General features: G+C 44.8%; 2 protein-coding genes across 6 annotated transcripts; one reads left to right on the top strand and one right to left on the bottom strand.

Moving 5' to 3' along the window:
- The first annotated feature begins 1619 nt into the window (after positions 1–1619).
- On the top strand, positions 1620–77835 carry NRAP (nebulin related anchoring protein). Of its 5 annotated transcripts, none has more exons than XM_009459265.5 (42): positions 1621–1890; positions 2255–2349; positions 2930–3017; positions 8127–8231; positions 11585–11689; positions 12658–12762; positions 13791–13895; positions 15148–15255; positions 15552–15656; positions 19644–19748; positions 20731–20847; positions 23636–23740; positions 25200–25307; positions 26340–26444; positions 32442–32540; positions 33464–33568; positions 34688–34795; positions 35042–35143; positions 36862–37059; positions 37629–37733; positions 40400–40498; positions 41616–41720; positions 42909–43016; positions 44365–44676; positions 45832–45936; positions 48990–49088; positions 50727–50831; positions 51597–51704; positions 52247–52360; positions 54110–54307; positions 55978–56082; positions 58035–58133; positions 60278–60382; positions 60691–60798; positions 61641–61952; positions 68470–68574; positions 69359–69457; positions 70817–70921; positions 74246–74353; positions 75655–75966; positions 76750–76881; positions 77470–77835. In XM_009459265.5, the coding sequence occupies exons 1-42, from the start codon at positions 1819–1821 to the stop codon at positions 77572–77574; spliced, it is 5193 nt and encodes a 1730-aa protein (XP_009457540.4). In that variant the 5' UTR covers positions 1621–1818; the 3' UTR covers positions 77575–77835. The 5 variants fall into 5 exon arrangements, with proteins under 5 accessions (XP_054515884.1, XP_009457540.4, XP_521607.7 ...); XM_521607.9 differs by having other exon boundaries at positions 77467–77835; XM_054659909.2 differs by lacking the exon at positions 61641–61952 and having other exon boundaries at positions 1620–1890; positions 77467–77835.
- On the bottom strand, positions 76654–113569 carry HABP2 (hyaluronan binding protein 2). Its single transcript, XM_508042.8, has 13 exons — positions 113398–113569; positions 99036–99072; positions 92159–92275; positions 90557–90664; positions 89295–89411; positions 88416–88535; positions 87763–87934; positions 85879–85976; positions 84438–84693; positions 83210–83352; positions 82286–82420; positions 80629–80774; positions 76654–78347 (listed from the first exon to the last, which is right to left on the bottom strand). The coding sequence occupies exons 1-13, from the start codon at positions 113464–113466 to the stop codon at positions 78183–78185; spliced, it is 1683 nt and encodes a 560-aa protein (XP_508042.2). The 5' UTR covers positions 113467–113569; the 3' UTR covers positions 76654–78182.
- Positions 113570–121048: the final 7479 nt, after the last annotated feature.

Genomic DNA, 121048 nt, shown 5'->3' with positions numbered 1-121048 from the left:
CACCCACTAAGTAAGGCTTGAGAAGCCTGGTGCAGAGCAAAACAACCGGGGAACGCTGCAGGTCTTTGTGCTGTTCCCGTTGCTGTTCTCATTTGCAGGCTGGTGGCAGCCCTCCTGCCCAATCACGTTTCAGTGTGGGAGTCTTTGCTGAGCCTGGAGTCCCTGCTTTGAGTCCCCTCCCCATGCTGAGAGAGCCCTAGCCCCATGTGGGAAAACCTGAGACTCCGCCTTCCCCTTATACTCATGTGGACTTGAACGCTACTCTTCTTCATTGGCTTTAGAGCTTCTTCCTACCCGCTGGCTATCTCAGCACAACCCCAAAATACTACTGATCTTACTCCACCCTACCTGGGGACACCAACCTAACCTCAGAACATTTAGGGCCAAGGTCACAAATTGGTAACCTGCTGGCCAAATACTGCCCACGACTCTGTTATATTGTTTTATATACAAAAAGGGGAATTTCATTTGTAAATGCAGACTTCTGGTATGCTCAGAATATTTGGAAAATATTCCAGAAAAATCAGAATATTTGGCAACCTGGAATGTTGATTCTTTCATGATGACAGTTGGCTGGGACTGAGGAGCAGTTGCCTGCTTCAGATGGGATGAGTGCTCATCTATTTGGAAAAGTTCCTACCATTTTCTAGACTTCATACCTGGCCTCTATAGGCATTTTGGTGTGAGTATTAAATTTATTTCATTAATCCAATAAATCTTTATTAAGCACCTTTTATTGGCAGACCTTGTTCTAGGCATGGGGGATATAGAAGTGGCAAAAAGGACCAAAGATCCTGTTTAGACAGAACTCATATTTTGATGGGAGAGACACAATTTTTAAAAATAGAAACATTAACATGTAATATGTCCAGCTGTGATTACCACTATGAAGACCATCAAGCAGGCTAAGAGTAATGGAAGATAATGAGATAGGAGTGGGGACAGGTGAGGTGCCATTTTGTATCAGGTATTTCTATAAGGTGATAAGGTGACATTTCAGCAGAGACTGAAGGCAATGAGAGGCTTCCCAAAGCCAGGAAGAGAGATTCTGTCTTCATATCACCTCTTTTAAGGCCTGTGAGGCAAGGGAACAAGCACAAAGGCCTTCTTGGAACATTCTAGAATAAAATACAGAGGCCAAAACACCAAGAGTTCTCATTCGTTTTTAGTTTTGCGTTCCAGTAGAAGCTAAACACAAACTAACACCTTATTAAGTTTTTAGTTTAACTGTTGTAAACGCTTTGGGTAGGTAAAGTTAAAATTCAAGTGTGATATTTATCCATTTAAAGGAGTGAATCAATCCTATTTTATTTTCTATATTTTTGGGAGCTGGCCTTTCTGCTTTAGTCATAGGACGCATAGAGCAAGCTTTTCTAATTTGATTGTTGGATGACGGTGTGGCATCTTCCTTTAGGTTCTTTTCTTGGGTCATGATCACAGCTAGTGCTAAACCACTCCATGCTGCCTGATCATACACCAGGGTTTGGTTATCCACATAAACATGATGCTGTTGTGAGTTCATTTTTCTATTTAGAGAAGCATGTCAGCTAGAAATACTTCCACCTTATTTCCCAGACACATGCGTGCTGAGTGAGTGGCCAAAATAGCCCCTTGAGTAAGTGGCAGCTTTAAAAACCATCCAACTGCTGACTTCAAACTAGAAGGTCAGCAAAGGAAAGTGGAAGTTGGATTCTGAAAGATCGAGGTGCCCACAGGAATTTTACGGTCGTCGGATTTTGAAGACTTGAACTAGACTGGGGGTTCTCCTTGCATTTCTTGCGTGTTGCCTATCTTTGTCCTCTCTCTTCCGGCTTCGAGATGAATGTGCAGCCCTGTTCTAGGTGTGGGTATGGGGTTTATCCTGCCGAGAAGATCAGCTGTATAGATCAGGTCAGTAGACATTTCTTGGCTTTTGTGAATAATAACAAACACAGGAAATTGACCTTCTCACATATGGACATAGGTAAATATGGAAATTTAATTTTCAGTTAAATTGTTTTGAACCACAAGAAAAAGTTATATTTTCTCACCTTTATTTAGTTCTACACATTTCTATTTCTTCTGTGTTGTCTCAAAAAAAAAAAGTTATCCATTTATTTAACCGTGAGTGTTGTTATAGCTGTGCGTGTGGATTTTAATTTTTTTAAAATCAGCATTTTATCCTCGAAGTTCATTTTTTTACCCTAAAATATATAAGAACCTTGAGTCTGGGGGGAAAAGGGTAATTGCTAAATCTTCTCTATATGATTTCTAGATATGGCATAAAGCCTGTTTTCACTGTGAAGTTTGCAAGATGATGCTGTCTGTTAATAACTTTGTGAGTCACCAGAAAAAGCCGTACTGTCACGCGTAAGTGTTTGATGCCCCCACCACTACCTCTTGAGTTTTATTTGTTTTTCAACAAGGAGCCAACTAAACGTTCAAATCATATAACCCAGGGTTAAATCCAAGAAATATCTTCTCCCAAAGTGTTCCCTTGTATCCTGTCATTAAAGAGACCTAAGGTGGGATTTTATGCAATGGACACAAAACTTCAAATTTCTTCCAAGTAAAAGATCAAGTATATCCACTATAACCTCATGTCAAATTATTAAATACTGTGCAGAACAATGTAATGACCATAAATATGCATATAGAGCTTTGAAGTGTTTTCTTTTAAATAATTTCAGAATCCTTTTTTACTTTCTTCAGAAAGTTTTCAAGTGATCATTTCCAGTTAAATTTAGGCTTTCAGTTATATATGTCGATTTTATTTGATTTGCTTTTTTTTCTGTAAGATGCCTGGAAAATCATGAACTTAATTTTTAAGTTTTACATTTATTGATTTTTTAAAAATAACTGTTATTATTTAAAAATAATTTTAAGAATAGTCCCTCAATCATTTGGATAAAGTACATTTCTAATTTTGATTTATACCTATTTGTTGTAGCCATAACCCTAAGAACAACACTTTCACCAGTGTCTATCACACTCCATTAAACCTAAATGTGAGGACATTTCCAGAGGCCATCAGTGGGGTAAGTTATTTAATTTTCAGTGGGATGGAGGGTATGGAGAATGGTTGGTTACTGGGTAGAAACATGCAAATAGATAGAAGGAATATATTCTAGCCAGGCACAGTGGCTCACACCTACAATTCCAACACTTTGGGAGGCCAAAGCGGGCAGATGGTTTGAGCTTGGGAGTTAGAGACTAGCCTGGGCAACATAGTGAGACCCTGTTTTTATTTCTTAAAAAGTTAAATAGATAAAAGAAGGAACATGTTGTAATGTCCTATAGCAGAGTAGGATGACCACAATTAACAACAATGTATCATATATTTCAAAATAGCTAGAATAGAAATGATAAATACTCGAGCTGATAAACACCCTAAATGCCCTGACTTGATCATTACACATTCTAATATGTAACAAAATATTATATGTACTCCATAAATATGTGCAAATATTATATATTGATTAACGATACTAGGCACATGTTAAGTTTTTAAGTGTCTCTGTCTGCATGTGAACCTGCCCATTTCCTCCACATACACATGTAAAGTGCATTTGAGTAACAAATGTGACTGTTTGTTCTCCCACAATATTAGGAGCCAAAATACAGGATAATCTAGATTGAATAATCGAGGTCCTTGATTTCAGTATAATCTTTGTGTCTTGACCAGCTCAAGACTGTTTCATAAAATGATGACAGTTATAGAGTAGGCTCTGCATATACTAGGTGCTTAATACATAAAACAATGCTTACATAGTTGGAACATATTACAAGGATCTTGACTTTTCCCTGTGACATTCTGGTACAGAAAATTAAAACCTTTAGTTTCACACTGTTAAGTCTCTCTGAATTCAGTCATTACTTACGATTATTGGCAGCCTGTTTTCCCCTTGGGGTGGGGATAAGTCAAAGATGTTTTCCTTTGGAAAGGAAGTTTAGTTTAGGAGGTGTGGGGTTGAGATGGGGAGCTAAACATGGAGGCCACATTGCCAAATCCAACCTCTTGAAAATCTAATAGTGGAGTTTTGTCAAATAACCAGTTATCGATGGAACTCTTGCACCTATTAAAATGATGAATCATTGAGCTTCTATAACCCATGCCCACAAGAAGTTGCTCTGTGGGATGAAGTTTTAGTGGCTTTCTAAAATTAGAAAATTACCCACGAGGTGAAAGACTCTCTAGTGATCCCTCTTTACCCAAGATTCCCTTCCTAATGTTGCTCCACCTCATACTGACTCCCTTCCCTGCCCAGCTGTCCTCCTCCCAAAAAACTGTGTGTGAGATAGAGGTAGTGACCTTGCTGTGTGGCTCTCTACACATGCTGCCAAGATACCTTATTTTCACTAAGTGCTTAGAACTAATTGTGAGTTTATTATTTCTTTTATTTAACAAGCATATATAGCATTTACTGTAGAAACACTTAATTCATTTAACATACACCACAACCCAATGAAGTTGATACTACTATTATCCCATTTTACGGTGAGGAAACGGAGGCTCAAATTGTTGCTCAGACATCATTGCTTCCTAGGGATTCACAAGTCTTACGAATTCACAAGTAATCCTAGGTTACTGAGAAGCCTAATTCTTTTAGGACTTTGTTTTCGTCTCTTGGTGTCTGAGGGCAGCTACATGAAATTACAATAAATATTAAATCTAGCTCTTACTTAAACAGAGTGCTGAACACTCTGCTAAGTTCTTTATATTATCTCATGTGTTCTTGACAAGAACCTTCTGTAATATTATCATGTTATAGTTGAGGAAACTGAAGCTCAGAGAGGTTAAGTAACCTGCCTAGTTTACCCAGCTGGTTGGGCACAAATCCAGATGTTTAACTTTAGGATATTTATTAGTGGCTCTCTTTCATATATACCCAGAGGGTGGCAAACTCTCCAGAAGACAAAAAGCACTTGTTCATGTTTTCAAATATCCATATGTTTCTGCAGTTGTGTAGTGAGGATTTGACACATAAAACATGAGGAGATGTACTTTACCTCAGAATGCTGTTTGCATTTATTACAGTGTCACAGAAAGATCCATAATGTCTGTATTTTTCCTCTAACTGAGCCACAGCAGGCATGTCTCCACCTGATAATCACACAACAGGTCACACACTATTTTCCTCTTTTTGAGGTGGGAGTGGACTCACTTTATTTTAACTGTGTATGACAGGCCCAACCTGGAGCAAGGCTAGGATTGTTGCTGGTTCTATTTCCAGCCACAGACAGTGATGTGAGCTTCCCAGGAAGCCTGCGTGTGTGTATTTGTTTGCGTCTATGTGACAGTGTATATGTGTGTATATATATGTGTATATATATGTGTGTGTGCATCCAGAGAGTGTGTATATGTGTGTATGTAGGTGTGAATGTGTGTGCACACACATCTATATGTGTGTATGTGATGTGTGTGCATGAGTATGTGTGTGCACATGTTCATGTGTATTGTGTGCATGTATTTGGTGTGTATGTGTTTATGCATATGTATGTATATGTACATGCATGTGGGATATGTATATGCATATGTGGTATGTATATATGTGTATACAGTGAGTGTATATATGTATGTATGGTGTTTATGTATGTATGTATGTATATATGTGTATATGGTGTGTGTGTGTGTGTGTGTGTGTATGTGTGTGTGTTGTCTACTGAGATCACTTTCTCCTTCTTGCCCACCAGGGACAAAGTAAAATGGACAACCATATCCCTTACAGGGCCCAGCTCTTACAACTGCCCTAGGGTGTGTTATGAATTACCTTTTCACCTCCTTGTGATCTCTGGGAGACTTTGACAATTGAATAAAAAACAAATTCATTGTGAAAGTGCTAAAATCAAAAAAGGAAAGAGACTTTTCAGTGATGGTGATGAAGGAGAAAAGTAGAGATTTTAAGCTGGCATTCAAAGCAGATTTGCAGGTTTTTGTCTCCTAAATGTCACCCTTTGAAAAATAAATAAATACTTGCAAAGACAGAATTTCCTGTTTGGTAGGTGTGAATGGAATTTTTAGAAAAATAAAACATCTAGGGTTTTCTTCTATTCAGAGAACGAAATTTAGCCCTTCATGCTTTCTTACCCCACTGGTTAGATTTATGGCATTTTTTCCTCTTTCTGTTTCCTTGGTGTAATCCTGAATCTCACGAAAGGTCCCTGGAGGAGGCTAACCCTCCCCAGTGGTAGATTTGCACTGGGGAAGGAGGACAGCAAATATAACTTTCTAGAAGTGGACAGAATATCTATTTTGGTCTTTTGGTCCTGTGTTTCTGATTCCTAAAGTACATTGTTCTCAAGGAGAGCAGTTCCCCCCAACCCCTACCTGGGGGACATTTGTTAATGTCTGGGACATATTGATTGTCGTGACTGGTGTTGATGGGGTATTATTGCATCTGGTGGGTGGAGACCTGGGATGCTCTTAAACATCTTGCTATGCCCGAGCCAGTACTCCACAACAAATAATTAACTGGCCCAAAATATTGGTAGTATTATTTGTAGGTAAAAACAAAAAACGAACAAACAAACAAAGCCCACTTTAAGTTTATGTAATGTTCATTTAATTGTTTCTTAAAAATACAAGGAAAAAGCAGGTAAAGATCTCTCAGTGTATATATTTAAAAATATACGCATCAAGTAGCGTTAAGCAGTAGCAACCCTGGAAAGTCAATATCAGAATGTGCCCTTGATAGGGAACAAGAATCCTTTGGGTTTAAACTTTTCTCTGAGCTTGTTTTCTTATTATGTTTAAAATTAAGAATTTAAACTTCAGCTTGTAAAAATTTCAGATTTCTTTCTTTCTTTCTTTCTTTCTTTCTTTCTTTTTTTTTTTTTTTTGAGACAGGGTCTCACTCTGTTGCCCAGGCTGGAGTGCAGTGGTGTGATGTCGGCTCACTGCAACCTCCGCCTCCTGGGTTCAAGTGATTCTCATATCTCAGCCTCCTGAGTAGTTGGGACTACAGGCGTGCACCACCATGCTCAGCTAATTTTTTCTATTTTTAGTAGAGATGGGGTTTCACTGTGTTGGCCAGGCTGGTCTCAAACTCCTGACCTCAAGTGATCCGCCTGCCTTGGCCTCCCAAATTGCTGGGAGTGCAGGCGTGAGGTACTGCGCCCGGCCAAAATTGCCGATTTCTGGGCCTCACTTCCTACCTAATAAATTTTGATATCTTAGTTTGGACCTAAGACCTTCTGATGTTTTTTCTTTTATAATTAGTCCTTTTTACATTTAAGAAATCTTTGTCTATCTCAAGGTTATGAAGATGTTACTGAGAGGTCAGTTTTCCCCCGATTAATCTATACATTCAAGGCAGTCCCATTCAAAATCCTGGTGTTTTTTTGTGGAAATGGACAGACTGATTCTGAACGAATATAAAAACACAAAGCTTCTAAAATAGCCAAGAAATCTTGAAGAACAAATTTGAAGGACTCACCAGATTTCATGACTTACTCTATAAAAGCAGACTTACTCTATTAACTCGGCATAGAATTGGCACAAGAAGAGAGAAATAGACCAGTGGACTCCAACACAAGGTCCAGAAATAGAGCTGCACGTATATGGTCACTTGACTTACGAGAAAGGCATCACTACAATTTAACATAGCAAGAATGATCTTTTCATAAACAGTACTGTAGTAATTAGGTATTTATATAGAAAAAAATGAACCTTGACCCTTATCTATACATAAAAATTAACTCAAGGTGTATTATAAATCAGGATGTTAAAGGTAAAATTGTGAGGCATAAGAAGAATATCTTCATAAAATTGAGGAGCCAGCATTTTAATAAGCTCCCTGGGTGATGGTTACATGACTAAAATTAAGAACCAGTACTCTAATGCCCAATGTTTTCTGAGGTTACTCTAATTTGTATTGTGTGGTAGGTTTATAAAGACTTTATCTCAGTCACTTTAATTGCACTGCTTCAAAGAGCTTCACACACAGCAGGTGCTCTATATGTGCCACCTGGTTGGAGGTGCAGATTAAACCACAGGGAGACTGACAGCACAGTGTGCCTTGCAGCACAGTGAAGATGCTTTGCAGTTGAGACTTAGCAAAATCCCCCAATTTTAGCTAGGAATTGTTTGTCTATGTTTTTTTCTCTTTTCTGATGGAAACATTACTGACAACATCTTCCTTGTGCAGATCCGTGACCAAGAAGATGGTGAACAGTGTAAATCAGTTTTTCATTGGGACATGAAATCCAAGGATAAGGAAGGTGCACCTAACAGGCAGCCACTGGCAAATGAGGTGAGAGAAAAGTGACAAGTGGGTTTGGAAAAAGAAAGAATGACATACTATGTCAATTGAGTGTATTATTATTATTACTTCTAGAGAAAACCAAGTAGGTTTCCTTTCACCCAGTTTGTAATTCCAGCTGTCTATGGAAGACCTCAATCAGCGTGTCCTAATATCACCTGAACTCTATCTGCCCCAGACCAGGTTCATTGTCTTCCCCTTCCAACCACTGTATTTCTATCACCCAGGTTTGAAACCAAGGCTACCCTGTCTTTCTCTGACACTTCACTCAGCTCCACCCTTTTCTCTCCACTCTCCCTGTTCTGATCTACATCATTTTCTGCCTGGACCTTTACGAGGCCTCCCAAGGTGGCTGCTTTCCCTCCTCTAGGCTGGCCTCTCTCCAACCTGTTGTACTCACATGGGTCAGGAGGCTCCCAGCTTCCTAGGTGTCCCTGACTTACTCTTCCCACCTCCCCTGTCTGTTGACAGACTCATCATTTCAGAATTCCTTAGCCATTTATTTTATTTACACACATAATATACACATAAGAATTTGCATTATTCTTATTATAAAAAAAAAATCCAAACAGTACAAAGCTAACCCTTTATCCACCACCTCCAATTCCAGTTTTCTTTGTACAAGTACCCACTCTCGTCAATCTTGTGGATAGCATCCTTCCAGACTTTTCTCTATTGATTTGCAAATAAAACCATATCTTTCTAGAATTTACATTTGGACATGCTACCATTTATCGAAGGATCTTAAATGAGTTATTTAACCATTCTTTACTTCAACTTTCTCATCTGTAAGGTGAACTTCAAAAACACTTCCTAACATAATGATATTGCGATGAACAAAAGATCTTAGAACAGTGGTAGGCACAATAAATATCAGCTAGTATTATTTGTTATTGAAAATTATATATGTATATATGTTATATAAACCCAAAAGTATCTGAGACAGGTCTCAATCCATTTAGAAAGTTTATTTTGCCAAGGTTAAGGACACACCCACGACAGCCTCGGGAGGTCCTGACAACCTGTGCCAGAGGTGGTCAGAGTACAGCTTGCTTTTATACATTTTAGGGAGACATGAGACATCAATCAGTACATGTGAGGTGTACATTGGTTCCATCTGGAAAGGCAGGACACCTCAAAGTGGGGGCTTTCAGGTTATAGGTAGATTTAAAGTTTTCTGATTGGCAATTGATTTAAAGAGTTATTAACTAAAGACCTGAAATCAATAGAAAGAAATGTCTGGATTACAATAAGGGGTTGTGGAGACCAAAGTTTTATCATGCAGATGAAGCCTCCAAGCAGCAGGTTTCAGAGAGAATAGATTGTAAATATTTCTTATCAGACTTAAAGTGTGTGTTGGTGTTAATGCTGGTCGGTAGGCTTTTCTTGAATTCCGAAAGGGAGGCGGGTATAATGAGACTTGTTCGACCTCCCCCTTTCCATCATGGCCTGAACCAGTTTTGCAGGTTAACTTTCGAATGTCCTTGGCTGAGAGGAGGGATCTGTTCAGATAGTTAGGGGGCTTAGAATTTTATTTTTGGTTTACAGTATATTTCTATTAAAATGTATACTTTTTTCATGAAACAATATGCATTGTTGTGAAGTGTGTATTTTTCACTCAACAAATATCTTGGAAATATTTCTACATCAGCATCCTTTTAAGCTATCGTGAATGGGTGTATCATAGGTGCACCATTAAGTATGGATGTACAAGGCCAGGTGCCATGGCTCACACCTGTAATCCTAGCACTTTGGGAGGCCAAGGTGGGTGGATCACCTGAGGTCAGGAGTTCGAGACTAGCCTGGCCAACATGGCCCATCTCTACTAAAAATATAAAAATTAGCCAGGCATGGTGGTACATGCCTGTAATCCCAGCTTCTCGGGAGGCTGAGGCAGGAGAATTGCTTGAACCCAGGAGGCGGAGGTTGCAGTGAGCTGAGATAGTGCCACTGCACTCCATCCTAGGTGACAGAGCAAGACTCTGTCTCAAGGGAAAAAAAAAAAAAGAATGGATGTACAATACCATACTATCCTATTGATAGACAGGATTATTCCAAAATTTTTTTTCTATTGCAAATTTGCAAGGAACATTCTTGTTCAAGACCTCTTTTGTATACAAGTGAGTGTTTTTCTAGACTAGATAATGAAAAAACAAAGTTGCTAGATCAAAGGGTATGTCCCTTTTAAATTTTAATGGAGGCTCAAATTGAATTCTAAAATAGCTGTACATTTTATACTCCAAAAGGCAGTGTGTGAGAATGCCTGTTTCCCAACATTCTAACCATCACTTGGTATTGTCAGATAAGTGTTTGGACAATCTGCATCTTGTTTCAATTTAGATGTCCCTGATTGCTAGTCAGGTTGAGTATAATTTCACATATGAATAATCTGTCTTTCCGGATCTCCAAAGGCTGGCTCTATCCAACCTATCCAACTTGCCCCCCTCCAGCCCACCTGGCTCCCCATCTCTTTCCCTGGTGTCCAATCAAACCCAGCTCCTCATGGTCCTAATTACTGAGCCCATCACTGCCTTCATGCTTTTATTCATGGCAGCCTACATTCCTGGAATTTATTCAACAAATAATTATTGAGTCTATGAGTTGCTACACACTGTTCCAAGCTTTTGGGATGCATTAGTAAACCAGACATGAAAATCCCTGCCTTCATGGAATGGACCTTCTAGAGTGGATGCCGTTCATTCTCCCTTGGCTTCTACTAATTGCCCTCAGCCCTGGAGGTACAGCTCAAATTCTATCTTCCTGCCCCATATGGGACCCATCTCTTACAGACTGCTTTTTAAAGACTCTTATTGTACTTATCACTCAGACAATGCACTTAAACACATAACTGTTTTCTAATTGCTATTTATTTCATGTTAGTTTTATCTCCCAAGGTGGTAGGTCATGAGTATCTTAAAAGAGAAACTTTGCCTTTCCTTTTTTTTTTTTTTTTTTTTTTTTTGCTTTTATTGCCATTGTCAGTTGTCAAGCACATAACAGGTAGTAGGTTTTTGACATTTGTCTGAATAATGTTGATTAATCTCAGATTACCTGTCCACAGTGATTTCCCCTCCTCCTCGCCCAATCTTGATGCAATGGTGTGCAAGAAAATGTTGTTACATTCAAAATTTTCCTGTGACATAAGTGGTTCTCAGAAAGTTCAATTATTTAGAATCTTAGGTCATTTTCTAGCCTGAAATAAATGAACATTTCAGTTAGCTGAGACCCAGGATTTACCAATAGGAGTTTATAATGTTTAAGAATATCTTCTTTTGACAATGTATGTAAGTGTTGCTGGGAGTCTGGGGCATGTGTTTGTATCCCTTCGTGTGCTTCCTTTGTAGAGAGCCTATTGGACTGGATATGGGGAAGGGAATGCTTGGTGCCCAGGAGCTCTGCCAGACCCCGAAATTGTAAGGATGGTTGAGGCTCAAAAGTCTCTTGGTGAGGTAAGCACCCTAGAAATTGCTTTAGGAATTGGTTTAGCAATTACTTAGCAATTAGTTTGACTGTTCCTTGACTTTTACAATTGTGGTAGACAGAATGATGCTATCATCCCCAAAGATACCCATGTCCTAATCCCTGAAACCAGGAGGGTCAGAGTCAGAGGAAAGGTGATATGGTGACAGAAGCAGAGGCCAAATCCATGTAGGGCAGGAACTAGAAATGTGGGGGCCTCTAGAAGCTGGAAAAGGCAGAGAAACAGATTATGCTCTAGAACCTCCAGAAGGAACCATCTCTGATGGCCCATTTTAAAGTACTGACCTCCAAAATCGTAAGAGACCTTAGCAGGCTTTCACATAGGGAAGACAGTTTTAGCCCAGACTGTGGAAATCCTCAATCATTTGCACAGGTTACGCTCTAGGTAACTAGGTCCCTCCTGGTTACCTCTAGGTACACTTACCCTTTGAAGAATCTACTTTGGAAAACACTGTTAGTCCTCATGACTTTTCCTTTAGAAAATGGAAAGAAAATGCTAGAAACACAAATGCTAAGGCGATAAGTCTCATTAGGAAAACTAATCATCAGAGATAGTCAAAAAGTCAGAAGGAAAGAATAAGAGACATTTTACTTCCAATACTGTAGTACTCTTGCCAGCAGACGAGTTACAGGAAAGTCGCCCACGTATTAATTAATAGCTGTGGTACCTACAGGCCTTAGAGCCAAAGGGCAGCCCTTGAGTTGTGCCAGGTCCCCATATTTTGATATGAACATTGAAGAGGAGCCCCTTTGACATGGGAAATATGAGTTCTTCAGTGCAAATGGTCAATTATAAGCCATTTTTAAATTTATTACAGGTGATTGAAATATTTCCCAAGAACTTTATGAATCTAGTTTCATTGGTTTTATTGCAGTTTTCTTAGTTGTCATTCAATATCATCTCAGTTCTCATGCTGACATTGGTTCTGACCAACAGGAATATACAGAAGACTATGAGCAACCCAGGGGCAAGGGGAGCTTTCCAGCCATGATCACACCTGCTTATCAAAGGGCCAAGAAAGCCAACCAGCTGGCCAGCCAAGTGGGTGTCTGGGTGCTTTTTCACCATTGATTATGCTAATTTTTGTCATTAATGAGCCCCCGTGATTTAGGGAAAAAACAGTAAGAGAGTGCTTTGGGGAAGTAGGTACCATTAGTGTCATATTACAGAGAAAACTGTGTTCTTACTTTTCCCCGTCAAGTATTCTCTGTGCTGTGATTGGACCATGTCTATAAAATACAGAGAAGAATGTGTAGTTCACCCAAAGTCTGGACCACATGATTTCTTGAGTTTGCTTTAGCACTGAATACATTCTTATTTTTCATTTTTATTTTTATTTTATTTATTTATTTTTATTTTATTTTTATTTTTATTTTTATTCTTGGCTCACTGCAACCTCCGCCTCCTGGGTTCAAGTGATTCTCCTGCCTCAGCCTCCCGAGTAGCTGAACTACAGGCACGTGCCACCACACCCAGCTAATTTTTTTTGTATTTTTAGTAGTAGAGATGGGGTTTCACCATGTTGGCCAGGATGGTCTCAATCTCTTGACCTTGTGATCCACCCAACTTGGCCTCCCAAAGTGCTGGGATTACTCGGGTGAGCCACCACAGCCAGCCGAAGACACTAATTTTTAACTGGATGTCAGGTTCACCGGAAGAGTAGCAAAGTTTATTTGTTAAAAGCTCAGATTTTGGAGCCAGAATGTTGAAATTTGAATCCTGGCTCTATCCCTTAGTGCTATGTGACTGTGGACAAATTACTTAATTTCTCTCTTCCTTGGCTTCTCGTTTGTAAAGTGAAGAAAACATTAGTCCTGCCAAATGTGATTGTTATGGAGATTAAGCAAGTTAATATTTGTTGGAGTGTGGCAGTCCCTGGCACACTCCTGGACTTAGCACATTGGCATAGATGCTTTTTGAGGAGGAGCCCATGAAACAAGCCACAGAAGACTTGCCACAGGTTTGCATTGAGTGTAGCCTGATGGTGCAGCTTTAGGAGAGCCACAGGGAGAGGTCATTGCGGAGGCTGTGAGGTGGGTGCACCCTTGACTCTACTGTCTTCTCATCAGGTGGAGTATAAGAGAGGGCATGATGAACGCATCTCCAGGTTCTCCACGGTGGCGGATACTCCTGAGCTGCTACGGAGCAAGGCTGGGGCACAGCTTCAAAGTGATGTAAGAAAGGAGGGAGGCCAGTCCATCACTGATGGGCATTTGGGTTGATTCCTCACCTTTGCTCTTGTGAATAGTGCTGCAATGAACATACATGTGCATGTATCTTTATAATAGAATGATAAAAAGGAATAACATCATGTCCTTTGCAGGGACACGGATGGAGCTGGAGGCCATTATCCTCAGCAGACTAATACAGGAACAGAAAACCAAACACCCCATGTTCTCACTTTTAAGTGGGAGCTGAGCAATGAGAACACATGGACACAGGGAGGGGAACAACACACACTGGGGCCCACAGTGGGGAACTGAGGGGAGGGACAGCATCAGGATAAATAGCTAATGCATGCCGGGCTTAATACCTAGGTGATGGGCTGATACGTACAGCAAACCACCATGGCACACATTTACCTATGTAACAAACCTGCACGTCCTGCACATGTATTCTGGAACTTAAATTAAATTAATAAAAAAGAGAGAAAAATGAGGAAGAACAAGATGTAGTGGTTTGCACTTAAGATCCCTCATTCTTTCCTTGCTTGGAGGTGGAGGGAGGGAGAATGTATGAGACATTTTAGCCCTGCATGGATAACAAGAAGAAATTCCTGAGGTCAAGGATGGTTGGGCTTGATAAGTCAGTTAGCAGAGACCTTGCAAAAACACTTCTTTAAAGAGAAAACTTTAGATTGGATTAGTACCAAATTGGTTGTATCTGAGTTATCTGAGAGAAATCTCTCTTGCCACTACAAATTAGAGAACATAATTTCTAAACAACTTTTACCACTTGCCTTTACATAATCCAAATGTTCCACAGCATAATAAGATCAAGAACTTAGTGTTGTTCTGAATGGGACATTGAAGCACAAATCCAGCTTCTCTTTCATACATGGTTTCCTTTTGCCTTAGCCTCAATCTGGGGTTGAGAAGACTCTTGTGTCTCCCAAACATGGCTGACAACTCCTTGAGGGCTGAAGACTTATTACTCTGCCCAGGCCCAGTGCCTGGCCCGCACCAGGTGCTTAGCAAGCATGTGTTGAACTCCACATTGGGTGTCTCCATGTGCCAGGCACTTTGCTGGGTATTGGGAATAAGAAGATGGATAAGATGCACATGGCCCATCAAACTGTAAGCCAATTATATGCCTTATGAGCTATGACAGGAGATGGGCAGGATGTCATGGAACCCTTAGCAGAGCATCTCACTAAGATCATCTGATAAACATGGGGCATGTGATTCACATGTTTTTTCATTTCAGGTGAGATACACAGAGGACTATGAACAACAAAGAGGGAAAGGCAGTTTCCCTGCGATGATCACACCCGCCTATCAGATAGCCAAAAGAGCCAATGAGCTGGCAAGTGATGTAAGTGTCCTTGACAATGTGGTCATGTTAGGGAGAAAGAGGAATGTGAACCTGGGTCTGAGGAGTCCAACTTCCTGTTGACTTTTGCATTTACCCTGAAGCCAGGGAGTAGTTTTCCTTTATAGTTTTAAGTCAATTTTACCAATGACGATGACCTGGCACTTTTATGTCTGAGACATACCTACTCCCTAGATCCAAGCAGAAAAAGAACATTCCATTAAGACATTCACTTTTACTCTTTTGGCTCCTGTGCATGGGAGTCAAATTCACCGAGTTTGTCCTTTGCCTTAAAACAGGTGAGGTACCATCAACAATATCAAAAAGAAATGAGGGGAATGGCTGGTCCAGCCATTGGAGCTGAGGGCATCTTGACAAGGGAATGTGCAGACCAATATGGCCAGGTATGTGATAAAATGATCTCCTGACCTGCTCTTTTCCATGTTTGGCCCATTCTAGGCTGTGACACAGCTATGACCATTTAATCAGGGGTGGGGCTGTGGTTTATCTTTACCTTATTTATGAAAGGTAGATTTTCCAAGATAGAAAGTAGTGGACAAACAATTGCACAGGGCTCAAGTTGACCCACTTAGGAAAACAGATTGAGGCACTTTCTTTTTTTAAATTAATAAATGACTTATACCAATATGGTGGCTTGGCCAAGAAGAAAGCATTCCTATCTGTCCATTGAAGAACAGTCGCTAGGACTAAGATTGGCTAAGCTTAGCTGGTCTCTATCATAAGCAACATAGAGATCAAAATGCATCTTGAAAAATATTGAGTATTTCACTGAGTAGTGGGGCTCATTTTCTTAGAAAGTGAATTTTTTAAATCTAGGTTGGTAGATAAATCAGTATGCCAGAGAATGCAAACCCTTTTTCCAATTTCACTTCTCAGATGAACTACACCTTGACAAGGAGTAAAAAAAGATTAAGATGACAATCACAAGCTAATTATTATTTGCACATCCCTCTGTCTTTTCTGGTACTAGCCAGGTGTTGTAGGGTAGAAAGGAAACGTTATTGTTCACAGTTGCAAGTGAAGAGCATTGGAAGAGCAAGTCTGTGTATTGGAAGAATACATTCCATGGGTTTAAGTGATTTTTATTCATAATTGGACAGTTGTTTGAATTATTTGTCAGTAAGTAGACTCTCTACAACATATATGATTTAGAAAACCACAATGAATTTGTTTCTCTTCTTTAGAAAGACACATTGCCATAGTTAGGCATATGCTCATATGAGTCTTAGGATGTGTGTGAAGGTCGGTTGGGACTCCTTTGAAAATGTCTGCCAGAGCAAAAATGCTTGGTTTTGAATTTAAAAGGCCATTTAATCAAATTCTCTAAGTTAATTAAGTGGTCTTTTAGTGCTTTAAACCAGTGAAAAATGTTTTTACTGGTTTTGTATTTTAAATATATTGTTTGGAAAGCTCAGGACAACTTTAAAAAATCAGCTTAAAAAAATCTGGCTTCTATATTTGGCAAAAAGTATTTTGTCCTGTATTTGGCCAATCCTATCTACCAGTAGTTATAAGACACATGTATCATTTCATATGTGTACCTAGACATGTCTGTAGGTACAGATGAAATGTAACTTCATAGTATCATAGCTGGTTCTTGATTAGTAGGACGATTTGATTGAAGTTTTCAGTCCTGAAAATAACAAATGCAAGAATCAAAGTGAGTGTTGTTTGATAGCACCTTCAGCAGCTGTTGAGAGGACTCAGTCTAGCATGGCATTTCACTGTTGTGATTTAGCATGACTCGCCAGGGCATGAGGAGGAGGGAGCGAGAGAGAAGCCAGCAGGCAGATAACTATAAATATCTGTAGTGCCTTAAATGCCAACCAATTCATTCTTCTTTTTAACAAGTAACTAGACTTGTTAAAAGGATTATACCATGTAATCAACAGGATTAGGTGTCTTGAAAAAAGATTAACACTTACAACATACATATATATATATAGAGAGAGAGAAACTAAAATAAAGTTACAAACAAACTATAGAGCAGAATGGACAAAGCCATAGAGCAGATTACCAAAGAATTTGAGAACCTTTTAAAAAAACTTAACCTTTTTTTACTTATTATATTTGGCCAGAACCTTCTGGCAGCCAGGCAAAAAGGAGAACTCGGGCTAAATGGTTTTCATTGTTGGATAACAGGCAGCCTGGACTTTCTAATCTGACCCAACTATTTTATTTTAGAAAATGTGTGTGCCACAGTCAAAGCCCTGGTGCTGGAGCTGGGCAGGCCCCTGGCTTGGAGGAGGCCACAGAGAGATGGAGTCGTGAGCCTAATGGGGGCACCATATGGGCTGTTTCAGATTTATGCAAAAAGTACAGTGAAAACACAGAGGACTCTGCCTGGGGCAGGTCCAGGGGTGAAGGAGGACTCAGGGACTTCTACGAGGAGACTGTCCCTAAGCTGGGTCTTAAAGTACATCTGGCTGCCAGGGAGGGGTTATCCGTCATGTGGTGACAGTGTCATGAAAGAGAAGGTTTTCCTTTCTGGGAGTGGATGGATGGTGTGGGGAAGATAAAAGAAAGGATTAAGACAAAGATTATAATCCTTAGTCTGAAATATACATTTAGTCCCATTCCAGATAATCTTATGGTAATTTGAAGTTTTTCCTCCCATATTACAAACATTGTATAATACTCCTTTTCTGGTTACATGACACATACCATTGGGGAAGGCAGTACCACCGGGGGAGACAGTACCACTGGGGGAGACAGTACCACTAGGGGAGACAGTACCACCGGGGGAGACAGTACCACTAGGGGAGGCAGTACCACCGGGGGAGGCAGTACCACTAGGGGAGGCAGTACCACCGGGGGAGACAGTACCACCGGGGGAGGCAGTACCACTAGGGGAGGCAGTACCACCGGGGGAGACAGTACCACTGGGGGAGGCAGTACCACCGGGGGAGGCAGTACCACCGGGGGAGACAGTACCACCGGGGGAGGCAGTACCACCGGGGGAGGCAGTACCACCGGGGGAGGCAGTACCACTAGGGGAGGCAGTACCACCGAGGGAGACAGTACCACTGGGGGAGGCAGTACCACCGGGGGAGGCAGTACCACCGGGGGAGGCAGTACCACTAGGGGAGGCAGTACCACCGAGGGAGACAGTACCACCGGGGGAGGCAGTACCACTGGGGGAGGCAGTACCACCGGGGGAGGCAGTACCACTGGGGGAGACAGTACCACCGGGGGAGGCAGTACCACCGGGGGAGACAGTACCACTGGGGGAGACAGTACCACCGGGGGAGGCAGTACCACTGGGGGAGACAGTACCACTGGGGGAGACAGTACCACCGGGGGAGGCAGTACCACCGGGGGAGGCAGTACCACCGAGGGAGACAGTACCACTAGGGGAGGCAGTACCACCGGGGGAGGCAGTACCACTAGGGGAGACAGTACCACTGGGGGAGGCAGTACCACCGGGGGAGGCAGTACCACTGGGGGAGGCAGTACCACTAGGGGAGGCAGTACCACCGGGGGAGGCAGTACCACTAGGGGAGGCAGTACCACCGGGGGAGACAGTACCACCGGGGGAGGCAGTACCACCGGGGGAGACAGTACCACCGGGGGAGGCAGTACCACTGGGGGAGACAGTACCACTAGGGGAGGCAGTACCACCGGGGGAGGCAGTACCACTAGGGGAGGCAGTACCACCGGGGGAGACAGTACCACTAGGGGAGGCAGTACCACCGGGGGAGGCAGTACCACTAGGGGAGGCAGTACCACCGGGGGAGGCAGTACCACCGGGGGAGACAGTACCACCGGGGGAGGCAGTACCACCGGGGGAGGCAGTACCACTGGGGGAGGCAGTACCACCGAGGGAGACAGTACCACTAGGGGAGGCAGTACCACCGGGGGAGGCAGTATCACCAGGGGAGACGGTACCACCGGGGGAGGCAGTACCACCGGGGGAGGCAGTACCACCGGGGGAGGCAGTACCACCGGGGGAGGCAGTACCACCGGGGGAGGTCTCTACATAGATCTGCCACTGGATGTGAGTAAGGTAGTGTTTGAGACCTACTGGAAGACAAAGGACTTCCCTGGTTGTCAGTTAAAAAGTGAATATTTCATAACATATGGGCCTGGGAGAGTGGTAGAGTGTCTGATTTATCCAGTGGAAATAAGGATGATGATCATGATATCAGTTGCCATTATTTGGTGCTGACTATGTGCTGGGCACCAGTAAGTGGGCCTGACTCCAGGGTCTGCCATCTTAAAAGGAATGTTTAAACTACCACATGGACATCAGTGAAATACCCAAGGTGGATGAACCTCTGTGAGAATAGGCTCTATGAGTGACCATTGCTGAACCCCACCCATCTGGGGAGGGAAGCATTACTCACTGAAGTTTTTGACGCACCCGGCAGGGTTACCCGGAGGAGTATGAGGAGCACAGGGGAAAGGGCAGCTTCCCAGCTATGATCACTCCAGCATATCAGAACGCCAAGAAAGCTCACGAACTCGCTAGTGACGTAAGTACCATGTAGGTGTGACCACAGAGCCAGAGGCAGAGAAGTGAGACTTTGAAGGCTGTGCTTACTGAAACCTACACACAGATACATTTATTATAGCTGAGCCAAAGTAGAATGTTAGCCCTCAACTCCCATCCAAATTTATGATGCCTGCTTTGGCCCCATTTGTCTGCTTCCAAGGAGATGGACACGGACAACCAGCATAGCTCGCTTGAGGCCATTGAAGCAAGTACAGAGGCTGGCCAGCCAGAGTGGGGTGTTAGGAGAGTTTTGCCAAATGGCCCAATTAGAAATTGAGTAATTTAGGGGAAGAGCTGATTAAAATAAGTCATATGATTATCAAATTGGGTGTAACCCGGTGATGAAATGATTTTTATTGGCAGAATGTTAGCCTGCTGGCAGTCCTTGAAAGGCAGGCTATAATTAAACTTGGAAAAGTGACATGCTCACTGCAGATCTTAGCATGCCAACTGGAACTTGGTCTCATCAGAACCTAGCATTCATTTCACGCCCCTTGCCATTTTCTTTTTCTTTCCTTTTCCTTCCCTCTCTTTTCTTTCCTTTACCAAAGAACTATTCACCTATTACCCATTGACCCATAACAGCACCATCTTTGCCTGAGGAAGGAAGTTAAAAGACATTACTCTGCCCCTCATTAGCAGGGAAATGATGTTTAAACCAAGGGCAGAATGGGTTTGGACTGACAACTTTTGTTATGATTATTTTAAGACTTTTTTTTCCCATGCAGAATTAGAGTATAAAGTGTAAAAAGTGTGAAAAGGGCCAGGAAAATTTTAATAACAAAAAAGGACAAAGTAGTTTATAGATTTAATGAAGAGAAAAGGCCATGTGAATTTTTTTTTCTTTCAGAAAATTGTATTAAGTAAATGTTGACATTAAGTCCAGGATAACTTTGGAGTAATTCCCCTCCCAGAGCATGGAAACATCAACTCCAGCCCCGTTTTGTGTTTTTTTTTTTCAGATAAAATACAGGCAGGACTTCAATAAGATGAAAGGCGCTGCACATTATCACTCGCTTCCAGCTCAAGACAACTTGGTTCTCAAACGGGCTCAGAGCGTAAACAAACTCGTGAGTGAGGTGCGTATGGGGGAAGAGTCACACCCATGAGCATCACCTCTTTTATCTCCTATAGTCAGTTAATGAGGTGACCCTATAATAAAAAGCTCTGGTTAAAAGTGTGACACCGGCCAGGTGCGGTGGCTCACGCCTGTGATCCCAGCACTTTGGGAGGCCGAGGCAGGCAGATCACCTGAGGTTGGGAGTTCGAGATCAGCCTGACTAACATGGAGAAACCCCGTCTCTACTAAAAATACAAAATTAGCTGGGTGTGGTGGCGCATGACTGTAATCCCAGCTACTAAGGAGGCTGAGACAGGAGAATTGCTTGAACTTGGGAGGCAGAGGTCGCGGTGAGCCGAGATAGTGCTATTGCACTCCATCCTGGACAACAAAAGCGAAACTCCATCTCAAAACAAACAAACAAACAAACAAACAAACAAAAAGGTGACACCACCTATTCTACCCATTGGTTACTGGTTTCAAAGAACAGATATGCGGTAAAATGCAATTTACAAGACAGCCTAGAATCAAACCAATTACATCTTTCTCTGGTGGTTCAGAAGTTACTTCCTAAATCCTCCCAGGGCTGTCAATATTCAAAAGTGCCAGGCAACAGGCTTCTAGTTGCCAGAAAGAATACTGGAGGATCCATCTTTTTAAACAAATCAACCATCTGAAAGATGTTTCAAATGTCGAACCCCTCTCGTTCTCTTATTACTGAAGTCTGAGTTCTGAGAAGCTGTGTATTCCATGTGAATTTCCCTTACCTTACATGCTGCACTGGCTGCCTGAGGGGTGTGTTTTGTTTGGCTTGCCCACCGTTTAAGACGTTTTTATTGTGAGGACTGTTTGGCAAGAAAATATCCCCTGTAGAACCTCATATCCTTCTCACGCCCTAGTGTGTTCTTCACGGCATTTTCCCTCATTTGCATTTCTTATCTGGACTCTGAAGGCATTTGACTTGGCAGCCTCTGGCAACGGGAACAATTATGGCAATTCAAAGCATTCACATAACAAGTTATCTGCAACTCACAAACAGATATGCAAATATCCAAAAATATTTTCCGTCTCTAACCTCTAAAAGCCGGTCCTTTACCCTAAACTGTTAGTTAACCCGTGATCCTCTAACTTGGGGCTGCTCTGAGTCACCAGCAGTGATATTTTCCCAAGCCTCCTCAGGAGCCTCAGATACTTTGAAGTGGTAGATGACTGTTGAGGCTTTGGAATCTGCATTTTAAACAACTGTTCCAGATGATTCTGGTTCTCTAGACCAGAGGTCAACACACTACAACCTCAGTGACAAATCCAGCCCACTGCCTGCTTTTTAAATAAGTTTTATTTGAACACATTCATATCACATTTGTTTCTGGATTATCTGTGGCTGCTTTGGAGCTACAAGGGCAGAGTTGAGTATAATAATTGACAAAGAATTTGTAGCCTGCCAAACCTAAAATATTTACTGTCTGGTCATTTATAGAAAAAGTTTGCTGGCCTTTGCTCTCACTCACAGAACACTAGACCTAGATGGGACCTTTTCCACCATTGGGCTATCACTTTGTCATACGCCTGGAAAAGTAAAGTATCTAATTCTGGGTGGTAGAGACTTTTAGGGACAGAACTGGATGCATACCACTGGGAGTGCAGTTCTACCACCCAGGAATAACACTGTTAACATTTTGGCTTTTTTTTTTTTTTTTTTTTTGAGAGGGAGTTTCACTCTTGTTGGCCAGGCTGGAGTGCAATGGCGCAGTCTCAGCTCACCGCAACCTCCGCCTCCTACGTCAAGCGATTCCCCTTCCTCAGCCTCCTGAGTAGCTGGGATTACAGGCGCCCACCACCATGCCCAGCTAATTTTTTGTATTTTTGGTAGAGACGGGGTTTCACCATGCTGGCCAGGCTGGTCTTGAACTCCCATTTTAGCCTCTTTCTATGTGAATATACTATAACTGAAGGGATGAATATAAAAATGTATTTATAGAATTAGAATTAGACATACCCCCACCATATAGTTTTATAAGATATGATAACAAACTGTGGGGTATTTCCTTTGGTAAAGAAGTTGCAAGGGAACCTTCCATTTCTTTACGTCCTTATGTTTAGTCAGTAAGACAAACCAGCCATCTATTGGTGGTAGTTGGCCTTAACTGCCTCATGCTAATTACCTGAGGTGACTTGGAGTCTATTTAATAAATGTAGCCTCACATCCTACATCCAGGCACCCAGGAGAGCTCAAATAGCCAACTGATTTTAAATTAGAAGACACTCTGCATCTGAGTGGTCTCATTTATTACGCTGCTTGGAAAGTAACTTTCCTTGTTGAATTGCATTGAAGTATACCTATAAAAATGTGCATACATCATAAATGTATAGTGGGAAGGATTTCCTTAAGTGGGACACACCTGTGTGACTAGCAATCAGATCAAGAAACAGAATATGACCAGACATCCTCCTAAGACATTTCCATTACAGGAAATATGATTTATCCCCCTAATGCATTTCCCCTCAAGAGTAACTACCTGAGTTGTAAAACCAGTTTTGCCATTTTTTGAGTTATGAAATCTTATAGTATTTGTTCTTGAAAGCGACTATATGCTTTTCATTTTCCGAATGAAGCCAATTATTTGCTATTTATTATGATTCGTTTTTATAAAGGAAAATATGTCCTGCTAACTTAGCATATTCTATGCTTGATATGTTAAAATCTTGGGTTGAAAGTTTTCTAGAAATATCCTAGTCAAGTCCTGGGACATTTTCAAGAGTGACTTCGGATTTGGTTCTATTGTGTGTCTGGTGTTTTGATTTCCAAGGTGGAGTATAAGAAGGATCTGGAAAGTAGTAGAGGTCACAGTATCAACTACTGTGAAACACCTCAATTCAGGAACGTGAGCAAGATCTCAAAATTTACCAGTGATGTGAGTTGTTAACGCTAAGCTTTTGTTTGGGCACTGTTGGTGAGCTTAGTCTTTAGGTCTCCCAAGAGGGACAGTCTATGGGAATGGATCTATGTGTCTTGGAGAAGCATGGCCTTTTAGGCATAAATGCCTGGGTTTTGGTTAAGGTTGCCTGCTGGGATTGGTCCTCATAGTGTTCAATTCTGTCACATCCCCAATCTTGACCCTGAGTCCTCTGGGCAGGACCTGTCCTCTCCGTCCCCTTGCTTCCCTTGTGTGCAGCACAGTGCCCAGCTCGTAGTGATGAATGCTGGTGGGGGGCCTGGCTGAGCATGTGACGTCCCCTCTCAATGTGACTTTGTGCTTCTGAGTTAATATGACCTCATTTCACCCTCAGAGTCACCTGGAGAGCCAGATGTTATTTCCCTATCTTACAGATGAACAGATATGTACTAGAGGGGCATTCGCAAATTTGGAGATTCTCAGAGCAGGTCTGAAGATGTATCCTCCTGGACATCAAAGACCTATACTAGATAGTATGCTTTACTTTTGCTTAGTTGCACATAATAGTAGAATTTACAATTGCAAGGGACTGTGTAAGGCACAGTGAGGAATTTATTTTGCATAAATGTAGTGGTTTAAGAGCCAACATACCTTATGTCACAGTTATTAATAGCAAAGTGGCCAATTTTGGGCAGTTGTTTAAGCTCCCTGAGCCACTCTGCCCAACTCTAAAATGGGGATGATAATAGTTCCTTTCCCCTCATAGAGTACTTGTGAAGATTAACTCAGATAAGTAGAATCATGTCTGATATATAGTCATAAGTAGTATTCTGTTTAAACACTAGCAGTACCGAGAAATGCAATGGCCTCCCAGGTTAGGTGATTTTAATACCCCAAATTTCCTATTTATGACCTCTTGTCATCCTGTTTTGATCTTCTCTTTATTTGATAAGTGGCATTTGGCACATAACATAATTATTTCACATAGTCGCACTAGTGACCAACTTTTACATCACAGAATTTGGCAAAGCTCAGGTTTTGTCCTTCATATATTTAGAAATGGAGGTAATGGCATGCAGTGATTTGTACCAGCCTCAGCATGGGGCTTTGCATGTGACGTCCGCATAGTCAGTGCCTGCCACCGTCTCATGGTAAATTTTCACATTGGAAAAATCTGGTAAATTTAAAACTAAAAATGTAAAAACAAACACAGAAAGTCAAGTCTGTTTTGTGCTGTCTATGCTTATCTGATCCCATGTTTCCTTGTCTCCTATCTTACTCCAACTTCTTGTGATGGGTTGAAATTTACGTTATTAAAAAAAAGTTCGCCTTATTTTTTATTCCTTGATACGTTGACTATTTAAATGGGTTATATTTAATCATTTATGCCTTGGATTTAATGCATTAAGATGAGTAGTTTATCTTCAACTACTTGCGAAGGGAATGCTTTGGTTGAAAACTTTGCGTTTCCATGTAGAATAAATATAAAGAAAACTACCAGAACCACATGAGAGGCCGCTATGAAGGAGTTGGTATGGACAGACGCACTCTGCATGCTATGAAAGTTGGCAGCCTGGCAAGCAACGTGAGTCCTTTTATGCCAGGGCCTGTCGGGATGGAGTGGGGCGGGGCATGAAGAATTCAGCCAATTCTTTTTAAATTCCCCTTAAAAAAAATCTGTCTTCTATTTTAAAGACTGTGTAAAGACTGACCCAAAAGAGTTTCTAAATGTTAGCGGATACAACCAAGGCTAGGTAAGATCCCTGAAAATTTTCAAAGGCTTCAATTTGTTTATATTAGCTTTCTCTAATTTGAAGAGTACTTCAGTCTATTATAATGAATCCAGTGTGGTTAACACTTTCAATTTCTGAGAGAAAAAGAGAAATGAATAATTATGATTCTTATTCCAAATTCCCCAGGGTTCCAAAGCTTTTGTGATTTATTCAGAGTTGGTTGGTTGGTAAGCTGGTTTGTTCCTTCATTCATTTTTTCGATCATTGTATTCATTGAAAACCTACTGTGGCCTGGCACTGGTCAGGGTAGTGGGATAACAGAGTAGATCAAGTCCTTGTTTTCCCCTGTAGCATATACTCTATTAATCTCTCTTTAGCTTCGTCAATCCAGTTTATAGATTTACAAATGCGAGATTGTAAATCTTGGAGGTAAAGGACACTTAAAGGAAACTGATTTCATTATTAAAACATGCAAATGTCGGATTTTCTCTGCTTAAGAATGTCAATTTGATCTTTAGAAAAAAAATTAAATACTCTGAAGACTCTTCACCTTTCCATCTATTTTCTTGGGGTTAGCCAAGGAGCTCTTCCATTGCCTATCCATGTGAAAATGCTTCTTTTCAACAAAAATGACAAGCAGCTTCATAATTAATATGAAATATAAAGTAAATGTGCTACAGATGGAAGTTAACTAATTTTGGACTAATTAAGAGGAATTCAGATTCATTAAAGACAAAAGTGTGAACATAATTTAATTTTCCTTGAAGGTGATGAAACTGAATTCGTTTCTGGGTATTTAAAAAATATTTCTTATGGCATTCAAACAAAGCCAAAAGAAAGTAGAAATTGATTTCTCCATTCTTCTTCTTTTCTTCCTGTTTTAGGTTGCCTACAAAGCTGATTATAAACATGATATTGTCGACTACAACTACCCAGCCACTCTCACGCCTTCCTATCAAACAACTATGAAACTGGTGCCCTTGAAAGATGTAAGTTCTTTTCCAACAGCTCTTTCTGCTTCGTCACTTGTCACTTCTTTCCTGAGGAGTGATTTGTAGGTAGCAAGATGGAAAGAAACATGATACAAAAGTTCATAGGAGGTTGAAGGGATTGAGGAAAGGGAAATCCTTTTCTATTTTCCACTAGGAAGTTCATTTATGCATGTTTGCATACCCTTAGATTTTCAATGTGAACTAGGGACAACTCTAGTTTTGTCTTGAAAATAACCTGAGGTTCAGTTTTTCCTCTTAGAATTCAGTGAGCTTTGCCTGCTGGGCACATTTCAAATGCTTGTTCCTTAGCAAGGATGATTTGTTTTCTTTCTTTAAAAAAAGGTTTGTTATGTAGTATGTTAAGAGTTGAAGGAAGTAAAATAAAATGTCTACATACAAGTTGAGAGGAAGTGGTACTATTGACTCCATTTTTTCTCAGGAGCACATGGAAAAGTATATGTATCCCTTAATTATTACAGCAGCGATTTTATTTATGGTTTGGCTTGTTCCAAGCAAAATGTGTACAATCAATTAAATTTCTTGTTTCCTGATTACAAGAATTTTACTACATGTTTATTATAGAAAATTTAGAAAATACGAAAAAGTGCAAAGAAAAAGATAAAAGTCACCTACTAGCTTAAAAAGTACTTAAGGTGGCTTAGAAGAAAGGTTGTATTGTGGTTGCCAGCGAAGGTTATCTCCAATCAATCAATAATTTAATAAATAATTCAGCGTATATTTATGAATGTCAAGTGCTACTTTCCTTTGCTTTCCTTTGGGATCAGTACAACTTTAGAAATTGATTGAGGTTTTGCTACTGGTAGATAAGTCTCTGAATCTGTCTCTCTCTCTCTTGCTCAGAGTTGGGGCAGTAGGATTCAGTTGGTTATCTCCAGTGTCCAACCCAGTGCCCAGACATCAGAGGACAATCATTGGCAAATGATATTTATTTAATGAAAGGGGCTTTCCAAATGTGTAATAAAACAGGAGGAAGGAAGCAGAGGAATTGATCAGGGGCCTAAACTTTGCTTCTCTTTTTCTCAGGAAGTTTGGTTGGATTGACTTGACTTACTCATTTCACAAAGTTAAACTTGACCACTACCAAAGCTACATTTTTTTTTTTTTTTTTGCTATATACATTACCTGGGAAACTTGCAGATCAAAGGCACCTTATTAAAATTTGAATATGTGCTTTTGCAGTAGGATTCTATAAATCATGCCTAATAAGTAGCACAAAGAGTGCAAGATGTACTTCCATTATGACATGACTTGCTACTACATTTATCTAGATAAGACTCTGAGTCAAACCAGGCACCTGGAAGCCCACCCGGGGAAGTCTGATACAGACTTAAACCAGACTGAATTAGAAATATTAATTGAGTTTAGAGGTGGGTTCACTGGCAGCCCATGAGCCACATTTGCACTACGGAAGTGCTTTGTTTGGCTACACAGTGGGTTTGGTTGTTGTTGTTGTTGTTTTAATTGAACCAACATGTGGAAGTTCTGATTTTAGACAAAAACTAATACGCTCACCTTTTCTTGAAAACCCTGAGACATTCTGCCCTAGTTCCTGCAAGGCAGCAATTGGCTGGGACTGGGTGGTGACTGCTCTCTGTTGCTGTACCTCCTTTAGCTTACCTTCCTGGTTCTGATGTGAATTTGAGTTTATCACCCATAATGTAGGGATTTTAGTAATCAGGAAGTTTGGGGAATCCATTTACAAGAACAATTGTGGTCTCTCTGTCTGGTAATCTTAAAGGTGGTGAAATAGCCATGAAATTAAATAAGCAAGCATGGGTTCTTAATTTGAGAGCATTCCCTTTAGATAGATTTTATAAACACTAATAGAATTAAAATGAGACTCTATCTTTAGCAAAAAGAAAAAAAAACCTTCAAAATGTAGACTGAAGCAATGGCCAAGCATTTGTGGTGTTGCAAAGATGTGGTTAATCATGGAGACTTTTAATTATGTCCCACAGAGTAAAGTAATTGTGCTCAGTAACATACTTAATGCAGAATTATCAGGAAGAAATATGCCATTTAAAAATATAGTTTTTGTGACATTTTATTATGCATAATTCTGAATTCTAATAGACTCTATTATGAGATAATAATTTTGCCTCCTGAATTAATGCATTAGGAAGTCACTGTACTTTAATCTAATTAATAGTTGACATTGAAATGACTTTATATTTCCTAATTTTCTCTACACACCCCATGTCCAAAACTCAGAACATGCAAAAACTTTTCTCCTTGAATCATTAACTAAAAAGCACAAAATGATTTTTTTTTTTGAGACGGAATTTCACTCTTGTTGCTCAAGCTGGAGTGTAATGGTGCGATCTCGGCTCACGGCAACCTCTGCCTCCCGGGTTCAAGCAATTCTCCTGCCTCAGCCTCCCGAGTAGCTGGGATTACAGGCATGCGCCACCACGCTGCCTAATTTTGTATTTTTAGTAGAGACGGTGTTTCTCCATGTTGGTCAGGCTGGTCTCAAACTCCTGACCTCAGGTGATCCGCCTGCCTCGGCCTCCCAAAGTGCTGGGATTACAGGCGTGAGCCACCACACCCAGCCTAATGATGTTTTTTAATCTCCAAATCCAACAAAACACTCCACAGCCCATTGTCAGGAGCACTTCGTTATTTCTAGGTCCTGTTCTAGAAGTTCACTTGTAAGTCATTTGTTTGTTTCTGGAATGCATTTCCCTGTCTAAACAATGCTAACTCTGGCTAAGGGGAATGCCTTGCCCATCTGTAATATAACAAATAATCGCTCTAAGCACACTAGCTTTGGCAAACCAGGTTTATAGAGTATAGGTATAGAGCCACCTTGCGAGGCAGACTCCTGGGATTTGAATCATAGCTCTGATACTTACTGCCTGGATGACCTGGAGCAAGCCACTTTTGGTCTCTGTGCCTCAGTTTCCACATTGTAAGGTAGGGATAATAATAGTGCCTAACCATAGGGTGGTGGGAAGGATTAAATGAGTTAACATGCATGATGTACTTGGAATGGTGCTGGGTGCATAGTAAGTACCATGCGTTAGTCATAATTATGATGAGCTGGTGTTAGGACAGGCAAAAATGAAATGAGTACAAGACCCAGACTCAGAAAGACGTGGAGTATACAAGTTAGTAGCCAGTGGGTCAAAGTGGCTATTAGACCTATTTCTCTTGGGTCACTGGATTTTTTTTTTTTTTTTTTTTGAGATGAAGTCTTGCTCTGTCACCCAGGCTGGAGTGCAGTGGCATGATCTTGGCTCGCTGCATCCTCCACCTCCCACATTTAAGCAATTCTCCTGCCTCAGCCTCCCGAGTATCTCAGGTTACAGGCGCGAGCCACCACGCCCGGCTAATTTTTGTATTTTTAGTAGAGACAAGGTTTCACTATGTTGGTGAGGCTGGTCTTGAACTCCCTACCTCGTGATCCTCCTGCCTTGGCCTCCCAAAGTGCTGGGATTACAGGCATGAGCCACTGCCCCTGGCCCAGGTCACTGGATTTTTAAAATATTGAGCTATTTGTTAGCATTTAAAAATTGCAAGATTTTGCATCATAATATGGATTTCTGGTTTCTTTGGAATAACTGGAAAATCTGGCTTCTGTACGCCCTATTTGTTGCATCACAACAATCTCCTAGAGCTGGGCAGCAGCTGCCTCTTTTTGCCATAGTCCTCTCGACTCCTTACTTCCCCAACAGTAAGGCCAAGCATTGGACTCGTACCCAGCTAGTGGTCTATCTGGCTCCCAGAGACATTTGTGACTTTTGGGTTGCAAAGACTCCTTGAGGTGGGCTGTCATCTCAAGGAGGTGGCCATAGGAGTTAGCAGCAGATAGGAGAAAGACAGAAGAGCAAAGACATCAGGCTGTAGTCTAGACAGACAGGAAATGATAGAACAGTACAAGAGTGGCCAAGGTGTGGGCCCTTGGGGAGGGCAGAGCCAGCTGCCAGAGGAGGCTGGCCAAGGCCATAGGTGAGGTCCAGGCAGAGATATCAGTAGATAGTGGTGACGCAGAAAAGGGGTGTTGTTCTTAGGCAAAACCCAGGCCTGAAGAAGTTGCCACACTGTGTGGGATTCTGGGTGGGGCCTTTGGCCTTGGGCAAGAAAAGAGAGACATGAAGGCTGTGAATGAGGTGTTTAATGGTGATCCTGTCACTTTGAGCCAAGCTAGGGGAGCTCAGCTGGCAACAGGCCCAATCTGGAGCCCGTGGGCACAGAGATTCAGATGTCCAGAGGCACTGGGTCAATTTGGGATCCTGGGAGTGAGGACCCATCTGAGATATCTATGCGGGCAGGGAATGTCTGAGTTTGCTCACTCTGCAGAGTAGGAAACCCACGACAGTTTGTTGAAGAAATAAATGGATGGGCGAGTGGATGAATGAAAGGAACCAGGTGAGCATAAGGGAAGGAGAGCAGGGTTAGGGATGAGTTTACTTCTTCCTCTTTTACCTGGATTTCAGATAACCTTGGTTAAATTCTAAAAGAGGGCCAGGTGTGGTGGCTCACGCCTGTAATCCCAGCACTTTGGGAGGCTGAGGTGGGAGGATCCCTTGAGGCCAAGGGTTCCAGACCAGCCTGGCCAACACGGGGAAACCCTGTCTCTACTAAAAATACAAAAATTAGCCAGGCATAGTGGCGCACACCTGTAGTTCCAGCTACCAGGGAGGCTGAGGCACGAGAATCACCTGAACCCAGGAGGAGGAGGTTGCAGTGAGCTGAGATCGTGCCACTGCATTCCCACCTAGGTGACATAGTGAGACTCTGTCTCTAAATAACAAATAAATCAAAATAAACTGTGAAAGAGGTTATCTGCTATCCACAACCTCTCCCTCTTTTCTTTATCCTAGCTTTACTTCTACCTGCATAGGTTTCTGGGGCTCTCACTCAGCTCACCTTAGCGCCTCACCCCTTATCGCCTACTATCCAGCCTCAAACCTGTTCCTTTACTTCACTGCCCAAGTTCCCATTCCCTCTGCAGTGGATCTTGGTCAGGTGTGTTTGGAGAAAAATAAGATGATTGGATGCATATATTCTTGTGTGCAAATGGCTAATAATTCTTAATATTCAAAAGGGCAATTTGTATTTTCAAAGGGGAAAATTCCTAGTCCTTGATGTCTTGAGGTGGGAACCAGGCAGTCAATGCATCCAGCTGCACTGACGATTCTGCCTCCTCCTCTTTTGAACCTGCATCTTCTACGAAAGTGCTAAGCTTAGGGCAATTTCCTTGGGGACTCTGGCAAGGTGGAAGTGAGGGCCAGGCAGGGGCTGGTGTATGGGGTGGGGACATGTTAGGGCCACCTACAAGGAGTCGCTGATGCTCCATTGCCTCCCACTTGAAGATGCGTGTATAACTTGGTTGGACTATTTGTTTCTCTTTCATTTTACTTTTTTTAACACCTCTTTTTTGGTGAAGTATAAGATGTATATAGGAAAGTATACTATGTGTGGATATACTGCTTTAATTATTTATAAAATGACCTCAGGCATATATTTTCATTGGGAATGAGCCCTAGGCACAGAATTGTTGGGACACAGGATATGTGTATGTGCCCACATGCCGTACTGTTTTCCAAAGTGGTTGTACCAATCTGCACTTCTGCTAGCACCGTCGTGAGAGTTTTCGTAAGTCCTCATCCTTTGCCAACACTTTGTGTTACCAGCAGTTTTAACTTTGGCTCTTCAGGTGGTGTGCAGGGGTATCTTGTGGTTTTGGTATGCCTTTCTCTCATTAATAGTGTGGCTGAGCATCTTTCTGTATGTTCACTGGCCAGTTAGTTCACCTCTTTTATGAGTTGCCTGTTAGGTGTCTCACTCTCCAATGTACTGTTTTTCTATCTATGGTCTTGGAGTGTCTGTCAGTATCCAGTTGGAATATTGGACTCTTTTTCTACGTAGCCATTTGAGAATTGCCACTTTATTGGGCTTGGGAGAGGGAGCTAAGCAAATCTTTGAGAAAAGAGCAAAAGACATCTTTTTGTGCCTGTTTTCACCTAGGCCAATTATAGGCAGAGCATCGACAAGTTGAAGTACAGCTCGGTGACTGACACTCCACAGATTGTTCAAGCCAAAATCAATGCCCAGCAGCTGAGTCATGTAAGTAACTGTCCCTGCCCAGCTGGATGTGGGGGTCTTGAAATTGCTGCTTTGAGGCCTCTGGACATCTGATCTCCAAGGATTTGACTTTCATAAATTGTGACACATGTCTTATTACAGCCAGAAAATGACCCCCACTTCTTTTAAACTTTTTATTATGGAAAATTTTGAATACATGCAAAAGTAGAGAGCATAGCATAATGAATCCCCATGTACCTGTCACCCATCTTCAACAGCCATCAACTCATGGCCACCCTGCTTCATCTATATGCCTGTCCAATTCTCCTCTTCCATATTATTTTGTAGCCAATTTCAAGTATTGTATAATGTAATCTGTAAGTATTTCAGTATGAATCTCTAAAAGGTAAAACAGAAAAAGCATATTTATATAATTTTAACGTATCACATCAAAAATCTAACAATAATTCTTAGTATCACCAATCATCCAAAGTTCAAGTTTAATTTCTGGTCAAGACTGCTTCTCGGATGATGCCGTATTCATCCAACAGGAGTCACATATCTGGTTGGCTGTCTTTTGTGTGTGTGATTTAAGATGGCTTTTTGTCATTGTGGGCAGGCATTTGATAATTACCCTGCCTATAACAAGATATTCAGCACTGCAGCAAATGTTTTTTAAAAAGTTCAATATTCTCAAGTGCGTGTAAGGGGAGTTGGTGAAGCAGTCACAGGGAATTCTTTTGCAAACTCACAACTTCAAGTGTGCCTTTGAGTTTCTTTAGTTTTCATTTGACACCTTCAGTTCATTAATTTAAAACATTCACAAAAAGTACAGGCTGCCTTGTAAAATGCCTTTTCTGGAAACTCCTTCTCAGCTATGGGTCTAAGGGGGAAAGAGCTATGGGTCCCTAAAGTTCTCTTTCTGCCCATATAAAAACCCTACAGATTTATTTTAAATCCAACAGGTGAATTACCGTGCTGACTATGAGAAAAATAAGTTGAATTACACATTGCCCCAGGATGTTCCTCAGCTGGTGAAGGCCAAAACCAATGCCAAACTCTTCAGTGAGGTAAGAGAGCAACGTGGGGAGACGGTGGAGGGGGTTATAGAGCGACGTGAAAACGAAGATAACAGGATGGTCCAGCAAGTGGGAAGTGTCTGTCCTTGAGAAGGGCTCATCAGAGGCATCCATCAAGTTGTAACTTTGAATTTTGCTATGTCATGGCACGTGGTAGTTTACTAGTGATAAATTGGTCATAGCCATTTATTCCCATTATATGAGCATGTGTACAATCTATGTGTGAACACACACACACACCCCCCTACATGCTCATCCTCATCACCCTAGTGAACTAGTGATTTGCTGTGTGGAGGAAATTTAAGTTTTAAGAAGATCAATCTGCATCATCAGATTCTCCCTGGAGTCACAAGTGGGCTATGAATTGGCTTCTAACTCTAGATGGAATTTTGGGGGCAGGAGAAGAAAATAAAAGGAACTAACATTGTTTAAATGCCTGTTCTATCCTGGGGCAGGCACTGTATATGTGGAATTATCAAAAGTCCTAGGAGGTATTGTAGGGACACAGTTGGTGGCATGGGCTTTGGTGTCAGAAAGACCTAGGTTCAGATGTTGGCATTGCCATTTTTTAAGTTTATGTAACCGTAGGTGAGCTCTTTAATTTCTCTGAGCCTCACAGGCCTAATGTGAAGATTTGTGGTTAATGAGTAGAAATCATTTAGGAAAAGGCCAATAAACAGTAGTTATTGCCAGGGCAATGTCAATACCCCACATTTATGTTACGCTTCACCAGTTTAAGATCTCTTTACATATATTCTATCCAATTTATTCTCACAGCAATCCTGAGAAAGAGAATATGATACACTCTTTGCAAATAGGAGATTGAGGCCCCAAGAGGTTATTGGCCAAGGTCACATGATCAGAAAACAACAGAGCAAGGAGCAACACATGGGGCTTCTCTTTGTCCTATTCCATTACCACTGGCCTGCACAGCTCTACAGCGAAGGAATCAATTAACTGTGTTAATAATTACTGTTATCATTTTGATAACAACGGCCGAGCCTCTGGTCTGTAAATAGAGGAAAAATCCAACTTTGCTTTAGAAAAATCTTTGACGTTTGGCAGGATTATGGGTAGCAACTCCTATTCACTTGTGGTTTTGTTTGTCAGGTTAAGTATAAAGAAGGCTGGGAGAAGACAAAGGGGAAAGGATTTGAGATGAAGCTGGATGCCATGTCTCTGCTGGCCGCCAAAGCCTCTGGGGAGCTTGCTAGCAATGTAGGTTTCCTCTCATTAACTCAGGAATGCATAAGAAATGGTTCCAATAAAATGTCAGTGGTCCTGCCGAAAAAAATAATGACTCTTAACATTGTAAACATCGCAATACTTTAATCTTCTTCTGGATTTGTGAAAGACTGGGAGGTGTTTTTTCAGAATTGTTCCCCTTGCACTTGTTAAAACCAGAGCCCCTTAGACGGCAAAGTTTCTCTGTCACTTACAGTAGACCTTCTTCTTTCTCTCAAGATTAAATATAAAGAAGAATATGAAAAGACAAAAGGCAAAGCCATGGGAACAGCCGACTCTAGGCTTCTGCACTCCCTGCAGATTGCTAAGATGAGCAGTGAGGTAAACTCTTTTCTAACCCCCAACCTCTCACTTACAGTTGTGTTATTTTAAAAGTTTTTCCTGGGCCTACTTCACCTGGGACTGTAACCTTTTTATTGACTTCTACCTGCAACTCCTTTCTTTCCTGGCTTGCATAAGAAGTTTGTTTGGTTTATTTATTTTGCCAAAGCATACTATTTTTTTTAAATAGATAAGGAGTGTGGCCCTAAGGGTGACAGCATCTGCTGATCAAGGTACAAAGGTGTTCAATTGCATTTATTCATGTCACAAATGTTTGCCAAGTGACTACTATGGGCAAGACACTGTACAAGACCCTGGGGCTATAAGAATGAACAGCACATAATAAGTTTCTCCCTCATGGACCAAAAGTGTCCTGCTTATTGTGGCGCTGTCCTGGTCCTGTGGTTACAACACTTATGGTATTCAAATATTTAGCAAGCCGGGGCCTCCCAGGCTCCAGCCAATCGGAATGACGATGCTTGTAAACAACTGTAATAGCTGGAGAGGAACCTTGGTAAATGTCATTTACCAAGAGGCTTTGGGAAAGGAGAGTTCTGCTAGAAGAGACAGACCCAGTTTCTAATCAAGTCTTCCCTGCTGATGCTGAATAGGGAAAAAGACACAAAAGATTGCCTGCTCCAAGCTGTGAGGCCAACTTATGCTGCTCTGATGGTACAGTTGGATGTAATTATCCAATGAGTCATTAAATAGCCATAGCTTGAATACAAAAGAGGGTTGGCATCTGGGTCGCCATTTTGGATGTGTCTACAGAACAAGCCGAATGAAGTGCATAGTCATAAGGCATAAAGAGGCATTGAGAATTTGGCTTCAGTTTAGACAGAACACATTGGTGTTTCATATTTGCAGTTGGAGCAGCTGGGGGTCAAAAAGATTGTGTCTTTCCCAAAGCCATATGGTAGTCAGCAGTAGTGGTAGAGGGGTAGCAAATTAGAGCCTAAAACTCTTATTACCTGGCACCACACTCCTTCTACTATAGCACACTATCTTCTCCCATCAGCACCACCGTCATCACCACTATCACCATCACCTTCACTATCACCATGGTCATCGCCACCACACCATAATTACCATCACCATTGTCATCACCATCATCAATCACCATCATTGCTGCCATCATCACCATCATCACTACCATCACCACCACCACTATCACTATCATCGTCATCACCACCGAACCACCATTGTTATTGTCATGCGAATATTTATCAAGTGTTTGCTATGTGACAGTCCCTGTACTAAGCATGTTTCAGCTATTATTCATTTACTTATCACAACAGTCTCCCAGAGGGAAACAAGTACTTAGGTGACATAACTTTCCAGAGGTCACCCTGCTGTTAGAGGGCAGATCAGGTTTGAACTCAGGCTTGTCTGGCTCTGCAGCCCAAGCTTCTTTATTCTATCTCTTAAAGCATCTATGAGAAATGGGAATAGAGTTTTCTCCTGGAGCAGCCGGGTGAAAAGGTTTAGCATTGGCAAGAGACAGTCCTCCCAGAAACAAAGTAATGTGGAACCTCAGCTCCCTCATGATGCTGCCTTTCAGAGCCAGGACTTGGGCCTTTCTGACAGAAGGGTGGCAGTGCCCAGAGTGCCGATTCTCCTGCTCCTGAAAGCCTGGAAATCTTTCCTGCATTTTCACATCACTCCTGCAAAGGGTGGGCTTCAACTAACAAAACGGGCCTTGTTTTGGTATATTCAAGGTTGAATATAAGAAAGGCTTTGAAGAGAGTAAGACCCGGTTTCACCTGCCCATGGATATGGTAAACATCAGGCATGCTAAGAAGGCCCAAGCTCTCGCCAGTGACCTGGACTACAGGAAGAAACTGCATGAATACACTGTGCTGCCTGAAGATATGAAGACTCAGTGGGCCAAGAAGGCCTATGGGCTCCAGAGCGAGGTGAGCCCACACATTGTTAGTTCTCTTCATGCATCTCTTGCAGTTGGACATGCTTTCAGAGTAATTTCAAACCTGTACATGAGTCTATTACATAACTTGGAAGACTAGGAAGAACTGCAGGAAATGTACCGGGGGGCCAGAAAGGGCAGATGGGGAGGTAGAGATATAGTTGACACAATGGAGACTGGAGGGCTCACAGCTAATGCTAAAGTCAAGATGTGTTGGTGATGGGGATGAGCCAAGGAGAAGAAAATGTTTAAAATGATAAATAAATCTTGGAAATTTAGCAGGTTGGCAAAAAAAAAAAGGCCCTTGGTCAACAAATATGAGAAACACTCTTTTTGCTAAGGTTGCGGTGTCTCAGCAGTAAGGTAGAGCATGCTACTCTTGTTACAAGGTGGGCCCAGTGGCTGTACCTCCCAAGTGGAGATCTGCCTGACCATAAAGGAGCTGGGAGCAGTTCTTCTAGGAAGGCAAATGCAGGATCAAGATCTTCCTAACTCTCCCATCAACTTTGTCCTGTCTCTATCCATGCGCCCAATGAGAGCTTTGTGGTTTTTCTTTTGTAGCTGCAGTACAAGGCTGACCTGGCATGGATGAAGGGAGTTGGGTGGCTGACAGAGGGGAGTCTCAACTTGGAACAAGCCAAGAAGGCTGGACAGCTGGTCAGCGAGGTAACCTGCACTGGGGCCTCTGGCCTCCAGTAGTCCTCAGCCCCTGACACATGCAGGGTGATCTTTGCCTCTAATTCCCTTTCTCTACCCTCAGATTTATTTTGGGTGTGATTCAAAGTGGGAGTACTTCATTTCACACCTGTAGCACATTCTCAGCTAACTTTCCACACCCTTAAACTTCCTGAGATGGTGTCATTAAAGAAGCCTACTGATTTACTTTAAGTAGCAGTTACATCCAAAGAATAATTTGGTTTAGAAAGGTGTAATATACAGCACCTGGGAAAACAGCACTTCTTAGGTGAGCAGCGTGTGATTCCTTTTGAATCAGAAAGTCCAGTATTTGGAGGATACCGTTTTCATTATGCCTGTGCCTTAAATTCACTGCAGATTTCAGACAAGTCACTTAACCTTCCTGATCCTCTTTCCCTCATATAAAAATTTTCCCTCATACAAAAAAATCAGCCAGGCGTGGTGGCATGTGCCTGTAATCCCAGCTACTCAGGAGGCTGAGGCAGGAGAATTGCTTGAACCTGGGAGGCAGAGGTTGCAGTGAACCGAGATCATGCCACTGCACTCCAGCCTGGGCAACAGATCGATACTCTGTATCAGAAAAAATAAATAAAATAAAATAAAAATGAAGAGGTTGGATCGGATACTCTCCCAGGTCCCTGCAGCTCTAAGCCTTTGCCTCTCTTTACACCATAGAAAGCTGGCTCTGGCAGCAGGCAGAGGAGGACATTTGAAGGACATTTCGTTTGGAAGTGTCACTATTTCAGGAACTTTGTTTGGAATCTTCCAAGAGGATTCTTGTTTCAGGGCCAAGAAGGCTGAGTCGGCATATCTCTTGCAAATGATAATAATGGTGATAATAATAGCTGCCATTTAAGGGCTGATAATCATTATTGGATCACCACTTTGGGCGTATTATATACATACTGTCATGTATAGGTTGCCACGGTCCTCTGTGATTAGATGGTATGATTAGCCTATTAATATTCCCATTTTACAGATAAAGAAAGTGAGATTTAAGTTACACTTTAAGTAAGTAGAAGAGCTGGGATCTGTACCCAGTGTGTTTGATCTGGTGCCCCAGCTCTTGACCATGAGACAGTATTGTATCTCAAAAGCTTATCTTGTAATTTACTCTTATATTTCCACTGTACTCACCCTCCTCTGAGACAGAGACATATTTAGGATTAGAATATAGAATGAGGTAGAGAGAAAAGCATAACCCTTCAGGGCTTTCATTATCTAGCTTCTTGGAGACCAACTAAAGTCCAGGTGGAGCAATCAGAGCCCCATCTCTCTTGGACAGGGGTGTAGCAGAGGGGAGAGAATGCAGCCAGTTGGTCCTTGAGATTCAGGAATGTCAGTTTCTATCTCATTTCCTGTATTACCTACTAATTTTTAAGCTCCTCCAAGGCCAGGAGGATATCACTTCCTTCACCTTTTTATGTTCCTTCTGTGCTCTGTACGGAGTAGTTTCTTGGCTGCTCAGCAAGTAGTTGTGATTTGACCAATGCATAGTCTGGGATAACTAGGAATTTCCAACAATGGCAGGGCAATGTGACTCCCTTCAGTTATGTGGTGAAGGAGTTTTCCCATTCAACACAGTGGAACTAGGGAGGAAAATTAGAAGTCTGTTTGGAATGTTTTCTCTAGAACTTTTTTCCCCTAAAGGCAGAAAATTTGGAGTTTCCAGTGTTCCAATCACTGTGTTGGGTTCAGTTGGTTGCTATAACCCTCTTGCTGATGGCATGGGGAGTTTTGCCAGAACCAGGCTGTGAGCTCATCTCTGATCTCCCTGCCATGTGAAGCTTTTGCTTCCACACGCCGTTTTCAGTGGCCACCTTTCCCAGCAGCTTTGGCAGTTTCAATGGAAAAGCCAGAGGAGCTAATCTTCAGGAAAGACAAGAAGTCCTGGAGGGGGGACAGAATTAGCACATTGAAAATTTGCCAATTAATTTGTGGCTGTGAGATGGGAACACTATGAGGACAAGACCTCAGTGATCTGGAAAATCAGAAACTGTGAAGGAGAATCTCACCTGACCGCAGGCTTCTGTTTGTGGCTCTGTGTCTCCTTCCTTAAATCTGCTGCTTTCTGGACAATTGTGATAACACCATGACAATGGCTATGTCCTAACACTGTCCCAGGGACCTGACTCACAGGTAAAACATGGTGATGAAGCCTCTGCTCCCCACTAGACTGAAGTAGCTTCTACTGTTGTCCCCATTGTACACTCCAAGCAAGGGTGGCTCAGGTTGGATTGAGTGATGTGCTGGAGGTAATGAAGCTGGAAGGATGTACAGGCAAGATTTGAACCTCAGTCTTCATCATTGTAAAGTCCAAGTTTCCTCCACCTCACCTTCCTATGTCAGGTCTATATTTATAAAATGTATACCTCCCCAGGGCACACGGTGAAATACAGGGTTACTGAGGAAGAAAATTACATTTCCCATTCAGTAATAGCAACTAAATCAAGTTCACTGGAACAGGCTGTCTCAGGGCTGTGTGGTTCTGTTCAAGCTGCAGGACCAACTAGAACATTCCTCCCAAGGAAATGCTTGGACCACAGAAAGAATGTGTGTGTCTATGTGGGCACATGTGTAGGGTGGTAGGGGCAACCCAATCCTAATGCTGTGGGGTCCCTTTCCTTTGGAAACAGAAAAACTACCGGCAGAGGGTCGATGAGCTGAAGTTCACCAGCGTGACCGACAGCTCCCAGATGGAGCACGCCAAGAAGAGCCAGGAGCTACAGAGCAGGGTGAGTCCTGGGCTGCCCTTTCTCCACCAAGCTGCTGTGTCATGGGCCTGGGGGACCTCCAGGGACAACAGCAGGTGCTGCCCAGGCACAATCCAGAAACCAAAGAGCCTTCCCTTTAAATAGGCTGGACCCAGCTTTCCCCAGGCTTCCAGGCTGTTTCTGGAACTGGACACCAGGCCCCTTGCTTCATCCACCACCATCTCCCCCAATTTTATTAGGGATAGATGCAGGGCTGACTTTATTCCTTTTCAGCTTCCAGTATTCTCTAGTTCCTTTTTTCTTCTGACTCCTATCTCTCATCAAAGACTCTAATTCTGGAGCCAGGAGAGAATTATCTTGGGGGAAGAAAACATTTGCATTTGGGGTGTGTGCAGGTCACACCCACACAAGCGTATTTATGGGGCCAGAACAAAGAAGCACCACACACATTATTTACAGATTAGTTCTCTACACCAAGGAGGACCATAGTTGCTGCAATCTGTCCAGGACTTTCCTAGCTTTCCTTCCTAAAGGTCCAGGTAAGATAAACCTGCCAGAAAGGATACTATCAACATAACTCAGAGTCAGCAGAAAGCCACTGTCAGGAAACTCGAGTTGGGGGTGGAGAGGAAGCAAAGAGAGAAAGAGAAGAGTGATAAGTTTGCCATGGAGGAGATGTCCACGCATGCTCACTTTCCTGGTGTCAGTACCCGTGAATGGATTAAGGTTGATTATGGAGGGGCAGGAGGCAGAGCATGCTTCTTATTTTTCCCACCTGGGGAGTCTGTACTAATCTGAACCCCCGGTGGGGTATTTTTATGGCCACAGACAGTGTAAATAGCAACAGCTTGCAGAGGTTGATACCATCCCAAAGGAAAGGTGTGAAAAGAGAAATCTCGGAGGGGTTTTCAGGTTGGCTCCCTGCTGCATTTTTCTCCCAGCTCCTCCCCACTGCTTCTCCTTCTCTCATCATCTCTCCTTGACTGTATCCTGCCACTCAGAGTCTGATCTGGTGGGTTTTGTAATGGACTTTCTGTGCAAGTCAGAGAAGTGCCAACCAGACAGAGACACCATGAGGGATGCCACCCTGCCCATCGCCCTTGCCACCTGCTCCTGACTCAGTGCTCTTTCCCAACAGGTGGCCTACAAGGCAGGAAATGAGCAGTCTGTCCATCAGTATACCATCAGCAAAGACGAGCCTCTCTTCCTGCAGGCCCGAGCCAATGCTGCAAATCTCAGCGAGGTACAGAGAGAATGAGTGGGCAGCAAGAACTCTGCTCCCCTTTGTGTATAGCCACCTGGTAAACCAAGCCCACCAGCCATGGCATAGTGTCTGTATCAACTGAGGTTACATACATCTGGTTGTTGTAAAAACAGCTCACCCAGCAGATCTGGCTCCTGATCAGTGTTTTAGGGGGAGAGGAGGACAGCTTTCGTAGGAATGAGCTAGTGGAGGACTTGAGCTGCTGATTGTATCCTGGGGTTGGAGGTAGGGGTTATTCTAGGTGCCAGAGTTGAAACAGCATAATCGTGGTAGAGGGGAGTAAGAGCTCAGACATTTGCTCCAAATGGTCTGGGTTTGATCCTCGGTTGCCACTTACTAGGTGTGTGACCTTGGGCAAATTCTTTGTTTCCAGGTGTCCCATTGGTAAAATGATACCAATATTAGTCCCGTCCTTACTGGGTTTTCATGAGGTTTCAGTGAGTCTCTATACATCAAGCACTCAGAGGCAAGTGCACAGTGGTAGCTGTTAGTCATGAAAGCATCCATAGTTCCAACTTCCCCTTCTCTGTATCTTCTGGGGAAAGTGTTTTCTTGGCTCTCCCTGCTTAGCTCCCAGGTCTTTGGGTTCCTCATCTGAGAAATAGATGGGGAGGAGAATTGGGAGGAGAAACAGAGGTTAAATTGATTCACATGTAGAAAGGGAAAGGAGGCTTGCAGAAGAAAGATCTTGACATTTGGAGATAGGAGCAGGAGAGAGAACAGGAGGCACAAGGAAAAGACCCAGGTGGACTAGAGGCTGGGGGAAGGCGGGAGGAAAGAGAAAGAGGTGCAGCTGGAGCCGCTGCTGGCAGGGTGGGGTGTGTGGACAGAGATGGAGAATAGGCTTTTCAGAAATGTCGCTGTGTTGTGCGATGTTATCCTGCCTTTGGCATGTTTTTGAGACTTCCACGAAAACTCCTAGTATTTGTTAAGGCTTCTGGAGTTTAATTTCTGCTTTTTTTGATTGAAGCCCTATGTGTTAAGAGGCCTTAAGGCAGGAAGAAGGCCTGGCTGTATTCAGACTACATGATTTCTATGGCTCTCAGAGAAGGACGTAATAATCAGTATTGCTTTCCTAGAATCATCATTAGAATCTAGAGTAAATGCTCTCACGTGAGAACCCTCTCACATGAAAACCCACTCACCTTCTCTCCTAAATCCCCTTAGAAACTGTATAAGAGCAGCTGGGAAAACCAGAAAGCAAAAGGGTTTGAGCTGCGTCTTGACTCCTTGACCTTCCTGGCAGCCAAAGCCAAGAGGGACCTGGCTAGCGAGGTGAGTCTGTCCCCACCTTGTACAAGAGACCGCAGAATCCTGCCTTTTTATACCTGGGAGATTCTCTGAGTGTCTGGGCAGGTTCTTAATCTCTCTGAATCTCAGGATTCTTATCTGTAAAATGGAGATGATAGCAATCACCTTGCAATGAGATAATCACATCTGTACCTATCTATTTAATAACTGCTTGCCACACACTGATTTTCAGTAAGTGATGACTTATTATTTGTAGTAGTAGCAAGAGTAAGAATCCAGATTTCTCACTTTACAGATAAATTGATGCCCAGAGACATTCCATGACTTTCTAAAGACGTTGTGGTCTGTTAATGGTTAATACAGGCTCTGGTGTCAGATAGACCTTGTATAAAATCCCACCTCTATCATCCATTAGCATTGTTACTTCAGGCAGATTGTTTAAACTTTAAAAATCTCAGTTAACTTGCTGGTAAATTGGTAATTGCAAAATAATGACAACGAAATGGAATGAACTGACGTACATGAAGTGTTGTACAGCCTAATGCAATCTGTTAGGAGTTGGATGTGAGAGAAGAAGCTTGAGCAAGGATGTATGTCAAACTCTGCTTCCTTCATCGAGAAAGTCTTGCTTCAAAAAAAGATCAGGTGAACCAAAAACAACTGGCTTGGTGATGTGGTTGGTTTACATTCTGACATAAGCTCTTTATCTTGTTCTTAGTTGGTAACATTTTACAAATCGGCGCTGGTCTGTGGATGCACTTGAGTTACACAGGCTTGTCCTGTGCTTGGTTTATACCAAGTGTTCGATAAGTGGTGGCAGATATTGATACTGTTGTTGTTGTCAGAGCTGAGAGTAGAACCGGAATCTACCACTGGCCAGAGCAATGATAATGTTGAAAATCATGCCCCACACTGGTGCCTTCTGACAGTTTTCACAGCTTTTTCATATTTATTCTTGCTTCTGGTCCTTGTTACTCTCGACCTAGTGTTACTTTTCAAACAATGTGCTCCTTTTTGCCCCTCATACTCCCCCAAATATGTATGTACTCCAGTTATCTTTTAATTTGAGTTCCTTTCATGAGCAGCAATTGTAGTTTGGCTATTCTGTATGCTTCTCATTTCACGGCTACTTTTATTTATAACCCTGAGTTTTCTGGCAGCTGAGGTGAAAAGGGAAATAATAGGTAATACTATTTTCTTTCACTGATGAAAGAAAATGTATCGGATGCTCAAAAAGGCAAACTTTCATATGATTCTAATTCTAATAGGATTCTGTCCAATGGCTTTGTTTTAGCTCCCATGCATGGAGTCTGAAGCCTAACAATTCCTTTAGGAGATTCTAATGTATCCCTGCTCTATTCCTCTTATTTAGGTGAAGTACAAGGAGGATTATGAGAGATCCAGAGGGAAGCTCATTGGGGCAAAAGATGTACAGGGAGATTCGCAAATGAGCCACTCACTGCAAATGTCCAAGCTGCAGAGTGAGCTGGAGTACAAGAAGGGATTCGAGGACACCAAATCCCAATGCCACGTCTCCCTGGACATGGTCCACCTCGTGCATGCCCGCAAAGCTCAGCATTTAGCCACAGACATAGGCTACAAGACAGCGGAACATCACTTTACGGCTTTGCCCACAGACATGAAAGTGGAATGGGCCAAGAAGGCTTATGGCTTACAGAGTGATGTAAGCTCTGTGTGAGTGTGTGCACTTGTTTGTGTGTGTTGTGTGTGTGCTAGTGCAAGTGTTTCCCTAAGCCATTCAGTGCAACAATTTATGCTATGGGACACCTGTTTCTGGATCCCTAAGTGGCAACACTTTACTTTGCTAGTGGTTTAACTTTTATTCAAACTAGACCGATTTTAGATTCTGTACTAACACACAGAAGAAATCATAGAGTTACTTTTTCCTTCTTGGAATTCTGGACTACATATGTTTTCCAGGTTTCTTTTTATTGCCAGAGGGGAGGTATCTTTGTGTCATTCCTAGTGGTGGCCTGCTAGGGGAGAGCATCGCTGATAACTCACCCCGACTTTGATAGTCCCCATTTTTGGAATGGGTGGGTTGCTAATTTTCAATAACCCTTTCCCTGTCCTCCTTATCCTCCCCTCCCAGTTCTACTTTCTGTCTTCAGGTAACTCTTGCACAAGAATGGGGGTGAACTGAAAAGGCAGGTCAGCTGCAGCCAGACTGTCACACAGGAAGGTTGTGTGTGTGTGTGTGTGTGTGTGTGTAGACACACCCTTCCTGGTAGAGCTGTTTCATGATAGATGGTGATATACTAGTTTTAGAGAAGTGTCCATTTAAATGACTTTCCATTAAAACTACTCATTCAATGGCAACTAAAGAAATGAGAAGAAATACACCCTGCCCCCGCACTGAGGTGGCTAGGAAGGAATTGGCACTGTGGGAAGCCTCCGCTGCCTTGTGAAATTCCCTCAAATAGCGCCCGCCTGGGTTCTGTTGTGAATTCTCATTTTCTTGTCCCCCGTGTGTCATTTTAAACAAGAAAACTGGTAATGCAGACAATGGGGACGTGCTTCTTTCCGAGTAGACTCGTCCGTAATGAGGGGCAAGGTTGGTTTGGCCCCTCCTGCGTCACCCCCAATAGTGTTGGATGGGGCCTAAAGCCACTGTCTCAAGGGATGGTTCCAATTAAAGGGGGAATTAATTGACTTTTGGGAGCCCTACCTGTGACTGTGCAGAAATGCATAAGACAAAAGTGGCATCTAATTTGACTCAGCTGGCACCAAGGCTGTGTTGGGAGCCGCTAATAGCCCTTTAAATGTCTGTGCACCAACAATGGCCTGCTTTTTTTTTTTTTTCTTTCTCCTTTGTCAGAACCAATACAGGGCAGATGTGAAGTGGATGAAAGGCACGGGCTGGGTCGCCACCGGGTCATTAAATGTGGAGCAGGCGAAGAAGGCAGGAGAACTCATTAGCGAGGTGAGATTTCCTGACAGCCTGTAACAGGCCTGGCTGCATTAGGCGTGCGGCGTCTCTGTATAAAATTAAAATAATTTCCACTCAAAAGGCAAAGAAAAAGGCAAAGCCACATGAAAGACCTCAAAACCCAGACTAGGGCTGGTAATTAGAGGGAAACCACATACGAAACACACACCAGTAGGGGCCCTGGCAAAAACAAAGTGGGTGACAAATGATATTATGAATAATAATGACAATCAAACAGAGCTCAATTGCTACCCACCAACTTACCTTTTTAATGAAGCAACACAGGAGAGATGATGAAAAGATACATTTATGGCACCCAAAAAGCCCTTTGGTGACTTTAGGCACATTTTCTTCCTCTCCCTTTCTGCCACAGAGTCAACAGTTTTTGAATATTCACGTGGTGGCCACCATGTGACATGGTTCTTTTTTGAGGGAGGGTCTCACTTCAGTTTACTCAGTTCTGCCTACTTATAGCCACCTTGGCTGGACCCTACAGCACCCCTGCTTGTGAAAAGAGTCGTTTCTTCGTATTTCAGGACAGTGTCAATGAGCAGCTCTTTCTGAGTTTCTCAACTTCGGCACTACTGACGTTTTGATTTTTCTTTGTTGTGGGGTTATCCTGTGCCCCGCAGGATGTTTAGCAGGACGTCCTACAAGGATGTCAGTAGTGCCCTCTGTGACAACCAAAAATGGATCGAGACATTGCCGAAAGCCCCCCAGGAAGCAGAATTGTCCCTGGTGGAGAGGCACAGGACAAGGCTCCCAGGAGGCTGGACACCATCAGACCACTCACACCCATGCTCTTTATGTTTGCTTGCGGGGAGACTTGATCAGAAGCCAAGTGACCATTTGCCTAGTTGTCTTCAGAGTAGGCCTGGTCTTTCTGGACTTTTCTGGGTGGGGAGGGGACCATAATGGCCATAGTCCCACAGGATGTTAGCTTTGGCAATGAGCCTCCTGGATTTTTTTTTTTTTTTTTTTTTTTTGAGGAGTCTTTCTTTCTGAACCTATAGTTAAAATAGAAAGACACCCTTGTTGGTTTTTCAAACACACCTGTCCAGCATTAGTATTTTCCCATGAAACGGCATTCTCACTACCTGGCACAATGCAGAGGTGACTTCAAAAAGTGGCCTTATGCTGATCAGCCTGATTTTTAGGGACCTTGGTCAACACTCAAGGCTCAGAAGACCCTGGGAACTCCATGGGGATAGCACTGCTATAATTTGTTCATTCTAGTTCAGGAGAGGCCCTCTGGGAGGATAAATGTGAAGAACTCACAGGAATAAACATTTAGGTTTGAGGATTCATGATCCCAAACTCTCAATATTGGGCTCACTCATAAAAGGAAATGAAGACTAAAGACCATATTTGCATAATTTAGACTTCGGGGTGATTTCCTTCGTGTGTCTTAATCTGGCAGCCAAGGGATCTTCAGGGGACCATGTATCCCACAGTTGTTAGCCACCTCATTTTGCATACTTTCTCAACAAATTTGCTTACCCTCTTTGATGGGCTTCTCTCATACTAGTCCTCAAACTTTAGTAAGTAAGGCAAGACATCTTTCAGCAACTTTCCCCCCCATCTCATGTTAGGCTGTCATATTTACAAGTTATTGTCGAATTGGGCCACTTTATTTTATTTTATTTATTTATTTTTGAGACGGAGTCTTGTTCTGTTAACCAGGCTGGAGTGCAGTGGAGTGATCTTGGCTTACTGCAACCTCTGCCTCCTGGGTTCAAGAGATTCTCCTACCTCAGCCTCTTGAGTAGCTGAGATTACAGGCACCCACCACCACACCCAGCTAATTCTTGTATTTTTAGTAGAGATGGGGTTTCACCATGTTGCCCAGGCTGGTCTCAAACTCCTGATTTCAGGTGATTCGCCCTCCTCAGCCTCCCAAAGTGCTGGGCTACAGGCGTGAGCCACTGCACTCGGCCTGGGCCACCTTCTTAATTCCAGAGAGAATGCCCGGCACTGTTGAAAGAGCCACAAATGCACACACGCACACCTACGATCCAAAGCAGAGGTCAGAAAGCCTTTTCTGTGAAGGACCAGATAGTAAATAGTTTTGGCTTTGTAGGTCATATGGCCTCTGTCACAACTAGCTGGAAAATGGCCATAGGCAGCACGTAAGTGAATGAGCATGGCCATGTTCCAATAAAACTTTATTTACAGAAACAGGTGGTGAGCTAGATTTAGCTGGCTATTGATCTGTGTTGTCTTAAGACAACGCAGTGTACAAAAATCCAACCAGATAAAGAAGAGTGTGTTTAAGACAATTATTCTGCTTTGGAAAGCATAAACTCTATGATCTCACTGAAGTAATTATGGTTTCAGTCTCCTAAAAATGTACCTTGATTTTTAAAAAAGAAATTAATTTAAACAGATTTTCAGAATACTTCAAAATTGGGTATCTAGGTCTTTGCCAGCATTTTTGTGATTTTTTTTTTTTGCTTCAGTGTCTTTCAAACTGTGTGATGACTCCTTTCAATAATAGCACCCTTTTTCCTGTTATTGTAATATATTAAAGAATTATTTCCTGTGTTAACTGAACTAGGCTTTAATGTGACTGGACGGCATACACTCGCGGACTGCTGAATGTGAGGGTTTTGACTGCGATAATGTCTGTCAGTGTTTTTTTGTGGAAGGAAAATAGAAAGCTTAAATGGATAAATGTAACTCTGAATGCTCTTTCTTGCTTAGAAGACCCAAACTAAGATATGTAAACAACTGCGACAAAGTATTTGAAGCCTATAAAAAGAATCCTTTTCTAAGTGTGTATCCTACAGTATTTTACTAGTATAACCTAATTTTGAGATGTTTTCTTTGCACCAGGTAGAAATACTTTAATGTTAATTGACATGAGGTTATTCTTAAATTGAAACAAATATTAACCTGAAGGCACCTAGGATATAAAGATGGAGGAAGCAGAATAATAATTATGTTCACAAATTCACTCTAATCTCAAGCAACCTATGATTTTCTCTTTCAAATGGCATGAAAGAGCAGCACAAAATTCACAGCTTTGATCTTTTTCTGCTCAACAGAAGAAGTACCGTCAGCATCCAGATGCTTTGAAGTTTACCAGTATTAAAGACACTCCGGAGATGGTCCAGGCCAGAATTAGTTATACCCAAGCAGTGGATGTAAGTGATAATGTATATACATTATGACTCTAAGAGTGGGCTCTTCTTTCAACACTGCGATTGAAGCGGAGGGGTTCTTGGGTTTGCTCCTTCTGTTGTCCTAAGGATGAAGGCGCTCCCTGTCCTTTGCAGAGGCTCCCTTAGCGGGGGGTGCTTCCTCATTAGGATGCAAATGGGGGTGTTACTGCACTTAGAATGCCAAGTGGAGCTCCACCACCCCACTGCCCCAAGATGCTCTCCCTCCTTGCCATTTGCCTGTCTCACAGATTCATTCGTGGTGAGGCTGTTTTCCCCTTTCCTTTTGTCTGAAAGTGTTGTTTTCAGAACTGGGTGAAATTCTTGGTAATTGGAATCCTGACGCTGTGCTTAGAGCTCTTTAGGACCCAAGGGCAGCAATTGTTGCTCTATGAATTTCCCAGAGACTTTGAACATGATTTGGGTCTGATTTATATACATTAGACTAACTTTCAAGCCATTTCCCATACTCCTTTATGATGCGAAACCAAGATTTGACCCTTTTCCCTCTGTGGGAAAGGTTGGCTGGGGTGCAGGGTTGCAGGGTCGGCTGGAGACTAAGGTGAACGATGAGGTGCTGAAAAAAATCACTTTGTGATGTAGATTAACCCTGTTTGGCTGATTCTGCTAAGAGATACCCATGGATCTTTGTGCAGGGCAAACCTGGCTTTTAAATACCTTTAAACCATTCAACTTTCCATGGGGAAAATTTACAAACCTTGGGGGCATAGCTTTCAAAATCCTCTTCCTTGTTTCCCAGTTGAGCAAATGATTCTGGTTGCGCTTTATTTGACAGGCATTCTGAAACAGCCTGAGTGCCTGTCAGAATCTGGGATGGGATGATTTACAAGCTTATGGATTTAGGAATTTATAACTTCTTCATTATCAGCCCATCAGAATCAAACTGAATTCTGAGAAACACAGATAGTCAAACAAGAACTTTTGTATGAAGAAAAACAATACCTGTTTCTTCCTTACCCTAGCCAACTCTAGGGGGCACTGCTGTGATACGTAGAAACTTGGATACATCTGATAAGATTTGGGATGGAAAAGCCCTGTTTGGAAACTTTCTCTGGTGGCCGATGCCAACTGCATGTGTCATTATTAACTATCAGGGTATCCGAAGCTTGGGTCAGAGTTCTGGGTAAATAGAGTCCCAGACCCACCCAGGAGACAAGTCTTAGGGGAAGAATATTTGAGATGGGGGAACAGAGGAGGATTGAGATAGGGAGGAGAAAACCTCACCTACACAAGAGCCATCTTCTTTCTCACCTTCTGTATCTTGATGCCATCTCATAGCTGATAGTTAATCACCAAATTATTACTAGGTGTTAAGTAAACCTCGTTTTCTCATTTGACACCCATCTCAGCAGTTTACTATGAGTGGGGCGTTCACTGAGGGGAACGCTTCAGCTTGTCATGTTCTGAGCTAGGAAGCAGAACTTGGAAATGACATGCGTGTCACCGTGCTAGCTGTAAAATCTGGGTGGAGGCAGGGTGCCCGAAATCATGTCTCTATGAGGAGGTGGCAGTTGCAGCAGCTTGGACTCTTGAAGCGTAACCTGGCTGATGGCTGCATGGAATGGGGTCTAGGTTTCATGCAAAACCTCCTTCCATCCACAGAGATTATACAGGGAACAAGGAGAAAACATAAAGCATCATTACACACCGACTGCTGACCTCCCTGAAGTCCTGATGGCCAAGCTGAATGCCATGAATATCAGTGAGGTGAGGCTGACCCAAGGGGCACGAGTTTTAATGACGGGAGAGCGGGGCTGGTCATGGGCAGGCACACAATGCCCTGTGCTCAGAAGCCCCTGAGCTGGTTTCATGTTCTGCCATCACCACCTTGAAATATGTGATATTTTTGAACAAGGGGCCCCACATTTTCATCTGCACTAGGCCCTGCACATTATGTAGCTGGTCCTGCAGAAGAGTCCAGCTCATTTGAAAGAATGATCTGGGGACATTCTCTGCCTAGTTCAAAGAGCATTGGTTTGGAAGAGCTGGAAAGTGGGAACATCAGAATATAGCTGAGTATATCCAGTGGCTATATCAAGGGAAGACTTGGGGCTTAACTCCTCCTCTCCAAAATCTGTCAGCTCCCCTGCCCACCATTTCTGTTCTTTGATAGAGACATCTGACTTTTCTCTATCTGACATAAAGCACTATGCATATGCAATCTCATGCCTTCTTCCAATCAAATTGCTGCTTAGAAAAACTGTGTCTGTTTGACTCTAAAGCCTTTGCTTCCTCTCCCCTCTATGCCTCAACCCATCCCCCCCAACCCCATCCCCTGCCCACCTCCAAAGAGGTGGGCACGAGGCAGGATCCAACTCACGTGGATTTAGCTAAGCCACCATGATCTCTAACTCCAACTGGCCAAGGGAGGGAGGGGACCCACCACAAACCAGATTGCCAATTTGGTAAGCCAGAGTTTAGGAAACCACCAGGTCACTTAAAGGTCTTTCCTTGTGCACATCTTCCCGACAGACACGTTATAAGGAATCCTGGAGCAAACTTCGAGACGGTGGCTATAAACTGAGGTTGGATGCCCTTCCATTCCAAGCAGCAAAGGCTTCTGGTGAAATCATAAGTGATGTGAGCATTCACCCCCATTCCTGTGACAATGTTCAACACTAACCGGTTTTCACTCCTTTTGCCCGTAACTCCTGCCTTCTTTTGCCTGTGGATAATTCCCTGTCCTCTCTGAACTGACTGTGTCAGGGCAATGAGATAATGACCAGTGAGAAAGAACATATCTTGCAACAAAAAATTCCCCAGCCTGGGATACAAAGCCAAATGCTGGACTGTAAACATAGACCCTGGGCAGATGAAATGCACCCTCCACCAAGGTGTTCATAAAGAGAGTCCATGTGAAGAGATGGCTAACAATGCACCTACCTTCCTCCAGCGCGGGGCCGCCCACGTGCTAATGCATCCTGCCATTTCACAGCCGAGCCCTTTAGTCATTGGGAGTCTTGCATATGAAAGAATAGCCCTTTTGACGACTCCCGCGCATTTTCTTTTAACTCACCCAGTTACTGTCAAAAGAACAAAACATTTTCACCCAATGCCCACCTCTTCCATTCTGTGTCCCTTATCCCTGAGCTGTTCCTCTCTCCCGCTCTCTTTCCCTTTAGTACAAATACAAAGAGGCATTTGAGAAAATGAAAGGACAGATGCTTGGTTCCCGGACCTTGGAAGATGATATCAGCCTTGCACATTCAGTGTATGCGACCTCACTGCAGAGTGATGTAAGTGGGGGGAGAGGCATCAGCGGCTGCAGGGCCCCCACCTGACAATGCTCACTGCACAGCAACCTAACCTCATTTGTCCTTCTGGACGTGGGTATTGGTTCTGTTGCTAACTTGCTATGTGACATTGTTAAATCACTTGTCCCCTCTGGGCTACACCTTCCTCCTCTGTAAAAATGAGGTGCCGGACTGGTTGACCCTTTAGTTCCCTTCTGGGCTGGGCATTCTATAATTTTCACCAGTGGCCACTGGCCACTGGTCTGGATTTGACCCTGGGCTGGATTTGGCCTCCAGGGGTGTTTCATTTGGTCTGCAGAGTGGATTAATTGCAAATTTTTAAAAATGGAAAATTTTTTATAAAAGTGTTAAGCTTCTGGCCAGAAGCTGGACCTGGATTCCTTAAGGCTACAGTTGGTTGTAGTGGCTTCCTGACCAACAGCTCCACTTAGAACGGATCCATGCAGTGGGCCAGGCAGCCACCCTCCTCTTCACTTCCTGCTTTACTCCTTTATGCTACCTGCCTGGCCCCTGCTGGCGTCTGAGTTTGCAATGACCCTGTCATTGTTGGTTGTGACCCTCTGGAGGCTGGCAAATGTGTGTAGGCGCTGTCTCCTTGCACATATGTGAGTTGGCTAACATTGGTGATGAAAACTGTATCCAGCATGTTACAGAGGCTAAACGCTTTTATATACAGTGTCTCAGTTAGCTGTCAGACTATCTCTAGGAACTCCATCTTGTTATTCTTCCTTATTTTCTCATAGGGAAGTAGAAACTCTGAGTGATTCAGTCTCTTGTCCAAGGTCAGCTAGATAGGGGCAGAGCCAGGCCATGGAGCCAGCTCTACCTCTCATGGTCTTTCCACAGCTTCACGTGTTCTCTGCCATTTTGTATTCTGCCTCAGTTTCCCCATTCATAATTTTTTTTTTCCTTTCCATCTTGAGTTGCTGACCTAAGAATATGAGGTTGGATATGAACTGTCCTTGGCATTATGCTAGGGTGAGGACAGAATGAATGGAAGTGGGGATAGGAGGTCAGGGAGGGGTGGCCAGAGCAATGAAAGACAATGGAAGGACAAAGGAGGATGAGGAAGAGGTGGTGATTCTGCATCTGATTATTCCCAGAGTTTCCCAGACCTTTAAACACAGCTCCTCCAAGGACTATAGTCGAATCTATGGTCTGGAATGGGTCTTCCCCTCCCTCTCCCAGGGTGTGTGTTGGGTTTTGGGGAATGCCTATCCCTGAGGCTTGACTCTCCAAGCATCCTCCCCACTGCTCCTGGCTCCCACGTTGACTAGGAAAATCATTGAATGCTTTGAAGAAACTCTTCCTAAGCTAGTGTGAGAGGAGAATCCCTCGTGTCTGAACTTGAGTGGGTGATGGGAAAAAATATGGTGGGCAGGGAGCGATGCATCTTCTTGCCTCTGAAAAATAGAAAGATCTAAAGATTTGAGCAAGGGAATCACTGACATTATTTACTGTTCCTTGAACTTTTATATGTTCCTCAAATGAGGGAACCATGGGCCTTCTTCATCCAGATCAATGACCTCCAGGAGCTGGGGGTGGTAAGTGTCAGGGCCTAGAGACAAGCCCTGGTTATTAGGCCAGTCTCCGCAAGAAGGGAGCACTGGCCCTGCCAAGAACTTCCCCTGGGCTTACCTCCAGACAACTGCATTGCAGTTGCCCTCCCTGATGGTCCTGTTGCAAATAGTGGCTTTGAAATAGCCGCTGTTGCTCTGTCTGCCCCTCTAGGTGAATTACAAGAAAGGCTTTGAACACTCAAAGGCACAGTTCCATCTGCCGTTGGACATGGCCGCCCTGGTGCATGCCAAGAAGGCTCAGACCCTGGCCAGCAATCAGGACTACAAACATCCACTGCCCCAGTACACTTCCTTGGCAGAAGACCTGAGGCTGAGCTGTGCCAAGAAAGCTCACAAATTGCAGAGTGAGGTAAGGAGACCTGGCCTCTTTCTCAGGGGCCCTTCTTCTCTTAGGACCTCAGGGTGGTAAACTCCAGGCTCCTGTTGGCTCAGTGAAATCTCTGGAAGTGAGAAATCCTAAACCCAAGTCTTATTTTGAAACCAAGTCTGAGAGTTCCTGCACAGCCCTTAAGCACAGTTACGCAAATCTAATCATAACCACAATTTATTATTTTTTGCTGCACTCTAAGCATTGTTTTATGTATCATCTCACAATCAGCCCATATCATTAGTTTATTCTCATTTTACAGAGAAATTACAGTGAAATGCAGAGAAGTTAAATATCTTGTCCAAGATCACACAGCTATAGTTAGAAAGAGAGGGCTGGGATTTGAACTTGAGGTTTGAATGACAAAGATGCCCTCAAGGTTCATGGTTGGGCATGTTTAAGATTTGCCAATGATATTGCCTCTGGCCTCAAGTCTCAGGAAGGATTCCTCTTGGTGGTTCATGCGTTCCTGTGCCACCCGCCTTCTGAGGAGGGCTAAGATCTGTTGGGAGAGGCTGCTCAGAACCTGTCAGGACTGACGCACTTCAGGGAGTGGAGAGGGAAATCAGGGCCCTGGAGACCCTCCTTGGGTCCCTTTGAGGAGTCTTTGTACTCCTCTGACATGCATTTCTCACTCGTGATCCCGATTTCTGAAGCAGACAGGCCCAGGAGGGTCAGGAAGCATTGGAGACTTCCTCACTCCCAAGGAGAGCCAGAGTGTTCTTCCCAACAGGCATCCACATCCTGTTCACTACGCACCTTATTTCCCAGCTTGCTAGGTTTCCATGCTATGAGATTTGCAGGTAATGGACCCGCTTAGGAAAAGAAAACTCCGCACAAAACCTCTTTCCTGGTTTGGCAGTGCCTGCGATCTGAGCGGCACTCAGATCTGGGTGTCTGTCGTCTGTTTGGATTTTACGCCTGTGTACAGCGTTTACTGAATGACATAAACTGTCAGGAACCTGAGAGCAGCTGTAGGAACGAGGGAGCTGCCACGCTCATCTCGGGGGCCCGTTTGTCACTTGAGCGGAGCCCTCGCTTGCCCTGCCTCTGGTTGTGATAGCGATTGGAAGGCAGCACGCCCAGGGGGCGCCTCACTGGCTGAAGGGGAGTGAATGTGGGGACTCTTTAAACTGTCAGCCCGAATCATTCAGGTACACAGACTGGCCCCCACCCACACGAACTCAGGCAGGCCTTTGCCAGATTCTTTTGGATTTATTTATTAGTTCTTTCTTAACCCATGATTAATTAATGCCACCCGCTGCTGCTGAGTTTTGTTTTAGAAGACCTGTTAGACCATTTCCACATTTGCCCCAAGACGACTGACTTTCTAACCACAATCCGCTTCAGTGTTTATTTTTTGATAGCCCACATTAAAATAAAAATCTGTCTCGCTTCTGTGGAACAGCTACTCTGAGACAAGTGACAGCAGAATTATTTTCTTCTGACCTACATTGCTTCCCCCCTAGTGAGCATTTACCAAGAAGTGTTTGTGCGTTGGCTGAGTTTAATATATCCGGAGGGATGGGTTCAGCCTTGAGTTCTAATTATGACGCTGTCAGATGCTGTGTCATGAGACCTCTGGTTTTGCTTTGCTTTCCTGTTCTGAGAGCTGGGCTTTTCTGATTCTTTGTATTTATTATTTCTTCTAGAATTTGTACCGGTCAGACCTGAACTTTATGCGAGGTGTTGCATGTGTCATTCCAGGCACGTTGGAGATTGAAGGGAGGAAGAAAGCATCGGAACTCATCAGTGAGGTAACTACAGATGCTGGTGTTGAGTGTCCAGGACATTTCCACAGCAGAGGATAATCACTTTGTTTCTTTCCTTTTTCTTTCTTCCTTTTTTTTTTTTTTTTTTTTAAATTTGAGATGGAGTCTCGCTCTGTCACCCAGGCTGGAGTAGAGTGGCGCGATCTCTGCTCACTGCAACCTCCGTCTCCTGGGTTCAAGCGATTCTCCTGCCTCAGCCTCCTAGGTAGCTGAGATTACAGGTGAGTGCCACCATGCCTGGCTAATTTTTATATTTTTAGTAGAGACGGGGTTTCACCATGTTGGCCAGGCTGGTCTCGAACTCCTGACCTCAAGTGATCCACCTGTCGTAGCCTCCCAAAGTTTTGGGATTACAGGTGTGAGCCACTGCGCCCAGCCAATCAGTTTGTTTCTTACCACTAAAGCCAGTTGGATGTTAAACTCTTAGCAGCAGTGACTCACTCCCTAACCCCCTGGGCTGGACTTTTTTTTTTTTTTTTCTTACTGGATTCTCCATTCAGACTGCATGCCATTTAAGACAGCTTTGAGGATATGGAGTCAGTTCCTCTATTAACATATAAGGATTATTCACTGGCCCATGCGATATTCTTTCCGTGTCCCTTTGAAGAGTGGCCCTGTGGTACAATGCAAACAAAGCAGCCTTTGAAGACCAACAGAGAGAGATTGACATTCCAGGCCAGCACTGATTTGCTGTGTGACCTCAAGCCAGTGACCTACACCTCTCTGAGCCTCCACTTCTTAAGTAGTCAAATGGGTATACTCAGACCCCTCTCTTTTAATTTTTGTGAGGATTAGCACTAATCTAAGCACTGTGCTTTTCTGGCAGCTGTATATGAAATGGTTACTATAAGCTTGAAATGGTGATAATTTCTTGGTAAAAATACAGAAGTCTTAGAATTCTAAGCTTTCTGATTTCCTGGGGAATCTTGCTCACCCCTGGGAGGGTGACAGGACTTTAATTCATGGTAGATGCAGGGACAAGAGGGGATAATGGAAGGTACTGGAAGTAATAGGTGTTCAGCAGTCAGCCTGAGTGCTCAGATAAGCTTATGTTTTGCCTGCTAGGGGAGTTTAGATTTAACCTCATGCTTTGCTTTTCCAGAGAAATCTCTAAAGCAAGTGGTCTCTGTACCTCATGGTGCATCAGAACCTTAAAAAACCTTAAGAAATGCAGAGGCCTGGGCCCCACTGACTAATTTACTGAATCCCAGTCTCTCAGGGTGGGGTGTAGGCACACCTATTTTAAAGTTTTATTTATTTTTATTTTAGTTTGTTTATTTATTTATTTATTTGAGACAGTCTCACTCTGTCACCCAGGCTGGAGTGCAATGGTGCGATCTCAGCCCACTGCAACCTCCGCCTCCCAGGTTCGAGCGATTCTTCTGCCTCAGCCTCCCAAGTAGCTGGAATTACAGATGTGCACCACCATGCTCAGCTAATTTTTGTATTTTTTAGTAGAGACAGGGTTTCGCCATGTTGGCCAGGATGGTCTCGAACTCCTGACCTTAGGGGATCCCACCGCCTTGGCCTCCTAAAGTGCTGGGATTACAGGCATGAGCCACTATGCCTGGCATGTCTGTTTTTTTAAAGCTGCAGTTTGTGATATGCCATCAAGGTAGAGGAGCACTGGTTCTCTGTCCAGCAAAGATCTGGAACAAACCACAAATTTAAATAGTCATGTTCACATTCATGGCAAAGGACTAAATCTCCCTTTCCCATTTAGAAGGTTCTGATTCAGTCCATCCTATCCTCCTCTCTGCTTCCTCATCCCAGTGAGTTTTGGGGTCACAAAGGCAGGTGACAATCTGGATTCTGGAGTGATAGACTTGCAGCCTTTGCAAAACGAGGCTTTATGGCTAATACTTAAAGAACTGGTTCTGCTTCTGGTTTTTATCCCTTACGGAGTTGTCTTCTTCCCTTCTTGTGTGTGAATTCAGAGTAAATATCGGCAGCATCCCCACTCATTCAAGTACACAGCTGTGACAGACACTCCCAACCTCCTTCATGCGAAATTCAGCAACCAGATAACGAATGAGGTAAAATCTCCTGATGGCTTTGGAATGGTCTTTTTAAAAACTGCTCGATTGTTAAAAATACACGTGAATGTGTATGGGGTGAGAAAGAGCATGGGTGTTTATGTGGAGGTTTGGAAAGAAAAGAATGTCATTATATGGAACCTAAACATTTTCCAGAGGAAATGAAAGCCCAGTTGGGAATCTGGGATTGTCTGTAGTCTCGCTTTCCAAGTGCAATCCCAGACCAGCTACATTAGCATTGCCTGGGAGCATACTGGCAAGGCACAACCTCAGATCTACTGACTCCAAATGGTCATTTGACAGGATCATAAGATGATTCTTTGGCACATGAAGATCTGAGAAGTACTGGTCTGTAATTCATTTGTTCTATCTAGGCAAATGTTGGCTAACCAATTTTACATTGTCAATCTGATGTGGGAGGATTTGTGGTTATCCAAGGACAGTTAAATTGTAAGATGTTTCTCAGGCTTCTCAATTCTCTACCTTCTCCTCTTCTCACTCACCATTTACCCAATTTACACTTTCATGTATCCAGCAGAGGGCAGGTGCAAGGGAAGGAATCTCATTCTGTAAAATTATCATTCCAGCCTCATTGATTCTACTTCTTCTTAGTGGCTCTCTTACAGGTTCAAAATAGGTGAGCTTGGCAGAGAATTACATTTTGAACCACCTTTAGGTTTTAGGATTCTCCTTCTGACTCTATCTTTAGTTTTTAAGATTCTCCTTCTGACTCTAACTTATAGAAGTCAGCTGAGATTTGGTTATTTACCCTATTAGTTCCTACTTGCTTCAGCTGAAAAGCAAGAAATTGCAGCTTGGGCTAAAGGATGGAATTCATGATCTTTTAGAGTGATAGTATCACTTTTAAATTCCTATTTCATCTTTTCTGCTTACTTTATGAGCTTTGTGCTGTGGGATAACAGTGCCTTCTCTGATGGCCTCTGGCGTTAGCCAACTCAGCAACCATAGACCCATTTCTTTTTTTCTTTTTCTTTTCTTTCTTTCTTTTCTTTTCTTTTTTTTTTTTTTTTGACGGAGTTTCGCTCTTTCACCCAGGCTGGAGTGCAGTGGTGCTATCTCAGCTCACTGGAACCTCCGCCTTCCAGGTTCAAGCGATTTTCCTGTCTCAGCCTCCTGAGTACTTGGGGTTACAGGCGCCTGCCACCATGCCCGGCAAATTTTTTTTTGTTTTTTGTTTTGTTTTGTTTTTGTTTGTTTGTTTGTTTGAGACAGAGTCACGCTCTGTCGCCCAGACTGGAGTGCAGTGGCGTGATCTTCGCTCACTGCAACCTCTGCCTCCTGGGCTCAAGCAATTCTCCTGCCTCAGACTCCCAAGTAGCTGGGATTACAGATGCCCGCCACCATGTCAGGCTAATTTTGTATTTTAGTAGAGATGGGGTTTCTCCATCTTGGTCAGGCTGGTCTCGAACTCCCGACCTCAGATGATCCGTCCACCTCAGCCTCCTACAGTGCTGGGATTACAGGCATGAACCACCACGCCTGGCCCTAAGTTTTGTATTTTTAGTAGAGACAAGGTTTCGCCATGTTGGCCAGGCTGGGCTCGAACACCTGACCTCGTGATCCACTGGCCTCATCCACTCAAAGTGCTGAGATTATAGGCATCAGCCACCACACCTGGCTCATAGACCCATTTCTAATCACAAGAATGGGTGTTTTTGTACAAGATGAGGCCATCCAGGGCAGCATTGGTGTGATTCACCTGTGGAAAGGATCCTGGGGCTTTAGTAAAGGGTACAGGCCTGGGTTTGGAGATGTCCCTTCCACCTCCCTTCTCCTAAATTTCCCAGGTCTTTGTATGATCTTTATGCTCTGTCCTCAAGGACAAAGTCTACGATATAAGGAACCTCAGGAGTATTCTTAAATTTATTTTTCTTTACCTGGCCTATTATTCAGCAAAGCACATTGCCATTCCTTACATATTCCTTTTACATCACTCGATTTGACTCCTGAATGATTGTCTTTATTGAAATAAACATCTTCCCCAAGACTGGAGATGTATCCATGACACAATGAACGGTTTTTTGCTATTGTGTTTCCTCAACTGCTGTTGAGGGACTTCCAGCACTGCGGAAATGCACAGCACTTATCTCTTGCATTATTATTATTATATTTTTTTGGCCCAGCGCCTCTATAAAGCAGCTGGAGAGGATGCAAGACACCAGTATACAATGACCCTGGGTCTGCCCGAGTTCATCCGAGCAAAAACGAATGCAGCCAACCTGAGTGACGTAAGCCCTTTTGTTACTTAAGTTCAAGCATGCTCCAAAGCCATGTATGTCTACATCTGTGAAGTAACCCAACACTGACCTTTCTGGCCTTCACAGAAGCTTTTTAAAATGTGTAGCTTAGATGCTCATGTTAAATACACCTTCTCACAAATATGAGTCCATGAGTGTACCCAGGGTGTGTACTAATGAGATTTGCTGCACAAAACAGAAATTGATTCTGGAACACTGTGCTATAAATGAAAGGGGTGGCCTTTGCTCGTTGATTCATGTAATTTTTTAAAAAAGATTTACATGTGTTCCCACTTTAGGCAAGATACAAAGAGTCCTGGCGTAATCTTCGTGCTCAAGGCTACAAGCTGACAATAGAAGCGCTCCCCTTCCAGGCTGCCCGGGCCTCTGGAGATATAGCCAGTGATGTGAGTTGAATGATATGACCTTCCATCTTGCCTAATTTCTGTTAACTTCATGTAAAACAATGTCTACGGCTGATTTTCCTGAATTAAAGCAAATCTATAACCATGTGAGACAGGATGTCACCTGCAGAATATATTAGTTATGAATGAGATTCTTTGAGGGGGGAAAAGAAAGGCTCTGTTAATCAGAAGCTAAATTCAGGCAAAGGTCTCTAGCAGGAAGGAGATGATGATTTATTTCTAATTGCAACGTCTAGGCGACGGTCCCCTTGTAATGCATGAACTGCCTGTCTTCTAACTCCACCCAGATTTAGAACGAGAACTCTCAATAGAAATTGCAATACAGCCGGAACACATCTCCCTCTTGGCTCTCTGTAGTTTCACGCATTGGTGTTAGGATTTGATGGCTGTGTTTCAGCCACTCTGTTGATAACGTCCATAGCTTTGGGACATGAAGGTGACTTTCTCTTTCCCACAAACAAATCACAGAAAAATGTGGACTTCAAATAAATGGATCCTGTCTTTTGGGTTTAATGTTTTGCCAAGTGCGAACGGATAAAGCACAAGTTTCTCTTTCACCCTTTTTGATAAATTCCTTTTGGCCATAGGACATGTAAGGGGAGTGAAGCCCTTCCTTTGGTTCTGAGGATCTGATTTTAATTAGATAGGAAGAATGGAGCGATGTTTTAATTGTTCATCCCCCAGGGAGGAAGGCACACTCTCAGGCCAGCCCCACTGTGGTTTTTCTTATAATCATCACCTCCCAGTGTAAGAACAAGTGATTTTTCTAGAGTCTGCAATGAAAATGCACAGATAGAATTTGACCGGCCAGCCCTTTCTTGCAGTTTCTCTACAGACATGACTTTGTGAAGGAGCGAGGGAAACTCATAGGGCCCCAGAGTGTAAGAGACGACCCCCGGATCCAGCACTGCCGGCGCATGGGCCAGCTGCAGAGCGAGCTTCAGTACAGGAGGGGGGCGACCAGCAGCCAAGCCCAGTTCCATCTGCCCATGGACATGGTGCACCTGGTCCATGCCAAGAATGCCCAGGCTCTGGCCAGCGACCACGACTACAGGACACAGTATCGCAAGTTCACAGCACTGCCCGAGGACCTGAAGATGGCCTGGGCCAAGAAAGCCCATGCCCTGCAGAGTGAGGTAGGGGTGGCCTTGTGGAATGCAAACCAGCCCCCAGCCTTTCTCCTTTCACCAAACCCGGGTGTCAATCTCTGCGTCTTCCTTAGTCTTTTGGGCTCTCCTGCCCCTAACTGCCTTCCCCAAACAATGATTTGCTGGGTCTATGTCATTTAGGTTGGAATCATTCATTGAATCATTCAACTAATCTTTATTGAGGGCTAGCACAGTGGCTCACACCTGTAATCCCAACACTTTGGGAGGCTGAGCCAGGCGGATCACGAGGTCAGGAGTTTGAGACTAGCCTGACCAACATGGCGAAACCCCGTCTCTATTAAAAATACAAAAATTAGCCAGGCATGGTGGCATGCACCTGTAGTCCCAGCTATTTGGGAGGCTGAGGCAGGAGAATCGCTTGAACCCGGGAGGCAGAAGTTGCTGTGAGCCGAGATCACGTCACTGCACTCCAGCCTGGGTGACAGCACAAGACTTCATCTCAGAAAAAAAAAATCTTTATTGAGCACCTTCTGTATACTAGCCACCATTCTAAGCCCTGAGAGTGCAGCAGTTAACAAAAGAGTCAAAAAATTCCTGTGCTCAGGAAACTCCTGTTATACTAGAGGGAGATAAGCCATGGTGAATACATGAAATATGTAATATGTCAATGTTTATACATGCTATGAAGACATATAGAGCAGGGAAGTGGGGCAGGAGGTGTGAGTGTGTGTGTGTGCACGCACGTACACATGTGCCATTTAAAATAGGGCATTAGGATAGTTCTCATTGAAAAGCTGATATTTGAGCAAGAGCCTTAAGGAAAAGACAGAAGGGGATAGGGAACTCCAGGCAAACTGAATAGCAAGTTCAAAGGCCAAGGACTTGAGTAGGAGCAGCCTTGGCCTGTTTGAGGCTGAAGTGAAGGAGCAGCCTTGGCCTGTTTGAGGCCGAGTGAGTGGGGATGGAATCACAGGGTCTGAGCAGGACCTAGACTCTGCGGAGTAATGACGAGGGTGGTGATATGATAAGACTGTAACCACCGCCGACTCTCACTGACTGCTCACCTTTGCTTTTAAACTTGCTAAAGCAGTCTGACGTGGGGACAGCTGTTACTCCTGTTTTAGGGATGAGGTCATGTGGGAAGTGCCTAGGGAGGGTGGGCTCCAGAAGCCATTCTTAACCATCCTGCTCTCTTGGGGGGAGCTCAGAGCAGGGAGCCATGCCCCTCACAGCACAGACATAGACCCTGAGGCTACCTCAGGGAGGTCCTTCCCTGAGCAGGGGCACCAAGCAGGCTGGTGGAGAGAGCTGGCCCCTCCCACATCATGGTGCAAGATTCTGGAGTCAGACTTCTGAGATTCCAACCATAGCTCCCCCACTACTGGCTGGGTGACCTTGGACAAGTTCATGTCCTCTCCAAGCCGCAGGCATGGTAACGATGGCATGGAACATGACGATAATGACAATGGGACTGCGTTGCAGTGTGGCAGGCACTGCGTCTCACATCCTCTCTCTAGGCCCACAGCATCCCTAGGAAGAAGGTGCTCTCATTTTAGAACATAACCAGCCATCTGTGTCAGGGTTTCTCAACGTCTGCATCTTTGACATTTTTGCAGGCTAATTGTTTGTTTTAGGGGCCTGTCCCTGCATTTCAGGATATTTAGTAACATCCGTGGTCTTTATCCTCTAGGTGTCCATAGCACCCCACCACCCAGTGTGACAACAAATGCCCCTAAATCTTGTCAAACAAATGTCCCTGAGAGACGAAGTTATCCCCCGTTGAGAATCTGGTTCTCAGTGGAGAACTGGTCTATATGAAACAGCATGATACCTGATCCATGGAAACACTAGAATAAGTATTAGCTGTTTGAATACGTTCCTTGCGCCAAGCCCCTCAATTCTGGTTGCCTTCAGGGCAATGACTACTGCTAGATTAATTGTAGATAGCAACAAGTGGGGTATTCTAAACACATAATCAATTATTATTAATTGCAGTAATGATTTTGTTAATTTAATTATCATTGCATTATTAATCACAGTTTGCTGGAACTGCAATATCATGTCATTCACCATCAAGCAGAGTGTAGAGTAGGGTGCCTTCATCTGGGTCCCACATAGGGGATTTAGTTACTAAAGTGCCAGCCCAAGTTCCACTTACAAAGTCCTTCCATTTGCTAAGCAATCCTGAGGGCCCCCAAAACAGCTCATAGCATGACTCTCTGGTGCCCAACCAGGGACCCTCTTGTCAATGGCCTATTTCTTGGGAGAACAGAAACCTTGTGGGACAGAACAGGCCCCCGAGGAAGGTAGAGAGGCCACCTGGGAGAGATATGGGAGGTGGAGCTGGAAGTCAGAGGATGTGTATGGGAAGCCCAGCTCTGTCACTGTGTGTCCATGAGCAGTCACTTCCCTTTCTAGGCCTCCATCTCTCCATCAGAAAAGCAAAAAGGGGCCGGGTGTGGTGGCTCACACTTGTAATTCCAGCACTTTGGGAGGCCAGGGTAAATGAATTTCTTGAGTTCAGAAGTTCGAGACCAGCCTGGGCAACATGATGAAACCCTGTCTCTACAAAAAATTAGCTGGGTGTGGTGGTGCACACCTGTAGTCCCGGCTACTTGGGAGGCTGAGGTGGGAGGATGGCTTGAGCCCAGGAGGCAGAGGTTGCAGTGAGCCATGATTGTGCTACTGCACTTCAGCCTGGGTGACAGAAAACCAGAGACCCTGTCTCAAAAAAATAAAAAGAAAGTAAAAGAAAAGCAAAGAGGTTCGATTTGATCCACGATCTTAGACTTTGGGATTCTTGGGAAAATGGCTTTTAAATGGTGGGATCCACATAATGTCAAATTTTTTTTACTAACTGAGGAAGAAGGAAAAAAACAAACACTACCTTAAGCTACCATGTATGTCACTGTTATTTCTGAAAAGAAAGGACATTTTCACACTAAAAAAAGAAAGTAGAGAGAACATAATCTAAAAAGGAGAATCCCTCCCATGAAATTGTAGTTGGCAATCTTATGCTGACATTTTAAAGGCAGGATATGTATTACATTTTTAAATGCTAAGAAGTGATTGTTTAAATTTTAAATGACCATATTATGCTGTACGCATTGCTTTTAAGCTGCAAATTGGTTAATGAGAGAGTCTGGATTCGAAGAAGCTGTGAACAGGAGTCCCTGAAATGTTCAGCTGGTTCTGAGGCTTCAGCTTGATAGCAGCCATTATCAAAACTCCCATTTCACGTGGTTCTATTATGCAAAAAAGGAAACAAGTGCTAAATAGGCATTATGTCAAGGGAGCAGCCCCAGCCTTCAGCTGCTTCTCCTGACCTCGCCCTCCCCAGGCCAGAGAGAAAGCTTTGGGTAGGGCCAGAGGGGACGCAGAGATGCGGAGCTTCTCGTGGCTGTGGTTCATTCCCATGTCTTGCCCAGTCCGGACCAGCCCGGCCCAGTCTTGCTTGACTCAGAAATTCACCTGAGATGCATGCCTGGTCCAGGCAAGCTGCATCATGGGCAGGTGCTGATTCCATCATCTCTTCCGTGCTTCTCAAGTCGGCTGTTGCCTGCTCCCTCCGTGGTCTCAGACCAGGCCGCCGGGAGTCCGGAAAGGCACGTGCAGGAAATGTCACGGAGACAGTCCCAGCCTCTCTGCTTACAGCTGTGTGACCTAAGGTAGACTCCTTAAGCTCTCGGGACTCAGTTTCTCCCTCAGAAATAACAACAACAGCAATAACTAAAATGTATGGAATGCTTACCCTGGGCTAGGCATTGGCATAAGTATTTTGTGTAAACTATCTCATTTGATATCTAGGTGGGTACCAGTATGACTCCTCTCTTTACAGGATGCGGCGATAAGGCACCAGTAATCTAAGTAGCTTGCCCAAGGCCACAGCTGGTAGGGAAATGACTTGCTCAAGACTGTACAGCTAGTACAAGGCACAGCGAGGCTTCTAGCTCTTGCCTCTTAACTCCTGGTTCAGTCTCTTTGGCTTCCCCAGGTGGCTGGATTCTGAACCCAGGTGCTCTGTGTCTGTCCTCTTAACCACTATCTGGTGTGGCTTACCCACAGTATGGCAGCTGATGGCTCTGCTCAGAGTCTGAACAATCATTTGAAAACCAAAATTGTTCTGTGAATGGGAATAACTTTTCCTTAGGCTGGGCATGGTGGCTCACACCTGTAATCCCACATTTTGGGAAGCTGAGACAGGAAGATTACTTGAGCCCAGGAATTAGAGAACAGCTTGGGCAACATAGGGAGACTCCATCTCTACAAAAATAGAAAATAAAAAAAAATTAGCCAGTTGTGGTGGTGCACACCTGTGGTCCCAGCTACTCTGAGAGGCTGAGGTGGGAGGATCACTTGAGCCTGGGAGATCAAGACTGCAGTGAACCATGATCACACCACTGCACTCCAGCCTGGGTAACAAGAGAGACCCCATCTCCAGAGAGAGAGATAGAGAGAGAATATAACCCCTTCTTTGCAGGATGGTGTGAGGACTGAATGAAATAATGGGTCTAAAACAAACCCCACTCTACACACAAGGTCTTGATTGTAATGTTTCTTATTAATATGACAAAGATATACTTTACCCCAGGCACTTGCTGGGCACAATGGTTTACATCATTCCTTCTGCATTAGAACTCAGGGACTGAAAGCTGCAGCTTGAGCATTTGCAACACAGTGCTCCAAAATGGGGGTGCCGGGTAACCCCATGTGTGAATCCGAAGAGGTCTTCTAGACCTTAGTATGTAAGAGGGGGAAAAAAAGTGAGGCTGCCATTTGGGGAAGCCAGATTCAGCTGTGCAGCTTTGAAAGGTCTCTCATTATCTTATAATCCTTCTTCGAAACCATCTTTGGGTAGCAGATTCTTCTTGACTCCCCTCCCCGGGCCCCTCTTTTATCATGAAGTCTGGGGCAAGTGTGTTGTTTTTAGGGTCTGCGTGAATAGTCAAAGCTGGGCTGGGAGCTGAGATATCAATAGACAATCCATTTATAAGAGAGTTGGAGGCATAGTCAGATCTTTGGGGAACCTGCATCTTGCTTTCTGACTTACCTGGGATCGTACTGTTCAGCTCAACAAAAGGCAAGTTGAAAGAGCGCTCCCCACTTCATCTCGCTTATGAAAGGAGCAAGGCCCGGCTGTGAAGAGGCCCTGTAGGATTATTCTCTCCAACTTAGAAATTTATCCAATTTTCTCTGTTCTTTATCAGAGTGCAAGGCAAAAGCTTTGCCGGTGTAGACTGAAAGATCGTGGTATAAAAAGCAATCTTACTGACATGGGGTTTTGAAACCTGCTCCTGAGCCTGAGTGATGTCTCCCTTCACCAGTTGGAAGGCACAGTCGAATTTGCACAGGGGCATTAACCAGCAGACAGTAGATCAGAAACGGACCCTCTTTGAGGCCAGCTGTGAGGAACGCTGTGAATCCTGAAATGAAAGAGAACTAAAAAGGCCGAGAGGCTGATTTCTGGAGTGATATTTTGCGTTACAGCAGAGCTTATATCTAAATTAGAGAAATGCCATCAACTTCGTTTAGATCCAAATTTTAGATTTTCTTAGACAGGCTTTTTCCACCTTTAAAAAATGCCTAATTTCCATAAAGAGAAGAAGAGAAGCATTCAGGCGACTGTCTCGTTGTAGGTAATGGTGGGCAGATCAAGGAATAGTAATGAGATTCAACATTTGGGAAGGCTACCAGTCAGACCCACTGTCTTAAAGCACCATTTATTATTTTCTCCCAGGACTGATGCCATAGCCTAACCTTCTGAGCTCTTAAAATGAGGAAAGAAAATAAGGCTTAGCCTATTTTTGGAATATAAACAAATCATAATGAGTAACAGTGGGAGGAGGTGGTAAACTGAGGCATGAAGCGGTTAAAATGGTTTACTCACTATTAGCTGGTGGCATCTAAATTTGTTTCTGTTTTTAAAGTCATGCTATAATTGACTGCTTTCCCCCTCCACTACCACTATCACAAGAACAAAAAATCTAACTTAAAGAGTGGCTCTTAGCCCTGAGTACTAGCAGGTGTTTTTATGAGAACAGAGGGGTTGTTACGAACTTCGAGTATCACAGAGAGAAACTGAGTCACATTTTGGTTAAAGTGATTTGCTCCCAGTCATAGCAGGTTGAACCCAGAGTTCAAAGCCTGAACAGTGTGCAGAATGTTTCTATTTAGGCAGGCGGGTAATGGCCTCACTGGCAGAATGAAACAAAATAATCCCAGCTGGTGCTTACATATGAGCATATATCTCAGCTCTTTCTTTATGCGATCGTCCACATAGGTTGTTACTCTCTGCTTTAAATCCTGCCAATTCACTGGTGGGACCTTCTTGTATCTCGTATGTGATGCATTAATTAATTCCTGGCAGAATGTACAAATTCAAACAGTTTGACTTGACGACATGCAGAATGTACTCTCAGTGAAGATGGTGAAATGTTGTGATGAAGCATTATTATAAATGCTATTACAAATCAAGGATCTTCTTGAAATGCCTTAGTAGTCTTAGGCACTCTCCTGATAAAGCCCATGATTTTTTTCCCTGCAGTTGCGCTACAAGTCAGACCTGATCGGCATGAAGGGCATAGGATGGCTGGCGCTGAGATCCCCACAGATAGAGAGTGCAAAGAAGGCTGGAGAACTCATCAGCGAGGTACCATCAACCTGTCCCCACCACAAGTGACAAGGGCAAGCTAGCATTTCCTTTTGAAGAGGGAATCTGTTTATGGAGTGGAGAACCCAAAGGGCCTCATGGCAACTGGACTCCCAGTATTTTTGGAGGGCCATGTGCAACCAAATCCCAAGACAGAATGAGGTTTCCCTCCAAATGAATTCACTGCTGAGGAACTGAAGGCATGATTTATTAGAAAGTTCTCAACAAATACATTTCGTACAATCGTTATCTAAACTGGCCCATTCTTTGTATGGAGAGGAGGAGGAATTTGCTACCCATCTACTGAGTTGACTCTGTGTCCAGAGGTTTTCTGATTTCTGATAGTGTTAAAATTTGCACAGGAATAGTTACATTAACTGAACTCCTTACCATACTAACAGCCTGGGGATCCCTGCCCTGGAATTCCCTCGAAGGTGACACTGCCGTCTTCAGTTTCTTAATAACAGAATGTATTTGGACAGGATCCAAGCAGGGCCACATTGATGCTGAATACTGCCCTTTACTGAATTCCTTTATTGTGGGGAGCCATAGTATTTTGTGGCCTCTCTCTTCAAGAGAGTAAATACCTGTAAAATGTTCCGTATCACAGAAGCAGCTGAATCTTTTTATACTCTTGATTGTTAGGTACCTGCCAAGAAGAAAGGCTTGTTTTCCAACAATATGATTGGCATGTTAGGTACTGAGAAGGTGGAGTGAAGCTGCACCCTGAAAAATGCATGATGTTTGACTGTGTTTCATGAGAATCTTTGTCTTTATCTTATAGACCAAGTACCGTAAAAAACCAGACAGTATCAAGTTCACCACAGTGGTTGACTCCCCAGACCTGGTTCATGCCAAGAACAGCTATATGCACTGCAATGAGGTGGGTCCTTTCTTGTCATTCATCCCGGGCATGCAGTGTAGCACTGCTGCTCAGTGGCCCAGGTCTAAGAACACAGGCTCTGGACAGATGGGGGTGCAAACCTTCTTTCTACTACCTGGATGATCTGGACAGATGGGTGTGCAAACCTTTCTATGACCTGGATGGTCTTGGGCCAGTTACTGAATCCCTTCTAACCTTGGTTCCTTTATTTGAAGGAGGTTGGGGTTGCGGGGAGGACAATAATAGCAACCATTTCATAAGATTAAATGAATTAAATGAGGATTAAATAAAGGCTCAGAAAGCTTTTAGCAAGTACATAGAACACAGTAAGTTCTCAATAAGTGCTCCTTATCATGGTTTGATTCATAATCACAATGACAATAATACCAAGTATTATTGATGATCCCTTGCCAAACGCTAGGTCAGATACATGTTGCTTGTTGATAGATGGCAGTGGAATTAAAAGCTTAATATAACCCAGTTAAGAAAAAAATAGGAACAGCTGTATTTAAAGCTTCTTCCTGATTTTACTCTCTGTATAATTTAGCCCTATTTCCTCATTCCTGTCTTTATTTCAAGGAATAGGAAGTTAATGTTTTTCCCCTGAAATTAAGGGATTCAGTTCTACATGCACAGTGACAGAGCTGCTCCATTTCACAGACAGCCCGACTACTGTACTGACTGGTTCATATTTGTAAAGCCTCGGTTAAATTTGGGAATTGATCAGAATATTACAGTTTCACCTCTAAAAGTACATAAGACACAAACACTTCCTAAAATTGTTTGTAATTCTTAAATCACTGCTTTAAAAGTAGAAACCAGATAAATCTTTGAGTTTTAAAATTGTGTCTTCCTGTGATCCAGGTGGGCTATGAAAATACTAATTTCTTGAACATGTATTAAGATGTTTTATAATAAAAAGAACTTATTAACTATGCATATTATAATTATCACCATTAATGTTAAACAACAAAGGCATTGAGGCTGTATCTTGTTACTAGTAAAAAGCATGTCCAATGCTCAATTGCAAAGATTCTCTGAAATATCTACACATCTTCTACTGTGTAAAACACCCAGGTATGGCCAACCATGATGTTGGTTTGTGGCTTACTTGGAGCAGATCTTGATGAATATTTTTAACAGTCTATTTAAAACCAGCTGCCCCATCTGACCCTGGCTATAAAGGCATCTTCCATCAAATTGTGGGTTCTGGAGGGACACTGTCCATGGGCAGGACTGGGTTCTGTTCTATGCGGTGGGCACTCAGGTGGGAGGGGCAGGAAAGGGAGTCAGTTGCTATTCCCCTGTGGTTTCAGCCCACACAGTTCTCTATTTACCATGAGCCCATCTTATCTACAGCGCATGTATAGATCTGGAGATGCAGAATCCCTGCACAGATACACCCTGATCCCCGACCATCCCGATTTCACCCGAGCTCGCCTCAATGCGCTGCATCTGAGTGACGTAAGTGAACTGGTGGTTCATGGAACGTGTGCCCACTTTTGTAAAATGATCTGTGCCCAATGTGGATTTCGTTTTTTTTTAAAAAAAAAGTTCTAGGAAGGAGGACTTGGAACAGAAAGGACACTGAACTGAGAAACTGTTTGTGTGACTTTCAGTCACTTTCCTCAGTGGTCCTCGTTTTTGTTTTTTTTATCTGCAAAATGGTAATGGGGCTGAGCTAAACTGAGATTCTTTCCAGCTCTAAAATTCTGACTTGGGTATGGCTCCAAAGATCTCAGTGATGTGCTGGGTAACCATGAGGGGAGTGGTCCCCTGGCCCTAGTGGGTGTAGACACCTACTCTTTTTGTTTCCTGGACCCCTCTCTGTAGTCATTCAGAGTAGTGTCACTGGAGATAGAGTGGCTCTATCTCACCCCACAGTTTGGAAAGATGCTGCAATGGTAGCCCATCCCGTCCAAATGCAGCTCGCTCCTTTGTGCATGGGACTGTGGCCTCTAACACTTTCGTTTCCCTTGGACATGTGCCCTTTGCGTGCATAACCAAGCTACTGTGTCCTAAACCTAGGCTTGTTGTTAGCAGGGGTTGGAGGCCCCTGGTTGTAATAGAATAGGCGGCCGCTCGGCCAGCAAAGCTGTGATCCTTGGATAACAGGTAGAGAGACGGCAGAATCAAAAGACACTGTCAGATCAGAATAACACAGGCTGAGTGTGTTGGCCTGGGGCAGCGTAGGGCCTCCCAGAGTCCGGCCATTCTTCCCTCCCTGGCCTGGCTATTGTGTCCTGGGGCTCCGTGCAGATCAACAGCTGCTACCGTTCACCCCAGAGGTGGCTGCCTTGCAGGGGTTGGCGAGAGGCGCCTTCTAGTTAGCGTGTGTATTAGTTTGTTGCGTTTGTAAAGCCCTGTGGGATCCCATGCAGTGAATGCGATGGTGCTTTGTAAATATGAGTTATTATGACCATTTGATGCTTTTGAGGGATGTGCAAGGGATAATTTTAGAACAGCAGCTCTGGTGGGCTGACCTCCATCTGGGGAAGCAGGACCTCCCCCTCAGCAGAGCCTGCACAAAACATCTATCTCATTAATGCTTCAAGGATGGGGGAAGGCAAGGCCTCCATTTGAGGAACGATTGGAGACCCATCGCTGTAGAAAGTGGGATAAAGCTGCCAGTGCATTTGGGGCCCGGCTTGAGGAGGAGAGCCACCCCAGGCTGGTGATAGAAGCATCTTCCCTCTCACAAGGGATGCCGGTCTGCAGAGTCCTGGAGCTGAAATTAGCCACCAGGGTATGCGGATATGGATAACTCATGAACCTCTTTTGAAAGAGCACTTCTTCGGGGGCGTGTAGAATACGCACAATTGGATCAAGTGCTCTGTAAGGAAGATGTGGAGGGAAAGTGACCTTCCTGGGCAAAGAAAGCCATTGAGATGTGTAAGGCAGCCGAAATAACTAAAAATCAAATGACTCTAATGTGTGAGGATGAGGACAAAACTGTGCCCACTGTGATAAAGAAGAGGAACGCCCAGGGTTCCAAATCAAAGCGCCTACGGAATCTAAAGACTCCCAGTGGCAAGGCAAAAACCTCAACAGAATAAAAAACTCAGGGAGGAAGTGATCACAACCAAGCAAATAGTACACAGGGAGAAGTCGCCCAGAGAAAGGGGGCCTGCACACTCGGGAGACCCCCGATCTGGGCCATGCTTTCTAGTTGACCCGAGTTACAGAGACTCAGAAGCTGGGGTGCATTGGACACCAAAGTGGGGTGACATTGGACTTCGATGTTGCATCAAGTTTGGTGTCAATAACCAGCCCAGATCTGGTGCGGGCATTCTTATTAGGAAGGCATGATGTGCCCCTTAGAGAGAGTGATCAGGGTTTTGACTCTATTTGCGACTCTAACCTTTGTGGGGCCACCCAAACAGAAAGCAGAATGCTACAGAGGATCATCAGTCTGTCATAATCTGAACATTCCTACATGTCTTTCAGTCCTAACTGCTAAACTCAATGATGACCCAGTAAATCTAATCATTTTGGCTCTGTGATTCATCAGTTAGGTGATTATCCCAGGAACGAACGGTTCTGCATTTCCAGGGCCTAGAACACAGTAGACATTTGGCTCAGGGTTTATGGCATCGGGTGTTGGAGTCAGAGGCGAGGATGGAGGTGAAGGTGGTGTGATCTGCAGTACAGAGAAATGATGAGATCCGCCATGCTTGGCCCAAGCACTTTGTGGTCCTCTCTAGTTCCAGGCCCAGTTGTGGGATGGGGTGGGGCACTTTGCTTTTCATCTGCCACTCCTCCTTTGCTTAATCCCCCCAATCCCCCGTAGAACAGAGCGCCAGCCTTGACCTCCATTTCCAGGAGACAAAAGGACGGTTCTTAAGGGCCCCCTGACCTGCTGTAGCTCGTGGAATGAGTGAGCAACCGACACGGTCTGGGGCTGTCACTTTGTCATCTGTTGGTGATGCGCCTCTCCTGCTGTCTCCCTTCTCTGTGGCTGAATAAAGAACAGCCCTCCACTGGGATTTCCAGATGCCTCCTTTTATAGAGCCATTCCCTTATCTTGAAAAAAAAAATATTAGCTACATGAAGGCACAGAAGATTTTGATGCCTCTATCGGTGATGTGGGTCTACCTGAGGACTAAGAGGATATGATTACAGACTCCCAGAGGGCGTGTGAGAACAACTTGAAAAGGGAAAAAATGAAAGAGGAAGATATGAAACACATGGGTCAGGTACTCGGTCAGGTGCTTGACAATAAATTTAATTCAGGCGAAGGCTCTTCCCTTCGTGCAGGCACCAGGAGTGTATATGAGATGCAGCATGCCTCATAGTGATGGTGCAGGGCATGGCATCAAAGCCAGGCTGAGGCCCCTCCGGATGTCAGTGGAGCTAACAAACACATGAGTGCCAAGGCCCAAGGAACAGCACTTTCAGCATGTAGGAAGAAACTGGATTCTGGAAGCTTGAATTCTGGCACCTAGAAGCTGCAAACCCGAAGCACTGAAAGTGAATGCAAAGACAGGAAGGAGTGGGGTGGAGGCTTCTGATACCAAGTGGGTGTCGCAAATGAGCCATACCCGAAGATCACAAGCCCCACAGGAGCAGGGCCTAATGGGTGGGCGGGTTGGGGGCTTAGAGCTGAAGCCTTTTACGGCCAACCCCACCAATCCCAGTGCTAGGGAGTCCCCAAGGTGGACATGGGGCTGTAGGCTCTGCCGTCCTAGGAACCAACAAAGGTTAGGAACCACTCCTGCTGAGTACCAGCAACATGGAAGACAGTGGAGTGACTGCCTGCTTACTCATGCTTTTGTTTTTCCAATCTAGAAAGTCTACAGAAACTCCTGGGAGCAGACCCGGGCTGGCAGTTATGACTTCAGGCTGGACGCCATCCCCTTCCAGACTGCCCGGGCATCCAGGGAGATCGCCAGTGATGTAAGACCCCATGTTCTCTCCTGCGGTCACTGATGAGTTTTTCTCTGGTTTTCCCAGTTCTGTTGAAAGGCAAACCACCAGGACCTGTCAAGATTATCTCTCTCTCTGCACCAAAACTGAACATGTACTGTATTTTAAATGAAAGAAAAAAAAGGGCTTTACTTTCTAGCATCTTAGGCAGAAATTGTGGTCAAGGAGGGCTGTATTTCCATTCTCTTTTTAGAGAGGCACTCTTAAAAGATGATGGATGAGTACCAAGAAGTTCATGAATATGAGCTTGGGTTGTTGATTTGCAATAAACGGACTTCTTTTAGCTGAAGTTCAGTGTGGTAGAGTAGAAAGAGATAGGGCTTTTGCCCTAGATGGACAAGTTCAAATCCTGGCTCAGTCACTTAGGAAATTTGGCTGTTTCTCTTGGGCAAGTTGCTCAAATTCTCTGAACTTGATTTTCTACATCTATGAAATAGGGATCTTATCTCCCAGATTAATGTAGGAATGAAAACAAAATCGTATATGGTGTCAGGAACATAGCAGGTATTCTGCAAGAGAGGGCACCATTGACTAGACAAGTGTCCACAGTGCTAGACGGAGGCGCACCTGGGAACAGTTTCCTGCTGGTCCACAATTGGATAAGTACAGAAATTAAGAGCATGGGATTTTTGAAATATTTTTTAGCAATTAGACGTTGTAACATCCAAGCATGTGATCACTGGACTCATCTCATTGAAAAGGGTGAAGGCCAGGTTGGGTGTTACCAAATACAAGTGGTACTGCTACATACTAGCCACATGCAATAGGACCATACATGGGTCTTTGATGCATTGGAAATGTAAAAAGCAAATCAAAATGGGACTGGCCCTTCACTGTAGATGGTTTGAGGAGCACTGGACTAGGTCCCTAAAATCTGGAAAGAATCAAAGGCAGAGTGGCCTATGTGAGAATGGGCACATTTTTCTTCCTGTTGGAGTATTAATTACAATAGTGACAATACCAGTAGCCACCACTCAGTGGGCCAGAGCTGATGCCAGACATGAAGCTCAGTCCTTATCTGGTTGAATCCTCGCAACCTCCTATGGGGTGTAGATCATTCTCCAATTTTATCAGATGGGGAAACTGAGGCTCATGGAGAAACTCAGTAACAGGCCCATGGCCACACAGATAGGTCTACTTGAATCCAAGGCCTGTGCCTCTAACCCACTCTTGAGCCTCCTGCTGAGAATGCCCTGGGATGGCCCCATATGTGAGGCTGGTCTTGGGGGAGGTAGGCACCCATGACCCGCCTCTGCTCCTCTGATTTGCAGTTCCGGTACAAAGAGGCTTTCCTGCGGGACCGAGGCCTGCAGATCGGGTACCGCAGTGTCGACGATGACCCAAGGATGAAGCATTTCCTCAACGTTGGCAGGCTCCAGAGTGACAATGAGTACAAGAAGGACTTTGCCAAGAGTCGGTCCCAGTTTCACAGCAGCACGGAGCAGCCCGGCCTCCTTCAGGCCAAGAGGAGCCAGCAGCTGGCCAGTGATGTGCACTACAGGCAGCCCCTGCCCCAGCCCACCTGCGACCCGGAGCAGCTGGGCCTCAGGCACGCTCAGAAGGCCCACCAGCTGCAGAGTGATGTGAGCCACCTCCACCCACTCCCTTGAGGCCCTTCCCCTGGTGCCTCTTCCTAAGAGATGGCCATAATGCCACGTTCCATTGTTAGCTTCTGGGGGAGCTGGGCTGAGAGAGAATCCAAGACACCTAACGCTTTAGTGCCAGAAAGCATAACAATAATAACCACCACTTCTCGAGTGTCTCCTGTGGGCCAGGCTCTGTGTCAAATGCTTTCCAAGCCTCGTGCCATTGGCACTTATGCCAACCCCAGGGCTGCTTCATTTTACAGATGATGAGGAACTTGAGGCTCAGAGAGGTTCAGTGACTTACTCAAGATCCCATAACAAATAAGTGGCAGACCTGGGATACCAACCCCTTTTGGTTTGCTGTGAGGGCCCAAGCTCTCGATGGCTATGCTAAACTGTTTCCAAGGGATCTTAGCTATTAACCCAGCCTTTGCACTTTCCCTGGGAAGAAACTGAAGCCCAGAGAAGGGAAGTGGCTTCCCTGAGGCCACAGAGTGTGTGGAGCAGGTGTCACTGCCCCACCCACTCCCAACTGTAACTTTTGTCACTTGAATGGGAAGATGCAAGAGACAGCAACATGCCAGCTGGACTCACAGCACATTGGGGCCCCTGTGCCAGGGAGATGCTGCTTATGATAAATTTGTTCCCCTTGTTCTGGCTTTACTGATGACAGACAACATAGTCTCATATTGTGGCTGCCTTTTTAATCTTCTTTACTTAATGGTCAAACCGCTCCAAACCCTGCTGACATAGTCCTCTTGTTTCCCTCTTACCCTCAAGGTCAAGTATAAATCAGACTTGAACCTGACCAGAGGTGTTGGCTGGACCCCTCCTGGCTCCTACAAAGTGGAAATGGCTCGGCGGGCTGCGGAACTGGCCAACGCAAGGGGCCTGGGTCTCCAGGGAGCTTACGTGAGTAGCAAGCTGCAAAGCCACCCTGGCTTGCAAGGCCATGGGGAAAGACAAACTCATTGTTTCTTTTCAAAGTTTATTTTTGGCCAAAGGTCAGCTAGCTCTAAAGAAGTGTGAAACGCAGCTCAAACAAGGCGCCTAATTTCATGGGTCTGAGATGACCAGGCAGATGACACGCAGGTTAAACTTCCTGCAGGGCTTTCTCTGAAGTCACAGCCATTAGTTCTGCAGAGGCAAACCTACCGGGGCTACATCAATCCCGGGCCAGGGCAGCCCAGGCTGTGCTGACTGCTTGCTCGTTACATTCGCAGAAAGGGTCAGGGACTCGCTGGATATGACAGTCTGCATTTTGAACCCTACTTTGTTCAGAAGAAAGAAGCCAGGTCTAAATGAGAGATTGGCTTTGCTTCTTTCTCATTCTTGCCTTGAGGGCCCTTTTTCTTGGGGAGGGTAGAAGAGGGGAAAAGGAAGGGGAGGGTGAGCCTGTTAAATGCTTCCTGTGCTTCTTAGCGTGTCCTGTGGGAACCGGGGCCGGGAGTGGGGGTGGGGGAGCTTCATTTTAACTTGGGGTATGTTTGATTTCAGCAGCGGGGGGCAGAAGCAGTGGAGGCTGGAGATCATCAGAGTGGGGAGGTGAACCCAGATGCCACTGAGATTCTGCACGTCAAAAAGAAGAAGGCCCTGCTGTTGTGAGCCATGTCCACCCTGATTCCTGAGAGGCCAGAGAGGAAGTTTGTTCACCAGAGACAGGCTTCAGATGGCTTTGATTTCGGCAAGCTGGAATGGCCCACCAGCCCATCCCAGATCTTCCTTTATTATTTTAATAACTCTGAAAGCAGATGGAGAATGTTGTATTTGTGGTCCTCTCTTATACCTAGACATGGATGGCTGATTCTGTTGAGTGCCTCGAGTGTCTGGGCTGAGGAATAAAGATGTGATGGTGGTTCCCGCTGATGCTGGGGATTCTGGAGTCTGCATTTGCAGATGCCTGTGGTGGAGGCAGTCTCTGTGAACACTGATTTTCTAGAAGGTACAATTGGGTAAGGAAAGCAAACATACTATGTTGTGTTGATTCCATCAATCATTCCTTGGGTTACCAAGGGAAGCAGAAGAAGCCTGGTGATATTGTGCAAATGCTGGTCTGGGAAGGCCCAGGCTGGGTGGCAGTTGTCTCTGCTTAGAGTAGGGACAGTCTACTGCATGGTCCCCTGGAGGCTCTGGGGGTATCCATTGTTGGCCATGAGGCCTCCCGGTGTCAGGGTGCCAAGGAGAGTGGGCTCTGAGATCCAGAAGACAGTACCTTAGAAGCCGCTTTCACTTTTGATGGTGGCTTTGATCCAATTCAGGAATTTGGTAACTTGGGTGTAGACCCCTGGCCTCTTCCCACACTCCAGGCCCCAGCTCACTATCCCATAGACGTAGTAGGTGCCGTCCTTCTCACAGGTCAGGGGGCCTCCAGAGTCACCCTAAGGGAAACAGAGGCATAAGCTCATCCTCGTGAACCAGAGCCATCTGGAGATGCCCCCACCTCTCTCCAGGGGGTGTCAGGGAGGGATGGGGTGGAGTCCCTTGCCAGCCTCCATGGGCTTCTCTGGAAAGCAGTGACAAGGCTCTCCCCACATCTCACATGATACAAGACTCTAAGGGAGAGAAGATAACAGTGTCCTCCGTCCCTGAGTCCACGCGGGCTTAACAGAGGAGCCGCACAGCTGCACTTCCCAACTCTCAGTGATGCAGATGTTATGACTGAGTTCTCGGGGGCCCTCAGCACACACAGGGAAGGAGGTTGGGGACTCCAAGGCAGCGTGGCCTAGGTGCTCAGCATGGTCTATGGGGTTAGATCTCCTGGGTTTTAAGCCAGGCCCTACCACCTGCCAGGCATGTGACCTTGGGCCTCAGTTTCTCATACTGTAAACCATAGATAGCAATAGATCCCCATCCCCCAGGGTTCTTGTGAAGATTGTTTGTAAAGTGTATAGAACAGTGCCTGGTTCATATTAAACCCTCACGGAAGGTGGCGAGGATGATGATGGTGAGGAGAAGAAGACATTGAGGGTGATAGCTCCCAAAAACTTAATACTGCTTAAACACTACAACTGACAGGTTTTTAAAAAATGAATTCTCTCTTTTAAACTTAGCCACGACCTTGTGATCTTATAGATAGATTTCCATTTTATAGTTTAGGCATCTGAGATTGAAGAATTGCTTTCATCACTGATAAAAGCCATACAGTAAGAGACAGAAACAGGTTTCAAATTCACAACTATTTGTTTCCAAAGCCTGCAAGTGAAAGCCTTCAATTATCTAGGGAATTGAATGAGGTTTTTTTTTTTTTTTTTTTTTTTTTTTTTTTTTTTTTTTTTTTTTTTTTTTTGAGACAGGGTCTCGCTTTGTTGCCCAGGCTGGAGTGCGGTGGCACCCTCTTGGCTCACTGCAACCTCCGTTTCCCGGGTCCAAGCGATTCTCCTGCCTCAGCCCCAGTAGCTGGGACTACAGGCATGTGCCACCATGTCCACCTAATTTTTGTATTTTTCTTTTAGTAGAGACAGGGTTTCACCATGTTGGCTAGGCTGATCTTGAACTCCTGACCTCAGATGATCTGACCGCCTCAGCCTCCCAAAGTGCTGGGATTACAGGCTTGAGCCACCATGCCCAGCCTGAATGAGCTGTTTTCTTAACCAACTTCTGGGGAGGAGTTTAGGGCAAATTGCACCCATCTGCCCTTCCTCTGAGTAGGTGAACATCCTCGGCTCATTGGGAAGAGACAGAGAGTCACAGGAGAGCCACAAACCCTGGAGAGAGGAACCTTGATGTCCCATCCCAAAGTGAGTTCAAGGCCAGCAAATCATTGTGGGTTCCTTTGTATGAGGAGGCTCCCTCAAGGAGTTGGGATTTGAATGTTGGCATGCTGTTTTCCAGGACATTTAGAAGGCTTATGGGGACAACAGTCAGAAAATTCTAAATGGAGGTGTTCCTGGGATTCTAGAAAGGACCCTATGTGATGTGATCCCTACAGATAAAGGGACTATGGGGAATGGGCTTTGACTTGGGGCAGGGCCTGAAGTCACTTTAGCATTGGTTGATGGAGCCACCACCTTCTCCCTCTACAACAGTGTCTTTGAGTCACAAGCCTCAGCAACTTGGGGTTCTGAAAGGCCCTAGGCTACAGATATACTTAGTTTTCTAGGGATAACCCCCCCCTCCACACACACACACACGCACACATGAGTCCTAATGATGAGTTAATATTACTGTGAAATCTCTAGCTCTAGGCCTTCTTCTTTCTCCTTCTAGCCACTGGTCTTCTGGACAGTTCCCTGTTTACTGGCATTCTCAGAAAGGCTGCCCAACACTGAGGCCACAAGCCCCTTTGGTGTCCTGCAGACTGTATTGTTCAAATCCCAGCCCTGCCACTGGCCACCCAATTGCTATAGGTCAAGATAACTTCTCTAAGCATCTGTAAAATGGTGATCATGACATCACCTTCACCAGTGTGTTGTGAGAGTTCAATTAGACAGTGCAGGCAACGTGACCTCTGTGGTCATTATGCTGAGTCATCCTGGGTTGATGCGGATGCGGATGCAGATGCACCAGGGGGCCAGGGGGCAGACACAGCTCACCTGTGTCTTAGCTTTACCACAGGTGGACCTCTGAACCTAGCTCCCAGCCCAGGGCTCTAAGGGTCCTCTGCCTAGTGAAACATCCTGCTAGCCTCTCCTACCACAAGCACCACTTGGAGTCTCTGACCTGGCAGGTGTCTTGCCCAGGTTTCTGAAGGTTTCCCGCACAGATCATACTGTCATCAATCATGTGGTCATAGAGTTGGCGGGAGTTGCACAAAGTGTTGGCAATCAGCTTGACTTTGGCATCCAGGAGCTGGCGGGACCCTTTTCCTGTGGGGAAGGTGCAGAGAAAAGAGTCACTACTGTGGGGACCAGGGTGACACCAACCCCACCAGAAACCAGATTGTCAGGGAGAAGCCCACCAACTCTCAGCTCAGAAGGGAAGGGTTTTTCCAGGATATGGGCAGAAAAGCCTCATCTTTAGCCTTCACCATGCCAGTGCAGACCTGCAATCCTGTGCTGCATGATACATGGACCAGATAGTATATTCCCTCCTCTCTTTCCCCAGGTAGGCCATGAGGTTCAGGAGGAAATAGATGCTCTCTTAACCATTTTAAAATTCCCAAGGCCTAACAAAAGGGCTGGCACAATTCTTAGTGAATGAATGGATGGATGGATGGATGAAGTGCCCTGCGCAGTAGGCTACCTGCTTCCTAGAGCAGGCATTTTCCCCTGTAAAGATAATGACATCAATCAAAACATGTTTTGAACATAAAGTCTTAGAGAACATAAAGGCTTTGAACATAACGTCTTAGAGGCCTGTTTATGAAAAGCAAAATAATTCTAACCTGAGGCTCCAAAAGATTCCCATCTGAGACATCACCATGCTGACCAGACCATATTGAGCAGAATAGAGGTTGACAAGTTTAGATGGACTACAATGAAAATGGCTGTAAAATGAGTTTACTGGCTGACCCTAAATCCAATTAGCCAGACATCTTTCTCAAAAGACTCAAAGTTGTATATTACATTTCACTTTGTTCAGATATGTGGAATTTCTGCAGACTTATTTATTGTGATTCTCGCTATTCATTATTAAGGACAGGATTTGGGAAGGAAGAGAAATATATTTTGAGTATTTGGGAAAGACATAAAATACCCTTCTGAATTTTTTTTTTTTGTAGTAGAGGGTATAATGTTGCCAGTACTATGAGGAAAGTAATCCTTTGGTTACTTTTTAAAATTAGACCAAATCCTAAAGACAAATCAACAGCTGGATTTAACACAATTTTATAGAATGTCTACTGTGTGGAGAACCCCGAGCAAAGTACTGTGAGACAGACAGAGATGAATGGGACCTGACCCCCATCTTCTAAGGGCTGACTTAATGAATGTCTCTGTAAAATTCTATCATCCCCTGTGATCATGCTTGCAAACCTAGGAAGTAAGTATGATTATTGAGAAACTAAAACTCAGTTGTTCAAGTGACAAAGTCAAGAATTGAATACCAGTCTTTCTGACTCAAAAATCCATGATCTTTCCTCTTTCCAATCTACCGAGGAAGGGAGCAAGAGCTCCATAAATGCAGGGTCAATGCTTGGTAAAATTCAAGTATTTAGGGTAGGGCCAGGGACAGATATGGAGATCAGAGAAACTCAGGGAAGGCTCCCTGCAGGTGGAGGAATTTAACCAGAGCTTGATCAATGAGGCGGATGCTTTCTTTGGTTGATGCATTTTGAATATGACACTCATTTCAACTTCAAAAGGGCAGTTGAGTTTGGCCTTTCTTCTCTGGTTGATGTAGTTCACCTAAGTCATGGGAGAGTGCATGGCCGACTCACCTGCTTCTGTAACACCCCAGCCAGAGATGTGGCACTCACTCCCAGAGGGAAAGGACCCATCAGGCAAGCACACAGTCTTCACGTATTTGGATTCTAGAGCACAGTGACCATCCACTGGCTTTAACTTGAGCAATGCTAGGTGGAGAGAGAGGTAGAAAATGGATGCGATGTCACCTCTTTGTCAGAGAAGCACCAGCTCCAACTTGCTCATGAAGGTGGCCACAGCAAAGCCCCACCTGTCCCCATCATGCCTGAAAATCTTCTTCCGTGGTCATTTCATATTTTGAACTTCCAACCGGGAAGGAGTAGCACTTCAGGGCGAGAGTCATGTCAAGAAATGATAATTGACTTTGAAATCATTTCTAATCCATTTTTTAAGAAACAGGCCATTAGAGGGGAAAAAAGCTATTGAGGAAGGAGAGAGAGGTGGGGGGGTGTCTCATGAAAAGGGAAACGGGATACAGAACTGAGCAGCTGGTAGCTAGGAACGTCATTGCATTTGCACTGGAGCACCTGCCAGGGGCTAGGGGCCAGGCATGCCTGCAAGCACATTGTGTCTCCTGACACATAGGAAGCTGAGAGTTGTGCATCAGTGTTTCCATTTCACAGAAGAGAAAAGAGGGCTCAGGAGGTGAACTGGCTCCTGGTGATAAAGTTGGGAAGCTGGGATTCCAGGCCAGGCCTATTCCATAGCACAATGTTCCTAGCATTGCTTCCCCTCAGTTTAAGAGCATATGCCCATTTATCTACATTTACACATACCCTCAAAAACTAAAAATCTCTGGAATACATTCCCTACTGCACAGAGTCCACAGGGACCAAAAACAATCAAGAGCACCTTCTAGAACCAAACTTCAGCTTTCTGGTCATAGAGAAATCCACCCAGGACAAGACCCTCAGGAAAGCCATGAAAGAGGAACTTGCCGATATCATTGTGGGGAATCTCATCTCTTTCATTGTAGTGGCTGTACTTGAATATCTTCTCCACCCTAAAGCTCTGCTCATGAAATTCTTCTTTCTTCAGGTCCTGGTCCCCTAGCACCACCTTTAGATGTCTGGTTTTTATGCTGCAAGGGAAAATGAGATGGTCAGGAAGGCACTGTTTCTGCTCAGCTGTGTGGCCTTTGGCAAATCTGACCTTCTGCAGACTCAGCCTCCTCATTTGTAACCCTCGTCTCACTCACAGAACTCTGCTATGGTAGGGTCCAAATAAGATTATGTAAGGGAAGTGCTTTATTAACAGAAGCAAGCTCCAAATATAAGCTATAACTTTTACCCACTTCTCATGGGAGACCTCCCATTCTCCCTAGGCCTTCCAAAGAAACAGCCATTGCCATCTTGAACCAATCTTCTAAAATCCATTGGCAGGTGCTAATGTTTGCCTGCTTGACCTCTCTTGAGGAGCACCTCCTAGAATCCCAGAGAAATCATTTACTATAAGGTGAACTGGAAGACCTTCATGGCCACCTCCAAAACCCAGACTTTGTTGGACCAGCCTTGACCATGAGCACAGGGAGCTCAGAAGAGGGGGTGACTCTTCAGCTCCCCAGAAGTTACTTGCTTCTCTAAGGCACACAGTGGGCATGGATGAAGACACCTGACTCAGAAGGGTCATTGGTGATGGTATCAGACAAAGGAGCATGCTTTCCTCTATTCAGGGCAGGACAAAAGAAGTCAAAGAAGCAGATAGAATGGGGTTTCCATCTTACTTGTCCACTTAACTTTCCATACGACTTCAGGCAAGGTAAAGGAAGAATCCCGGGATTCAAGATCCTCACTTACAAAAAGGGAATAACAATAAACTCTTTTCCTCCACAAATAGTTACTCAGCACTTGCTATGTACAAAGGCGTGCTCAAGACACTGGAGATCCTACAATTAATAAAACAGATAAAAATCCCTGACCTTCCTCAGCTTGTCTTCCAGCAGACAGCTTTAAGGATTAAATGTCATATAATAAATGCAGTGCCCATGGTAAACATTCCAGACATGGTAGCTATTTTCCCTCTGGCTTTCAGGAGCCCTTCTTTTGCCCTTGAACAGATCAGACCCCCTAATCCTGACAGAGCTACAAAGATGCTGCTCAGAGGGGAAGGGGAGAGCACCCCCAGGCACTCAAGCCACCCTGGTCCCTGCTCCCAGCCGGCACCTACTCAGTGCAGTGGGCAGCAGTGAGCACCCAGCAGGGGTGGATCAGCGCCCCACCACAGAAGTGGCCCTGGGGCATGGAGACGGTCAGAGGCAGCGAGGACTGGAGGGACGCCTGCCATGGGTGCTTGCCCGCCGTGCTCTTAAAGCCTCCATAGATTCTCTTGATCTTCCTCTCTGCTATCTCAGTCTTTCCACAGGAGTCAAACCCCGGAAGCTTGGTTGATGGCTCAGTGGGGCTTTCCTCTGGGTAGGCAACGTCTGTGGGACACAAGAAAGATAAATTGTGCTATTCAGCCTCCCTCCAGTTCCTCAGCAGGGCTCAGGCAGAGGTATGACTCTGAGCCCAACAGCTGAGCAGGGGTCCAGAGCTGAGAGACTGCACTGGTGCAGACAGGGTGGGCATGCAGTAGGTGCACAGTTGATATTTGTTGAATACATTGCGTAACATAAAGCAAGTCTATAGAATTAACAATGTAGATTTTTTTTTCGTCCATTTCAAAGTATGTGACTCCTAAGATTGACATGTACACACACACATTATGTTTATGTAAATATACAAATCCCTCACTGGGTATGTACTTTACCTTGACAAAGCCCCCACAATTATAAATGTGCATCATCAATGCACCTTTCATTATTAGTGCACACTTACAATTGTGGAGGCTTTTTCAGGGTAGAGGGGAGGATATTCAGATGAACTAGAATAGGTGAGATAAGACATTTGCACAGATGACTGTGACACAAAAGGAGAGAGCAGTAAATGTTGTATAGGTGGTGCCTTGTCCTGTTCCTTAGGGTTTGTAAGGAGGCAGAGATAACATTTTACTTGAGAAATCAAGGAGGACTTCCTGGAGGAGGGGATATTTGAGTTGGTTCTCAAAGAATAGTTGTATATGGACAAGAACAGATATGGGACGGTATGTTATAGACAGAAGTAACCATAAGATCAAAGGCACATATGTGAAACTGCTCAGGGAAGGAATCCCACTGGTCAGGGTGGAAGGGCACATCATTCTATATGTGGGCACAGAGCGGGGCCAGGAAAGATGGCCAGGAAGACTGTGAGGCTGGAATTTGAATGCTTTGCATCCTAAGAGGCTATGGGAACCCAGCCAGTTTGATCACCATTGCACACCCAGTGCCCAGCATAGTGGCTGGCAAACAGCAAGAGATGGGTAAATATCTGTTGAAGGCACTGATATGGAGTCAGAAACCATGAGTTTAGAGTTGGACTACCTGACCTAAACCCACAAAGGTATCCAGACCTGCTTGGCATCCTGGTGGGTGCAGACAGTTGGGCAGTTGGGCTGGCACTGGGATGGGAATTGGTAAGGCAGGTGTGGAGGAAGAATGGGGTGAGGGAGGGACCAGGTGCCAGGAACATCTCCCTACAAATCTCCATCCCCCCCACCCCCTGGGCTTCTGAACAGCCATGGCCTTTACCCTGGGCTGAGCAGGCTGAGACATCACAGTATTCCCATTTCACCTTGTCATTGGTAACTTTAATAAAGCACCAGGGCTTTTCGTCCGCATCTGGGTTTCTAAAATACAAAACAAAACAACTCAGAATCAAGGCTTGATGAACACACTGGATCTTATTAAAGAACCTTTGGATAAGAAGGTGCCAGACTCTTGTGCTCCCCCTGGGACCACATTTCTTTGAATCCTCCATCAGGTTACAAAACCTTAGAACAGAAGGGTGTTTATAGTATTTTTTTTGGCAAAATCTTGTCTTCTAGAGGAAAATCTCAAGGACAAGAAAGCGGTCCCAAGTCTCATGCCAGATCCACAGGACATACCAAATTATTTGTAGGAAAAGAAATGAGATCCCTGATGAAGACCTTTCTATATCAGGAGAGTAAAATCATCACATAAACATGGTGAGAGTTGGGTTCCTCTGCCTGAGGCTTTGAATTCTATGCAGGGGAATCCTCTGAGAAAGGCCGCCAAGAGGCCCCCCCTCCCCCCTGCCCCCGAAGACAGCTCCACAAAGGGAACAGCTCAAGGTGAGTGCAAGTGGAAAGTACTAGTGTTTTGTGAAAAAAAAAAATCTTCATGGCCGGGTGCAGTGGCTCATGCCTGTAATCCCAGCACTTTGGGAGGCCAAGGCAGGTGGATCATGAGGTCAAGAGTTCGAGACCAGGCTGGCCAAGATGGTGAAACCCATCTCTACTAACAATACAAAAAATTAGCCGGGTGTGGTGGTGCGCACCTGTAATCCCAGCTACTTGGAAGGCTGAGGCAGGAGAATTGCTTGAACCTGAGAAGCAGAGGTTGCAGTGAGCTGAGATGGTGCCACTGCACTCTAGCCTGGGTGACAGAGTGAGACTCCATCTCAAAAAAACAAAAACAAAAACAAACAAACAAAAAAAACAAGAAAAAATCCTCATTTATGAAGCCAGTTCAAAGCCATACAAAGACCCCCTCACCTGCAACTTATCTGACTCATTGGCCTTGGCCAAAGGGTAGTGGCAGGAAGCCAACAGAGTGGCCTGGGGGCAGCAGAAAAGGAAGAAGGAAACTAGATCACCACCAGGGAGGATGGTGGCATTAGCCTCACATGGGAAAGCCTGAACATCTTTGGGCCAGAGACCATCACCTTCAACAGACCTTCCACTTGCTCTTCTCCATCTCTGCCTAGAAGTTACGTGGGCTCATGTGATTATTTATGACCAACAAAGTATGTGTGGGAAGAGGATGTGTCCCTTCTAGGTTGAGGTAGAGAAAAACTCATGCTTCATTTCCCAGTCTCTTCTTGCCGATCCTGAATATTTGAGTAAGCCTGTGGAGCTGAATCCCCTGCCATCATCACCACCAACCCACATGACACATGGAACATTAGTAAGAAATAGACATTTTTTCTTTTTTTTTTTCTTTTTTTGAGGCAGGGTCTCACTCTGTCACCCAGGCTGGAGTGCAGTGGCTCACTACAGCCTCGACCTCCTGGGTTCAGATGATCCTCCCATCTCAGCCTCCTGATTAGCTGGGGCTACAGGTGCTGACCACCACATTCAGCTATTTTTTTTTTTTTGGTAGAGACGGGGTTTTGCCATTTTGCTCAGGCTGGCCTCAAACTCCTGGGCTCAAGCAATCTGCCTGCGTCAGCCTCTGAAAGTGCTAGGATTACAGGCATGAACCACAGCAACCGGCCCAGAAATAGACTTTGATGTATTTGAGCCACTGAGATTTGGCAGTTGTTTACTACAGCAGCATAACATTGCCTTGCTGAGTAAGAAAATCTTCCTAGAAAGGAGGCTGATGAATTTCAATGATCTGTTTTAAAATAAGTGACCAAAATCAACTGAGCATAAATAAGGTAAATGTTACCTGCAGAAATTGTGTTCCCCAATCCCATGGGTTTCAGCATCCTCCATAAACATGTTGTAATTCTCCTGCAAGAGGAGGTGGGAGTTCCAGTAAAGGCACGCATGCTGGTTGACTGTCCTATTCATTTTCCCTCTGTAAGAGTAGCCATCGCCAACATAGCAGTCATCAGAACCTCCGAGAGAGCAGGTAGCAATGTGAGAACCAACAGCCATTGGCATGCCACTCCCAAAAAGGGCTTGGTGGGTATGTGACGTGGTGAGAGAACTGGACCTGCATATTCATCGCCCTGAGATCTCACCGCGAATTTACGAAAAAAAAGTGTTGAATGTCCCACATTTAATCCTGCTTAAAACATGAAATATAGTGGTTGTAGGGTGTGGGAGCTTAGTTCTTTAATTCTGGCTCACACAAGAACTGATGGAAGGTGGGCTAAGGCCTAGGGATGCCCAGGTGGTTTGACTTGCCTGCACTACACCCCAGTTTATTACTTTCTTTACAGGAAGCCAGACACGCCCTATCCCTTTAGGTGAGAAGGCTGAGGCAATAGTAGAGTTTGGGAAACTTGATTTGAACCACATTCTGGCAACAAAACCCAGAGAGGAAAGGGTTCCAGAGGCCTCACTTGTGGCCCTGATGGTGGCAGAGACCCATACCTATTTCACAGAATTTCCCCTTGAACTGGTCAGGACAGGCACAGGTGAACTTGGATCTCCGCTTATGCCGGGAGCAGGTAGCCCCATTCTGGCAGGGGTTTGGCCTGCATACAGGAACCACTGTGAACACAGGAATGGGGCCAGGAAGGCTCTTCAGAAGGAGTTGCAGCCCATGTCTGAGATGACAAGGAGACATTGGTGGCATTCTACTGGTGTCCATCCTTTCACGAAAGATGGGTCACCAGATGGGAAAGACAGATCCACTGACACTCTAGTAAGTGTACACAGAAGCCTTAAGAACATAAGCAAATGTGGATGAAGCAATCTGGCTGGAGGCCATGCCTAAGTGCATAAGTAGATGGGTCACTCAGTAAGGAAACAAAGAAGCATGGACGGAGCAGGAGTGCTGGGCCCCGTCTGAGCTAGGTAGAGCTCTGCCTGCTGATACCCATGTGGCCATGAGCAAATGAGTTAATCTGTCTACATTTCAGGTTCTTCATCTGTAAAGCTCTTCCTTGAGGTGTCTTTGGAGAAAGCAAAAGAGAACGTAAATTTCCTGAGACAATGCCTGCCTCACAGCAGGGACTCGATATGTATTCATTCCCCTACTTGGTCCCTCTCAGGAATAGATCAGGGTCTACTTCCTGGAAGAAGTGAGTTTCAAGATGATTCTTTTTGGGTGGGAAGGGACACAGACCAGTCAATTCCCACTGGGTGGAGTCAATCCAGGGATAATGAATCTTTAGAAAGCCTAGGGAAAAGGACCATCTTGGGTGCCTGCCACAAAAACATCAGATGCATCTGGCCTTCCATGCAGAAGGGTGCAGGTACAAGATAGGGCACAGAAAGTCTAGCGTCGAAGGGGCCTCCACCACTTACCTTGGGAGCAGCTGGGACCTGTGTAAGGGTGTTTACAGACACAGCGGTAGTGGGGAGGACTCTGGGTAATGAGACATTGGCCCCGGCCACATGGGTTGTCCTTGCACGTATTTTGCACTGTAGGAGATCCATAACATAAGACATTATTTGGGGCACATTTTCCTTAGAGGGATACATGTATAAAACAATGTTTGAGGGTGGGGTGACTGACAGTGTCTGTAGCCTTGTCCGTGGTCCTGAAACACTGGGCTATGCCAGGACAAGGCTTCTGTCTAATTTTTGGGTCATGGAGGATTGTCTCCCACATTGCTTCCCATGCCCATAGTCTTAATTTTTATATCTTAATAAAAAAACTTTGATAATTGTTACACCTTCACCAAACAGAGCTGCAATTTTAGTCTCTCCATTTTCTAGCTAACTTCAGAATGCATTTACAGTTTTGTCACTTTTCTGAGAAGTTGAGGAGTGAGCCCAGACACTGTGTTTATACTCGATATTCTCAACCATCCTGAAAAATTTACTGAAGAAATTGCAGGATTGAAAATGAAAAGAATAAGTGAAGAGGGCACCGAGGGAAGCAGTCAACCACAAAGCTGTACATATACCTAAGGCCCCACTTCCCTCCACGAAGTAAGATGGTTGCTAGAGCAGCCCGAATCCAGCTTTTCTCTAGGGGTAAAATTAGCCCCTAGGAGTCCTATTCCTGATGCTTTATTTCACTGCCTCATGTTATGCCCACAAGAGTTCACTGGCAGCAGACACAGTGAGGATGGTAGAATGAATGAGCATGGGCCAGAAGTCAGGCACGAGGGCTCTAATTTCTGCTCTACATCTAGCTAGCTGTGTGACCTTGATCAAATGCCCCCACTCTCTGGGTTCCCTTTCTCTAACTGGGTTGGGTCTCATGTGCCCTGAGATCCTCCCTGCTCTCCCATTTGAGGACAACATGGCTCTGTTGCAGTTAGACTAAACTCTAAGCACAAAGTCCTGAGTTTGGGATATATCTTGGTTAGAGTCCAGCCCTTATCCCCTCTCAGCCTCAATCTTCCCATCTGGAGAATGGATGTACTAGTTCCATCTCACAGTGCAGGGGTGAGGATCCAGTGAGAGGCTGCCTGGGACCCTGCAGAGGAATACACTATGCATGATACAGTATTGCAGTTATAATCCTTTCCATGGCATCGCGCAGTGCTTTCTCACACAGAAAGGACTGCCTCTTGTTTAACTCAGAGGGAAGAGTGGACTAGTGATGACGGACTCACCTTTCTGACACTTATTCCCAGAGAAAGGAGCCAGGCAGCTGCATGTGAAGGTGCTCCCATGGACGAGGCAGTCCCCACCATGTTCACAGGGGTTGGGCTGGCATGGATCTAAGACACACAGGAAGAAGGCAATGTTGGTAAGGAAAGGCAGGTGAGAAGCGCCCCCCTCCAGATTTTTCATCAAATTTCAGTCTCCTGCCCCAAATGAGAGAGTAACTACTGAGCCAGAAACTGGGGAAAGGAGGAAAACATATGTTGTCCCTAAACAGCACGGAAAACTGCAGTCACCTGACCAGAGAGAGGGATTCAGGTTAGTGAGAGGAGAGGCGAGAAGGAACCACGACTGTCTCCCCTCGGCCTGGCTTTGGACGGGGCCTTTCTCATTGAGAAACTCCCCTTTTCCCTCATCAGTGTTTTTCTCCTCCCAGTCTTGCTGGGAGTGCCACAGGGTCTGTCTCTGATGCTGAAGGTATTTCACAAGCCTGAAGACCTCCCCTACTTCCAGTGCCCAGGGGTGGAGGTCAGGAGTGGGGAAAGAAAACCCACCCCTAATGAAACGCAAGCTTTCTGAACATCAGGAGAGAAGACCAAAGGCAAGAGGGTGACAGAAGAATTGGCGGCTAGGAGGAAATGACCCAGTGGCCTTCATCTTTCTTCAACTACTTGTTCAGTTAGATTTTGTCATATTTCATCTGTGCCTGTGGCTTTTCATGGTTGTCTGAATGGATCTTCCCTTGGGGAATTCTTTATCCTTCTGTTCACACACATTGTTCTTTGGTTCAGGAACTAGGATCCCTGGGCCCTGCTCTTGTTTTGATGGTCCCTTCTGATGTTCCCCCATGCCCTGTATCTTGGCCCTGCCTTCCAGGCCACTTTGCACAGTTACACAGCTTTTATTCCAGCTGCTAAGTGCTTTCCATTCCTTCTCCTGGTTTAGTCACATGGCATTGCTTGAACCCAGCTTCTTATTTTCTTTTCTGTCCCACTGCTTGGGTTAAGAAGCCACAAAAACAAAAACAAGTGTGGTAGGAGCACATGTGTGTGAATACACACACACACATATGCACACACACACACACAATCTAACAATTGTGGAAAACTTCTAAAGAGTGAAGGGAGAAAGAAAAAGTGGAAGGGAAGGAAAAGTCCTGGCAAAGGCATGAGGGAAGGAAAGTCCCAAAGCTGAATGTGTACATGCTACAGTCTGGTACTCAAGGCTGACATGGACTTCCTGCATCCTTAGGGTCTGACCTGTAATCTAAGCTATGGGAGTGATTTTGAATACAGCTGCTATTCACAGCATCAGGAAACCTGGACAATGCTGCATTAACTTGCTGCATGACCTTGGCCAAGTCAGCTCCTCTCTTAGCCTCACTTACCTCATCTGTCATTTGAGGGTAGGGGAGATGGTCTCTAAGAACTTCCCCAGTCCTCATAGCATATGAATCTAACAGAAAAAAAAGCCAGTCCAAATAATTTCTTCCATAGCTATTTCACAATACTGGCTAGAGAGGCGGAGAGAGAGGCCCTTGCATGTGGTCCCACATACACTCCGCTCTGACCTTCTCCCAGGAGAGTCCCTGAAAGAGATTTGGTACCTACCGGTTTGGTCGTCAGTGTAGTACCAGTCAGGATTCTCAGCGTGGGTAAGTGTGCTACTGGTGTTCTCTTCCTCATTATAATCCTCGTAGCTGTAATCATACTGGTCAGGGGTCCAGTCTGCAGGGATGGTAACAGGACAGAAGAAATCCTAATCATTACACTCAAATAGGCCAGCATTTTATTTAGTTGGACACCTTTTCCCCAAAGAATTCAAAGTCCTGCAGGAGGAATCATGTGTCTCTCCAGCTCTGCACAGTGAGGGGAGTGGAAAGGAGGGCTCAGGCTTTGCATCTTTTCACTTGGGGGACGCTATGACCCGGCAAGGTAGTGTTGACATTTAGCAGGGTCATGAGCACCTGATTGGAAGTGAAGAGATGAAGCGAAGTCCAGCTTTCTACTCCCTTGAACTTAGGTAAGCCAACTGTATTATCAAGTCTTGATTTTCTCATCTTTGAACAGCAGGAAGAGGATTGGGACCTAGCACGTCTACAGGGTCCTACATGGGGTCTGCCCGGGGTCAGATCACACTATACTTGAGTGCCTGGTTGCCTCATCCTGTGGATAATATTTCTTGATGGGACTTCATTAGTCACCAAGCTGAATGAAATCAAAGAAAACTCATCATTTTTCTTTTGGTCATGGTCAAGCATTATCTACAGAGTCATTTTAACAGATAACATTTTTTGAGCCTTTATTATGTACCATGCCCTGTGCTAAGCACTTTACATGCACCATCTAACTTCATCTTCATAAAAACCTAGGAGGTGTATTGTTCACTCTAAGTTGAGAAACCTGAGGCTGACAGAGATTGAGTAACTTGGCCAAGGTCACATAGTTACTAAAGGGCAGGATATGAACTATGGCAGTTTGTCTCCATACAACCCCTAAATCTCACTAGCTCAACTGTAGCACTCAACTGTTTCAACTGGGGTCTTACATTGCCTTGGATACTCCCACACTTACCCTTGGGAAAATGTGTCCCACCATCCCCATTGACTATCCAGCCTGCTCATTAGGAATTTCCCAAGGATAACCTTATAAAAGTTCATGGATCTTGCCTACAGTTGTAAACCTCACACTAGACTGGTCATTGGGAAAAAAAACAGGTATGTGTAAGGTTGCCTGGACTCAAGCTCTATGCTCTCTGGGGCCTTGGCGAGGAGATCCTGGTAGCTCTGTGGCTGGTAGGTCTGTGGAAGTTTGGGATTTGAAGAAAGTCAGGTTGACTTTGCTCTCTCCAGCCGGCGGGAGTATGGCAAGTCGGCAAGTTGAAGCTGCAAGGAAGCTGTCCAGAGATGCATATGATAATGAGGCGCGAGCAAATGCAGATAGCTGACTTGAAAAGGCACTCCTACGGAGCCAGCTGATGGCTTGGAGGATGGCACTTTACCTAAGCCTGATTATCAACCACATTATCTTACTCGTCTCTCAGTCATTCTGTTAGAGTCTTTATCTCTCTGGCTTTTGAAAAATCGACTTTTGCACAATAGCTGTTTTATATTTCCCATTAAAATGGAACTAGCTTTTTATTTCTTTTTTGAATACGCCAACTCTGGTTTCTTGCCAAAGTTTCACCTCATTTATCACAGTGTCAAGTCAAGACTCCCTTGGCTTGCTCATTATTTCTCCCGAAGTGCTTTTCCCCACTATGAAAATGCTCCCGGGGGAGGCCACCTTTTTAGGGCTGAGGATCCAGGTTGAAGATAAGGCCATTGTCTTCCTGGAGCAAATAAAGTTTTCCTCCATCTAGCGTGATAAAGCAGAGAAAGAGAGGGAGAATATGAGGAAAAAAATGTTTTTCTGAGTTTGACATGAAAGATTTCAAACTGACATTTAGGAGAGACAATGGGGTTTGATAAGGAGCTGATTGCATTGCTTAGTTATTTCTTTTTCTTTGAAGAATTTATTTTTGTTTTTCCAACAGGTGTTTATAGATAAATGCCCTTCAGGTTGCTTCTGTAATTTCTCCCATCTCTCCCACAGGTTGGCAGTCAGACCAGCTAATCTTGGCAAGGCCATTAAGAATTACTTCTTTTGCAGATATTTAGAAATGGGGAAGATTCTGATGTAGATGGTATGGTGTGACTTTTCCAGGTGACGAGGGATGAATGAAATGTCTGTTAGAGGATTTTGACTTGAATCCAGACCTATTAACAAGGTCTGCTTACCTCTCAGTGAAGCCAAAGAAGAAATAAAACACATAGGCTTTGAATCATATTCCTGCTAAGAAAGGCTTCCTATTCTCTAGGGCCCATGGGCCTCAGTCAAGATGGACAGAACGAGCAGAGCTCAGTGGCTCCAGGTAGCCAGGGTGGAAGAAGCCATCCAGCTGGTGGCTGTGCAAGGAAAGTCACCAAGATCCTTTCCATTTGGGATGGGCGGCCATGTGATTTGAAGGTGCTTTACAGGAGCATCATCTGGGAGGGTTTCTCCACTTCCAGGATTAAACCTTATTTTGTCTTTCCCATTATGTTGGCACTTAATGCTATTGTCTGCGTATGTAACTTGTCTTGTGAACCTACAATGGACCAAGTGTTATGCCAGGTGCAGGATGGCATCGGGAATGGTGCAGAGTTATACAAATAAGAGTAGGATGTGGCCTTGTCCTCAAGGAAGCCTCCAGCCAAGGTTGGGTGGGGGATGAAAGCCAGCTAAGGAAGGAGATTAAAGAGTAGTGAAGAGGTGAGGGAGCTAGAAGTGACCAAGTCTAGGCCTGGCGCCCTCAAGTTCCACAGTGAAACTCTGCTTCAGTATGAGCCAATCTGATGACAAAAATAGCCCTTGATTCTCCACCCCTCCCTGCACACACACCCTTTGCAATGTGACTTTTCAGTTTCTCCCACCAAGAGATGGAGTCAGTTTCCCTGCCCCTTGGTTCTGGGTTGGCCTTAGGACATGCTTTGGCCAATAGCATGTGTGATGGAAGGACGGTGTGCCAGCTCAGAGCCTGGGCCTCAAGAAGTCTTGTTCTCTCTCGACTCTGTATCTCTCCCACTCCTGGACCCACATGACTGCCATGTGAACAGTTTGGCCTATTCTGCAAGAGCATATGAGAACATGTGGACAACGGCTGGCCTAGTGGTCCTAGCTGAGGCCTCAGACATATAAGAAAGCCCAGCCAATATTCAGCAAGATAAGAGGCCAGCCAATCTGCCAGCTTCTGCAGACACATGAGCAAGCCCAGTCAAGATCAACTGAGCCCGATGCAGCCCAGAAGAACTGCCCAGCTGAACCCAGCCAAAATTGTCAACCCAAAGAATTGTGACCTAAATACATGGTCAGTGGTTTAAGCTACTAAGTTTGGGGTAGCGTATTATGCAATAATAACAAACCGACACACAGGGCTTGATTGATATTAGATTGCTAATGGGATAAGAATTTTAGTTACAAGAGCATTCCTCTGTGGCCCAGTTGGCTGGAGAGTTTTAAGTGTCATAGCTAGATCTCAGATGGCACCTCTCTTGGGTATTTGGTCTATCTTATTTGTTTCCTCCAACTTGATAGTTAGTTTAAGAGGAAGGGCCATTTCCATTCCTCTTTTAACCCCAGAGTGCCCAGCACAAAGCCCTACCTGTAGTTAATGTATGTGATTGACGGATTTATTTTTCCCTTAGTGGCTAAGCCTTTCTGCTTTCTGATTGGCCTGCATGCAGCTTTGCTGGCTAAAAAAATGTTGTCTGCTTAAAGCAAAGCAAATAGGGAATTTCAGTAAGAAACTGTGTAAGAAATGGGTCAAATGTACTTGGCAAAGAAAATACCTGATGAGCTCTGTAGAGATCTAGAAACTCGTCCACATATTTTCCTGGGTAGAGAGGCACAGCAGCCTGACATAAATTTTGGTTCCACTGGTAGATTGTAGAAAAACAGTTCAGGTTTAAACATAGATTATTTGTGACTTTCTCTAGGCTATAGAAAAGGGAGGAGCTTTGGGAAAGAAAGGGGCAGCTGTTCAAGAATTTTCTATCAGGAATAAAAAGAAATTATTGTGAGTTTGTCTAGTTTTCAGTCTGTTTCTAGAAATTATCAGGAAGGATCATGAGAGTATCCTGAGTTAAGCCAAATTATCCTAATAATAGGTTATAATGTGTTGAGTATTTTCTATGTATCAGACACTAAACTAAATAAATGTGGTTGCCCACAATCTTACTTCACCTTAAAGCAACCCTATGGCATAGGTATTATTATTCCTATTTTGCAGATAAGGAAAAATGAAGGCCAAATGAGATGACATCATAACCCAGGTCTACCTAACTCCAAGTTTTATTTGCCTTTTTACGATCCTGGAATCTCTTATAGGTTTGGGTTTCATGAAACTCCTTAGGTTTTGGCTTTCAGGAAGTAGCATGCATTGGGAAACCTTCTTAAGCACATGCTCCAGGTCCCTTGACCAGGATTAACTCAGTCCATGTTTGGGGTCTCTCAGAAAATGCTCAGAGTTCCTGCGATGGGAGCTTTGCAGCTGCTCTGGTTAAGGAGCTTGCCAGATGTGTGGAACAGAATCAAAATCCCCGGAATGTCGTCCCTGTTGGTGTCATCCATCACTGTGGCACAGACGGCTCCTCTGAGGGCCTCCTCCAAACCCCAGCCCTGTCGGCCTGCATTTGACGCTTCCAATCTGGCTGGCAGGGCAAGCCCAGCAGAGACTCTCGCTGGCAGGCAGTAGGACAGCTGATGGATGGGCTCAGCCTGCATTGCTGGGCAGAGCCAAGCCAGCTTTGAAGAGGCATTTCCACAGGCCTGCTGGCTGTCGTGGCACCTGCTTTGGGGAGATTGGCAGAGTCTGTGCTGTTTGCTGGCTACCTCCTCCACCACCCATTGGGGACTGTGGAGTGGGCACCTTCTGCTCCAGCAAGGCCCTCACCGTGCGCTGTCTCCAGCAAGACCAACCAAAGAAGCAACTTGCCCACGGGCACGAGCACGGGGTCTCTTTCGCCATGCTGTTGTCTAGAGCCAGCAGGGAGCTGACAAATACCATCAAAGCACAACCCCTGTGAGAGGTTAAGTCGGACACTGAACAGGGATGTTTTTAAACTGAATCTACTTTTTGCAAAAAGGCCCAATCTCTACATCTCAGCCCACTCCCTGGAGGCTATGACACCTCGAGATGGACTCTGGATCCCAGGAGAAGTCTGCTTCAGGGTCCCTTCATTTATATACCAAACAGTCTGAAGGTAGTTTCTTGAGGGTTAAATTAAATACTCTTCACTCCCTATAAGAGGTTTTTCAGCCTGCGCTTAAAAAGCCTCCAGTGATGGGAAACTCATTACCTCCTGAGAGCCCAGTGGCCCATTCAGAATTTTGGACAACTCTGATAGTGAGAAAGTTCTTCCTGTTTGCAGATCAAATCTGACCCCGTAGCTCCCAGTCTGTTTGATTAAAGCTATAAATCTATGGGCACATAGGCTAACTCCACTCCCTTTCCATGGTCTCTGTTCAGTAGGGCCACTGCTTACAGTTGCTCAAGTTGTTCACTGCACAATTCCAGGGTGTCATGAACTCACTGTAGATGTCTCTTACAACTTTCTGGCAGCTGGCAGTAAAGTCAAGGGCCCTTGAGTCTTCCGCACTTCTTTTTCTTCCACTGTGTCACCCCATAGCTCCCACAGCCCTGTATCTCTGAAAATCAGACCCAGGGATCCCCTTCAGCAGTGCCTGAGCAATTTGGGCTCAAGGCTGGGGAAGAGGCCACCCTTCCAGCCCCTTGGTCTTGGCTCCTCCCTGGACTCCACGTGTGGGTGGTGGTGTGGCCGTCAGCTAGGGGATAACTCTCTGAAATACGCTCCTTCAGAGGAACTGAACTATGTGTCGTTGAATATCCTTCGTGTTGGGGAAAGACACGGATTTTCTCAAAACCCCACACACCATGCCAATATACATTTCTCTTCAACTCCACAAATATCCTCTGAGCACCTGGGACAGAATGAAGACCTGGCCTCATCTCTCTGCCCATCCAGGGTTTGCTGCTGGACAATATTGACTGTCAAACTGACTTTGGCCCAGTTACTGCCATCTTTGTGCCAAATAAATCCTTGATTCAAGGTTCAGATGTGGCCACAGTCTCCATGTGTTGTCTGCCTGGCTATGGCGCTCTGTGGGTGACCAGCATAGATCTCTACCAGTGGGGTTGTTGGCCTCTGGCCAGATGGAGTGGCGAGCAGAATTTTCTCCACTGCGGCTCAGAGCTGCAAAGGGAGACTCGAACCCAGAGCCAAAGGACTAGGAGTGCATGATGTGGAAGGGGTGGCCCTGCTTAGCTTGCGCACGCTGTGGGCACAAGGCTGAGGACACAGGAAAGGGAGACAATAAGAGAGCGAGTCTGTGAGACAGAGAACCCTTGTGAAGATATAGGACCCACCTGGTGGTAGACATGTCGAGCCTGAGGAAGCAAACCATTTGGGCAGAGAAGACAACGGCAGAGGTGCTGGTGTGAGGGTATCACCAGGGCAGGTCAGCCCGGAGGCCGCCCTCACACAGAAAGAGGTGGAGCGGCCTGCCTGGAGCCATGCATTTTTCATCTCGCCCTCAATTTGCCTCAGCCTTTCACCTCATCTCAGCCTCCAATTCGCTGTGTGGCCAGGAGTAAATTGCTTCCCCTCTAGGCCTCAGTTCTTTATAAAATCAAGGGTTTTAACTACGTAGGCAGTATTTTCCTTGGGATCCTGAGCCTGGGCTCAGCAGTGTCCACAGGAAACTCAAAATTGTGTAAAGCATTGTGGGTGCACAAATTTTGAGGGCAAGTTCTCAAAGGTGCCTGTGACAACCTGGAACCAGTTGAACCCTGAGGTCCCTCCAACACTTCCATACTTAGGCCTCCTTTTCACCAGCCCAGAACCAGCCTGGGATTGGTGGGAAGCCCCAGGGAGATCAGCACACTTACCTGGGTCCAGGCTTTCCAATAAAGACATCAGGGAGAACTGAAAAACAAAACAACACAGCAGATCAGCGTTGAGATGGAGCTCTGCCGGGCGCGCTCCTTAGCTGTCAGCCAGAGGAGATCGTATGGGGTGCAGGTGCACTGCGTGCTTTCTGATGGTTGTGGCTGGGATGGAGGTTGAAGGGAGGGGCGATGGGGTCTATTTGAAGATACACCGCCTCCACCACCACCACCTGTGCCCACTGAGCACTGAAGCATTGTCCTTCTCCACAGCAGGGGTTCGCGTTAGTTGTCTGCACCTGTCCTTGCTTTGGAACACGGCTGCCCAGGTACTGGTGTGCTCGTCAGTTGCAGTGAGTTTCATCTACTCCCTGCCTGATCACACATTGCTGCATTTCATACTTATAACAGCCCTATGAAGAGGCTTGCATCAGCCTTGTTTACAGATGAGAAAATTTGGACTCGGAGGTCACATAGCTGTGATAGGATTCGGAATCCATGCTGAAATCTAGGTGATTTCTTCAGGTGACAGTTCCTGGGGATTGGGGATGGACAGATGCTTAAAACCCTTCAGTGGCTTCTTGTTGTTCTTAGAATAAAATGCAAACACCTGCCATGACCTACAAATCTCCTCCCATACTCCTCCCTCCCATTGCCCCTTACTAAACTTCAGCCACACCTGGCTTCAAAATGGCGCAAGATAAATTCCTCCCACCTCAGGGCCTTGGCAATTATTGTTGCCTCTGCCTGGAAGCCCCCCCTCTATGACCTTCGCTAGGTCTCAGTTTAAGTGTCATCTTCCCTGAAATATCCCATCAATATGACATTTCCCTATCCCCACTGTTTTGTCACTGCACCCGCTTATTCCCTCCATGATCCTTACTGCAGTGCATAGATTTACATTTGTTTATTTGCATGTCACCTGTCTCTCACATCAGACTCTGTCCTCCAGAAAGGCAGGGATTTTGTCTGTTTTGTCATTGATGTATTACCCAATACCTAGCATAGAGCTTGGCACATGGCATTCCTCAAAAAGATTTGCTGAATAAATAAATAATGACATAAATATTTCCTTTAATATGCAGTACTCAACCTGAAAAAGAAAGGATTACTCATTTAATAACTGGAGTATGCTGTCTTCCACTTTAATCAGGGGTCAGCAAATAAGGGCCCTTGGGCCAAGCCTAGCAGTTGTGTTTTTGTAAATAAAGTTTTGTTGGAAAACAACCATGCCTGTTTGTTTATGGCTGCTTTTGTAGAGCGAAAGTATAACCCCAAATATTTACTATCTGACATTTTACAAAGTTTGCTGAACCCTGATTTAAAGAAATGCGAGTTCTACCACTAGACAGCTTTCCCTTTGGGTCTTGGCCGCCAGAAAGCTGAGATCAATGAGACACATCAAGCTAGGCAGTTTGGTATATTTGCTGCTTCTACCCTCTGTAGAATTTCTAATTTTCTGTTTTACTGTAGGCTTCCTTACATGATTTTGGGAATTAGGTAGATGATAAATTAGGAAAGAAAAATAAAAAGAAATAATGCATCCTGATATGATGTACTGAGGATGTAAAATATCAACAGATAGTACTCTTGGCAAAAATAGTTACCCTGAATTTACTCATGAGGAACATGACAGATCCAAATTGTGAGATTCAAATTGCAGGGCATTCTACAAAACACCTAGCCTAGCCTCCAGAAAAACATCAACACCATAAAAGATAAAAAAAGATGGGAGGACTGTATTTTTAGTAAAGGACATGGCAACGAAATGCAGTGTGTGACTCTTAATTGGATCCTGGATTTAAAAACAATGGCAAAAAGGACATTGAGTGCTGTGGTTTGTGCTGACTTGGATATTTGTCCTCTCCAAACCTCATGCTGAAATTTGATCCCCAATATTGGAGGTGGGGCCTCAATGTTGGGGCATAGGGGTGGATCCATTATGAATGGATTAGTGCTCTCCCTCAGGGTAAGCAAGGTTTCACTCTATTAGTTCCTAGGAGAGCTGGTTGTTAAAAAGAGCCTGGCACCTCCATCCCTCCCTCTTGCTTCCCCTCTTGCCATGTGATCTCTGTACACTGGCTCCCCTTTCCCTTCTGCCACGAGTGGAGGCAGCTTGAGGCCCTTGCCAAAAGCAGCTGCCCAATCCTGGACTTTCCAGTCCTCAGAAATCCAAGCCAAATAAACCTCTTTTTTAAAAAAATACATCACCCAGCCTCAGGTATTCCTTTGTAGCAACACAAGATGGACTAAGACACTGAAACAAGTGGGAAATTTGAATATAGACATATTAGACAATATTATTGTGTCAATGTTGACTTTCTTGAGAGTAAACAATGGTATTGTAGTTCTGTAGGAAAATGTACTTATTCTTAAGAGACGCTGGCTGGGCGTGGTGGCTCACGCCTGTAATCCCAGCACTTTGGGAGGCCGAAGTGGGTGGATCACAAGGTCAGGAGATCAAGACCATCCTGGCTAACAGTGAAACCCCATCTCCACTAAAAGTACAAAAAATTAGCTGGATGTGGCGGCGGGCGCCTGTAGTCCCAGCTACTCGGGAGGCTGAGGCAGGAGAATGGGGTGAGCCCAGGAGGCAGAGCTTGCAGCAAGCCAAGATTGTGCCACTGCACTCCAGCCTGGGCTACAGAATGAGACTCCGTCTAAGAAAAAAAAAAAAAAAAAGAGAGAGATGCGTGGTGAAGTATTTAGAGTGATGTCTACAATTTACTTGCAAATGATTCAGCAAACAAACAAACAAAACAACTATACACACAGGAGAATGAGAGACACAGCAACTATAACGACATGTTAACAATTGTGGCATCTATCTGGATGAAGAATATTCATTGCATTATTCTTCCCACTTTTCTGTAGGTTTAAAAAATTACAAAATAACATGTTGGTGAGGGGAAAGGAATGCAAAAAAAGGAAGAGAGGCCATTTGTTATCTGGGACTGTGCCTCTGTCTAATGACTTCCTGGCTAACCACCTCCCCCACACCCTGTTTCTGCAGGCAGTGAGATGGGACAGGTGTTCTGTTTGGGGCTGAGGGTGGGGGTTGGTAGTGGGGAGGCCTGGCAGAGGAAGGGCAGCTTAGGCCTTAGGGGTGCTCCTGGGCTTAGGGTGAAGGATTGCCAGAAATGGGTACCTCTGGGGTTGAGTGCCAGAGAGGTGCCATGAGGGGACCCTAATATGGTTTGGCTGTGTCCCTACGCAAATCTCATCTTGAATTGTAGCTCCCATAATTCCCATGTGTCATAGGAGGGACCATGTGGGAGGTAATTGAATCACGAGGGTGTGTTTTTCCTGTGCTGTTCTCATGATAGTGATTAAGTCTCAGGAGATCTGATGGTTTTATAATGCGCAGTTCCCCTGCACACACTGTTTTGCCTGCCACCATGTAAGACGTGTCTTTCACCTTCTGCCATGATTGTGAGGCCTCCCCAGCCATGTGGAACTGTGAGTCTATTAAACCTCTTTTTCTTTATAAATTACCCAGTCTCGGGTATGTCTTTATTAGCAGCATGAGAATGGACTAATACACTAAGACTTCAAGGACAAAGGTTACCCCTTCTTCAATCTCGCCCTCATCACCCCCAGTCATCTGGGCCTTGGTCCTGGTCTTTGCTCCCTGCCTTGCCTTTCTCAGGGCAGGGCCTGTCTGTCTAGACCTGTCTCCACCCAGTCCTGAGGAGATTCCCTACGAATTCTTCTCTTTGAGCCGAACAGGATGGGCCATGTCCTAAGAAGCGGGCAGAAGACTTTGAGGGACATCCTTCCTCGGGGTCCAGTACGGAAGGGCCCTCCAGGACCTGCACCTGGGCCAGCATTGTGCATCCTGGCTCCAGCTGGAGTCTGAGGGACAGCCGGGTGCCATGCTGCCTACAGCCAGCAGGTGGCAGACGTGCCCTTCCTAGGAGCTGGCGCTCGGAGGGAAACCAAACAAAAAGAAAGCCGAGACTTCCTGGGCTGGGCTCTCGGGGAGCCTGAAGCCGATGTGCAGCTTGGGCTGCCTGTCAGGGGGTCGCCGGAATCTGAAGCAAGTCACTCATTTTGTGACTCACAGTGTCCACCCACAGAGAGGGGCCGTGGTGCAATGTGGAAACTGGTAGTCCGAACACCTGGCTGGATATTTAGGGACCGTATGGGAAAGTCCAGGCTGATAGTCAATTACTTATGCCTATATCCGGATCCCTGAAACTAACCTGGATGATGGTAGGTGGGAAGGGTGGACACAGTATTTGCCTCCTTTCATTCCATCATTCCATTATCTCTTCTCCCAAAGACAAGAAAATGATAGAAGAACCCTTACTCCTGAGACTTGCACATTCAAAGAGAAAGATCGATGGAAGAGTAGGAGGAAGAGATAACTAAGGAGAAAACTGTTATCTCAGTTCACATTCCTTTAGAGCTGGCAATGTGCCATCAACTGTGCTAAATATTTTACAGGCATTTTGTCTTGTTTGTTGCACACAATACTTCATAATTTAGGTATTATGATTATATCCAATTTAGAGGTGAGAAAACTGAGGTTTTCAGATATTAAGTTGTCTAAAATAACTTAACTAGGAAATGCTGGAGCCAGAACAGGAGACTGTCAGTCTCACATCAGAGTCCTTGCTCTTAGTCACCATTGTGAGGGACCAGGAAGCTGCCACGTGTACACACTAATAAAGCAAGGATGGAGGAGAAAGAAACAGAAAAGCTCATTAACCTTGAGAGGCAGGTGTTGAGCTAGGTTCAAAATCAGGGGCACTGTTCTTGGAATGCTTTATAAAAAGGCTTATCTGTGGGCCGGGCGCGGTGGCTCACGCCTGTAATCCCAACACTTTGGGAGGCTGAGGTGGGCAGATCACTTGAGGCCAGGAGTTGGAGACCAGCTTGGCCAACATGGCAAAACCCCATCTCTACTAAAAATACAAAAATTAGCCAGGCGTGATGGCAGGAGCCTGTAGTCCCAGCTACTCGGGTGGCTGAGGCACAAGAATCGCTTGAACCTGAGAAGTGGAGGCTGCAGTGAGCAGATATCGTGCCACTGCACTCCAGCCTGGGTGAGAGAATGAGACTCTGTCTTAAAAAAAAAAAAAAAAGCTTATCCAATCTGGCCTAGGCCTGGCAGGCCACAGAGAAGGCCTACTTGGCCCCAGTGACAGCTGGAGAAAGTACAAAAGTCAGATTGAGCCTTGGCCAGCCTACTGCGGTAAACACATCTTAACAAACATCTTCACCCAGATCAAAAGGCATGTAAGCCACTGCCCACTTCTCCTACCACATCCATTCCTAGTTTCAACAGGGCTAAAATAGCACATGGTCCCAGCTGAGCCATCTTCTCTTAAAGGGTGGACGCTGCTGCTTCTGCACATGGTAAGGTAGCTGCTTTGTATATTTAGCAAGACCATTCTAGATCCAACTACTGTTTATTCTACTCCACACTTGGGCTTTCTCAATGGGTCCCTGGCTCAGGACACTGACTTCAAGGTTAGGAGCAGGCCCTTAGCAATGTTAAACTCCCTAAGCCACCAGAGTCTCAAAGTCTGGTGTCCTCCCAGGTTAAGGTTGGTTAGTGAGGAAGGCAGGGAGAGAAGGATCCCGTGTCTCTGAGTCTTACTGATTTACAGTGTAATCTCCTTATGGGTGGGGTGCACATACATCAAGTCTATTTTGTCCTATCTTTAATCCAGTGATTATTTCAACTAAGATTCTTCCTCTGCCTTCCAGAATTCCAAAACTTCTGGAAGACAAAACAAAAAGCCTAACAGTCTGAGTTGATGTGTTCCAGAAATTCGTTGGTAGAAAATGTTCTCAGAGGGATTAGGAGGCAGTGATGGGGGAGATAGGGCCAGATTTGTCTTTTGGGGACAGAGGCTCAGCTCAGAATGAACTAAGAGCAGAGAAATCTTCTGCTTGCTGGATAAAAGGTTGGGACTCTAATCACACCATCTCTTCCTCCTTGCATGTTCTACCCTATGCCTGGTGGTAGGCCACATGTTGCCAACCACCAGGGAGGTGCGCTACTCCCAAGGGCAGCTGGGGAGGAGAGACCTCTGTACCATGGCCATGGTTGAGGCTGCAACCTCTGGACTGGAAGGTGGACAGGGACAAGTATACACAGTTCAGCAGGGCCAGTCCCCTTGCTGGGCAAAGAGCTCAAGGCCAGAGCGAGTAGTGGAGGTGGCAGAGGGCAGTGGCTGCCAATGCCCAGGCCAAATCCTCCCTCATGTTGTTCTTCTCTGGCTCCTGCTACAAAGATAAGCGATGTCATTTCAGCCTGAGTTGAAATCATCACTGGATTAAAGATAGGACAAAATAGACTAGACGTATACACTCCCCACCCCCAAGAAGATTACACTGTAAATCAGTAGGATTCAGAGACACGGGCTCCTTCTCTCTCTGCCCCTCCTTGACTTTCTGTCTAACCAACTTTATCCTAGAAGATGAGCAGTTGTGCCAAGCCACTCAGTCCTTTTATTTGAAAATTGTGGTAACATATACAGAACATCACATTTATAATTTGACCATTTGTAAGTGTACCATTCAGTGATACTAATTACATTCACAATGCTGTGTACCCATCACCACTCTCTAATCCCCAAACTTTTTCATCATCCCCAGCATGGACTATACTCGTTGAACAGAAACGCCTCCTTCTTATTCTCCCTCAGCCCTGCTAATCTCTAGCCTACTTTCTGTCTCTGCGCATTTGGCAATTCTAAGTATCTCATGGAAGCGGAATCCTACAATATTTGTCCTTCTGGAACTGCCTTTATTTCACTGTGCATCATGTTTCCAAGGTCTTCTAGGTAGCATGTATCAAACTTTCCTTCCTTTTTACAGCTAAATAGTATTCCATTGTCTCTATCTAATCACATGTTGTTTATGCATTCATCTCTTGATGGACATGGGTCATTTACACCTTTTGGCTATTGTGAATAATGCTGCTATGAACATTGGTGTACAGATTTCTGTTCAAGTCTCTGCTTTCAGTTATTTCAGATATGTACTTAGATGTGGAATTGCTGGGTCCTAGGGTAGTTCTACGATTAACTTTGTCAGGGACCACCATACTGTTTTCCACAGTGGCTGCACCATTTTACATACCTACCAGCGAGGCCTGAGGGTTCCAATTACTCCACATTCTCACCCACACTTGTTATTCCCCATTCTCGAAAATGATAGCCATCCTAATAGGTATGAAGTGAGCCATCCTAATAGGTGTGAAGTGGTGCAACTCCATCCCTTCATAGGCACAGGAATCTTGCCCTTCTTGCTTTTGCACACATTGCTCAAGGCCGTCTCAAGACTGGCAGGTTCACTGCAGCTTTGCTTTCACCTGAAGCTCAGGGGAAGGGGGCAAAACTCTCATGGGAGAATGTGGAAGCCAAAGGTGAAGGTGCTGGCCAGCAGTGCCTGTGGGTGGTTTCCTTCCTGGACACCTGGGTGAAGCTGTTCACCAGACCACAGTGATGAGCCAGGAGCCACTGTAGAGAGGAACTGGCTCAGACCCTTCATCTGCAGAGGAGGAAGATGAGGCCCAGCATGGTGAAGTGGCTTGTGTAAGGACATGGACGCATTGGGGCAGGGGAGGGACTCAGGCTCAGGTCTCCTGGCTCTGACACCGATCACCTATGCCTGGCTCAGAGGGATTCTGTGCAGCTTCCCTGCTCTAAAGCCCAGAGCTGGCCACTCAGACCCTACCCAGCTAAGGGCTGAGCTGCAGCTTCCTGTGACAGTGGCAGGCAGAGATGGGACAGGGGCAATGGGCAGAAAGAGAAGAGTCCCATTTGTTACATCCGGAGAATTTCCATTTTAAAGACATTGGTTCTTAAACCTCAATGTGCATAAGAATTGTCTGGGGAACTTGATAAAAATACAGATCCCTGGGGCCCACCCGCAGAGGTTGGGCGTCCATGGGTCTGAGGTGGGCTGGGAACGCAACACACATCTTCCTCCAGTGCCCAGGCGACTCTGCCCTTGGCCACGCTTTGGTTATACCAAGCTCTCTTGGGTGTGAAGCTTCTGGCTGAGGAGACTCAGGGCCTATCTTTGCTCCTGTGCAATTTGTTGAGTCTCTCTGTGCCTCAGTTTCCCCAATTATAAAAGTAAGAATTCCCTTTCCCAATTCCAATGTTTTATTCAAGGAACTTTGGCTGCTCAGGAAGAATATGGCATTTGCAATGATTACTCCGCAGGTGAGACTTGGTGAGAAATATCTGTACAAATGGCTCATCCCAGGGACTTGGTGCAAACAGATGGTGGTGGAGGGGAGCTTTGAAGGTTAGGGAGTGAGGCCATCCAAGACAAGGAGACTGGGTAAAAATTCTGCATATGATAATGCTCTTGGAAGCCCTTTTAAAAGGCAAGCGAAGGCTGGGCACGGTGGCTCACGCCTGTAATCCCAGCACTTTGGGAGGCCAGGGCGGGTGGATCACTTAAGGTCAGGAGTTTGACACCAGCCTGGCCAGGATGGTGAAACCCTGTCTCTGCTAAGAATACAAAAATTAGCTGGGCGTGGTGGCAGTTGCCTGTAATCCCAGCTACTCAGGGGGCTGAGTCAGGAGAATCGCTTTAACCTGGCAGGCAGAGGTTGCATTGAGCCAAGATTGCGTCATTGCACTCCAGCCTGGGCAACAGAGCGAGACTCCGTCTAAGAAAAAAAAAAAATTAAGACAAGCAAGTGGACAAAACCAAAGCACAGCTGAGCGTGGGGCTGCCTCATAAGCACAAGCCCCCACGTTTCCCTTTTTGGTCAGTCAGCCCCAGCAAATAGCCCAGGGCTTCAGGAAGGTAACTCCCCCGCTAGGCATCAGCACCACCTCTGCTGAAGCTGTGCTCACTCCTGTGCTTTCCCTGGCATCAGACGTGAGCCACTGCGGGTATCTGAGTTGATTGAGGTGGTGCCTAGCCAGGACGTGAAACAACAGCATTAGAATAAAACAGAAAACACAGCGTGAAAAAGTCTTTCTTTTCTCAGGTTGACTGTCAAGCCTTCCAATCCCACCAGGGGGAAGGACTGGGGGGTGCTGGTGTCTCTATCCTCTGCCTCCTGCTGATCTTTCCTCTAAGGAGGATAAAGCCGCTTCAGGCTCAGAGCTTTAGCATGTCAACAGCAGCCAGCTAGAATTCAATGACATCACTTTGCTTTCTTTGTAGTAATGACAATTTCCTTTAGAACTAAATCAATTTAGGTAGAGAAAAGGTGAGTCTTTAACAAAAGTATTAAGAAACTAATTTGGGCTTTGGCAGAATTTCTGAAGATGGCTTCATTCATGACTGAAGTTTTTAAAACACTGAACGAACTGGTTTGCTAGCCGGCAAGACTCGATCCTTGTGGTGTCGGAAAGCAAAGGGAAAGCAAAGCTTCGGGGCTATTGAGGGAAAGTCCAGATGGGAGCGACTTTGTCTCCTGCTGGAAGCTGGAGTCTCAGGCTGCTGCCCATTTTGACACCTTTGATACCACACAAAATGGTCTTGTTTGTCTTTGGGCAGTGCCAGGCATGATGATCTCAACCACAGTGCTTGTGAGCATAGAACTAGGCGTTGGGCAGACCTTGAATCCCAGAGCTGTAACCTCCCAGAGGTGCCATCTTGAGTAGATGATTTAACTGCTCTATGCTTAGTTTCTTGTCTGTAAAATGAGAATGACATTGGTCCCTACCTCATAGGGTTTGAGAGAAGCTTAAATGAGATAATAAACATAAAGCATGCCACATCTGGCAAATGTAAAGACTTCATACGTGGTTGCTGCTACTATTAATTATTGCGATTACTCTTACTACTCCTATTATTTATAGCCACTGTTGTCAGTGAGTTTGTTTTGTTTTCTCAGAGTGCCGGAAGAGCCAACTAAGGAGAACTTACTCAGCATCAACTTTTCCTGGAACTTGTTTGCGGGTCACAGGCATGGCGCACCAACCCCCTCCCCCCCAACCATTTTTCCTGGGATCGTTGCCAAGTCCTAAGCCAGGAAACCTTGTTATATTAATTATGAAGAAAAAGCATGTTTTATTTAAAATCCCGGCTGCCAAATATTCTGCCATGCTGTTTCTCTGTGACAGCAGAATTGCTCTTGCATTTAGGAAACTCTAATGAATTTAAAATATAAATATACCTGTGCCTGTATACGCATGTGATTTCCTGCGACCTGATTTCCCTAAATACCAGTGTACACCGCTAAAGGTAATGAGTTGGATTTGTGCCTCAGATCAGTTAAAAAAAAATCTATGAGAATTTGCAGTGAAAATCAGTCCCTCCCCTTTCCCTAAGACCGTGTAGATGGCAGTAAGAGGGAGGAATGCCTCTTCAGTCTCTCCTAGGCCCGAAACAGACTCTGGCATTCTGGAGGCTTTGAAAAGAGTGGCTCCCATCTTCCTGTCCAAGACCTTGTTTGGTCCTGGAGCCCATGCAGGTGTGGATGCTTGAATTAATCCGATGCTGAGCCTGGTCACTTGCCCATCCCAAACTTGGTCCGATAAGTCAATATCCACAGCATTTCTGAGCAATAACCAGAGAAGTGCACTAAGGCAGAACCAGGCAGACAATGCACATTGGTCAAGAGGAAGAGTTCTAGATAGTATGGGGGCCAGGCATGATGCTTCACACCTGTCATCTCAGCACTTTGAGAGGCCAAGGCTAGAGGATCACTTAAGGTCAGGAGTTCAATACCAGCTTTGTGCAAAATAGCAAAAACCAGTCTCTACAAAAAAAAAAAAAAAAAAAAAAAAAAAAAAAAAAAAAAAAAGAATAAAAGAATCAAAGAAAGAGAGAGGAGCAGGATCTGGGAAACTCAAGCTTCTTTTTTCTTTCTTTCTCTTTCTTTCTTTTTTTTTTTTAAACTTTTTTTGAGATGGAGTCTTGCTCTGTTGCCAAGGCAGGATGCAATGGCACCTTCTCTGCTCATTGCAATCTCTACCTCCTGGGTTCAAGTGACGCTTCTGCCTCAGCCTCCCAAGTAGCTGAGACTACAGACATGTACCACCACACCCGCTTAATTAAAAAAAAATTTTTTTTGATAGAGACAGGGTCTTGCTATGTTGCTAGTCTCAAACTCCTGGCCTCAAGCAATCCTCCCACCTTGGACTCCCAAAGTGCTGGGATTACAGGCATGAGCTATCATGCCTGGCCTCAAACTTCATCTAATAACAGCAGCAGTGGCTACCCCTCTCCATGGTGCCAGCCAAGAATGTGAACCCAATGCTACTCAAATGTCTGATTTTCAAGAAAAGCTGGGAATCTGTATCTTTAATGGGAAATGTTCTGTGTTCCGATTTTCAAATGTGGCCAAGCAATTAAAATAAAACTAAAATACTCTTGGAGTCAGTCTTCTATCCACCAGGTTAAACTTGAGCTGTGAGCAGAGTGTATTTCAAGCTGCCAATCTGCAACTTCTGACCTATGCAAACTGTTTCGTGGCTCTATACCTGGGAAGATTCTAGAGTTCTAGGGTTTTAAAAGCCCAGAAATGTAAACATTGTTTTAATTGAAAGCACCTCCTTTGCAGGGGAGAGGAGAAGCCTTTGTCTTTCTTCTTTCTAGGGATGGGCTGAGATAAGCAGGCAAGCTTGACAAACATTGTCCTCTGGTTTCTGGGCTTGGAGAGGCCAAATTCCATTATGGCTGAGCCCAGCTGGGCCCCAAATCACTCTAAGAATCCTAGCAAGAAGAGATTTCTAAGACAGTCCATGCCTTATTTACAGTTAAGCAGGCCTCCTGTGATGAATGTGGAGTCAGACAGACCTGGCCCCAATCCTGGCCAGAAAGTCATTTTAACATCTCTGGGTTTGTATCTCATCCATAAAACAGGGATAATGATATGAGGTTGTGCTGGACAGGTGCTCAAAAATGATATGTTAGGAAAACCAAACCTCGAGTAGAACAGCAAGGCACAATGAATGATGCCCTGGAGTTCACAGCAATGATTTTTGACCCATATCTCTTGGGCTAGTGGATATCAGAATAAAAATCTCCATGACAGATGATCCCAAAGAACAGTCCTCATTTGCTACATGATCTGAATTCACGGGAGAGTACCTGGGTGTCTTTCCAATGAATAGTGACCACAGATCCTATAGCTGCCTTTCTTTGGAGTTTCAGAGACACGTGGAGTCCATTACGCTCCACCCAGCAAACATGTGCCTGGTCTAAGAGCCTCCTTTCCCTACAGGAAAAGCCATGTCCCTGAAGCTGTACGAACCAAAGAAATCTCATCCTCACCCAGGGCCCCAGACAGGAGACTAGCTACACGGAAGCCAGTCTGTAATCCAGAGCTCAGCTCTGCCACTCATCAGCTGTATGACTTGGGACGGGCCCAGTTTTCCAGCTTCGTTTCTGTAAAATGGGAGCATAGTAGGAATTACTTCTTGGGGTCCTTCCAGAGATGAACCAATTCATGGAAAGTTCAGGGGCTAGCACTCAGGACTTCTCATTAAATGGTAGCAGTTAGTTATGACTTTTAGCTGTGTGGGGCTGGAGAGGCCACCCAGCCCAGCTGGCTATGTGGCTTCTTTACCCCCATGACGCCCCAAACTCTCCAAAGCATCTGAACGACTTGGCCACTTTCCCCTGATGTCTGTATGCCGGCCTGTGGAACACAAGCCGCCTTCCCGACCACCTGTCTGGCACACATCCGGGGTAAGAAAGCATTCCAAAGCCCCGAATCCTCTCTTTGGAGTTGACTAAGCTCATTGCCTGAAGGCTAACTCTCATATTTTCTCTTTTATCCATTATTGACTTATAATTTCATTGCTAACCCTAAAAATTCACTGGGGTTTGCAAAAAAGGGATTTTTCGGGACCATTATCCTTTTGTGAACTTCAAACAGACTGTGTCAACGTTTCTCCTTGCCTGCAAAGTTTAGGATCTAATTCTTTCCGACTGGTACGTTCTCTGGGCCCCGCGTGGGCCTCCGATGATTTCTCCTGCCTTTCTCTAGACCTGTGGTATTTCTGCTGTGTCTCGGCCTCAGACACCAACAAGCCATCAAATGATGTAGGGGCTTGACAACAATTTGTAATTACAGCCACCACACACACACAAGTCATGATTTGAAAAGAAAACCCTTTCAGAAGTGAGTCACTTGGCAACTTAATACAGAGCTAAGATAGGTGTCTGAGCACAGTTGACGGAAAAGAAAGGAGAAGCTATTGTTTTAAAAACATGCTAATCAGAAAACTGTAACTTAATCTGCTTCATTCAGGAAATGCTCTATGGAGTGAAATGGGGAACAAAATGCAAAGGTACTTAATAAGATAGAGAGGTTAAGACTGTTATTTTAGTTCTCATCCTCTGCCCACTTTCTACAACCCCTCCCGAACAAGGTGGAGCATTCTCTGATTTTTACGGAGAAGTTGTGTTCATTCTTGACATTTTAAGGGAGTAGAGCTCACATTTATTTGCAAGCCACATACATGACCTCATTTACTTGTGGCCCTCCCCAAATCTATGAGAGGTTAGCACTTGATTTGCAGAAGACAACACTGAGGCTCAGAGAGATTATGTTCCTTGCCCAACATTCCACAGCTAGAATGTGGCAAAGCTGAGATTCGAACCCTGGCTCCAAAGCCCACATTCATGCCTCAGACCACAACCAGCACGGAACTCCAAGGAGACTCTATTTCTGTGCAAGGTCCTCTTTCCATGCCCACAGAGATCCATCTGACACTCTTGGACCATGGCACACAGAAGGAACTAACATCTTGACAAGTCATCTGCTCCGGAAGGTCCTGAGTCCCCCGTTCAAGACTCTCTGATGGGACTTCCCTTCCCTGCACACTGCAACCTCCCTTGGGCCCCTGCTCACCCTCTCTGCCTCATCTGCTGCTGTCATGGGGAAAAGGAGACAAAGTACTAAACACAAAGCTTCTCCCCAAATCCAAACTATTTATGCAGACCCACTGCCAGGATCTTTTGCAGTCAGCAGGCTTCCCCTCTAAGGCCATAGCACATTGCTTCTTACCCTAGTGTCAGCCACAAATCGCTGGAAAACTGTGTGTGTCAGCACCAATAGATAGGTATATTTTCCTGGGGAGAGAGTTTATAGCTTTCCATGGCTTCTCAAAGGGGTCTATGAGATCCATGACAGATTACAATCCATGCCCTGGGGCACATTTTCTTGCCCCAGTCTCCTTTGCTGGAATGCATTCAGGGAGGCTCCACTCCAAGATGGCTCAAGTCAGCCACCTGTTCCCATGGGAGTGGCTGCTCAAAAGAAACCAAGCCACAGGCCTGCATTGGTTCTTGTAGTTAGAACATCTCCAACTTGGCAACTCCAGCCTTTCACTCTAAAGTTTCTCATCACTCCCAGCCTAGCTTGGTCCTCCTAGTAAACTTCAGAGTCTCTCAACTACAAATATTAGAAAAGAACACTTACCCCATAGGCTGTCTTTCCCACCAGAGCCATTAACAGCAGAACATGGAGATCAGACATCCTGGCAAACATCTTTGCAGTTTAAGGACTTGTGTTTTGCTCTCAATAAAATTTCTTTTGTTGTCTATGCCTTTAGGGGGGAAAAATGTCAGTCTCCAAGGATTCAGGAACAAATGAAGAGGATGCAAATTATTAACTAGGCATCAAATACTGTTTAATGTTTAATGTTTTGCAAACTAACTATCTTGATTAAACAAATGGCAACTTTGGGGCTGGGCTGAGTCATGAAGTGGTTTCTCTTCTGGGGAGAAACTCTCCAAAGAAAGTAGCTGACATAGCCCCCTGGCTCCACGGTGCACATGGCAGCTGCTGGGTGTTCCGAGCAGAAAGCCTGACAGCGTAACTAGCATCCCAGCCTCAGGATAAAAGATCAGGTGAAGCCTGTGCCACAGGCCTCTGCCAGTGCTGATTTGTACAGAATGTTAATAGACTTCTGGTTCATCAAATCTCAAACAGAATTAAGGCATGGATGGGCTCCTAATAACATCACACTTTATATTCATGAGACATAAATTAAAGGATGCAAAACTGCTATTGACAAACATTGATTCTGGGCCCTTTGAAGTGTTGCCCACAGTTGCTTGTTGGCTTCAAAAGTTTTCTTTTAAACCTCATTACGTAAGGCTTTTACTTTTTAATTATTTTTTCCCCTTTCGCTGGAGTCTTTCTTTGATCAAGCGGAGGAAAAAAAACATGGTGTTCATATTTCAGGACCATTGTTTCCTATGTTCCTTATTTAGCTATGCTGGTTGCAGGTAGAGTTCTGTCAAGCAGCAATTATCTATTAAGTGTGGGTTCTTGTGGACACAATTGATCTCTTTAATAGGCATGATCTTAATCTCCTGTAAACAACTGACTGCCCACAGTAATCTATGCCTGGGTTCCAGGAATCCTCCTGACCTGAGTCATAAATCCAGGTTTTGAAATGCTGCTGCCAGCGGAGGCATGTGCTCACCTGTGCCCCCCTGCCCAGTCCTGCCCCTACCTGCCATCCCTGTTTGGCACGTGGACTGCATCAGTGGCTGCATCTACTTCTGAAAGCCAAGTTGCTAGCCGGGGAGGGCCCCACAGATCCCAGCCCAAAAGAATGCCCCAGTCACCAGATGAGCCTTGAAGGACTAGCCAAGTCCTGGTCCTGCCATTTTACCTCCTAAATAACTTCCACATTATTTTCTTTCATCCACATATTTTTGTCTCCATCCTATTTTAGGCAGCCATCAGCTCCCCCCACCCTGCCCCCCACACCATCAACATCCACCTGATCACCATAATACAAGCCCATGTTAGTAGTCCCTTTTTCTTCTTCTTCTTCTTCTTATTATTATTTTGAGACAGAGTCTCACTCTGTCATCCAGGCTGAAGTGCAGTGGCGTGATCTTGGCTCACTGCAACCTCTGCCTCCTGGATTCAAGTGATTCTCCTGCCTCAGCCTCCTGAATAGCTGGGAATACAGGTGTATGCCACCACGGCTGGCTAATTTTTGTATTTTTAGTAGAGACGGGATTTTGCCATCTTGGCCAGGCTGGTCTCAAACTCCTGACCTCAGGTGATCCACCCACCTCAGGCTCCCAAAGTGCTAGGATTATAGGCATAAGCCACTACGCCTGGCTGTAGTCCCTTTTCCTAGAAAGTTCTTCTCTAGCCCTACTCTGTCCTTCCCCTAATCCTTATGACAACCATAAATTTGTTAACTGGAACCCTGGTCACTCCTGAGCAAGTTAATTTAGTTAACTCTCCTAGTTAATGCATCTTTCATCTCTTAGCCCAAACATTACTTCCTCAGAAGCCCTGCATGCATTTCTTCTTTACAGCATTTATGAGGTTGTAATGTCACAGCCGTATTGCTATTTCATTAATATTTGTTTCCCATTGTCCCCATTAGACTGAAAACTCAGGAGAGCAGGCACTCTGTTTCAATCACCATTGAATCCTTGGCATAGATGCCCAGCACTGGATAGACGCTCAATAAGTTTATGTTGGATGAAATGAACAAATGAATGACCACTTTATCCATGTGACAGTTGGACATGTTATCACCAGGATGCCTTAGATAGCATAGCCAACTCAATGTGAAAGGAAAAACTGGATGTGAAAAACTAAAAGTATTTGTGAAATTTTAAGCACACTTCAACTTATTCATGAACACTCCATTAATATTCATCAAATACTTACAGAAGCTCTGCTGTGAGCCAGGCATTGGTGATGTGGGGATGAAGGAGGCAGATGTGAACTGGTTGAGGAGGAGATGGGCAGACAGTGAAAAAGTAAACAGTTAATTTTCGTTAGTGATTTCTATGAAAAAGAGTGAAACAAGGTGATGGAATAGAAATCCTCATGGGCGGGACGATGGGAGGTGGTTACCATGACATGGTGGCCACGGTGACATGGTGGCTAAACAGGACATCGATGCAGTGCTGAGGATTTTGTTGGTGGTTACTTGATCCCAGAGCAAGGGCCAAGGAGGCAGCACACATGAGGACTTTGCTGGAGTCTTCACAGTGTTTGTACAGATGGTAAAAAACAAAAACGGAAATGTTCAGACAAGTCAAACCATGAAATCACTCATGTGACTCAGGCGTCTCTTTTCCCCTCCACTGCCTCGCATGAATTACTGACCTTCTGACTTTGTGGAGAGATTCCCAGAAAACAAGCCAGAAGCTTTTCTTCCTGTGTCAACAGGAAGTGACCTGGTGAGTTTGCTGTTCATCTTTGTAATGAGATTAATTTCCCTGACATGTAATCTTCTCTTTATTTCAAACAAAAAGGGAACACTTTTGCTCTTTTTGTAATAACTGCAGGCCTTCCACATATTGTCTCTTATTTCCCTAAAGTTTTGTTATCATGACAAAGTGAAATTAAATAAATTTCTACAGTTAGTCCTAAAGGAGAGCATTTTCTAAAATATACTTAATCTTTTTAATTTAGAAGGACAAAAGAGGCTGGCTAATCATGTAATACGTCTTTATCTGGGGAGCTGGAACTAACCTACCTGGGATCTCTGGTTTTTAAATCCAAACACAAAGGCTTTAGTGCTCATCCAGATGGGGGTTTCAGATGTTATCAAGTTAATCTGGTCTCTCTGTTCCCTGGGTGACATTTTCTCACGTGTTGGGTTACGTACCGCTGGAGGGAGTCCCTGCCCTGCATGGGAGGCCTTGGGAGTCTGGTTTCTCTAGTTGGCTGATTCTTTACCAAAAGGAAAGGCTTCTTTACAAGGCCCTTGCCAGACACCCACCCTTTGATGTTCTAGGCAAGGGATTGGTTTTTGTTTTTGTTTTTGTTTTAAGAGACAGGATCTTACTCTGTTGCCCAGGCTGGAGTCCAGTGGTACAATTGTGGCTCACTGAAACCTCAACCTCCCAGGCTCAAGTGATCCTCCTGCCTCAGCCTCCTAAGTAGTTGGGACTACAGACACTTGCCACCATGCCCAGTTAATTTTTAAATTTTTTGTAGAGACGGGGGTCTCACTCTGTTGCCCAGGCAGGTCTTGAACTCCTGAGGTCAAGTGATCCTCCTGCCTTAGCCGCCCAAAGCCCTGGGATCGCAGGTGTGAGCCACCATGACCAACTGAGGGATTGTTTTTATGCAGCAATCACCTGTTGGGCCTGAACAAACGTGTTTCATGTTTGTTTTCCTCAAGTACCTTGAGGCTTCTTCCTGCTAAGCCTTCAGGAAGGGGAGGCAGCCTAGAGAAGCACCTAAAAGCAGCAGCTCGGACTCAGAACAGACCTGGGGTTGAGCCCCAGCTCTGCCACCTCCCCACTGGGTGACCTCAGGCCAGTCATTTATCCTTTCTGGGCCTCCGTTTCCTCATCTATAAAATAGGGATAATGTAGCTCTTTCTTCGTGGCGTTACTGAGAGGTGTATATGGGAGCATAAAGGTAAGGTGCCTAGTGCCACAGTGGGCATAGAACAGACCTTTGCACAACACCCTGGCTTTGAAATCAGTGAAGTCTTTCCATGGGATGAGACTTGCTGAGCCCCCTCAGAGATGAAAGGGCCTGGTGCTCAGTAAGTCTAGTCTCCAACCCAGGGAAGGAATGACCACCTTCTGGGGATGAACCCTTGTCTAATTTGATCTCTTTAGGATGGGATCAATGTACACTTTCTGAAAGGGCCAGAGAGTAATTTTCTGCTGCAACTACTCAATCCTGCAGTGGTAGCACAAAAGCAGCCCCAAGTGACACTTATGCTAATGGACATGATTATGTTCCTATAAAACTGTATTTACTAAAAGAGGGCCTTGGTTTGCAGACACTGCTTTGGGAGAAAGTGATGCAGCCAAAGCATTGCACAGCTAGAGGTGATACTGGAAAACAATGGAGGCACACAGAGACATGGGAGGGGCCCCTGGGCTGTTGCCACAATGCTGCCCTCAAAGCATTTACCCAGAAATTATGCACACACACCACATCTGGAAATCATCAGACTTTTTTGCGGGGTGAGGAACTAAAGATCATTCAGTCATTCATTCCACAAGTGTTTACTGAGCACCTACTATGTGCCCAGCAGTGCTCTAGGGAGTAAAGAAGACAGGTTGGGTTCCAGCCTTGTGGAGTTACATTTTCACAATGAAATTGCTCAGTCACATGGCTGGTCTTCAGATAAATTCCTAAACTCTTCATTGATCAGAGAAGACATCCTGCAGGGAAGTCCCTGCTCTTTCTTGTGGTCTCATAGCCCCCCTGCCTGTTCCATTAACTTCCACTTTTGGGAGGAAGGAGCAATGGAAATGCCTTGTTAACTGGGCATGAGCCCTTCCCAGCTCTGCTGCAAGGCCCCAAGCTCAGTTCAGTATGTTCATATCCACTGGAAATTCATTGGTACTGCACGTCCCATTCTCTGACCTGGAAGGCACTAGGATGCCCCCACATTTGTGAAAGGAATGCATTTTTGAGCATACGTATTGAAGAGCTTCTGTGTTTCAAGTGGTTTTCCAATCCTGAGCTCCTACGAGGCTTTATAACTACTCTGTAAGGTAATTTGGCCCATTTTGCAGTTAAAGAAAGTGAGGCTCAGAGAGGTTAGATATAATAAATTGCCCAAGGGCACATAGCTTAAAACAGGGCCAGGATTTGAAGTCTTCTGACTTCAAGCCAACTGCTTTTGCCACTCTACTGCATGGACTCCAGGGCCTGGAGTAGGGCTACCTGAGCACTTATTGAAGAAAACAATATATTGAAAAGCTAAGACTTCCCATCGCCTGGCCAGTTTTCATTTTCTCTTCTTCCTTACTATATTACTCTTTAGCTGTGGCAATGGGCCCAGTGTTTATTAAAGAAATGATGCCTTTCCAGTGCCCCTCCAGCAACTGCAGCCACTACCATCTTAGGTTGGGTTTGCTGGGAAATAGAGCCACTGAGATTGTGTGCAGAAAGTTTGACAGGGGAGTAGTCTTGGGTTCCGTACACATGGGGGAGGGAGGAAAGCAGGACTGGGCAGAAGAAGAAGGGGTTGCAATGCAGTTGCAACAGAGGCCCATCCACAGAACGTTCTGGAGTTAGGATGGCCTCAGTGTTGTCCTGTGATGACCCAAGAGGACTGGACCTTTGTACTGGGATGGTCCTACCATTGGATAGGAGCTGCCCTCCTGGAAGAGGTGTGACTTTGGGCAATTCTCTTTGGTTAAGAACAGTCCTCAGAAAATAACTGGATGAAATTATTCTATATACTATATAACCAAATTATATTATAATAATAATTTGGTTAAGGGTAATCCTCAGCTGAGAGCCGTCCGCAGCTTACACCTGGCAGCTGAAAGAAAGGGTTCCTCGTTTGTGAAGAGGGGACCTGTGGGCACATACAGCAACCACTCCAACTATTAGCTGGAAATTCATTCCACATCCCTTAGCCCAAGTACCCAAATCAGGAAACCTGAATGGCTCAGCCAGATGTTGGGTGAATATCACAATCTATATTTAGTCTACTCAGAGATGGCTGGGGCCACAAACACGGCTAGGCTGATCCACAGGGCAGACAGGCAAGGATGTGTAGTTGGATTAATCAATATCAAGGAGAAAACCAGAATGCTATTGTGGAAACCATCAGCTCTACACAGTCATTAATCTGAGCTACAAATTTGTAGCTAATCTTCTTGTTGGCCAAAGAAAAAAGAAAAATTTGATCATTTGGCATGATTTACATTATCATGTAAGTGAATTTTATAGGAAAAATAACATTTTATCCCCCCATGGTCAATTCCAGCTCAGTTTTCATTTTTACAAAAACCTTATGAGGTAGTGAGCACAGGTTGGAGTTGGTTAAGCAGGAGAAGGAAGCCCCTAGGACATAGTGACAATCGTGAATTCCATGTGGCCCCTCAGCACAGCCAGACGAAGCGTGCCTGTCTATGAGGCTGAGCATGAGTCTGGATGAACCCGCGATACTGATTCTCTTCTTTTTGCAGAAGCAGCTGTTGAGTGTCCAGCACACAGTCGGTGCTCAAGCAGTGTCAGCTGGGAAGCAGGAGGAATGAACAGCCACTTCCTCTGCTCCCTTAGACAAGGGCTCTAGTACACACACAGCTTTTCAAGTCAGAAACCTGAGACATCGTGGGCTCTTCTTTTCCTCCCCCTTCCCAAATCCAAATTATTGGCATGTTTCTACCTTCAAAATGCATTTCAAATCCTTCCAGCACCTTCCACTTCTGCTGCCTCCAACCTAGTCCAAGCCCATGCCATCTCCTGCCTCACCTGCTGATGTAGTCTGCTCCTGGCTCTATCTGTTTCCGATTCTGCCTCTTGTTAAATCCATCCTCCCATCTAGTTGCATTTATCTTATAAAAACCTCATCAGAGGCCAGGTGCAGTGGCTCACGCCTTTAATCCCAGCACTTTGGGAGGCCGAGGCGGGCAGATCACCTGAGGTTGGGAGTTTGAGACCAGCCTGACCAACATGGAGAAACTCCGTCTCTACTAAAAATACAAAATTAGCCAGGCGTGGTGGCGCATGCCTGTAATCCCAGCTACTCGGGAGGCTGAGGCAGGAGAATCACTTGAACACGGGAGGTGGAGGTTGCGGTGAGCCAGGATTGTGCCACTGCACTCCAGCCTGGGCAACAAGAGCAAAACTCTGTCAAAACAAAAACAAAACAAAAAAGAAACCTCATCAGATTATATCACACCCCTGCTTAAAACTCTTCAAGACCTGGCCAGGCGCAGTCCTTTACATCTGTAATCCCAGCACTTTTGGAGGCTGAGGCGGGCAGATCACGAGGTCAGGAGATCGAGACCATCCTGGCTAACACGGTGAAACCCCATCTCTACTAAAAATACAAAAAATTAGCCGGGCATGGTGATGGGTACCTGTAGTCCTAGCTACTCGAGAGGCTGAGGCCGGAGAATGGCATGAACCCAGGAGGCGGAGCTTGCAGTGAGCCGAGATTGTGCCACTGCCCTCCAGCCTGGGTGACAGAGCGAGACTCCATCTCAAAAAAAAAAGAAAAAAATGTCTTCAAGACCTTTCCTTTGCACTTTGTTTTTTTGTTTGTTTTGAGATGGAATTTTGCTCTTGTTGCCCAGGCTGGAGTGCAACGGCATGATCTCGGCTGACTGCAACCTCTGCCTCCCAGATTCAAGCGATTCTTGTGCCTCAG

Source organism: Pan troglodytes, chromosome 8, assembly GCF_028858775.2.
Source record: "Pan troglodytes isolate AG18354 chromosome 8, NHGRI_mPanTro3-v2.0_pri, whole genome shotgun sequence".
Taxonomy (NCBI): domain Eukaryota; kingdom Metazoa; phylum Chordata; class Mammalia; order Primates; family Hominidae; genus Pan; species Pan troglodytes.
This window is presented reverse-complemented; position numbering and strand designations above follow the sequence as displayed.

Excerpts from the sequence above, each read along its gene's own strand:
- NRAP (XM_521607.9), top strand. The coding sequence starts at position 1,819 with ATGAATGTGCAGCCCTGTTCTAGGTGTGGGTATGGGGTTTATCCTGCC. Across the intron at positions 35,144-36,861 it reads TTGCTAAGATGAGCAGTGAG|GTTGAATATAAGAAAGGCTT; the intron begins GTAAACTCTTTT and ends GGTATATTCAAG. Across the intron at positions 40,499-41,615 it reads GCCAGGAGCTACAGAGCAGG|GTGGCCTACAAGGCAGGAAA; the intron begins GTGAGTCCTGGG and ends CTTTCCCAACAG.
- HABP2 (XM_508042.8), bottom strand. The coding sequence starts at position 113,466 with ATGTTTGCCAGGATGTCTGATCTCCATGTTCTGCTGTTAATGGCTCTG. Across the intron at positions 85,977-87,762 it reads GGGGAACACAATTTCTGCAG|AAACCCAGATGCGGACGAAA; the intron begins GTAACATTTACC and ends TTTGTATTTTAG. Across the intron at positions 82,421-83,209 it reads GATTCCCCACAATGATATCG|CATTGCTCAAGTTAAAGCCA; the intron begins GCAAGTTCCTCT and ends CTCTCCACCTAG.